Here is a 104,512-nt window from a genome sequence, read left to right as displayed (position 1 = left end):
TTTTTTTTTTTTTTTTGTTATTTTTTAGAATTCCATTTGTTTTCCTGTCCATTTAGAACATATACACTCTTCTAATAGTGTCTTACCAAAAACCAAACCCAGTGCCCTCGAATCAATTCCAACTCATAGCAAAACCCTGGTGGCATAGTGGTTAAATGTTAGGGCTGCTAACCAAAGCGTCGGCAATTCAAATCCTTCAGGCGCTCCTTGGAAACTCAGTGGGGCAGTTCTACTCTGTCCTGTAGGGTCTCTATGAGAATAGTGTCTTAGAAACTATACTATGAATTTTTGATTAGTGAAATCATATATTGATTGATATTTTTACTCTCTTCCTCAGTAATGCAAGGTGCTTAGAATAATTTTAAATCTATTTCCCTAACCCAAATTTTATGCTATTGCTGTTGCATATTTTTAAAATCCTCTCTCTGTCTCTCTCTCTGCTTTTTTCCCTCCTTCTCCATCTCTCTCGCTCTCTCTCTAATATGGATATATATCATAAGATAAATTTTTTTTATTATTATTTCATAGAAGCAATATTCCCTTACATTTACTGATATATTTGCCTTTTTCCTTTTTTAAATGTACTTCAGTATCTGTAACCTCCTCTCAAGGAATATGTTACTTTGGCCTGAAAGGTAGCCTTTAATATTTCTTTAGAGTCTAAAAAAAAAAAAAAAAATGGTGCTTAATTAAATCAATTTTGTATATCTAAAATGTCTTTATTTCACTTTTATTCTGGAAGAAAATTTTTGGTAGGTAGAGAAGTATAGCCTGACAGTTATTCTCTTTCTTCAAAATCTCCTATTTGAGCATCTATTGTTTTTGTTGATAAGTCAGCTACCAGTGTAATTAGTTGCTCCTTTTTGAAGGTTAATTTTTTTCTTTGTCTCCTTTTCAGATTTTCTTTTTCTCTTTGATTTTCACCACTTTTATTGTGAGGTGCCTAGGAGTTGATTTCTCTTTATTTATTACACTTGGAATTTGTAGAACTTTTTGTATCTGTGAATGAAAGTCGTTTGTTTGTTTAGGAAATTCTCAGCTATTGTGGCTTCAAATATTGCATCTCTCCTGTTTTTTCTCTCTTCTTCTTCTGGAAATCCATTTAAACTACAGCATACCTTCTCACTCTATCCTCTATGTCTCTTACCCTCTCTTTTGTATCTTTTACTTTTTTTTCTCACCATCTTTCATTCTGTATAATTTCTTCTGACCTATCTTCTAGTTTCCAAATTTTCTCTTCTGCTATCTCTAATCTATTGTCAAAACAACCACTAAATTACTATTTTTTGTTTTATTGTAGAGTTATAAAATTTCATTTAGTTTTTGTACAAAGTTTTTTACCTGCATATTTTATTTTAGTTGTTTGTATATTCTAGCTGTCTAGTGAAATTCTCCATATTTTTGTTTATTTTCTATAATTTTTCCTCTATTAAAAAAATAGTCTTAGGTTCTTGCCAGCTAACTCTATTATGTGGTTCACCGTGGATCTGTTCCCATGACTTTTTTTCCCTTGATTTTTAGTCACAGCATACTTAATTATTTCTATTATTTGGCATGCCTAATAATTTTTATCTGATGCCAGACATCGTGCTTTAAAATGTGTTATGGCTCCAGAAGATGCAACCTCCCTCTAGGAAGGATTTACCCCTTCTGTGGGATGATAAAGTAGTTGTTTATCACTTTACTCCAATTAGGAACTATGCCTTTGGCACTGCAGGGTTTTCAACTAAGAGCTTGGTATATTTGCAGGGTCCCCACACTCTAAGCTTGTTTTACAAGATTGCTGAAAACCTCCACTCTGCTTTTCAGAAGTTTGCCCATTTAAGTTTGTTAGCCTTCTGCCTTTTGCATCCCTAGTGTTGAGGAAATGCCCTGAGGGAAATACTGTGCTTGAGGCCTCACAAATCTCTGCCAAAAGTTTTGCTGGTCTCAATGTTTTTCTTCATCAGTCCTGCCAGGCTTTGCATCAGGCTTTTCACCAGCTTCTCAGCCTCCTTATCACGCTCAGAGTTGGCTCAGGACTCTGAAATAAAAGTGGCTGCTGAAGTCAGCTCACCTCTCCAAGGTTCTTTCCTCCCTAGAGTCTTGGGCCCACCAATTCTCATTACTTCAGCAGCTCTGTCTTCATTTCCTTAAAAGATGTTTTTTGGTTTTTTCCATATTTTCTAGTTGTTCTACGCAGGAGTGCTGGTCTATTGCCAGTTATTTCATCCCACCAAAAAGCAAAACTCCTTTCAAACTTTTTATGTCATTTTTCATTGTTTCTAGCTCTTGGATGAAAATTTCAAACTTGTTTTTTTTTTAGTAAGTATAGTTAGGATTAAAAAAAAAAAAACCAAACCCAGTGCTGTCAAGTCAATTCTGATTCATAGCGACCTTATAGGACAGAGTAGAACCGCCCCATAGAGTTTCCAAGGAGCCCCTGGAGGATTCGAACTGCCGACCCTTTGGTTAGCAGCCGTAGCATTAACCACTACACCACCAGGGTTTCCATAGTTGGGATAGTAATTTTAAAATTTGTATCAAATAATTCTAGTATCTAGATCCTCTGCCTGTTAGTCTCTATCGACTGCTACTTCTGCTGATGTTCTTATTGTTCCGTGTCCTCAAATGCCTGGTTTTCATTGGCTATATGCCAGGCACTGTATTTTTAAAAAATTATTTTGTGTAATATTTTAAAGTCTAGGATAATTTTACCTCCCTCCTGAGATTTTTGTTTGCTTCTGCCAGGTGCCAAGTGGCATCAGTAATCAGGATCATCTTGATACAGTTTAATGAATTAAGATATCCTTGGCCACCAAGTTCATCTGAACCTAGCCTTCAATCCCTGTAAGAGTTGGTTAACTTTTACCCTTATACCTTGGTTGCATGTGGAATTTTCCTAACTGGATTTAGAAAGTGAGACAAACCCTTTTTTAGTGAAGGGAATTACAAGTTGTAAAAGCCAAAAGCTATCGATAGTTGTTTTTCCTGCCATGTGGAAAAGCAATGCTCACCAAAAAATGAGGTTGACAAAAAGTCAGAAACAGAGCTGGTAATAATAATAATAGCAGCCAATACTTACCTAGTGACTGTTAGGTGCCCATCTGTTTTAAATACCACATCAACTCTTTTCTTTTCACCACAACCCTTGAGACAAAAAAAGCAAGTGCTGGTGTTGTTTGAGTTCCTGGTCCCAGCTGTTCCTAACACCTAGATAAGCCTCTGCCCTCTGTGTAGCAGTCTGAGGGACCAAAATGTGAGGTTTTTCCCCTTGCATCTTGGTGGAAGAAAAAAAAAAACCATTGCCGTCGAGTCAATTCCAACTCATATCAACCCTATAGGACAGGGTAGAACTGCCCCATAGGGTTTCCAAGGAGCAGCTGGTGGATTTGAACTGCCAACCTTTAGGTTAGCCAAGCTCTTAATCACTGTGCCACCAGGCCTGGTGTTTGCTCAGGTTTTACAGGCTACCTCCGGAGTGACTTTATCCTAGTTCTAGGTCTAAGTGCTGCCAGGCCTGTTCTTTTGCAAATGCTAATGGGATTGCTTGCACTCTCCTCATTTCTATCAGTCAAACTAACTGCTACTGACCGATGGAAACTGCTGCCAACCTTTTCCAACGCAGATCTCTAAACAACCAGAGCACACAGAAGACTTTTTTTAACAGTAAAATGTTACAGTTTCATAAAATACCCTCATAAAGATATTTTGTAGTTCATGTTTATTGCACAAAAAACAGTAAACTAACTGTAAGTGAAATTATAAAGAAACCACTACAATACCATTACCTTAACAAATCTTGCTTTTCTTTGCAATTCTTAACCATATATTTTTTTAAAAGCATGGTTGTCCTCATCGCACAGATACATTATTAAGCGTACATTATAATTAACTAGTATTTCTCAAGGTAGTGATTAGAAACCCCTAGAAAAAATTAATAATGGGTACTCCTATAATCCAAAAGTTGCCCTCCTAGTCATCTCCTCAAGTGAGTTAAAAACATATGTTCACATAAAAACCTGAATGTGAATGTTTATAATAACTTTATTCATAATTGCCAAAAATGAGAAGCAACCAAGACGGCCTTCAATAGTGGAATGAATAAACAAACTGGTACATCCATACAATGGGGTATTAAAAAAAAATGGGATAAAAAGAAATGAGTTATCGAGCTACTTAAAAGACATGGAAGAAACTTAGCATATTGCTAAGTGAAAGAAGCCAATCTGAAAAAGATACATACTGTATGATCCCAACTATATGACATTCTGGAAAAGATAAAAGTGTAAACATAGCAAAAAGATCAGTGGTTACCAGTGACTCAGGGGAGGTACAAAGGGATGAATAGATGGAGCACAGGGCATCCTTATAGCAGTGAAACTCTTCTGTATGACATGGTAATGGCTAACACGTGACACTGTGCATTTGACAAAACCCATAGGACTGAACAACATAAAGAATGAACCCTAATGTAAACTGTGAACTTTAGTTAATAGTAATATATCAATATTGGCTCATGAATTGTAATAAATGTGCTAAACTAATGCAAGATGTTATTAATAGGAGAAACCGTGTACAGGTGTGTATGGAAACTCTTGTACTTTCTGTACATTTTCTTTGTAAGCCAAAAACTGCTCTAGAAAATCTAAGTCTCTTTCTCTTAAACTAAGAGGCACGGAAGTGTAGTCAGGGAGTCTTGAGCATTAGAATCATCAAGTCTTGTCAAGCTGAGATCAGAGTGAGCACCATGATATGCCCATGCCATATCCAGGCTGAGTTTATGTGAGGTGATGGGAAGCTGGTTTGCAGACAGAAGAGTGGAGCAGAAGAGCAAGGAAAGCCAGAGGTAAGAGGTTGTGTGGTCACAGAGAACAAGGTGGAGAGAGCAGCTGCCCGATAATGTCCTGGTCCCCATAAGGCACAGCTGTATGTGCCACATTGGGGTCCAAAAGATTCTCTTTATCTAACTAACTTGGGAGGGTTTCTGTTCCTTGTATGAGTCCTGACTAGCCCTACTCCCTCCATCAAAAAACCCAGTGCCGTGGCTGGTGGCGTGGTTGCACTCTCTGGCTGGGACAGGTGAGGCAGGCCCACTCTTTGGCTTTGTGAAAGCATCAGGTGCTACATCGGTGTGGGCACCATGCAGCATGCTCCGTCTGCTCCCTGCCTGCTCACCTGCTAGCTACTTAATGTCTGGGCCGGGCAGGGCTCCATCCCATGGGGCAGATCCTCCAGACAGACACAGGGAAGAGGAGTTAGTGGCCACACAAGGTCGGAGAACCTTCTGGGGGTACACCTGGAGGTAGCCCCTGGAAGTCATTTATCAATCCATCTCTGTTGGTCCAATACACACACACACACGCACACGCACTCACACACACACATATATGCATGCACACACACATATTCACATGCTTACACACACGTGCACGCTAACATACACACATGCTCACATACTCATATACACGGCTGTCATTCTTTCCTCTCCTTTCCATCACACTTATTACCCCTAACCCCCAGCTTCTCTTCAAAAATAAGTGGTGGCCAGTGAGGAAACCCAGGTGTCCTGATATGTCAAGTTCTTCTCAGTGCACAAAGTGGCCCGAAGCAGAGAAGGGAGCACGGTGCAGTGGAGGTCCAAGCTCCTGTGAGGGATCCCTTCTTCACAGTCAGTGTTTTCTTTCCCCAGGGCCCAGAATATTGCCAGACACTTGGCCTAATCACTTTTCTCACTGCAGAGGCAATTTGCACAGATCTCCCTATGAGCATCTTTGCTAGAAAGAAGCAGAATCTCAAGCTGTTATTTTCTGTGTATCCTGGGAATGCAGATCAGCAGCACAGCCGACATCAAAGGCTCTGCTGACCCTGCCTGAGCTTAATGTTCTTTTCCTCCTCACTCTCAGCCACGTTGCTCAAAGCCCGTGAAAAAACCGCCCGTTCAAGGGAAGAATTCCAATCTGGCTCCTAAAATAAGGAAGATTTCACTCTCTAACTGAAAACAAACACGTACTCAATCATCTAGTGATTGCACTTAGCTCTGTAAAGAAATGCACACAAAATTTACAGCACACATTATTCTACTTATATTAATAATTTCATTAAATCACTCCCAGATCTATGATCTCATTTAACTTCATAGTTCACCGATAGTGTCCACAGGGCAACTCTGAGGACGTTTTATGGTGTTACAGAGCACCCATCGCTCCTTCCTTACAGTATCCAGGTTTCCACTTCTGCCCCTTGCAGACCCTGCATGTGGGGAAGCTGACCTCACCCTCAGCACCGGCAGGGAGCCTGGGTAGCTATAGCCAAGCAGCGTGCATTGATGTCTTCACCCAGCTCATTTTCTTGAGGCTTTGCCAGTGATCTAACCAGTCCAATCAGGGTTCTTGCAAAAGAGGTGCCTTCTTGCCAACAAATCTTGAATTAGAAGTCATGCCGTCCCAAATCTGCTGGGAACCACTTGTAAATGGAGCTAACACTGTAAGTGGCAGAGCACAGAGAGGTAAAACGAAAATGGGTCTTTAATACCATCATTGAGCTGCTGCCTGCTCTTCTGCTAGACTTTCCAGGCCCATGGACCAACAAACCCTTTTTTTTATTTGTACCAGTTTAGATTGTATTTTCTATTATGTTCAGTTAAAGACATAAGTGTGTAATAACTACAGGAAAGTCTAGCAAGTAATGAGACAGTGGCCATTCCAGAAGTGCTACTTCATGTGTATGATGCCCCCTACAGTTGTGCAACAGCCACGACTGTAATGGGTGGGCCCTGGGGTAGAGGGCAGGGTATTGATCTTGAAGTTGCATTTACAAAGCAAACACATGTTTACATTTGGACTGTTTGTACATTTGGGTGACTTGAAGGTCTGGACCGATAGAGATTATGCCCCAATCTATTCATTCAATCACTTATTAACACACAAAAAATATTGAGTGCATAATATATGCCTAAGAAGCCCTGGTGGAGCAATGGTTAAGCATTTGGCTTTTACTGAAAGGTTCACAGTTTGAACCCACTAGCAGCTCCAGAGAAGAAAAGAGCTGTTAATCTGCTCCCATAAAGATTACAGTCTTGGAAACCCTATGGGGCAGTTCTACTACGTCCTATAGGGTGGCTGTGAGTGAGATCACAACAATATATGCCAGGCCCTGGTAGAGAAGTGAAGACATACTTTTCATGGGGGATATTTATTATAAACAAAGTATAAGGGCAGAAGCTGGACTATATGAAGAAAAACAGAGCATCAGGATTGGAGGAAGACTCATTAACAACCTGAGTTATGCAGATGACACAACCTTGCTTGCTGAAAGTGAAGAGGACTTAAAGCACTCACTGATGAAGATCAAAGACCACAGCCTTTCATAAGAGAGGATCCAAAAGATCTGACCTACTGGCCTGACAGAGTCTGGAGAAACCCTGAGAGTACGGCCCCTGGACGCCCTTTCGGCTCAGTAATAAAATCATTCCTGAGATTCACCCTTCAGCCAAAGGGTGGACAGGCCCAGAAAACAAAACAAGAGTAAAGGGGCACACCAGCCCTGGGGCAAGGACTAGAAGGCAGGAGGGGAAAGAAAGCTGGTAATAGGGAACCCAAGGTTGAGAAGGGGGAGTGTGGACATGTCGTGGGGTTGTTAACCAATGTCATAAAACAATATGTGTACTAACTGTTTAATGAGAAAATAGTTTGTTCTGTAAACCTTCATCTAAAGTACAATAAAAAAAGGAAGAAAAGACCACAGCCTTCAGTATGGATTACACCATAACATAAAGAACACAAGAATCCTCACAACTGGACCAATAAGCAACATCATTACAAATGTAGAAAAGATTGAAGTTGTAAAGGGTTTCATTTTACTTGGATCCACAATCAACACCCATGGAAGGAGCAGTCAAGAAATCAAATGACATTATTGTACTGGGCAAATCTGCCATAAAAGACCTCTTTAAAGTGTTCAAAGGCAAAGATATCACTTTGAGGACTAAGGTGCTCCTGATCCAAGCCATGGTGTTTTCAATTGCTTCATGTGCATGTGAAAGCTGGACGATGAATAAGGAAGATCAAAGAATTTACACCCTTGAATTGCGGTTTAGGCAAAGAATATTGAATATACCATGGACTGCCAAAAGAACCAACAAATCTCTCTAGGAAGAAGTACAACCAGAATGCTCCTTAGAAGCAAGGATGGTGAGACTACATCTCACATACTGTGGACATGTTGTCAGGAGGGATCAGTCCCTAGAGAAGGATGTCACGCTTGGTAAAGTAGAGGGTCAGCAAAAAAGGGTCAATGAGATGGATTGACACAGTGGCTGCGACGATGGGCTCAAGCATGGCAGTGATTGTGAGGATGGTACAGGACCAGGCAGTGTTTTGTTCTGTTGTGCACAGGGTCACTATGAGTCAGAACTGATTCAACGGCACCGAACAACATAAGGACAAACGATGATGTGCTATGAATAAAGCCATGGTGTTTTCAATCACATCATATGCATGCAAAAGTTGGACAATGAATCAAGAAGACTGAAGAAGAATTGACACCTTTGAATTACAGTGTTGATAAAAAATATTGAGTATACTGTGAACTGCCAGAAGAACAAACAAATCTGTCCTGGAAGAAGTACAGCCAGAATGTTCTTTAGAAGCAAGGATGGCGACACTTTGCCTTAAGTAACTTGAACATGTTATAAGTAGGCACCAGTTCCTGGACAAGGACATCGTGCTTGGTAAAGTAGAGGGTCAGCAAGAAAGAGGAAGACCCTCGGTGAGATGGAATGACACAGTGGCTGCAGCAATGCACTCACACATAGCAATGATTGTGAGGATGGCGCAGGACTGGCAGTGTTTCCTTCTGTTGTACAAAGGGCCACTGTGAGTCGGAACCCACTCAATGGCACCTAACAACAATAATTTACCCTACCATATCTAAAGTTTTGTGTAGAATATAAAACAACAACATGAATAAAGATAAAGCAAGGTAAAGTCATTGGAGTCCCTGGTTGGTACAAACAGCAATGCACTTGATGCTAACTGAAATGTTGGAAGTATGAGTCTACCCAGATGCACCTCAAAAGATTTGGTGAAAAACCATCCGCTGAAAACCTGTGGAGCACAGTTCTACTCTGACACATACGGGTTCTCCATGAGTTGAAACTGACTTGACGGCAACTTTGTTTTTTTAAGGTTAGGGCATAGAAAGTGCAGGGGGTGGAAGAAAGCATTTAAATAATCATGGAGGGGGGCCTCTCTGAAAGTTGTCATTTGAGAAGAGGCCTGAATGAGGTAAGGGAGTGCAGTCATATAAGATAGGGGAGGGATTTCCAGGCAAAGAGAGAAATGCCAGTGCAAACACCCTGAGATAGGAGCAAGTGTGGCATTGTGGTAGACGCTCCCCAATGATGTCCATGTCCTAATCCACAGAACCTGTGACTGTGTTAGCCCACATGGCAAAGGGGAATTGAGGGTGCAAATGGAATTAAGGCTGCTAATCAGCTGACCTTGAAATAAAGAGATTATTCTGAATTATCCAGCTGGGGCCAATGTAATCCCAAGGGTCCTTCAAGAAGAAAAAAGGAAGCAGGAGTGTCAGTTCGGAGACAAGGCATAGTTGAGAAAGACTTAACTGGCTGTTATTGGCTTTGAAGATGGAGGAAGGAGCCATGAGCAAAAGAATGCAGGTAGCCTCTAGAAATTGAAAAAGGCAAAAAAAAAAAGCATTCTCCCCTAGAGCCTCCAGAAGGAATGCAGCCCTGCCAACATCTTGATTCTAGCCCAGTGGAACCCATTTTAAATGTCTTGCCTTCAGAACCGTAAGATAATAAAACTGTGTTGTTTTAAGTCTGTAGTAATTTGTTACAGAAACAGTAGGTAATTAGTACAGCCTGTTTGAGAAACAGCAAGAAAGCCAAGATAGCTGCAGCCGCATCATGGCAAGAGCCACATCGTGTAGGGCCTTCTAGATAAGAAAGGGTATTGGATTTAATTCCTGAACGTAGTGGGCAGCCATAGGAGGCTTTTGAGCAGGTGAGTGACATAATCTCATTTAAGCTTTAAAATCTACCAGCATGGACAAATCTCAAAAACATACTGTTAAAAACAGAAGCAAGTCAGAGAAGATAAATTACTCCAAATCAGACAACACTAGAATCAATTTCTTATTTAGAGATGCAATTTCATTTTTTAAAAGAGGAAAGAAATAACATAAAATTCAGGATGTGGGTTACGCCTGAGGGGAGGCAGGGAGATGGAGTTTGGGAAGGACATCAGGCAACCTCTGAAGTACTGACAAATGCTATTTTTTTTAAGCCATGTAGTGGCTCTGGGGTGCTCATTTTATTCTTTTTGAAATCATAGGTACTCTCTTTTGTAGCTATGGTAGGTTTCATAATAAAAAATGTTTTAAAAATACTCTGAATTCCAAAAAATTTGTGTAGATATTCTCCCTCAAGGAGGGGGAACATAACTCCCTACTCCTCAGATGTGGGCTACTCTTAGTGACTTCCTTCTAAAGTGTACAGTATGTAAAGAGAAGAAGAGTGGGTACGTTTACAGTGAAGAGACCTGACAAACACTACCTCAGCCAGAGGATCAAGGCCAACATCAGCAGTCTTAAGTCATGTTGATAGTAATTAGCTTTGATATGATGTTTATGCACATGGCACTTTACCTCTGTGGTCTTCCTCCCCAAAACCATCGCCCCAGTCTCATCATGAGGAAAATATCAGACGCGTTACAACGGTGGAGCATTCCATGAAATACCTGACTGAAACTCCTCAAAACTATCAAGGTCAGCCAAAATGAGGAAATTCTGAGAAACCACCACAGCCAAGAGGAGCCTAAGGAAACATGACAACTAAGTGAAATGTGATATCCTGGATGGGAACCTGGAACTAAATAAATAAATAAATAAGATTGGGTAAAAACTAAGGAAGCCTGAATAAGGTATGGACTTTACTTCATAATAACGTGTCATCATCACTGGTTCATTAATTGTAACAAAAAAGCCATATGTCTTAGTCATCTAGTGCTGCTGTAACAGAAATACCACAAGTGGATGGCTTTAACAAAGAGAAATTTATTTTCTCACAGTCTAGTAGGTTAAAAAACAAAGTCCAAATTCAGGGCATCAACTCCAGAGGAAGGCTTTCTTTCTCAGTAGGCTCTGGAGGAAGGTCCTTGTCCTCAATCTTCCACTGGTCAAGGAGCTTCTAAGGCACAGGGACCCTGTGTCCAAAGGACGCACTCTGCTCCTGGTGCTGCTTTCTGGTGGTATGAGGTACTCCCCGCCCCAACTTTCTGCTTGCTTCCCTTTCCTTTTATCTCTCGGGAGCTAGAAAGGGTACAGGCCACACTCCAGGGAAACTCCCTTTACCTTGGATCAGGGAGGTGACCTGAGTAAGGGTGGTGTTACAATTCCACCCTAATCCTCTCAACATAAAATTACAATCACAAAATGGAGGACAACCACACAATACTGGGAATCATGGCCTAACCAAGTTGATACACACATTTTTGGGGGAAACATAATTCAATCCATGACACCATACTGATATAAGATGTTAATAATAGGGGAAACTGAGTGCAGGGTATAAGGGGACTCTTCTCAATCTTTCTGTACATCTAAAACTGTTCCAAAAAATAAAGTCAATTAAAAAAAAAGTGCTCTGGTTGCTGTGTGAATGATTGACTACGGGAAGGCAAGATTGATGCAGGAAGACTTGTTATAAGGCTATTTGTGAAGTCCAGGTAGGAGGAAATCTTAGCATGGAATAGCATGATAACAGTGAGAGAGAAGGGATAACATATGGGCTATATTTTGAAAGTGGAGGCAGTGGGAATTGGATATAGAGTGTGAGCAACAGCAACAACAAAAAGGAAATGGGACAAGATGTAGGGGGAAGCACATTTGAGGGCAGGAGTGTCTGGGAGGTGTGGGAAGCTGATCTCTCCAGCCCCTTCTAGCTGGTGGTTCTAATAGGCTCTGGCTGAGACCTTGGAGGGAGGCCAAGAAAGCACCTGCATAAATTGCCCTGGCTTCTCCAGGCCATGTGCATGGAAGCTTCTTGGTATAATTACTCCCCAAGAGCTCTAGAAACAGGGCAAACTGCTCCCTGTGGGAGAGAACTTCAGTTCTGATTACATATTCCGGGGACACTGGAATTGTATTTACTGCTGTGGAAACAAAGCAGTATGAGCAGAGAAAGAGAAGGAAGGCAGTAAAAAAACAATACAGTATCAAAAAAGCTAGCACAACTAAACAATATTGCAATCTCCAGGAAGGGAAAGGGAGGCAAGGTCAAGAGGGGGTTGCCTCACCTGCTTGGAAAACTCCTTGGTCAAGGTCAAAACCACTTCAAGCAGGGCCGTAAGCAGAGCTGTCTGAGGGGCCAATTCTGTTGGTCTAGCCAGCTCAGTGTGAGCCCTATGAGAGCCAGAGAGGATCTTTCTCAGTCTCCACCTCCCTGCACCACCCAACAATTTCTAGAAGATGGAAGCCCCCTCAACACTAAGGGTCATCCCACCCCGTCTTACCTCAAGGTAGCCAGAGGACAACGTATCATGGGCTGGGTGATGCCGGGATCTAATCTACAGCCAAAGACAACTATGGTTCTTTTGGGGGGGTTACTTTTTTTGTTTGTTTTAGTAATGAATGGGATTGTGAAGCTCTCTCTCTCTCTCTTTTTTTTCTTTTTGTTCTCCCTGAATCCCACCAAAATAATAATATGAATAATAGTAATGATAGCTATCCTCCTGCCAACCATTTATCAATCATCATCTATGTGCCAGGCTCACTGCTAAGTAATGTCCTTACATTAACTCATTTTATCATTGCAGCATCCTGTGACGTCGGTATTATTATCTTCATTTCATAGATAATAATGCCAGCCCACTTTTATCCAATTTGTGCCATCTGCCAGACACTGTGCAAAGAGCCTGCTATCACACTTGGACAAAGGAAAATATGACTGTCATGCTGATTTTATGGAGGAGTGAAGTAGCTGGTCCGAGGTCTGCAGCCAGTCAGGGCCAGCGCTGAGAGGCCCAGGTAGGTTCCCGGGAAGGGTGTGTGGCCTGGGACGCCTCAGTCACGGTGGGCTAGAAATGAGGAGCTGAAGGATGCCTCCCTGTTGGGGTTTTATTAAACACCTGTAGTAAGATATAATTCACATACCAACAATTCTCCCGTTTAAAGTGTACAATTCACTGGCTTTTACTGTATTCACCGAGGTGTGTAGCCATCACCACAATCAATTTTAGAACATTTGCATCACCCCAAAGGAACTCTTTATCCCTTAGTCATCACCTGCCTATTCCTCCTCTCCCCCGGCCCCTGGCACCACTAATAATCTCCTTTCTGTGGATTTGCTTATTCTGGACATTTTATATAAATGGAATCATATGAGGTACTACAATCTTTTCTGACTGACTTCGTTCACTTAACATAATGTTTTCAAAGTTCATTCATGTTGTAGCACCTACCAGTACTTCATTCCTTTTTACTACCGAATAACATCCCGTTGTATGAATATACACACCCCATTTTGTTGATCCATTCTCCACTTGACGGACCTTTGAGTTGTTTCCACTTTTTGGCTATCGTGAGTGATGCTGCAATGAACATTAGCGTACGAGATTTTGTGCAGACATGTTTTCGTTTTCCTGTCAGCATTTTTCACAGGCCTCTGAGATAGTGTTAAAGACAGACGTTTTGAAATTGAATTTCCTTCTCTTCAGAAACTGTTGGGGAAACACATGAAGATTTCAGGTTGTTTCCAAGAAACAGGCCTGCCAAGGAGTCTGTATTTACCTTGGGGCATCCACCTTGACGCAGAGCCTGGCGGTCAGATCCTTCCTCTGGACGGGGTCCCAGAGTTGATTAAACCTGAAATACCAATATATGCCAGCAAAGCTTATAAAAGACTGGTGTGTAAGCTCAGCATGCTTGTCCATTTGTTTATGGCAGAGATGAAGATCATCAGGCAGGCTGGATTTTTTGATGGCCTGCTTAGGGTTTTTCTCCCAGTAGGCAGGCTGTTTAAGGAGCCAAATAAAAATCAAAATGTTGTTTGTGAGTATGAGTTTGGAAGAAGTGGGGCTAGTTCTGGGGTATGAATGTATAGTTTAAAAAAACTGAACCTGTTGCCTTCGAGACGATTCTGGCTTGTAATGACCCGATAGGACAGAGTAGAGCTGCCCCATTGGGTTTCCAAGGAGCAGCTAGTGGATTCAAACTGCAGACCTTTTGGTCAGCAGCGAAACGCTTAACCACTGCACCACCATGGCTCCTGAATGTATAATGGCACCCAGTTAGGAGAGCCATCACGTGATCAGGGTATATCTGCTGCATATTGGGTCATTTTCCTGAACCCTCCATGGACCGGAATGGTCATTGCCAGTATTGATCTCTGATTTGGTGATTTTCCTATGCTTTCAATGCTAACCAAACCTCCCCTACAGATCCTTCTTTCAGAGTTATTAATATCTACTCCCCCTGTATTACCAAAGGTGATGCCTCCCAAAGTTGTATTTCAGCTTGGACCTCTCTTCTACATCCTACCCAGGCCTTCCAACTCAGTAAACATTAAACTGAACTCCACAACCTATTCTATATCTTGGTTTCTTATTTTTGTAAATAGGAGACCACCCATTTAGTCACCCAGATTAAAGACTAGGGAATCTCCCGGTTTCCTCCCTTCTCCTCACCTCCAACATGCTAAGTCCTAATTTTCCCCCTTAAAATGTCTCTTGTTTTCCTATTATTGCCCTGGTTTAGCTGCAAGTTGTCACTCATATAAACTAATGGTCAATTAACTTTTCAACAAATGGCCAGATAATAAATACCTTAGGCTTTGAAGGCCGTATGATCTCTGTCACAACTCTGCAATTGTAGTGCAAAGGAAGCCGTAGATAATAGATTAGTGAATGAGAAGGAACGTATGCTTGTGCTCAAATAAAACTTTATTTATGAACATTGAAATTCAAGTAATTTCTGCATGACATGAAATATTCTTCTTTTATTGATTTATTTTCAACACAGGCCTCAAGAACCTTGGCCTGCCAAGGTTGGATGATGGATATGGTAACATTGGGTCCAGGTTTCCAAAAGGAGTTAGATGGTAAAACTGTGAAGGAAAAGAGATTGTTTCTCAGAATTTTCCACCTCTGCTTCTCTCTCAACTTCTGGCATCATTTTTTTTTTCTTCTCCCTCCTTTCCCAGAGCCCATCAAATCTTCTAACTTCCTTTTTATTTAGCTGGATATTACAGAAAAATCTATTAGGCATCAAACAGTCATCGAGGACTCTCTAGCTAATCCTTTCCAAGAAGTCTGAATTTTTATAGAAGATAATTGAAACTGAGAAAAATTTCTACTCTATCATTTTTTCAACTTGTTCTTTCCTCTTTCTTTTAACCATTCAGTCAACAGATATTTTTGAGTACCTATTATGCTGCTACTCAAAAAGTCAGAGATTCAAACCCACAAGTGGCTTTGTGGGAGAAACACCTGGTGATCTGCTCCCATAAAGAGTACAGCCTAGGAAACCCTATAGGGCAGTCCTTCTCTGCCCTATAGGGTTGCTGTGTGTCAGAATCGACTCGATGGCACATAACAACAACAACATTATGCTAGGGAAGGAGCTCTGGTGGAGCAGTGGTTAAGTGATTGGCTGCTAACTGAAAGGTTGGTGGTTCGAACCCACCAGCCACTCTGTGGGAGGAAGATGTGGCTGTCTGCTTCTGTAAAGATTACAGCCCTGGAAACTCTATGGGGCAGTTCTACTCTGTCCTATAGGGTCACTATGAGTTGGAGTCAACTCAACAGCAATGGGTTTGGATTACGCCGGCATTCTAGGTGCTTGTTGTTGTTGTGTGCCATTAAGTTGAGCCTATAGAACAGAATGGGTCTGCCCCATAATGTTTCCTGGGCTGAAATATTTATAGGAGACGATCACCAGGTCTTTTCTCACGTGGAGTAGTTGGTGGGTTCAAAAGGCCGACCATTTGGTTAGCAGCAGAGTGCTTAACCATTGAGCCACCACATCTCCTCCTCTAGGTGCTAGGGACACAGAAATGAATAAGTCACAGGTCTCGCCCTCAAAACAACTCAGTCAGGGAAGGATATAAGAAAAAGTAGTGGCAGAAATTCAGGTTGTGGTAATTCATCTGAAAAAGTTTAGAAGTCTGCTTTGGCATAATTATGGAAAGGTGGAGGAACTGTATTGGTGTGAACTATACAAAGAACTTTATGTGAACATGTCCGAGGAGGCATAGCTGCTTAGATCTTGATACCTTGTAGGAATGTGAGTCCAGGAAGCAAGCATTTTCCAACCCTGCCTTTCCCACTTCCCTTTCCCACTTCCCTTTCCCACCAGCTGAGCTCAAAAATTGTGCTTTGATCTTAACTCCTGCAGCCCTTCCACTCAGAGTTGAGGTAGGAGGCACACCTGGTTACAATCTAATTTAATAATTGCGTATTTTAAAACATGAAGTGATAGAGGATAATACTAGCTTGCAGGGTTCTCGGTGCATAGCGAGGACATATAGTAAATGCTTGCTGAACAAACTACTGTGTGCAAATTAAAATGCACTGGAACGCATTGCAGGCAAATGAATGAATTAATCTTAAAGCAAATAAGTCAACCAAATGTCAATAAAAAGTCAGTAGCCTAAGAAAATTGCTTCTTGAACTCTTTTGGATGTCATATGTAGACTGTTTACATTAAACCAGAACAGCACATCTTCCTAGACTTTCAGTGGCCTGACCCACTAACTAACGTGGGTATGATTGTTTTCGTTTTCATTAAAGAGGGACAGAACTGATTGTGATAATTTTACATCTTAAAAAAAGATCTCTAGGGATCCCTGGGTGGTGCAAATGACTAAGTGTTCGACTATTAAATGAAAGGTTGGCAGTTTGAACCCCCTCAGAGGCACCTTGGAAGAAAGTCCTGGAAATCTGCTTCTGAAATGTCAGTCTTGAAAACTCTATGGAGTTCAGTTCTACTCTGCAACACGTGGGATCGAGTGGGCAATGCACTAATAACAAAAATCTCTATTTTCATTTGACAGAGTATAAGATATTTATCATAGGAGTTTCCAGTCTGCATTTAGCTAATAGTTGTTGCATTTCCATTTGTTATTTCAGATACCCTAAGTAAAGTAATATTTACAGTATCCTCATCAATAAGCAACATCATGATAAAGAGAAAAGATTGAAATTGTCAAGGATTTCATTTTATTTGGATCCACAATCAACAACGCCAATGAAAGCAACAGCCAAGAAATCAAACCCGACAAATTGCATTCGGCAAATCTGCTGCAAAAGACCTCTTTCAGGTGTTAAAAAACAAAGACTTCACTTTGGGGACGATGGTACACCTGACCCAACCCATGGTATTTTCAATTGCCTCACATACATGTGAAATGTGGACAATGAATAAAGAAGACCGAAGAATTGATGCCTTTGAATTTATGGTGTCGGCGAAGAATATTGAATATACTACAGACTGCCAGAAGAATGAACGAATCTGTCTTGGAAGAAGTACAGCTAGAATGTTACTTGGAAGCAAGTATGATACCACTTTTTCTCATGTACTCTGGACCTGTTATCAGGAAGGACCAGTCCCCGGAGAAGGATATCATGCTTGGTAAAGTAGAGGGTCATTGAAAAAGAGGAAGCCCTTTAACGAGATGGACTGACACAGAGGCTGCAACAATGGGCTCAAGCATAGCAATGATTGAGAGGATGGCACAGGACCAGGCAGTGTTTCGTTCTGTTGGACATAGCGTCGCTGCAAGTTGGAACCAATTCAATGGTACCTACCAACAACAACAACATCATGATTGTTAGGATTTATGTTTCCTTTGTTCTGTTTACGTGTTCAAACACAAGCAAAAAAGAATTAAACACAAGCCATGAAAGAGATACAACTTTCTTCTGTGTAGTTTCAATGACTGTGTTCTTTATTCTGCCTTCCATAATTGAGCTAAGGAAGAATTACAATTATTATCACTATAAGGAAAAACTTAAGACTTTGGAATGGGCAAAAGAGATTACTGGGTATTCCTTCAATGAAAGATTGAAGCCCCCAGGGATTATGTAATTCCGCATAGAGGTGACTTTGCCTAGGCTGCTATACAACTCTGTGGAGCTAAAAGTTAACTTGTAGCAAACTGACAGCTTTTTTTTTTTTTTATAGGAATATAAATGAGTTGTGTTCCCATGGAATGAAATTGATTATCATACTATGGATAGAACTTTTTTTTGCAAATTCATTTCAACATTTCTGCATTCATACATATAATGAATTAAATAAAATTACATTATGCATGTTCATTTTATATCTGAGAGTCATGATTTTTATTATTTTTTGAAAATCATCCTTTGATATCACATTTAAACTTATTTACAAATTTCAGTTAATTAGTAATTATAGAGGCGGAATAAAAAAGTGGCCTTTTGCCATTTTGATCAACACTTCAAGATAAGTACAAAATACTTAGACGTTAAGAGCAAAAAGTTGCTGGCCTAAAATCTAGCCCAAGTAGAAACAAGTTCTTTTCACCTGAAATTCCAATTCGTTTGATAGTAATTCATATCCTTATGGGCTAAGCCTGTTACACCAGAGATGGTAACAAAGTAGTCACTAATTGTTTTGGGGAATTAGAATGGACATCTGTAATAAAAGGTGCCCCAGGTGGTGCAGATGGTTTGACTCTGCTGCTAAGCGAAAGGTGGATGGTTCAAACATACCCAGTGGCACCACAGAAGGAAGGCCTGGTCATCTGTTTCTGTACAAATTGCAGCCAAGAAACCAGATGGAGCAGTTCTACTCTGTGACACATGGGGTTACCATGAGTCAGAATTGACACAATGGGTTTGCTCTTTTGGTTTTGGCTCCATATTAAAAAAAAAAAGATCCATTCAGAATGAGACTGGCATTTTGGGGAAAGGCTGAATAAACAAAAAACCATAAGGCAAACTTGGTTAAGGAATATTTAACAGCAAAATGACTTTACAACACAAGGAAATTTATAGCACTTGCAAAAAAAAAAAAAAACATCAACTATGTCCTTTGTTGCAAACTACAGCCTGGTCAGTTTATAGCATTCCGTGCCAATAGGTAATGATTCTTAGTGCAGAAAAACACTGACTGGGTTGCCAAACAGCACCGTTCAGTGTAGAAACCTCTCTGTAAAACAGGACTTCCCAGTATGTGGGCCAGACTAGGGGAACAGTAAATATTTGCTGAATGAAAGGAACAAATAAATGAGTAGTCATATCCAGAAATCAGGGAGTTAGGTCATGGGATTATGCAATAAGTGTTGTTTGTGAAGGCCAAGGAGTGTTTCACACATCTACCCATGCCTACTAATTTTCAAGGTTATTATGATAATACAGTACAAATTTATTTAAATCACCATTACATTTGTTATAGTTTTTTGGTACATGTAAATAAAAAGTATAACTATAGTAGGAAAGTCTGCAATTTTTGTTTGTTTGTTTAAAAGGGGAAGGTGTTACTCAAAAAAGTCTGATTCCTCGATTCCTTCCTCCCCCAGCCCCAGGGAACCACCAATCTGCTTTCTCTTTCTATAGATGTACCCATTCTGGGTATATCACATAAATGGGGTCATACACCATGAGACTTTTTGTGTTCGGTTTTTTTCCCTTGGCATAATGTTTTCGAGGTCAGTCCACATTGTGTTTCATTCCCTTTTATGACTGAATAATATTCCATTGTACGTATCTACCATAATTTGTTTACCCATTTGTCTGTTGATGGATATTTGAGTTGTTCCCACATTTTGGCTATTGTGAGTAATACTGCTAGGAAACATGAGTGTACATGTGTTTGAGTTTCTGTTTTCAGTTCCTTTGGGTATATACTAGGATTGGAATTGCTGGGTCATAAGGTGGCAAACAACTTTTTAATCTTACCTGGAGGTCTTAATTAAAATCAAATTGCATCGAAACACTAATTGCCTAAGTAACTTGCATATCAGAGATATTTGGGGTTGTTGGAATTTCCTCCAAAGAGATTTTAGATGTACACTTTCGAAGGTCTAATTTTGGTTCAGAATTTACTGAACAGTGAAAACTAGAGACCTTCAGAGTAATTTAATCAGCTCCTGTCGCTCTAAGCTGGCATGTCAAGATAACACATTTCATCTTTGGGGAAAACGTTTCCGTATTTATTACACTGTTGAGAATTTCTTAATGCCTGACCTACTCTAATTTGAGCTTGTCTCCTTCCTTTTGTTTCCTGACATTTACAAGGAGACTAGAATATCCTGGAAAAAAAAAGCATTCACATAATCTCACAAAGAAGTTACCGCTTCACTGTCTGACTTTTTAAAAATTCCAAGGGCTATTATCATTAAAGTTGAATAATGCCAGAGGATTATGGCATTATACCTAATACATGGACACATAATAACATAATACATGGGTTAAGCGCATGGGGTTTAACACTGATCAGACCTGGGTTCCATCCTGGCTTCAGCACTTACTAGCATGTCTCCCCAGGCACATTGCTTCACCTTCTTAAGCCTTGGTTTGCTCTTCTATAAATCGGGGTAATACTACTACTTCCCTCATATGGTTGTGAGAATTAAACAAAATGCTCCATATAAAGGGCCCAGCACATATGTTCCCAACAACTATATGTTTTTGTTGCTTTTTACCTACAGTAGATTCACTCTATCAAAAGAGAGCAATAGATACCATGTAATAGATAATTGTCTTTATGAATTATCTGAGAGATGGTTTTCCATTCTCAATTACTCTATCAGGTCAAATTTGAAGGCAGTAATGGTTTTTTTGTTTGTTTTTTAAATGTTTGTTTAAATCTAGAATTAGGGAGAAAACATTGAATGCATTTTTTACTTTTAAACAATTTTAATGTTTTAGTCTCAATTACTTGTGCTTTTTCCCATTTCACAGAAGCCAAAGTGCACTTAAGTCTTGCTGAGCCTGTTGTCAAAGACCCCAGACCTTTATTTAGACAATGGCACCTGGGTGGCAACTCTCAGCTACCACTGGCAGAGTGGCTGTCAGAAGTGACTGAATTAATTTTTAGATTATTTCATTCTCTGCATTAATGGCATCTAACAGAGACAAGGTAGCAGGATAGAACTAATCAGCAACAGTACAAAAAACCAGGAATTCAACATTACACTGAGGCTGCTGAAGGAGGTACATTCTCTGTGCTCTCACATAGCGGGGCTGCTTAAGTGAAGGTAATGACAACTACTCAGCTTGGGAACCATAGGCTTAAAGTGAAACCCTCCAGGAATAAGGAAGCATATTTGACATGAACATAAAACTACCACAATGACCTTTCAGGTGCATTGTTGTTAAGCTGTGAGCAGATAACTAAAGCAACACTTGGTGGTGATGACTGAGCACAAAGGAATAGGGCTAGCCTATGATCTGGAGGAGTCTAACCCTACTATAAGGAAAGCCCTAGTGGTTCAATGGTTAAGCACTCAGCTGCTAACTGGAAGGTTGGTGGTTTGAACCCACCCAGCGGCTCCTCAGGAGATAAGACCTGACAGCCTAGAAAGCCCTGTGGGGCAGCTCTACTCTGTCACTTTGGGTCGCTGGGAGTCAGAGTTGACTCAGCACCTAACAACAAAGCACTCTATTGTAAAGCTTTCTTTGTTTTCATTTTTACTACAATTTCCAGAAGTATTTATTCTAATATTGTATTAAGCTATGCTTTTTACCTAAAAATATGAAACTTATGGTAACTATTTACTTACAGCCATATCATGATTACGTATCTAACTCTATAGCAATTCCGGGAAATTAAGTCTCCTTGATTAATTTTGTTCTGTTGTACATAGGGTCACTACGAGTCAGGACCAACTCAATGGCACCTAACAACAACAACAATTAAGTCTGGAGACTCAAAAAAATCAGTTCGATTACTGACTTCATCTTTTTAATAAAAAATGATGGGGTGCTGTATTTAGGAGCTGTCAGTACTGCAAGATTATTCTTTACCTCTGTTCCTCAATTCATCTGATGTTTATTGAGACCTTGCTGTGCTCAGACGGGTTTTTTAATTTATTTTAGGAGCCACATTCCCTGTGTGATGCCTGCTTAATTCTGACAGGGTTTGAAGAGAAATTGTACATGCAAATTTCAGAAAGAAAAACACAATCAACCTCACCCCATATTCCTCTCCATTGTCAATATTTCGCTTCTACTTTTATGAAAGTGAAGATGAACAGGCTGGATTCCTTCTACCCTTTTTATAACAGAGACTACTCCTCCATCATTGCCTCTTTTTGAATTCCCAGGTTGAGGCTGTTGTTGGTCAGAGCAGAGTGCTAATTAGATCAGCATCTCATCTGTTCCAGCCTCTCCCATCAGGCAACTGTCTCCATTAAGGGAGTGATGAGAGGGAATGTGAGAGAAGAAATTTTGTTCCAAGAGTACAGATTGTGCCTCTGATTCCCACTGTCTGATATCGATCACTAGGATGAGTGAAAATGTGTGGACAGCTCTGTCTGAGACCGTTGCTGCTAACTTCTCAAACTTCCTCACCAAGATACTCTTAGGGTAGCACAGCATGAATGTGTATTCTCAGGTGTCCAAGGCATAACCCACAGTAAAATCCTCAAACTTGAAATTTCTCTAAAGTATTCTGCTTTATTTTTAAAATCCACATGCTTCCTGGATATTAATCCATAATATTCTTGTTCATTTTCATATAAAATATTATTTTCAAGTACTGTATTTCACTGACTCTTGCTGGATGTTCATTGAGCCCACTTCCTCTTCCAGTCACACAGAAAAACTCTATTTCCCAGCCTTCTTTGGAATTAGCAATACAGAGCTATGTATTTAGGTTCTAGGCAATGGGATGTGGAAGAAAAGACACACCCCCCTCTTGGCCTAGCCATGGAATTGCCTGTTTCTCTTCCCCTTCCATGGTGATCTTAGAGGCCATATGTTTAGTATGGCAGTGACACTACGTGCAAAAAATCGGGATCCATGTATCCCCACTTGCAGGAGAGAGGTATGACAAGAGCAAGAAATAAAATATTATGTTAAACCACTGGACTTTTAGGGGTGGTTTATTATAGCAGCTATTATTACTTATCCTGACTAATACACTTTATTAAAACAATTTTTTTCCTACAAGCTGCACACATCAAGAGGCAGTTTCATGGAGTTAATCAATTTTGAAAATGGAGCTGAATTGAAGAGTGCTGAATAGCATTATCAGATTTAGTGTCCTGCCAATTTCTCTCCTCTGTCTTGCTGTTGGAGCCCTGGTGGTGCAGTGGTTATAGAGCTTGGCTGCTAACCAAAAGGTCGGCAGTTACAGTCTACCAGCTGCTGCTCCTTGGAAATCCCATGGGGCAGTTCTATTCTGTCCTATAAGGTCGCTATGAGTCGGAATAGACTGACAGCAACAGGTTTTTTGATTTGGTCTTGCTGTTACATTATTTCTAGACCCCAGACTTATAAAAATATGTAATATATATATATATATATACACCAAAAAGAATTAAAAAATTTTTTTCTTTCTTTTCTTTCCAAAGCTTGATGAACTCTATTAGGTAATCATTGAAGGAAGATGCCCAGAATACCATTTAAAAAATGCAATATTTTTAGGCTAATTTGGGTTGAATTTTTTGCAAGTGCATCTTTTTGTTAAGAAGAAAGTAATTTTGCATCGTTTGGCAGATTTAAAGGGTTTCTGATCCACTGTCATTCTGTTAAGAAGGCCTGGTGGCACTTGACAGCAATGGGTTTGATCATTCTGTTAGTGTCTCAATTTTTTTGCCATCGCATATACTGAGCCTCAGAAGAGTTATCCCCATGGCCACTCTCTTCATATAATGCAAATCCCAGGACTTGTAACATTTCCGCCCTTGCACCAGTCCCAATTTTCCACAGCACAACCACAAAAAAACCAGTAGAGGGCAACCTTTCACCACTTTCAGGCATTGTGTACCCATTGTCATCAAGGTGATTCTGACTCATAGTGACCCTATAGGACAGAATAGAACTGCCCCATGGGGTTTTCAGGGTCGAAAACTTTAAAGAAGCAGACTGCCGCACTTCTGCCCTGGAGCAGCTCGTAGGTTTGAACCACTGACCTTTCAGTTAGTAGCTGAGTGCTTAACCACTGTGCTGCCATGTCTCCATTGTGTAACCTGGACAATTTCCTCACCCAGTCACTCCACCAACAATCTCTCACCAGTGTTTCACAAAATTTTGTTATTCCCAAACCACTTAAAAGTTGTCCAGTGTGCTTTTGGACCATTAATGTTAAAAAAAAAAAAAAAAAATTAATGTTAAGTGAATAGAAAAACACACTTGATAATTACTTAAATTATAAAAACCCAAAATAATATTTAGCCAATGGTAGGAATAATTGTTTCATGTCAGTAAAAGAGGAATGATCTCTTTGCTAACCTTTCTCGAAGCTTCTTACTCAATAATTCAAACAAAGGCTCTACATGCAGTGTTTCTTTCCTGCCTCTTTATTACCACTAAATTAGAGAATTCAAAATGACACATACAGTTCATTGGGAATGTCAGCAAGAGTTTGGTGGCTCCATCTGATAATCCTGGATATTCAGATCAAACACAGACCCAGAATTGACAGATTTATCAACGAGCAGTACCTTGAGAACTCTAACCTCACAATGGAATGGAAAGCTGACAGTTTGGGTTCCACTTGGGAGTAGTGGCAAATAAATTCCTAATCTATTCTGCTTGCATCTCACTCTGCAGAGCAATTCTTTACATTCCATTTCATGTCGTTTTTAAACATGTCCAAGGATATTTCATTGCTTTGTTTTCTCTAATGGGAAAGAAAATCATCAAATATTGGGAGTGAGTCAAATTCCTAATGACTGAGGTGTTTAAGCCACAGCTTATTTTGTGTGGCGGCATTTTAATCCTAACACCTTATCCACAGCATCAAAAATTCTCAGTTATTTATCCATGAGGCAATAAGTTCAGGATTGTCCAGATAATCCCAGGACATTGCTGAGACACACCATGCATTTGAAATGCTAGAAATGGTCTTTACTGGCATTATCAGTGCCATGAAGAAATTTTCTCACCCCTCATTTCAACAACTCCTAGGAGCACATTTGCTCTGCCAAACAGCATCCTCCAGTGGGGAAAAGCAGTATCTTGTATTCACTTCCATTCTTTGCAGAATCTGCAAAAAAACGTGTACACTCAATAGTTGCAAGTTGATCTTAGTTATTATTTACCCTATTAAACATAAAATTGAGATCAGGAGTCACTATGGTAGACTGCTAATTAACCTCTGAAAATCAAGCAGTGTGTGGATTTGCATTTAGGGATTACTCTCCTAAAGTGAATGGAAGAAATGATGGAGTAAAAGAGCTGAAGACTTCAAAAGGTGGCTTGAGAAGATTAAGTGAAGTATCATAATGAAATGTGAAAAGACCTGGAGTTAGAAAACCAAAAGGAAAGAACATGTTCTAAGCCGAAAGAACTGGGGGAAAAAAATAATAATAATTCAAGCCTCAAGTTGCAATTTTGAAAGAGTATTGGACACAGGAAGCATCAAAAAAGATGGAAGGGATATGTTGCGGTCGTTGTTAGGTGCCGTCGGATGGGTTTCAACTCATAGGAACCCTATGTACAACGGAACGAAACACTGCCTGGTCCTGCACCATCCTCATAATCATAGCTATGTTTCAGCCCATTGTTGCAGCCACTGTGTCAATCCACCTGGTTGAGGGTCTTCCTCTTTTTCGCTTACCCTCTACTTTACCAAGCATGATGTCTTTCTCTAGGGACTGATCCCTCCTGATAACATGTCCAAAGTACATGAGACAAAGTCTCTCCATCCACACTTCCAAGGAGCATTCCAGCTGTACTTCCAAGACAGATCTTTTCATTCTTCTGGCAGTCCATGGTATGTTCGGTATTCTTCACCAACACCATAATTCAAAGGCGTCAATTCTTCCTCAGTGTCCCTTATTCATCGTCCAGCTTTTGCGTGCATATGAGGTGGTTGAAAACACCATGGCTTGGGTCAGGCACACTTTATACAGGAGTGTAATCTTGAATCCATTTTATACTGGAAGGTATTAGTGTGGTAATTGTTTTTACCACATACCACACTCTGCTTTATGTGCAAATAATACTTCCTAGAAAAAAATTTATAAAAGACACTGAATTAAGCATTGGAGCAAATGAGTTTTCAGTTAAATGAATTCCAATTTCCAGATATTTATTACTGTTCTTATTTTCACTTTCCTTTTCTAGCTATTTCTATAAATCATCATCTTGGCAGAGTCATTGTCCCAACATTTAGGAGTTCTCATTGTCGACATACTGCAGTCTATTTATAGCATATACTGTAATGCACGTAGATAACAGGTTTTCAGGGCAGAGGAGTCTGTCTTTTGTGAGAGGATTCCAAAACTACTGAATGTGTGAATCTTCTACAGCAGGGTACACTTAGGCACCAAAAGTTCATTAAAATATCCTCATATATCAATAATAGGTATTATAGTTTTGTCTTCTTAGACAGAAATGGACCACTTGCATTCCAGATCATGTCTACAATCTGTGCATAGATATCTCTCAAGTCTTTATGTGGTGCAACTAGCAGGCTTGGCTGCTAACTGAAAGGTTGGAATTTTGAGTCCACCCAGAGGTACTTCAAATAAAAGGCATGATGACCTACTTCCAAAAAACCCAGCCACTGAAGACCCTATGGAGCACAGTTCTACTCTGATACCCATGGGGTCACCATGAGTCAGAGTCGGCTTAATTGGAACTGGAGTTGCCAGGCAGAGGGAACAGCAAGTGCAAAGCCCTGAATTAGGAGCATGTCTGGCAGGTTTAAGGAAATCCATCTCTGAGATAAGTACTGTGGGGAAAAAAAGCACTATGATGAATAAAACACAATCAAGGCTTTCAGGAAGTTTCAGTTTAGAGGGGAGACAGACACAGAAACTTAATTCTTAAACAAAGTAGAAAGTGTGATAATGGACATACCAAAAAAAAAAAAAAAACCTGTTGCCATGGAGTCTATTTCAACTCATAGCGATCATATAGGACAGAGTATAACTGCCCCATAGGGCTTCCAAGAACATAGTCATTTGTTAATATGCAGGAGGGAATATACAACTCAGTCTGTGTAGGGATGAGGATGCATGGAAGGCTTCCTGGTAGAAAAGACACCTAAACTGAATCTTAACGATAAGAATTGGCCAGGAAAAATTAGGGAGAGAGAAGAAGGAAATCATCCCAGCAAGGGGAGGAAATGGAGTCATGGAGATGAGAAAGCGATTGTATGGCTTATTTGTGGCATAATAATAAGTTTCGTATTGCTGTAACTTGTACGGTGAGGCAGGAGTGGCAAGAGAGGAGGCTGGAGAGGTCCAGCCTGCTAGTGTACTACCTTAAGAAGCATGGTCTTGATTCAGTAGATTGGAAAAGGATTGAAGATTAGGAGAGTGACATGACTGGATTTCCAAGTGTCCATCCTGTGCCCTTGTGGAGACTATCAGGTGCTGAGGCTAAAAGCTAAATAAGACACAATATGCTTTTTCTTTTTTTTTTTTTGCCTACTTTTGTGTTCTACTCCTGACCTCCTCAATCTTTATTCACATCCAGATCACCTTCCCTCCCCACTCACTGCAGGTTGGGTGTTCAGTGTCCAGTTCCCTTTCTTTAACCCAGGCCAAGGTCCTGGATAGAGGATAACAAAAGTACTCCCCAGTTCGTCAGCATGCTTAATGATAAAACATTCTACCATCTGCTTCATGGCACCAGAAAACTATGAAAACCAAACGACCTGATTTCTTCTCCATTTCAAGCCTTCAAACAAGACCACTTTTGCTGGAAAATTTGGAAAAAATCTCTTCTTTAAAAACTGATGCACAACCTTTCCCGAGAAAACTTTTCTCAGGGGTCTGTGTGTTATTGAACCATAGAACGTTGGTCCTTGTCCAGCACACTCAGACTTGCCAATTACCTGGACACGGGTCTTTGAGAAAGAGAAAGTAACTTTACTGCAGTGCACAGAGCAAGGAGCCAGGAGGAAGTTCCTCAGATCCAGCTCCTTGAGCTATGGGTAGGCAGGGCTTACATGTGATTTGGGCAGCAAGATGGCAGCCGGGCAGGTATTCTGGGGAGGGAAAACTCTGGAAGTCAGCCAGGAAACAGGTGATGCGGTTCTTGTTAGACCTCTCACTTCAAAATAGGGTCCGGGTGATGATTTTCCTTCTGATTCGTTCCTCCTGTTGCTGTGTCCTCTGTTGAGGTCAATTAGCGGTCACAGCTGGCCCTTCTGTGCATGCAGGGTTGATCAACTCTGACTTGGGCTGGTTTAAGGACTAATGGAAATTTACTGGCATTTGTAGGGTCAGGTTACACATGAACCACTTGAAATCTGAACTCTATCAACGTACATGCAAAATGCCGTGAGCATGTGCGTATCTGTATTTTGTTTTTGTTTTTTTGTTATATTTCTTTTTAATTTCTTTTTTTTTAATAACTTTTATTAAGCTTCAAGTGAACGTTTACAAATCCAATCAGTCTGTCACATATAAGTTTACATACATCTCACTCCCTACTCCCACTTACTCTCCCCGTCTTGAGTCAGCCCTTTCAGTCTCTCCTTTCTTGACAATTTTGCCGGCTTCCCTCTCTCTCTGTCCTCCCATCCCCCCTCCAGACAAGAGTTGCCAACACAATCTCAAGTGTCCATCTGATATAATTAGCTCACTCTTCATCAGCGTCTCTCTCCCACCCGCTGACCAGTCCCTTTCATGTCTGATGAGTTGTCTTCGGGGATGGTTCCTGTCCTGTGTCAACAGAAGGTCTGGAGAGCATGGCCGCCGGGATTCCTCCAGTCTCAATCAGACCATTAAGTTTGGTCTTTTTATGAGAATTTGGGGTCTGCATCCCACTGATCTCCTGCTCCCTCAGGGGTCCTCTGCTGTGCTCCCTGTCAGGGCAGTCATCGATTGTGGCCGGGCACCAACTAGTTCTTCTGGTCTCAGGATGATGTAGGTCTCTGGTTCATGTGGCCCTTTCTGTCTCTTGGGCTCTTAGTTGCCGTGTGGGCTTGGTGTTCTTCATTTTCCTTTGCTCCAGGTGGGTTGAGACCAATTGCTGCATCTTAGATGGCCGCTTGTTAGCATTTAAGACCCCAGACGCCACATTTCAAAGTGGGATGCAGAATGATTTCATAATAGAATTATTTTGCCAATTGACTTAGAAGTCCCCGCAAACCATGTTACCCAGACCCCTGCGCTTGCTCCGCTGAGCTTTGAAGCATTCATTTTATCCCGGAAACTTCTTTGCTTTTGGTCCAGTCCAATTGAGCTGACCTTCCATGTATTGAGTGTAGTCTTTCCCTTCACCTAAAGCAGTTCTTATCTACTGATTAACCAATAAAAAACCCTCTCCCACCCTCCCTCCCTCCCCGCCTCGTAACCACAAAAGTATGTGTTCTTCTCAGGTTTACTATTTCTCAAGATCTTATAATAGTGGTCTTATACAATATTTGTCCTTTTGCCTCCGACTGATTTCGCTCAGCATAATGCCTTCCAGGTTCCTCCATGTTATGAAATGTTTCACAGATTCGTCACTGTTCTTTATCGGTGTGTAGTATTCTATTGTGTGAATATACCACAATTTATTTACCCATTCATCCGTTGATGGACACCTTGGTTGCTTCCAACTTTTTGCTATTGTAAACAGAGCTGCAATAAACATGGGTGTGCATATATCTGTTTGTATGAAGGCTCTTGTATCTCTAGGGTATATTCCTAGGAGTGGGATTTCTGGGTTGTATGGTAGTTCTATTTCTAACTGTTTAAGATAACGCCAGATAGATTTCCAAAGTGGTTGTACCATTTTACATTCCCACCAGCAGTGTATGAGAGTTCCAATCTCTCTGCAGCCTCTCCAGCATTTATTATTTTGTGTTTTTTGGATTAATGCCAGCCTTGCTGGTGTGAGATGGAATCTCATCGTAGTTTTAATTTGCATTTCTCTAATGGCTAATGATCGAGAGCATTTTCTCATGTATCTGTTGGCTGCCTGAATATCTTCTTTAGAGAAATGTGTGTTCATATCCTTTGCCCACTTCTTGATTGGGTTGTTTGTCTTTTTGTGGTTGAGTTTTGACAGAATCATGTAGATTTTAGAGATCAGGCGCTGGTCGGAGATGTCATAGCTGAAAATTCTTTCCCAATCTGTAGGTGGTCTTTTTACTCTTTTGGAGAAGTCTTTAGATGAGCATAGGTGTTTGATTTTTAGGAGCTCCCAGTTATCGGGTTTCTCTTCATCATTTTTGGTAATGTTTTGTATTCTGTTTATACCTTGTATTAGGGCTCCTAGGGTTGTCCCAATTTTTTCTTCCATGATCTTTATCGTTTTAGTCTTTATGTTTAGGTCTTTGATCCACTTGGAGTTAGTTTTTGTGCATGGTGTGAGGTATGGGTCCTGTTTCATTTTTTTGCAAATGGATATCCAGTTATGCCAGCACCATTTGTTAAAAAGGCTATCTTTTCCCCAGTTAATTGACACTGGTCCTTTGTCAAATATCAGCTGCTCATATGTGGATGGATCTATGTCTGGGTTCTCAATTCTGTTCCATTGGTCTATGTGTCTGTTGTTGTACCAATACCAGGCTGTTTTGACTACTGTGGCTGTATAATAGGTTCTGAAGTCAGGTAAGGTGAGGCCTCCCACTTTCTTCTTCTTTTTCAGTAGTGCTTTGCTTATCCGGGGCTTCTTTCCCTTCCATATGAAATTGGTGATTTGTTTCTCTATCCCCTTAAAATATGACATTGGAATTTGGATCGGAAGTGCGTTAAATGTATAGATGGCTTTTGGTAGAATAGACATTTTTACTATGTTAAGTCTTCCTATCCATGAGCAAGGTATGTTTTTCCACTTAAGTATGTCCTTTTGAATTCCTTGTAGTAGAGCTTTGTAGTTTTCTTTGTATAGGTCTTTTACATCCTTGGTAAGATTTATTCCTAAGTATCTTATCTTCTTGGGGGCTACTGTGAATGGTATTGATTTGGTGATTTCCTCTTCGATGTTCTTTTTGTTGATGTAGAGGAATCCAAATGATTTTTGTATGTTTATTTTATAACCTGAGACTCTGCCAAACTCTTCTATTAGTTTCAGTAGTTTTCTGGAGGATTCCTTAGGGTTTTCTGTGTATATAATCATGTCATCTGCAAATAGTGATAACTTTACTTCTTCCTTGCCAATCCGGATACCTTTTATTTCTTTGTCTAGCCTAATTGCCCTGGCTAAGACTTCCAACACGGTGTTAATAAGAGCGGTGATAAAGGGCATCCTTGTCTGGTTCCCGTTCTCAAGGGAAATGCTTTCAGGTTCTCTCCATTTAGAGTGATATTGGCTGTTGGCTTTGCATAGATGCCCTTTATTATGTTGAGGAATTTTCCTTCAATTCCTATTTTGGTAAGAGTTTTTATCATGAATGGGTGTTGGACTTTGTCAAATGCCTTTTCTGCATCAATTGATAAGATCATGTGGTTTTTGTCTTTTGTTTTATTTATGTGATGGATTACATTAATGGTTTTTCTGATATTAAACCAGCCTTGCATACCTGGTATAAATCCCACTTGATCAGGGTGAATTATTTTTTTGATGTGTTGTTGGATTCTATTGGCTAGAATTTTGTTGAGGATTTTTGCATCAATGTTCATGAGGGATATAGGTCTATAATTTTCTTTTTTTGTAATGTCTTTACCTGGTTTTGGTATCAGGGAGATGGTGGCTTCATAGAATGAGTTGGGTAGTATTCCGTCATTTTCTATGCTTTGGAATACCTTTAGTAGTAGTGGTGTTAACGCTTCTCTGAAAGTTTGGTAGAACTCTGCAGTGAAGCCGTCCGGGCCAGGGCTTTTTTTTTGTTGGGAGTTTTTTGATTACCGTTTCAATCTCTTTTTTTCTTATGGGTCTATTTAGTTGTTCTACTTCTGAATGTGTTAGTTTAGGTAGGTAGTGTTTTTCCAGGAATTCATCCATTTCTTCTAGGTTTTCAAATTTGTTAGAGTACAATTTTTCATAATAATCTGAAATGATTCTTTTAATTTCATTTGGTTCTGTTGTGATGTGGTCCTTCTCATTTCTTATTCTGGTTATTTGTTTCCTTTCCTGTATTTCTTTAGTCAGTCTAGCCAATGGTTTATCAATTTTGTTAATTTTTTCAAAGAACCAGCTTTTGGCTTTGTTAATTCTTTCGATTGTTTTTCTGTTCTCTAATTCATTTAGTTCAGCTCTAATTTTTATTATTTGTTTTCTTCTGGTGCCTGATGGATTCTTTTGTTGCTCACTTTCTATTTGTTCAAGTTGTAGGGACAGTTCTCTGATTTTGGCTCTTTCTTCTTTTTGTATGTGTGCATTTATTGATATAAATTGGCCTCTGAGCACTGCTTTTGCTGTGTCCCAGAGGTTTTGATAGGAAGTATTTTCATTCTCGTTGCTTTCTATGAATTTCCTTATTCCCTCCTTGATGTCTTCTATAACCCAGTCTTTTTTCAGGAGGGTATTGTTCATTTTCCAAGTATTTGATTTCTTTTCCCTCGTTTTTCTGTTATTGATCTCTAGTTTTATTGCCTTGTGGTCTGAGAAGATGCTTTGTAATATTTCGATGTTTTGGACTCTGCAAAGGTTTGTTTTATGACCTAATATGTGGTCTATTCTAGAGAATGTTCCATGTGCGCAAGAAAAAAAAAGTGTATTTTGCAGCAGTTGGGTGGAGAGTTCTGTATAAGTCAATGAGGTCAAGTTGGTTGATTGTTGTAATTAGATCTTCCGTGTCTCTGTTGAGCTTCTTACTGGATGTCCTGTCCTTCTCCGAAAGCGGTGTGTTGAAGTCTCCTACTATAATTGTGGAGGTATCTATCTCACTTTTCAATTCTGTTAAAATTTGATTTATGTATCTTGCAGCCCTGTCATTGGGTGCATAAATATTTAATATGGTTATGTCTTCCTGATCAATTGTCCCTTTTATCATTATATAGTGTCCTTCTTTATCCTTTGTGGTGGATTTAAGTCTAAAGTCTATTTTGTCAGAAATTAATATTGCTACTCCTCTTCTTTTTTGCTTATTGTTTGCTTGATATACTTTTTTCCATCCTTTGAGTTTTAGTTTGTTTGTGTCTCTAAGTCTAAGGTGTGTCTCTTGTAGGCAGCATATAGATGGATCGTGTTTCTTTATCCAGTCTGTGACTCTCTGTCTCTTTATTGGTGCATTTAGTCCATTTACATTCAGGGTAATTATAGATAAATAAGTTTTTAGTGCTGTCATTTTGATGCCTTTTTATGTGTGTTGTTGACAATTTCATTTTTCCACATACTTTTTTGTGCTGAGGCGTTTTTCTTAGTAAATTGTGAGATCCTCATTTTCATAGTGCTTGACTTTATGTTAGTTGAGTCGTTACGTTTTTCTTGGTTTTTATCTTGAGTTATAGAGTTGTTATACCTTTTTGTGGTTACCTTATTATTTACCCCTATTTTTCTAAGTAAAAACCTAACTTGTATTGTTCTATATCGCCTTGTATCACTCTCCATATGGCAGTTCAATGCCTCCTGTATTTAGTCCCTCTTTTTGATTATTGTGATCTTTTACCTATTGACTTCCATGATTCCCTGTTATGTATATATATATTTTTTTTAATTAATCTTAATTTGTTTGTTTTTGTGATTTCCCTATTTGAGTTGATATCAGGACGATCTGTTTTGTGACCTTGTGTTGTGCTGATATCTGATATTATTGGTTTTCTGACCAAACAATATCCTTTAGTATTTCTTGTAGCTTTGGTTTGGTTTTTGCAAATTCTCTAAACTTGTGTTTGTCTGTAAATATCTTAATTTCGCCTTCATATTTCAGAGAGAGTTTTGCTGGATATATGATCCTTGGCTGGCAGTTTTTCTCCTTCAGTGTTCTGTATATGTCGTCCCATTCCCTTCTTGCCTGCGTGGTTTCTGCTGAGTAGTCAGAACATATTCTTATTGATTCTCCCTTGAAGGAAACCTTTCTTTTCTCCCTGGCTGCTTTTAAAATTTTCTGTTTATCTTTGGTTTTGGTCAGTTTGATGATAATATGTCTTGGTGTTTTTCTTTTTGGATCAATCTTAAATGGGGTTCGATGAGCATCTTGGATAGCTATCCTTTCGTCTTTCATGATGTCAGGGAAGTTTTCTGTCAGGAGTTCTTCAACTATTTTCTCTGTGTTTTCTGTCCCCCCTCCCTGTTCTGGGACTCCAATCACCCGCAGGTTATCCTTCTTGATAGAGTCCCACATAATTCTTACGGTTTCTTCATTTTTTTTTAATTCTTTTATCTGATTTTTTTTCAGCTGTGTTGGTGTTGATTCCCTGGTCCTCCAGATGTCCCAGTCTGCATTCTAATTGCTCGAGTCTGCTCCTCTGACTTCCTAGTGTGTTGTCTAATTCTGTAATTTTATTGTTAATCTTTTGGATTTCTACATGTTGTCTCTCTATGGATTCTTGCAACTTATTAATTTTTCCAGTATGTTCTTGAATAATCTTTTTGAGTTCTTCAACAGTTTTATCAGTGTGTTCCTTGGCTTTTTCTGCAGATATCCTAATTTCATTTGTGATATCATTAAGCATTCTGTAAATTAGTTTTTTATATTCTGTATCTGATAATTCCAAGATTGTATCTTCATTTGGGAAAGATTTTGATTCTTTTGTTTGGGGGGTTGGAGAAGCTGTCACGGTCTGCTCCTTTAAGTGGTTTGATATGGATTGTTGTCTCCGAGCCATCACTGGGAAACTAGTTTTTCCAGAAAATCCACTAAAAAAAAAAATGCAGTCAGATCCCTATCAGAGTTCTCCCTCTGGCTCAGGCTATTCAGATGTTAATGAAGCCGCCTGGGGAGGGTGGGGGAGGGAACAGAGAGATAGGAGAGTAGCACCTCAGAATATAGCCAGAGTTGCTTGTCTTGCTTGGAATGACTATTATATCTGAGATTCCTGTGGGCGCGTCGCCTATGTGTGCTGGCTGTGTGGAGATTGCCCCCGGGGGGTCTGGCCCGCTGGAGTCACGGTCAGATCCTCCGCTTCCAGCCCCACGCCCAGCGTCAAGGCTCCCCTACTGGGACGGTGCACTCTCGACTCCAAAATCAGTCGCTGCCTCCCGGGGACTTCTCGTCCCTCCAGCCACGTGGCCGTGCTGCCTCCGAGAACCAGTTGGGCCTCCTCCCGGGGTTAGTTCAGATGGGTGGAGTAGCTCCCCGTGCTTGTGCCATGACCGAGTGTCCCGGCTGGGACGCTGTTCTCCCCGCTCCAATACCAGTCACTGCCTCCCGGGGACTTCTCCTACCGGCTGCGTCCCACGTGACCCGGCTGGTCCCCTTCCCGGGGTTAGTTCAGGGGGGTGGAGCAACTCTCCGTGTTTATGGCGTACCTGCGTCCAGTCCAAATCCCTGCGGGACGGTTCCCCGGCTCGGATGCTGCTCTTTCTGCTCCAAGATCAGTCACTGCCTCCCGGGGACTTCTCCTACCGGCTGCGTCCCACGCCGCCCGTGGAACCGGCTGGTCCCCCGGGGTTAGTTCAGGGGGGTGGAGCAGGTCTCTGTGCTTGTGCCGTACCTGACTGGTACGCTGGCTCCAGGCTCTGGAAACAATCGCTGCTTCCCCGTATTAGTTCGTTCTCCGTCTCTAAATCTGGTTTGTTGTTCAGGGTTCGTAGATTGTTATGTGATCGATTCACTTGATTTTCCGTGTCTTTGTTGTAAGAGGGATCCGAGGTAGCGTCTGTAGACGCCTAGTCCGCCATCTTGGCTCCGCCGTATCTGTATTTTTCAGGACAGAGGTTTCATAGCTTTTACTAGACTCTAAAACAGGTTTGGAACTCAAAGGATATTAACAAAAACTGCTATAAACCTTTTACATTAAAAAGAAAAAACTAAAAAATTTTGCAGCTATTAAGTGGCCATATTTTAATTTTTTCTCCAGCAATTATCACATAAGGATTCTTACCATATTTACATCTCTATATTCCTGGTCCCATCCTCGATCCCACCCCTTTTTTTTTTTTGGTCTTTGTGTTCCCTCTGTTGCTTACTAGGAGCATCTACCACAAATCAGGCTTCCTAAATTTCTTCTTCCCGAGACCCTAAAAAAATAAAAGTTGCTGGTGACCCCATGAGCGTCAGAGTAGAACTGTGCTCCCTAAGATTTTTAGTGACTGATTTTTCAGTAGATCACCAGACCTTTCCTCAGAGGTGCCTCTGGGTGGACTCGAACCTCCAACCTTTCAGTTAACAGCTCATCACGTTAACTGCACCACCACCTCTCTCTGTCCTACTTCCCTTTAATCCTCCTTGGGTACATTTAAAAATAGTAAAACCCAATTCTTTATCCTAACACTACAGTTTCATTTTCTGTATATCCCCCTATCTGGACCCAAAGCTTATTTTTACAGAGCTGTAATTTTTTTTTAATTAATTTAACATATTTTTATTTCTTAAATTATTATAAAAAATATAGTCTTTAGTATATTAGTAAAATTAGTATATTCATTGTATTCTAGGTTGACATAATTTATGAATAGCTTAAACATTTCAGTTGCTTCCAACTTTTTTGCTATTAAAACATGTTACAACTACACCTTCAGGCATAGAGGCTTTCTCTATGAAAGGAGAGTGACATGATCTGATGAACTATGGTATGTCCTGTTAAGTTCACAAAAGCAGCAGATTGATGTAAAGGTATGAATATCTTCATGGTCTTTGATATGGGCTTGGCATAATGCCTTCAGAAGTATTATTACAATTTTATAATTCAAGCAAAATGTATTGCATGATTGATAAACATACTGCTGACCTTAAGAAAGTGGTAAATTGCACCACTGATGAAGAATCTGCGGGCTGCAGTCATTCTGTAGGAAGTTTAGGTCACAGTGTTGAGGGTGCCATTTTTATTTAAAATCAACTTCTGCTTTTAAATCTTTGAGGTACATAATATTAACTTCAAAGGATGAAGATCACATGACAAAGAATTAGTATAAAGACTGATTAAATGTTAGTTATAAGAATATTACACTAGTGCCATTTTGGCTTATGACATTTGTCAATGTCATTAACCTTATAAAGGACAAATTTCTTTTAAAAGGCATTAGCAAGTAAATAATTGTTTTTATTGAAAATTCATAAGTTACAGTACTTTTAAGACAGTATTTTTGTTCTGTTATGAAGAAAAATAAGCTAAAAATAAAAGAACTAACTCAAGTGCAATATTTCATTTCCATTCAACCTAACAAAATCACTTTGAAAAACATAAAAACTCACAGCTTATTCAAGTTATAAACACTTATTTTCCTATTTGTTATTAAGGGAACTTTAATGGAATAACTTCCAAAGTGATCTTTTTCAGCATATCTTCCTGAACCCAACTTAAACAGTAAATTAATATGTAGTTCACATAGATTACAGTGGGGGGAGGGCTGTATAACTTTAATGTGAAAATTTAAGACTCAGAGGGTTTGTAAGTTATCACAAGGCAATATATAGTATCTCTAGCCATTTCTTCAGCACGTTTTATCTCCTATCTCAAAACCCAACAATTTCAGAAGGGTTTTTAGCCTAGTGAGCTCTAGCGGCATGAACAAGAACAACCTAATACTGGTAAAGTATTAACTATCACAGCCAGCCATTTAATGCTGTCCTACTTTTTTTTTTTTACCTTTTAGATCAAAATTTTTTTAATTTTCTTAAGAAGCTAGTCAAGCTAAAAAGATCAAAATACTCATTTTTAATAACTCTACATTATCAATGGTCTATATTTTTACCCCATTATTTTATTCCTCGACAGATAGTATTTATCAAGCCACTAACATTAAGTTGAAGTAATTTTATTATTTCCATCAATTCTATCCTGTGTCTTCTCCCCTTTAAATGAATAAAGGAGAACTAAGGTCAAGACCTAATTTAGGCATATACTGTCAGTGAACAAATGCACTACTCAGGTGCTGTACCTGCGATGGAGAACAACCACTGGTAAACTAGAGTAAGACCTGTGCTTTGCCACAGCTAGAAATGGCTCTAATGTAGAACTTAAAAAAGTGTTTTTATAGTGTTTTGCAGTTAGATAGCTTTTATGCGACATACTGTGAAAATACTGAGTGGAATTAGGACCTGTTAGGGAATTTACCACATACACATTGTCATAAAATACCTGCTCAAATATAGGTGCATTGTCTAGTTGAGAGACATGAATGGCTTTAATAATGGAGAATCCAGTGAGGGCAGAATTGAAACATAACATGGCATTGCTAATACAGTATTTGTTTTTATTTGGTTACACAATCCAAATTGGCCTTCAGCCAGGAAAAAACCCGAGTTCTCATTTCATTAGTCATGGAGAAATCTGGCAACATGGGGAAAGGAAGATCTCCTGATGAAGAACGTCTGAGAACCAGTGTTTGACAAACTGACTATACTGGTGAAACCCTTGTGGAAGCTGACTTAGCACAGCTAATCAGAGGTAAATAAAGCTTCCCTTTCTTCCCCCTCAGTCGCAGAAAATGCTCAGACAACTGATTAACTTTCAGAGAAGGTTCCTTAGTGTTGTAGCAGATGAAATGCCGAAGTTATTTTAGCCATAATGTGATTGACCAAAGAGATCAGATACAAACTTGGCAGGTGCAATCTCTTTCCTTTTTCCAGGCCCCCAAATAAAAGCAACAGCTGGTTTAATGAAAATATCTCCTTTGAAAGTTTTTTAAAAATAATTTGACTCATTAAAACTTAATTTTTAGAGAAAAAATATACTCACTGACTTTTTTGCAAATAAAATACATTACTAACATCTTTAAATAAGAGTGTATTTATACTTTACATTTAAATAGTGTTTCTTGCTAAGAATTACAACTATGTTCTTCCTTTTAGTTCCCCTTTCTGCATTTCAGCGTTTCTCCTATACTTAAAGTACTGGATCATTTAGTGAATTTAGTACTGGATGTTGATTCAGCAGACACTCACTGCATAAGGACGCCTAGCTGATCACGTGCTCAGCGCTTGTTCACGCTGAATTAAAAAATAATTTATTGCTACGATCAACTATTCAAAATTTCATTGCATTTGATGAATTCCATAATGAAAATAAACCTCAGGTTGAAGTATAAAAATAAAATAGCACATATGAACTAAGTTTATTATCTGCAGACAGATGACAAAAATCTAATACTACTTTCTGTTAAATAGTGGTTTTCAAGTTATTTTATAATGTAATAAAAACTTAAAAAAACACTTAATTTATTCTTAAATTCAAGATCATATACCATTAATTTAAATAAAGGTTATTTTTTCTGTAACTTCTCCCACATCCTCTTAATAGGACTAAAAGCTCACTGTAACAGATTTAACATAAAAGTATCACAAACTATTATTTGTGGTAACTAATGCAAATGTTTTAAAAAATGTACCAACATAAAGTTTCTTATGTATCTTTACGATTGTAACGTATGACCACTTAATGATGCAAGCAAAAAATACTTGAGCTAAGTCACCATTTACCAAACATATAAAAATATAGAATATATATACTACAGTGATCTTGATATCTTGAAATACAGTATTACAGAGTACTACCAGTCTGGTTAAAAAATTCAAAATCTTTAAAATTAAGAATAAAAAAAATTAGGAGAAAATTCTATTCTTAATATTTTAAATTTAACAATTTTCACCTTCCATGTTAACGGTGATTCTTTTGTTTTTGTTAATAACTGGGTTTGAAGAATATGGAGTAATAGAATGTATTTCTCTAGGGGAAGACTGGAGTGTCTTGATATTTAGTAGATCATTACTATTGTCTCAAATTTTCCTAAACATGAATCCCTTTATGGTTCTTTTATTCTGCCCATCAGTTCAATAAAAGACTATGATAGGGAAAGTCACAGGACTGGAAAGAGTCCTTGGACTTAAGAACCATAAACCTGTATTTTAACAGTCACCTATTTCCTAGCCATTAAGAAAGACAGCACCTATAAAATCCAGGAAAGGGAAGAAACAATGAGGAGATTCCAAGCCACAGTGTAGCTATGTACATTCTACTGTTTAGCAGTTCCACCAGCAAATGGTCTCTAAGCTGTTTAAAAAAAAGAACACTGCTTCTTTCCCTTGTTGAGGTTTATATGGCCAAAGTGCAGGTTTCTGAGAGTTCCTACTTTCAAAATACTAAAATATAATTAAATAGACTCAGCATTAAAATTAAACTGAATATAATTTATTCTTTTTCTGAGATGTGATGTGAAAAATAAAAACCCTGGACTGGGAGTCAAGAACTTAGGTTCTCTTGATCTCAAAGCTGTGTGGCCTTGAGTTGTTCAACCTTTCTGGGCCTCAATATCCTCAGGTAAAAGATAAGGAAGTTGTATTGGAGAATCTATGAAGTCCTTTTCAAAGCTGACTACAGCATTAAGTCAGAATCTTGCACAGTGCCTCCTGATTATTATTATGAAGATTAATTACCATTATACCAAAAAACCAAACCCGCCGCTGTCAAGTTGATTCTGCCTCATAGTGACCCCATAGGACAGAGCAGAACTGCCCCACAGGGTTTCCAAGGAGGCTGGTGGGTTCAAATTGCCAACCTTTTGGTTAGCAGCTGTAGCTCTTAACCACTGCACCACCAGGGCTCCACCTACCAGTATAGAATAGTGAAAAAATAACTCTGGTTTTTGGAATTTTCTTATGCTTATGTTCTACTTAACAGGAATTTTCTATACTTCCAGTGACTAATCATAAGTATTTGGCTGATAAAAATATAACCAAGATAGTTTTTAATTACACACAAAGTTTACTTTGACACTCAATGAGATGGTCTGGAGAAAGATTTTTGTTACCTATGATATTTAATTCTCCTATTGTTAAAACCCTCTTCCCTCCTCAGCTGGATGGGAGAAGAGTAGCAGTGGGGTTAAAGAGAGAAATCTTGATTGAACTATTTCTGGTTGAGGAGAATAAAAATAGAAGTCTTTCTATTCTTTATTTTTTTTACATTTTACTTCTCTAATTCTAGTTTCATCAATTTCCAAAATTAAATTTCTCAAAATTATTGCTAACACTTAAAACCAAGGATCTGTCATAGTTTACCACTACTGACAAATAACTACAATTCACTGCCAAAACATTAATATCTTGCCAAAATAAAACAGTTTGGTTCTGTTTTTAAGTATACTGCAATGTATTTTCCTAGTTCTTATTTTAGTCATTTTCAGAACTGAGACAAAAGTAGAAGACTCATAATTCTGCTTCTACTATTTCAAACCAGATGTTAAACACGTTGTATTCAAATTTAAAGACAGACTTTGTTGAGTGTCAGCCATGACTCTGGGAGCAGGATAGATAATTTCTTCAACAGTTACATATGTACCCAATAGAAAACCAACAACTCCAGTGAACGCTATAGAAATATTTTTTAGGATCATCCATATATTGTAATGTTCCTTTGAAAACGTAAGAATTTCAACCAAAGGTGGTAGGATCAGGGCCAATGTGCTGCTGCTCACAGCTCCAACGAAGGAAATAACGATGTCTAAACGAGGAATCAGAATTGCTACTGCACCTGGAAAATAAAAATATGTATTTTTCACATTTAAATATTTGGTACTTACATAAATAATAAATGTAAATATTTTCAATACATTAAAAGTAATTCAAGTCTGCACTGCTGAACTATTGCTTGTGGAAAAATATGTCACATTTTGCTCTGAAAAAAAACAAAACAGGAGGCAGAGCCAACATGGCGCTATAGACAGAAGCACTACGCAGTCCCTTCGCAGCAAAGACCTGAAAAACTAAGTAAACAGAGACAAACATCAATCCTGGAACCTGAAGCATCAAATGAAGAGATAAAGAACTTAGCCAAGCATCAAATGGAGTAAGAAACTGACAGAGAACAGAGAGGGAGGAGAAATACAGAGTGGAGGTCCCCTATCAGCTAATGTGGCATGGATTAGCCATCCTGGACTCCTCAGCCACTGAGAAGAGTGGACAGGGTGTACAGTACGACAGCTTCAAGGAGATCCCAGTAGGAGACAGAGCAGCCGGTAACCAGCAATACACGCTTTCCCATCCCTTATCCTTCTTCCCCCTGCTCCGCTTCTGCCGCTTCCTGATGGGATGCGGTCGCTCAGTCATAGAGATGCCAGCTCCTTACCGCTTGGATTCGCCCCGCTCACATCAGCTGGCTCCTTAAGTGCCTTTTTTTGTTGTTGTTGCTGCGGTTGCTTTTTTCAGGCTCTTTGGTTTTCTTCTCTCTCTCACCAATTTCCCTTCCTTTCTCTCGAACACTTGGCTCCATGTGCCATCTCCACTCCTTCATGACAGGTTGTGAAGCACCGCTTGCCTGGGTAACCACTTCCCCAGTCCATGCCACCATGCTGGTTGGATTCCTGGAGGCATTTTTTTCTTTTCTTTTCTCCTTTTGATTTTTCTTCATTTCTCAGCTTCTTGTCTCTCTCCACTTTCCTTCTTTTCCTGTCTCCTGAATACCTACTGCTGTGTGCCATCTCCGCCCCTTCTAGATGGCCTGTACAATGTCGCTTGGCTTGGGATCCACTTCTCCTGTCCGCGCCACCAAGCCAGTAGGCTCCCTTGGGGCTTTTTTCTTTTCTCGATTTCTTGTCTCTATGATCCTTCCCTTCTTTTCTCCTGAACACCTGGTGCCGTATGCCATCTCTGCTCCTTCTAGATCAGCTGTGCAGTGCTGCATGGCTGGGGAGCCACTTCCCTGGTCCGTGCCACCACACCAGTGGGCTCCCTCGGGGCATTTTTTTTTCTTCTTTCTCTTCTTTTCTTGGTTTCTTGTTTCTCTCTACCTTCCTTCATTACCCTTCTCCTGAACACCTGACACAATGTGCCATCTCTGCTCCTTATTGATGGGCTGTGCAGTGCACTTGCCTTGGTACCTGCTTCTGGTGGGCTACCTTGGAGCATTTTTTTCTTTCTTTCTTCTTTTTTTCCCCTAGTTTCTTGTCTCTACCTTCCTTCCTTTCCTTCCTCCCAACCACCTGGGATCTTCCCCGCCCCTCGGTTTCTTGTAACTCTGTACGTTCCTTCCATTCCTTTCTTCCGACCACCCAGCCACATGTGCCTTTCTCTCTCCTTTTTTCAATCTATTTTCTTACCCTTCTCTCCCTTCCTTTCTTTTCTTCCACCCACCTAGCTGTGTGTTCCACATCTGTCCCTTCTTGTCGGGCTATTTCTCACTGCCTAGCTAGAAAGCCAATGGCACATGGCTTCTCTGGGTCTGCACCACTCCAACAACAGGCTCCTTCAACACTTTTTTTTTTTTTGGCTTCTGTTTCTCTCTCCTTTCTCTCTTTCCCACACCCACTTACCTCCACACATCCCTCCCTCCCGCCTATGTGAACCATGCACTGAGCATCACACCCACATGCAGCACAGGCATGATCTACCAGAACCTGCCTTGCACTGAACTCCAGCCCCACCCTGTCGGCCCCAGTATGAGCCACAAATGACCCATCCCACACCTCCCTTCTGCTGGACCTGCCCTGCTGCACCACAGCTGAGCAACTGGCCCTGCCCACTGGACAAGGCAATGAGAAGTATCATGCCCACAGACAAGCAAACAACAAAGAACACCTAGCCTGCCTGCTCAGCCATAACCAATAAGGCAAAAAAGCAGGATAAAACTACAATCAATAAACAAAGAAAAGAACTACTGAATGTTTCAAAGACAGCAGACAGTATCAAACATATAAAAAAAACAGGACAGGATGGTTCCAGTACTGGAACTGATATCAGGAACTGGAACTACCTGATAGAGAATTCAAATCTCTAATATTCAGAGCTATCCAAGAATTGAAGGAAAAAGCAGACAAAAATGAGGGAAAAATAGACAAGATCAAGGGAAAGACACACAAAATCATGGAAAAGACTAAACAATGGAAGAATTCAGAAAAATAACACAAGAGCAAAATGTCAAAATAAATTCACAACTAGAAATCATATAAAAACAGCAATTAGAAATCCAAAAGATAAAAAAACAAGATTCAGGAATGGACAATGTCACAGAAGGTTTGAGGAGGTCTGAAACAATGGAAGACAGGATCAGTGAAACTGAAGACAAATACTTGGATACTGCTTTGTTTGAGAAATAATCAGAGAAAAGAACAAAGAAAAATGAAGAAACCCTGAAAATGATGTGGGATACAATCAAAAGCAAAAAATGTGCAAGCAATCAGAGTTCCAGAACATGGGAAGAAAATGGAAAACATAGAGAGGATTACTGAAGAATTGCTGACAGAAAACTTCCCTAATAACATGAAAAATGAAAAGCTGACCACCCAAGAAGCTCAATAAATGCCATGTAGGATAGAACCCAAAAGAAACTCGTCAAGGCATATCATAATCACTCTTGCCAAAACCAAAGACAAAGAACCCTGAAAGCAGCTCGAGAAAAACAAAAAGTTACATGCAGAGGGGAAACAATAAGATTAAGCTCTGATTACTCAGCAGAAACCATGCAGGCAAGAAGGCAATGGGATGATATATATATAAAACCTTGGAAGAAAAAAAAATGCCAAACAAGAATATTATGCCCTGCAAAACTCTCGCTAAAATATGATGGTGAAATTACAACATTTCCAGATAAACAGAAATTAAGGGAATATGTAAAAATCAAACCAAAGTTAACCAGAATTATTGAAGTGAGTCCTTTGATTAGGGAACAAACATCATCAGATGATAGCTTGAACCTAGGACACAAGACCGCATTAGCCAGACACCAACCTAGGTAATGAACTCTCAAGTATTAATCAAAACTAAAAGGTTTACAATAGGGAACCAGAGAGGTAAATCTGTAAATGACAACATAAGAACAATAAAAGAAGGAATAAACAGTGTAGGTACAGAACTTTCAAATGGAGAGGAAGGCAAGGTGATGCCAAGTAATAAATGACTGGCTCAAACCTAGGAAGATAAGGGTAAATTTCAAGGTAATCACAAAGAAAGTTAATAAACCTACTCATCAAAATAAAGAAGAAAAACATAAAGTCTCAGTAAACATAAAATCTACAAAAACAAAAGAAATGAAAAAAAATCCATAAACAAAAGGGATTCAACACAGGAGAGTAAGAGGAACAAAGAAAGCATCAGCACCACAAAAAAAAAGCACTACAAAATGACAGCAATAAACTCACACTTATCAATAATTACAATGAACATAAATGGCCTAAAAAAAAAAAAAAAAAACCTGCGCACCCATAAAAAGACAGTGACAGAAAGGATTAAAAAAAGGGCTCCATCAAGATGCTGTCTACAAAAGGTACACTTTAGAAATAAAGACATAAACTTGTTAAAAACCAAAGGATGGAAAAACATATATCAAGCAAACAGCCACCAAAAACAGACCAGGAGTGGGAATACTAATCTCAGAAAAAACAGACTTAAAAAAAAAAATCCACCATAAAAGACAAAGAAAGGAATTATATAATGATTAAAGGGGCAATCCATCATGAAGACATAACCACAATAAATATCTACACATCCAATGACAGGGCTCCAAAATACATAAAACAAACTCTAAAAGCACTGAAAAGAGAAAATGACAGTTCCACAATAGTAGGAGACTGAAACACACCACTCTTGGTAAAGGACAGACCATCTAGAGAGAAACTTAACAAAGATACAGAAGATCTAAAGGCCACAATTAGCCAACTTGACCTCATAAACATATATAGAATACTCCTTGCAACAGCTGCAAAGTACATATTCTTTTACAACGCACATGGAACATTCTCCAGAACAGACCACATCTTAGGCCACAAAGCAACCCTCAATGAAATACAAAGCACTGGGATAAGACAAAGTATCTTTTCTGATCACAATGCCATCTAAGTAGAAATCAACAACAGGAAAAGCAAGGAAAAAAATAACACCAAGGAAACTGAATAACGCCCTCCTTAAACACCACTGTGTAATAGAAGAAATCAAAGATGGAATCAAAAAATTCCTAGAATCAGACAAGAATGAAAACACATACCAAAACCTCTGGGAGACAGCAAAGGTACTGAGGTCAATTTATAGCAATAGATGTATGTACACATCAAAAAAGAAGGGACAAAACTAAAACATGAGCTACACAACTCAAACAAATGAAAAGAGAACAGCAAAAGAAGCCCACAGTCACCAGAAAAGAAATAATAACGATCAGCACAAAAGTAAATGAAATGGAGAATAGAAAAATAGAATCAACAAAACCAAAAGTTGGTTCTTTGAAAGGATCAACAAAATCGATAAACCAGTAGCCAAACTGACAAAAAAAAAAAAAACAAACAAAAAACAGGAACGGACACAAATAACCCAAATAAGAAATGAAATGGGGGACATTACAACAGACCCAAATGAAATAAAAAGGGTCACAAGAGTATTATGAAAAACTATAGTCCAGGGGCAGGGCCAAGATGGCTGACTAGGTAGAAGCTACCTTGGATCCCTCTTGCAACAGAGACTCGGAAAAACAAGTGAATCGATCACATACATGACAATCTACGAACCCTGACCATCAAACACAGACCGAAAGAGTTGACCTGAGTGACAGAGACTGAGAAAGAACAACCACAGGGAAGCAGCAACTGTTTTCGGAGCCTGGAGCCAGCGTCCCAGTCAGGAAACCTTGGCGCCAGGCTTTGGACTGGGCGCAGAGGAGCTGAGCACGGCACCCTGAGAGGCACAAACACGGGACGCAGCTCTAACCCCCAGAAGTGACCTCGGGGGAAGCCCAGCCAGTGCACGCAGGCAGCGCACCAACACGGCTGACAGGAGGAGAAGTCACCGGGAGGCGGCGACTGGTTGTAGAGCCGGAGTGCAGCGTCCCAGCCGGGGAACCATGGCACTGGGCTTTGGACTGGGAGCGGAGGAACTAACCATGGCTTCTGAGACAGCGCAAGCACAGGGCCTGACCCTTGGGGGCAATCTCTACCCAGCCAGCGCACACAGTCGATGCGCCCACCCATCGGGAATCTCAAATAAAAGTCATCCCAAGCAAGATAAGTAACTTTGTCTATATTCCGGGGTGCTACTCTCTCCTATTTATCTGAACCCTCCCCTCCCCTTCCCAGGCAGCTTCATTAACATTGGAAATTCCTGAGCCAGAGAGTGAACTGTGCTGCGGTTTTTCTTTTTTTTCTTTTTTTTAGTCTTTTCCTAACCCATTCTCCTGGCCTGAGAGAAGCAGCTACAAAAAACCCAGGGACCAAAACTCCTTCCCTAATTGGACTAAAAACACAGAACCAGCTCCAGCCAAGCATATGTGATCCACAGTCTTGGGCTTTCATCCCTACAGGGAACAAGGTGGCTATTATAATGCAAAGACATTTCTGATAGGGATCTGACTCTAATTGTTTTAGCAGATTACTAGAAAGACAAGTTTCCCAGGTCTGATATCTCTGCGTATTCAACAGAGCCCTCGCTGACCCACAACAGGGAACTGAGGGCTGAAGCTCCCACCAGACCACCTAGCCTCCTGCCTTAGGGGTCTAAGGAGGGTGACACCTACCAATCTGTAGAGGTACTTGCATTGGGGGCCTAAGGTACAGCTGCAGAGCCCACCCACCAAAATGCTTTAGGAATAGAGAAACACCTACCTCACTGGCACTTGGGGGAAGTCTGTCAGCATCCTGCCCCCCCTGGAGTGTGACCCCCAGCTGCTACTAGAATCCGGTGCACACAACTATCACCACTACTTCTCTAGGTGGATAGGTGACAGTCTGCACCACACACCTGATGACCCAAAATCAGATTCTACTCAAGAATAGTGCATGGACTCTTAGGCTTATATATCTGGTAACACCCAAACCAGCTGGTAAAAGGACATAAGTGATTCAAGGGCTACAACAATCAAGACAGCGCAATCTGGTACCCCATCTACGTATATTGAAAGAAAACAAAACAAGATAAGACTCAGTGGGCAAATATAGAATAAATCACTACAATATCTTAGTGATGGTTCGGAGACAGCAGTCGATATCAAACCACATAAAGAAGCAGACCATGATTGCGTCTACAACTCCCCAAACTAAAGAATCAAAATCTTTCCCAAATGAAGATACAATCCTGGAATTGCCAGATAGAGAATATAAAAAACTAATTTACAGAATGCTTCAAGACATCAGGGATGACCTCAGAAATGAAATAAGGCAATCTACAGAAAAAGCCAAGGAACACACTGATAAAGCAGTTGAAGGACTTAAAAAGATTATTCAAGAACATAGTGGAAAAATTAATGAGTTGGAAGAATTCATAGAGAGACAGCGTTCAGAAATTCAAAAGATTAACAATAAAATTACAGAATTAGACAACGTAATAGGAAGTCAGAGGAGCAGAATCGAGCAATTGGAATGCAGAGTGGGAGATCTGGAGGACCAGGGAATTGACACCAATATAGCTGAAAAAAAAAAGACAGCTAAAAAAGAATTAAAAAAAATGAAGAAACCCTAAGAATCATGTGGGACTCTATCAAGAAGAATAACTCGCGTGTGATTGGAGTCCCAGAACAGGGAGGGAGGACAGAAAACACAGAGAGAAAAGTTGAAGATCTGTTGGCAGAAAACTTCCCTGACATCATGAAAGGCGAAAGGATATCTATCCAAGATGCTCATCGAACCCCATTTAAGACTGATCCAAAAAGAAAATCACCTAGACATATTATCATCAAACTTGCCAAAACCAAAGATAAAGAGAAAATTTTAAAAGCAGCCAGGGATAAAAGAAAGGTCGCCTACAAAGGAGAATCACTAAGAATAAGTTCAGACTACTCAGCAGAAACCATGCAGTCAAGAAGGCAATGGAATGACATATATAGAGCACTGAAGGAGAAAAACTGCCAGCCAAGGGTCATATATCCAGCAAAACTGTATCTAAAATATGAAGGCGAAATTAAAACATTTACAGATAAACGCAAGCTTAGACAATTTGCAAAAACTAAACCAAAGCTACAAGAAATACTAAAGGAAATTGGCCAGAAAACCAATAATATCAGAAACCAGCACAACACAAGGTCACAGAACAGAGCATCCTGATATCAACTCAAATAGGGAAATCACAAAAACAAATTAAGATTAATTTTAAAAAGAAAAAACCGCTCAAAACAGGGAGTCATTGAAGTCAATATGTAAAAGATCACAATAATCAAAAAGAGGGACTAAATACAGGTGGCATAGAACTGCCATATGGAGAGGGATACAAGGCAATACAGGACAGTACAAGTTAGGTTTTTACTTAGAAAAATAGGGGTGAATATTAAGATAACCACAAAGAGGTATAACAACTCCATAACTCAAAATAAAAACCAAGAAAAACGTAACGACTCAGCAAACATAAAGTCAAATACTATGTAAATGAGGAACAATTTATAAAGAAAAACATCTCAGCACAAAAAAGTAAGTGGAAAAATGAAACTGTCATCAACACACAAAAAAGGCATCAAAATGACAGCACTAAACACATAAAAAAAAAAAAATACTTATCTATAATTACACTGAATGTAAATGGACTAAACACACCAATAAAGAGACAGAGAGTCTCAGACTGGATAAAGAAACACGATCCGTCTATACGCTGCCTACAAGAGACACACCTTAGACTTGGAGACACAAACAAACTAAAACTCAAAGGATGGAAAAAAATATATCAAGCAAACAATAAGCAAAAAGAGCAGGAGTAGCAATATTAATTTCTGACAAAATAGACTTTACAGTTAAATCCACTACAAAGGATAAAGAAGGACACTACATAATGATTAAAGGGACAATTGACCAGGAAGATATAACCATATTAAATATTTATGCACCAAAGAACAGGGCTGCAAGATACATAAAACAAATTTTAACAGAACTGAAAAGTGAGACAGACACCTCCACAATTATACTAGGAGACTTCAACACACCACTTTCAGAGAAGGACAGGACATCCAGTAAGAAGCTCAATAGAGACACGGAAGACCTAATTGCTACAATCAACCCACTTGACCTCACTGACATATACAGAACACTCCACCCAACTGCTGCAAAGTATACTTTTTTTTCTAGCGCACATGGAACATTCTCTGGAACAGACCACATATTACGTCATAAAACAAACCTTTGCAGAATCCAAAACACCGAAATATTACAAAGCATCTTCTCAGACCATAAGGCCATAAAAGTGGAAATCAATAACAGAAAAATTAGGGAAAAGAAATCAAACACTTGGAAACTGAAAAATATCCTGCTGAAAAAAGATTGGGTTATAGAAGACAGTAAGGAGGGAATAAAGAAATTCATAGAATGCAACGAGAATGAAAACGCTTCCTATAAAAACCTCTGAGACACAGCAAAAGCAGTGCTCAGAGGTCAATTTATATTGATAAATGCACACATACAAAAAGAAGAAAGAGCCAAAATCAGAGAACTGTCCCTACAACTTGAACAAATAGAAAGTGAGCAACAAAAGTATCCATCAGGCACCAGAAGAAAACAAATAATAAAAATCAGAGCTGAACTAAATGAATTAGAGAACAGAAAAACAATTGAAAGAATTAACAAAGCCAAAAGCTGGTTCTTCGAAAAAATTAACAAAATTGATAAACCATTGGCCAGACCGACTAAAGAAATACAGGAAAGGACACAAATAACCCAAATAAGAAATGAGATGGGCCACATCACAACAGACCCAACTGAAATTAAAAGAATCATATCAGATTATTATGAAAAATTGTACTCTAACAAATTTGCAAACCTAGAAGAAATGGAGGAATTCCTAGAAAAACACTACCTACCTAAACTAACACAATCAGAAGTAGAACAACTAAATAGACACATAACAAAAAAAGAGATTGAAACGGTAATCAAAAAACTCCCAACAAAAAAAGCCCTGGCCCGGATGGCTTTACTGCAGAGTTCTACCAAACTTTCAGAGAAGAGTTAACACCACTACTACTAAAGGTATTTCAAAGCATAGAAAATGACGGAATACTACCTAACTCATTCTATGAAGCCACCATTTACCTGATACCAAAACCAGGTAAAGACATCACAAAAAAAGAAAATTACAGACCTATATCCCTCATGAACATAGATGCAAAAACCCTCAACAAAATTCTAGCCAATAGAATTCAACAACATACCAAAAAAATAATCCACCATGACCAAGTGGGATTTATACCAGGTATGCAAGGCTGGTTTAATATTAGAAAAACCATTAATGTAATCCACCATATAAATAAAACAAAAGACAAAAACCACACGATCTTACCAGTTGATGCAGAAAAGGCATTTGACAAAGTCCAACACCCGTTTATGATAAAAACTCTCGGCAAAATAGGAATTGAAGGAAAATTCCTCAACATAATAAATGGCATCTCTACAAAGCCAACAGCCAACATCACTCTAAATGGAGAGAGCCTGAAAGCATTTCCTTTGAGAACAGGAACCAGACAAGGATGCCTTTTATCACCGCTCTTATTCAACATTGTGCTAGAGGTCCTAGCCAGAGCAATTAGGCTAGACAAAGAAATAAAAGGCATCCGGATTGGCAAGGAGGAAGTCAAATTATCTCTATTTGAAGATGACATGATCTTATACACAGAAAACCCTAAGGAATTCTCCAGAAAACTACTGAAACTAATAGAAGAGTTTGGCAGAGTCTCAGGTTATAAGATATACAAAAATCACTTGGATTCCTCTACACCAACAAAAAGAACACCGAAGAGGAAATAACCAAATCAATACCATTCACAGTAGCCACCAAGAAGATAAAATACTTAGGAATAAATCTTACCAAAGATGTAAAAGACCTATACAAAGAAAACTACAAAGTACTACTACAAGAAATTAAAAAGGACCTACTTAAGTGGAAAAACTTACCTTGGTCATGGATAGGAAGACTTAACATAGTAAAAATGTCTATTCTACCAAAAGCCATCTATACATACAATGCACTTCCGATCCAAATTCCAATGTCATTTTTTAATGTGATGGAGAAACAAATCACCAACTTCATATGGAAGGGAAAGAAGCCTCGGATAAGCAAAGCATTACTGAAAAAGAAGAAGAAAGTGGGAGGCCTCACTCTACCTGATTTCAGAACCTATTATACAGCCACAGTAGTCAAAACAGCCTGGTACTGGTACAACAACAGACACATAGACCAATGGAACAGAATTAAGAACCCAGATATAAATCCATCCACATATGAGCAGCTGATATTTGACAAAGGACCAGTGTCAGTTAATTGGGGAAAAGATAGTCTTTTTAACAAATGGTGCTGGCATAACTGGATAAAAAAAAAAAAAAAGATATCCATTTGCAAAAAAATGAAACAGGAACCATACCTCACACCATGCACAAAAACTAACTCCAAGTGGATCAAAGACCTAAACATAAAGACTAAAACGATAAAGATCATGGAAGAAAAAATAGGGACAACCTTAGGAGCCTTAATACAAGGCATAAACAGAATACAAAACATTACCAAAAATGACGATGAGAAACCAGATAACTGGGAGCTCCTAAAAATCAAACACCTTTGCTCATCTAAAGACTTCGCCAAAAGAGTAAAAAGACCACCTACAGATTGGGAAAGAATTTTCAGCTATGACATCTCCGACCAGCGCCTGATCTCTAAAATCTATATGATTCTGTCAAAACTCAACCACAAAAAGACAAACAACCCAATCAAGAAGTGAGCAAAGGATATGAACACGCACTTCACTAAAGAAGATATTCAGGCAGCTAACAGATACATGAGAAAATGCTCTTGATCATTAGCCATTAGAGAAATGCAAATTAAAACTACCATGAGATTCCATCTCACTCCAACAAGGCTGGCATTAATCCAAAAAACACAAAATAATAAATGTTGGAGAGGCTGCGGAGAGATTGGAACTCTTATACACTGCTGGTGGGAATGTAAAATGGTACAACCACTTTGGAAATCTATCTGGTGTTATCTTAAACAGTTAGAAATAGAACTACCATACAACCCAGAAATCCCACTCCTCGGAATATACCCTAGAGAAATAAGAGCCTTCACACAAACAGATATATGCACACCCATGTTTATTGCAGCTCTGTTTACAATAGCAAAAAGCTGGAAGCAACCAAGGTGTCCATCAACGGATGAACGGTTAAATAAATTGTGGTATATTCACACAATGGAATACTACGCATTGATAAAGAACAGTGACGAATCTGTGAAACATTTCATAACATGGAGGAACCTGGAAGGCATTATGCTGAGCGAAATCAGTCAGAGGCAAAAGGACAAATATTGTATAAGACCACTATTATTAGATCTTCAGAAATAGTAAAAACTGAGAAGAACACATGCTTTTGTGGTTACGAGGAGGGGAGGGAAGGAGGGTGGGAGAGGGTTTTTACTGATTAGTTAGTAGATAAGAACTACTTTAGGTGAAGGGAAGGACAATACTCAATACATGGAAGGTCAGCTCAATTGGACTGGACCAAAAGCAAAGAAGTTTCCAGGATAAACCGAATGCTTCAAGGTCAGCGGAGCAAGGGCGGGGGTTTGGGGACCATGGTTTAGGGGGACTTCTAAGTCAACTGGCAAAATAATTCTATTATGAAAACATTCTGCATCACACTTTGAAATGTGGCATCTGGGGTCTTAAATGCTAACACGCGGCCATCTAAGATGCATCAACTGTTCTCAACCCACCTGGATCAAAGGAGAATGAAGAACACCAAGGTCACACGATAACTAAGAGCCCAAGAGACAGAAAGGGCCACATGAACCAGAGACCTACATCATCCTGAGACCAGAAGAACTACTTGGTGTCCGGCCACAACCGATGACTGCCGTGACAGGGAGCACAACAGAGAACCCTGAGGGAGCAGGAGATCAGTGGGATGCAGACCCCAAATTCTCACAAAAAGACCATACTTAATGGTCTGACTGAGACTAGAGGAATCCCGGCGGTCATGGTCCCCAAACCTTCTGTTGACCCAGGACAGCAACCATTCCCGAAGACAACTCATCAGACATGGAAGGGACTGGACAATGGGTAGGAGAGAGATGCTGATGAAGAGTGAGCTACTTGTATCAGGTGGACACTTGAGACTGTGTTGGCATCTCCTGTCTGGAGGGGAGATAGGAAGGTAGAGAGGGTTAGAAACTGGCAAAATTTTCACGGAAGGAGAGACTGGAAGGGCTGACTCATTAGGGGGAGAGTAAGTGGGAGTATGGAGTAAGGTGTGTATATAAGCTTATATGTGACAGACTGACTTGATTTGTAAACGTTCACTTAACGCTCAATAAAAATTATTAAAAAAAAAAAAAACTATAGTCCAACAAATTTGAAAACCTAGAGGAAATGGACAAATTTCTAGAAACACACAACCTACCCAAACACAAAATGATGCTCAAAATCTAAAGAGGCTCCATAATAAGAAAAGAGATTGAAAAGGTAATTTTAAAAAGTCCTAGCAAAAAAAAAAAACTCTGGCCCAGATGGCATCACTGGAGATTTCTACCAAACATTCAGAGAAGAGCTTACACCAGTACTATTCAAACTATTGCAGAACACAGAAAAGGAAGCAATACTTCCAAATTCATTCTATGACACCAGCATAACCCTGATATCAAAACCAGGCAAAGACACCACAGAAAAATTACAGACCAGTATCTCTCATGAATACAGATGCAAAACTTCTCTACAAAATTTTAGCCAATATATTTCCGCATCATATCAAAAAAATACTATACCGTGACCAAGGAGGATTCATACCAGGCATGCAAGGATGATTCAACATTAGAAAATCAATCAACATAATCCACCACACAAATTAAAAAATCACATGATCATCTCAATCAATGCAGAAAAGGCATTCAACAAAGTCCAACACCCATTCCTGATAAAAACTCTCAATAAAATAGGTATAGAAGGGGAATTCCTCGACATAATAAAGGGCTTTTTTTTTTTTTTTTTTTTTTATACAAAACCAACAGCAAACATCATTCTTAATGGAGAGAGACTGAAAATATTTCCCTTGAGAACAGGAACAAGACAAGGATGCCCCTTATCACCACTCCTATTGAACATTGTGCTGAAAGTCCTGGCTAAAGTAATAACATAAGAAAAAGAAATAAAGGGCATCCAAATTGGTAATAAAAAAGTAAATCATTTGCAGATGATATGACACTATACATAGAAAACCCAAAAGAGTCCATGAGAAAACTACTGGAACTAATGGATTCAGCAGAGTGGCAGGATACAAGATGAACATATAAGAATCAGCTGGATTCCTATACACCAATGCAGAAAATGAAAAAAGGAAATCAAGAAAGCAATACCATTTATAATAGCCCCTAAAAAAATAAAATACTTAGGCATAAATCTAACCAGGGATGTAAAGGCCTATACAAAGAAAACTACAAAGCACTGCAGCAACAAACCAAAAGAGACCTAAATAAATGCTCATGGATAGGTAGACCCAACACTGTGAAAATGTCAGTTCTACCCAAAGCAATCTACAAATACAATGCAATCCCGATCCAAATACCAACAGCATCCTTTAGACAGATGGAAAAACTAATCATTAACTTTATATGGAAAGGGAAGAGGCCCCGGATACGTAAAGCACTACTGAAGAATAAAGTAGGAGGACTCGTACTACCTGAGCTCAGACCCTACTATACAGCTAAGGTAGTCAAAACAGCCTGGTACTGGTACAACAACAGATACACTGACCAATGGAACATAGTTGAGAACCCAAGAGTAAATCAATCCACCTATAGTCACCCGACCGTTGACAAGGGCCCAAAGTTCATCAAGTGGGGAAAAGACAGTCTTTTTAACAAATGGTGCTGGCAAAACTGGATGTCTATCTGCAAAAAAAAAAAATAAAACAGGATCCACACCTCACACCATACACAAAAACTAATTCAAAATGGATCAAAGACCTAAAAATAAACCAAAAGCTATAAAGGTCATAGAAGAAAAAATAGGATCAACGCTAAAGGCCCTAATACAAAGCACTAACAGGATACATAACTAACAACATACAAACTCCAGAAGATAAGCTAGATAACTGGGATCTTCTAAAAATTAAATACTTATGCTCATCAAAAGACTTCACCGGAAGAGTAAAAAGAGAACCTACAGACTTGGAAAAAATTTTTGGCTATGGCAAATCTGACAAAGGTCTAATCTCTAAAATCTACAGGAAAATCCAACACCGCTACAACAAAAAGACAAATAATCCAATTAAAAAATGGGTAAAGGCAATGAACAGACACTTCACCAAAGAAGACATTCAAGTGGCTAACAGACAAATGAGGAAATGCTTGTGATCATGAGCCATTACAGAGATGCAAATCAAAACCACAATGAGATACCATCTCACCCTGGCATTACTGGCACAAACAAAATAAAACAGAAAATAAATGTTGGAGAGGCTGTGGGGAGACTGGAACTCCTAGGCACTGCTGGTGGGAATGCAAAATGATACAACCATTTTGGAAAAAGATATGGCACTTCCTTACAAAGCTAGAAATAGAAATACCATATGATCCAGCAATCCCATTTCTAGGAATACATCCTAGAGAAATAAAAGCCATCACATGAAAAGATGTATGCACACCCACGTTCACTGCAGCACTGTTCACGATAGCAAAACAATGGAAACAACCTAGATGCCCATCAACAGATGAATGGATAAACAAACTATGGTACAGACACACAGTGGGGTACTCCGCAATGGTAAAAAACAATGATGAATCTTTGAAGCATCTCACGGCATGGATGAATGTGGAGGGCATTATGCTGAATGAAATAAGTCAGTCACAAAAGGACAAATATTGTATGAGACCACTACTATAAAAACTCATGAGAAGGTTTACACACAAAAGAAACAATCTTTGATGGTTACAAGGGAGGGAAGGTGTGGAGATGGAAAAAGACTAATAGACAATAGATAAGTATTAACTTTGATGAAGGGTAAAACAGTATATAATACTGGGGAAGCCAACACAATTTGTCCAAGGCAAGCTCATGGAATCTCCACAGAACCATTTAAACTCCCTGAGGGACCAAATTACTGGGCTGAGGACTGTGGGCACCATGGTCTCAGGAACATCTAGCTCAACTGGCATAACATAATTATTTATAAACAAAATGCTCTACATTCTACTTTGGTGAGCAACGTCTGGGGTCTTAAAGGCTTGGGAGCAGCCATCTAAGATACTCCACTGGTCTCACCCCTTCTGGAGCAAGGGAGAATGAAGAAAACCAAAGACACAAGAGAAAGATTGGCCCAAAGAACTGATGGACCACAACTACCACAGCCTCCACCAGATTGGGTCCAGCACAACTAGATGATGCCTGGCTACCACCAGTGACTGCTCTGGTAGGGATCACAATAGAGGGTCCCAGACAGAGCTGGAGAAAAATGGAGAATAAAATTCTAACTCTCAAAAAAAGACCAGACTTTCTGGCCTGACAGACTGGAGACACCCCAAAAGTATGGTCCCTGGACACCCTTTTAGCTCAGTAACGAAGTCACTCCTGAGGCCCATGAAACAAAATGAGACTAAAGGGCCACACCAGCCCAGGGGCAAGGACTAGAGTGCAGGAGGGGACAGGAAAGTTGGTAATAGGGAACTCCAGGTTGAGGGCAGGAGTGTTCACGTCTTTGGGTTGGTAACCAACGTCACAAAAACAATATGTGTATTGTTTAATGAGAAGCTAGTTTGTTCTGTAACCTTCACCTAAAGTACAATTCAAAAAAAAATCTTAAAAAAAAAAACAAAGAGTGACATCTCCTGAACTCTGACTTGTCAACAGAGCTTCCTACGTAAATAACTTTTAATTGTTCACTGTAAAATTCTGGGCAAAGAAGTTTGGATAGTTTATTTCCAACGTATTTGCATTACTCTGCCATACAGCTCATTCTACAATGCACAAAACATGCAGTAACCACAGTTAGTGGTAATTTTAGGAAGAAAGGTCTCCTTCTGAAAATCAGCCAATGAAAACCTTATTTATTTATTTATTTATTTTTTTTTTTTATTGAACTTTAGATGAAGGTTTACAGAACAAACTAGTTTCTCATCAGGCAGTACACACATTGTTCTAAGACACTGGTTAACAACCCCATGACGTATCAGCACTCTCCCTTCTCAACCCTGGGTTCCCTATTACCAGCTGTCCTGTTCCCTCCTACCTTCCAGTCCCTGCCCCAGGGCTGGTGTGCCCCTTTAGTACTTGTTTTGTTCCATGGGACTGTTCACTGTTTGGCTGAAGGGTGAATCTCAGGAGTGGCATCATTACTGAGCTGAAAAGGTGTCCAGGGGCCATACTCTCAGGGTTTCTCCAGTCTCTGTCAGGCCAGCAAGTCTGATCTTTCTTTTTGAGTTAGACTTTTGTTCTATATTTTTATCCAGCTCTGTCTGGGGCCCTCTATTGTGATCCCTATCAGGGCAGTCACTGGTGGTAGCTGGACACCATCTAATTGTACTGGACTCAGTCTGATGAAGGCCACAGTAGATATGGTCCATTAGTCCTTTGGACTAATCTTTCCCTTAAGTCTTTAGTTTTCTTCATTATTCCTTGCTCCGGAAGGGGTGAGAGCAGTGGAGTATCCTAGATGGCCGCTCACAGGCTTTTAAGACCCCAGATGCTACTCACCAAAGTAGAATGTAGAACGTTTTCTTTATAAACTCTGTTATGCCAATTGAGCTAGATGTTCCCTGAGACCATGGTCCCCACAGCCCTCAGCCCAGCAATTTGGTCTCTCAGGGAGTTTGGACTTGTCTATGGAGCTACCAAGGCCTTGCCTTGTAGAGATTTTGCTTGCTTCCCCAGTAGCCAATGAAAATATTATGGATCACAACGGTTCAACGCACAGTGGGTGAAAATGGGGATGGTGCAGCAGTAGTGCTAGTGGACATACTTGTCCTGTTCCTGACTTCATTAGGAATGCATCCCACTCTTCCCACTAACAACTGGTGTTGTCTTTTGGGCTGACATCTGCATGCACACCTATAGTCACATCATATCAAGAAATTATCCATATATTCCTATTCTATTGAATTTTTAAAAAATCAAGAATGCATTTTAAATTTTGCCAAATACCTTTTCAGCACTTCTCAAGATTAGCATGTGGCTTTTGTCCTGAGATCTATTTATATAATTAATTTAACAGCTTACTTAATAGTGAACCCTCTTTAATATTCTGAAAAATACTTTTAAGCAATGTATTATTCTTTTATTATGCTGCTGGATTCTGTCTGCTAACATTATAGTTAGAATTTTTACATCATTATTTATTGAAACTGATCACTGGTTTTCCTTTTTTTGTCAGATTTTGGCATTAATATTATATTCAGTTAAGTTGTCCTCTTTTTATTCTCAACAGTTCTTTTATAATTATTTTATTCTTCAAGGGAAAAACCATTGAGGTTTTCTAAATTTTGTGGGATCTGTTTTCCTAAATTATATTTTTCTGGAAAAATTGTTTTCTATTCAAATTATTATGAAAGCTACAACCTTAAAAATTATTTTGAAATTATAAACCTAGCCTCACACCTATAGGCCTGAGGTGAGCTAACACTTTATAAATAAAATAAATAACTTTGAGTAAGTTGAAACTCTATAAACTAGAAATACTTTATAAGGTGGATTCTCTAAATCTCATCTATTAAAAGATGCTTGTTACATCCCTTTAAAATTTCCTTCTAACAAAGCAAAACTCTCAAACACAAGTAGGGCCTTTAAAAATTATTGAACATACCGATTTTGTGGAGACACGTTTCACCAACATACAGTAGATGGTAGTATAAATGCGAGGACAGACAAACATGACTAGAACCTGGCTCCCTGGACAGCCTTTCTACTTGGAATACATTTTACATTCTTAGTTTTTCCAGTAGTCCAAGGTGTCACTACTAAATCAAATGAAATGCTGTTGGAAAACCATGTGGAAGAACACTACATAACTTATAGATTGAAATTTCATTTATCAAACATTTTTGAATCATAAAATATAATTTCAATTAGATAAATCTATCATTTAAATGTTATATAACCACTAGATATTTCCTAGTTAAAAAAAAACTTGCAGTACATTATTTAGTAATGTTATTAGTTCAAGGAAGAGAAGTATATATGCTTTAAGCCAATCTAACATAAAAAACTCAAATGCATAATAAATCAAAGGATAGTTCATTGCAAATATATTCATCAAAGAATTACTGAAAATAGGTAGCCCCATGCCATCCATAAGCAGCCAATTATGAATGTATCTATTACATACTAGTTAGGCTCATATAGTATTTCCCAAAACTATATTCTAAAGAAAAAGATTTATCATTAAGGCATAAAGTTTCCTCCAATTTAACGGGAAAAATGCCTATTTTAAGTCCCTTTGCATCTGATGGGCGAAAGCAGAAATATCAAAGCAAAATAACACTTGATATTACAGCATCACCAACAAAACTGTGGAAAACAACCTAGCACGTTTACCTTAATAAGACAAATAATTAATGGTGCTCTTTACATACTACTAACTCTAACAGTATTAGGCTATACAAAAGCACTTCTTTTCATCCCCACTGGCAGTTCAATGAAGGATTTTAGTTTATCTTCTCATTCTGTAGAGTACTAAAGATTTATGTTTTCCAGTACATATGTGGAGACCTGGTGGCACAGTGGTTAAGTGTTTGGCTGCTAACCAAAAGGTCGGGAGTTCGAATCCACCAGCCACTTCTAGAAAAACTCTCTGTCTTACAGGGTCACTGTGAGTACATATGTAATTATGGTCTACTAAAAGCAGAGAAGAATACTATCAAAGTCAAGAACTTTTCAAGTAAGAAATAGAAGGATCAACAAATTGATCAATAACAGAAATAAGCAGTACTTAATATATTTTCCTGGTTCAATGGAAATTAATACTAGTCTCAGTTTCTTTATAATTCAGAACATCTCATAGTAGCCCCGCTTTTAAAATGAAAGGTATTTACTGTAGTGCGTGGTGGCCTTTGGCCAGTTCTATCCACTCTTTTCCTTCACCTGAAGGATGCCGGTATACCAGGTAATGGCCAACAAGGCACGTACAGGAAGAGATGACTCATCTTTCCAAGTTTTTGAGTTCCACCAAGATGTTTTGAAACAATGATTCAAATGCCAGATGGAGACTTGGACATAGCCAACACAACCCAAGCTGATAAACCTACTACTTTAAAAATTTTGGAACACTAGAAGGCATTATGTTCAGTGCAAATCCAGCTGAGCCTCCACTCTCACTGAGTGCTGCACAGCCTGCTCTGTGAACATTACAAGGTTCTATTAGCTGTTCACACACATTTATCAGTAAAGAGTCAGTCTGCCCAAAAATCTATTTGAAAGCTTTGGAGAATAAAAATTTTTTAAAAAGTCTTATTTAAGTATCAGTTTTTGCTTTAATTTGGAAGGATATGTCAAGGACTCAAATGAAGTTCAGCGTCAAGTGATGTGTACAAATGAAATAACCAAAAACAAAACAAAAAAAACAACCCAAATCTACTGCCGTCGAGTTGATTCCAACTTATAGCAACCCTATAGGACTGAGTAAAACTGCCTCATAGGGTTTCCAAGGCTGTAAATCCTTATGGAAGCAGACTGCCACTTCTCCCGTGGAGCAGCTGGTGGGTTCAAACTGCTGTCAAGTGCTTAAACCACTTTGCCAGCAGGGGTCCTTCCCGAATGAAGTAGAAGGGAATACCGCATGGTTTTTGTTCTCTTTGTTCAGACCATAATGCTGTAAAATGTAACTTTCAGAGATGATTGAGTAGATACAGCTCAAAGAAGCACCTGATAAAAAACTTCGTATCTATGTGCCATGAGCACAGCTCTTGAAAGGAATGCCCCTGGCTTCTGGGAATAAAGTCATGATAGCAGATGTGGTGTCGTCTGTGCTTCAACAGCTGGTAGTGCCCATGTAAAGGTGGCAGCCAGTGTGCACAAATGGATGAAGTCACAAAAAATTCTAATCCCTTTTAACACTGCCCAAGCTCCTTCAGTAGCTGATTTCAAAAAAAGGCACATTTTTAGATTAGAACAGTTTCGTGCTTATTAGAAAAAGGACTTTTACTAAAACCAACGACTTTTTATTCAGTACGGTTGTCAAAGTATCAATAAAGGTGACATAAAAACATCTCAAAACATTTTAAAATATCTTTTTTCCCTATTGAATGTTTCATTAGTCATCAGAGTATGGGCTTAACTACTTCATTTCTCAATATGATGTAATTCACTGAAATGATAACTTTGAAAAATAACACTTTTATCTACTTCTTCCAGCTTGGCTTTTCTCTTAAAAAAAAAAAATACCTTTTATAAGACAATGTGCTACATTCTATTTTGGTGAGTACCGTCCAGTGTCTTAAAGCTTGTGAGCGGCCATCTAAGGTACTCCACTGGTCCCACCCCTTCTGGAGCAAGGAAGAATGAAGAAAACTAAAGACAAAAGGGAAAGATTAGTCCAAAAGACTACTGGACCACAACTACCATAGCCTCTACCAGACTGAGTCCAGCACAACTAGATGGTGCCTGGCTACCACCACCGACTACTCTGACAGGGATCACAATAGAGGGTCCCAAACAGAGCTGGAGAAAAATGGAGGAAAAAAAACTAACTCACAAAAAAGACCAGACTTACTGGTCTCACAGAGACTGGAGAAATCCCAAGAGTATGGCCCCTGGACACCCTTTTAGCTCGGTAATGAAGTTACTCCTAAGGTTCACCCTTCGGCCAAAGATTAGACAGGCCCATAAAACAAGACTAAATGAGCACACAAGCCCAGAGGCAAGGAACTAAAGGCAGGAGGGAACAGGAAAGCTGGTGATGGGGAACCTAAGGTTGAGAAGGGGAGAGTGTTGACCTGTCATGGGGTTGACAACCAATGTCACAAAACAATATGTATATTAATTGTTTAATGAGAAACCAATTTGCTCTGTAAGCCTTTATCTAAAGTACCATTAAAAAAATACTTTTTATAAATATATGTATAAGCTCTACCCCAAGCTGTCCAATGCAATTTACAGACTTGCCCAGAATTTCTAGCTCCACCATTCCCCAAGCGGAATAGTCCAAGACAGTTACTAATTTCTTACACAGAATTTCCAAAGCTGCTTTCTCTCTAGAACACCAGTAATCTGGTCCCTGGTATCATTCTCGGCAATCCCATGTTAGTTCAGTGTTACAGTCCTCCTTTCATTTGTAGTTATAATAATAATGATGGTAATGACAAAACTTCCAGCTACTTTATTAATATTATTGTTAAACCCCACAAATATGCCATAAGGAAGTCATACATTCATTTCATAATTAAAGACAGAGGGGCTCAAAGATGTAACTTTCCTAAAGTCACTAAGGAAGTAAGTGGTAGCCTGAGTTTGAATACCTAAATGTGTTTGACTCCAAAACTTAGACTCTTTCCACTATACCAAACTCAAGCTCTCTCTCCGTAAGTCTCCATTATTAATACTTCTTTAAAGAGGCACTTTGTAATGTGAAATGTTAATGAGAGATCACATACACTCCTTCAAAAAATAAGTAAAATAAGCCACTGAAATTATTAAAGATCAAAACAAAACCCTCACCTGTAGGTAGTCATGTATAGTTATGCTGTTAAATATATAAAAGCAGAAATAAAAAACCCGAGGAAAACTAGAACCAAAGTAAAATGTGTATCAACTATGTGTTGTTATTGTTGTTAGGTGCCATCAAGTTGGTTCCAATTCATAGTGACCCTATGTACGAGAGAATGAAACACTGCCCAGTCCTGATCCCCATAATTGTTATGCTTGAGCCCACTGTTGCAGCCACTACATCAATCCATTTCATGAACAGTCTTCCTCTTTCTCACTGACCCTCTACTTTACCAAGCATGATATCCTTCTCCAGGGACTGGTCCCTACTGATAACATGTACAAAGTATGTTAAACAAAGTCTCACCATTCTCGCTTCTAAGGGGCATTCTGGCAATACTTCTTCCAAGACAGATCTGTTGGTTCTTCTGGCAGTCCATGGTATATTCAATATTCTCTGCCAACACCATAATTCAAAGGCATCAATTCTTCTTTTGTCTTCCTTATTTATTGCCCAGCTTTTGCATGCATATGAAGCGACTGAAAATACCATGGTGGGAACGGTTGTGTGTCAACTTGGCTGGACCATGATTCTCAATGGTTTGGCAGTTATGTAACGATATAGTCATCTTCCATCATGCGATCATCCAATCAGTTACAAGCAGAGTCTCTTCAGGGGTGTGGCCTGCATCCAATACATATACACACAGACATTCCGGCAAAACTCGCTTGCTTGCTCTAGATTGTGCATCTGGCTCATCATCTGATCTCCAGTTCTTGGGACTTGAGCCAGCTGCCTACTGTATTGCCTGCTGATCTTGGGATTCATCAACCTCCATACCCTGTGAGCCAGTGGCCTCCCACATTGCCTGCCGATCTTGGGATTTGTCAGCCTCTGCTGCCTCTGACACAGAGAGGCCTGACATATGACCTGCTGATTTTGGGTTCATCAGTCCCTGCAGCTATGTGAGTCAGGGGAATCCTGCAGCCTGACACCTGACCCACGAACTTGGGACTTGCCACCTCTACAATCGTGTGAGCCATTTCTTTGAGCTAAATCTCTCTATACACAGATACATGTATGCCTCACTGGCATTGCTCCTCTAGAGGACTCAGCCTAAGACACATGGGTTGGGTCAGGCACACCTTAGTCCTCAAAGTGACATCTTTGTTTTTCAACACTTTAAAGAAGTCTTTTACAGCAGATTTTCCCAATGCAATATGTCCTTTGATTTCCTGACTGCTGCTTCCATGAGCATTGATTATGGATCCAAGTAAAATGAAATCCTTCACAACTTCAATTTTTCTCCATTTATCATGATGTTATTTATTGGTCCAGTTGTGAGGATTTTTGTTTTCTTCATGCTGGAGTATAATACATACAGAAGGCATAGTCTTTGATTTTCATCAGTAAGTGCTTCAAGTCCTCTTCACTCTCAGACAAGGTTGTGTCATCTGCATATTGCAGGTTGTTAATAAGACTTCCTTCAATCCTGATGCTGCATTCTTCTTCACATAGTCCAGCTTCTTGGATTATTTGCTCAGCATAAAGATGGAATAAATATGGTAAAAGGATACAACTCTGACACACACCTTTCCTGACTTCCAACCACACAGTATTCCCTTGTTCTGTTCCAACAACTGCCTCTTGGTCTACATACAGGCTCCTTGTGAGTACAGTTGCATGTTCTAGAATTTCCATTCTTCACAGTGTTATCCATAATTTCTTTTGATCCACACAGTCGAATGCCACTGCATAGTCAATAAAACTCAGGTAAACATCTTTCTGGCACTCTCTGTTTTTAGCCAAGATCCATCTGACATCAGCAATGACACCTCTCATTCCACGTCCTCTTCTGAATTCGGCTTGAATTTCTGGCAGTTCTGTGTCGATGTACTGCTGTAACTGCTTTTGAATGATCTCCAACAAAATTTTACTTGTGTATGATATTGTTTGATAATTTCTGCATTCTTTTGAATCACCTTTGGAATGGGTAGGAAGAAGGACCTGGCTATCTACTTCTTAAAACACTGGCTGGTGAAAACCTTGTGAACAGCAGCAGAACATCAACTATGTAAGGGGTCCATTACACAGCTGATTTAAACATACACTTATATTTTAACCACCACTAATTTTTTTTTTTTAATGTCATATTCAAAATAATAATTTGATTGATTTTTTAAGTGTGTTAGGATCTGGTTTATGTTTTTTTTATATAGTAGTAGAATAAATGATTTTTAAACCAAAAAGTATCCGGGCTAGATGAATAAAATTGTTTTTAAAATATTGAAAAATATACTTTAAGTAATCTCATTATAAGAAATTTAACAATAAAATAAAAAATTTAACAATTACTATTTATTACATATACATATGTAGTGATACTTACAAGTAATAGTAACCAAGAAGGACCTTATCCCGAATTCACAAATTTGCTTCCATTTTGCATGAAATTTGGATGTGACCACAGGAATAAGGATCTCTGCTGGAACATAGAACTGAATTGAATATGTCACAAAAATGCCAAAGGAATATAGAATTTTCACTGATTGATATAACCTGTTGAAAAAAAAGTTCAAAATTCAGTCATTCTTAATATGAATCTAGCTATCTTCCTTTTTATTTTTAATGTTAAAAAAAAGATGGAAACAACCTAAGTGCCCACCAAAAGATGAATGGATAAACAAATTATGGTACATACACACACAATGGAATACGATGCAATGATAAAGAAAGCTGATGAATTCCTGTAACATCTCACAGCCTCGATGAACCTGGAGGGCATTATGGTGAGTGAAGTAAGTCAATCACAAAAGGACAAATATTGTATGAGACCACTATTAAAAAAACTCAAGCAAAGGTTTACATGCAGAAAGAAACAATCTTTGAAGGTTACCAGGTAAGGGAGGGGTGGTGAGAGGAAACCACTAACTAGATAGTAGACATGTGTTAACTTTGGTGAAGGGAAGGCAATACATAATATATGGGACATCAGCACAACATGACTATGGCAAAGGAAGCCACTGAGAGACAGGAAAACCAGACGAATGGAAATGGGGGACGGGGGGAATGCTAATACATTGCAGGGATTGCAACCAATGTCACGAAACAATCTGTGTACAAATGTTTTGAATGGGAACCTAATATGCACTATAAATTTTCACCTAAAGCACAATAAAATGTTCAATACATGTATAATTGTAAAACAAAAGAACATTATATAAAGCGATATGAAAAATTCTTCAAACCAATTCTGATAAAAAGGAACATCATACTATAGTTGTGTTACTGTTACCATCGTGACTTTGTTAAGTTCTTTTTAAACCCAGTATTTGAGAGGTTCAGTGCTTCCTCTTGGGCAATTTGCTTGCAATGACACTGAACCTGTGCTCTTCACTTGGAGCGCACATTCCCTCCTAGAACATGGCAGTGAGCTAGAGGTTCTCAAAGCCAAAAGCCAAACATGAAGTATCCAATTTTACTCAAAAGTTTTTTTGGGGGGAGGGGTATTTTTACATAAAAAGCAACACAGATATTATAAAACAGAATGTAAAAGGGGTGAGGTTTTTTAATAGAACATGAACTGATGTTACGTTATACTTGAGAACGGCCACGTGGGTGTTGTCCCAAGACCCTTAAGAGAATGCTTTTCCTCTTCTCTGTTATTTGGGTTTATTGGAATACTTGGGAAAACAAGTAACTTGACTAAAACATAACTCGACTAGGACTAGTAGGGGTACATTGATTACATTATCAGATAACAAGGGAAATGCTTTTAAACCTAGATTCCCGTTCAACAAATATTGACTGAGCGCCTAAGTGCTGAGCATTGTGCTAGATTATGGGATGCATCATAAACCTTGAAGATACAGGATCCCTGCCCTGAAGTGGCTAATACTCTAACTCAAAACTGTGAATTTATTTCATTGTCACTTTTAAAATACTCTTCACTTCAAAAGCTAAATGCAATACATTACCCTGTATTACTTAACACTAGTTTTAAAAGATGATACTTCAATAAAATTGAGAGTAATGAATAATTGGTAGTATCCTGCAGCCTCCCTAATCTGTGTCTGCTTTATCCTGGGGCTTCTTTATAACCAACCTGAATTCTTTTCTTGAAGAAGTACCCCTTTATGAGTCCAGCTGGTATCAAAAGCCCTTCATAACTTCTCATATCTAGCTGCCATTAGTTCTCTAATATGCTTTTCTGAAAGCTATGGGCTTTCATACCCAAAGAATAAAGAGCTGAGTTCTAGTCGAAACCTCACACTGTACAGAAGACTATCACTATAACATAATATGGTGGCGTAGTGGTGGAGAGCTACAGCTGCTAACCAAAAGGTTGGCAGTTCAAATCCACCAGGTGCTCCTTGGAAACCCTATGGGGTGGTTCTACTCTGTCCAATCTGCTCACTATAAGTTGGGATCGACTCAACAGTAACGGCTTTGGGTTTTGTTTTTTTTTGATATCACTATAAACAGACAAGCATCTCTTCTCCAGTGCCCCTCAGCTGCGACTATTATTTTAACTGTTCCACAGTTACACAGGTCACAAAGCAGATACTGTAGGCCATGTAAGGCATATTCCCACAATGAAAAAGAATTACCCAATGGGAGTTCTCTAAGTGTGGAATATTTATCTTCATATGCTTTCCTGATTTTCCAGATTTCTGTTGTTTCTTAGGAAATTTGTTCTAGCTAGCAAGTGCCTTGTTAGGCTTTTAACCAAGATTCACAACTGCTTTCACTCTAACTGGCCAGCCAGCGCACTCAGGAATAGGGTGGGAAGGTGATGTGGAAAAATAATTAATTAGAGCTACCGTAGGGGACCGGAGTCAGCTGTGAATTCCAAAAGCACTCCCTATTTATTTTTGTCCATGGTTGGTTCATATGTTCTTCACTCTCTGGGATGGGAACATCTCAACTTGAAATGCATGCATACCGTACTTCAGTCCCTTAAGAGTTCCTTTAAATATTTTTGTAGATAAGAATAAGAATTCTGATATTATTTCTACCTATACTTTATATTTGACATTAAAATCCCTGTGAAATTTTTAAATAAAATTATTTTTAAGATTTAGTTTGAATACTATTCTAAGTGGAGAAAAATACCATTCTGTTTTCTAGACATCATATAGTATTTTAAGATATGAACTATATTATCGTATTTTTTATCCTTGATCCATATATGTATATACATATTTTTCTTATTTTTTTTTTAAAAGCAGTAACTCCCATTCCTCCCTCCCCTCTGACCCTAATAACCACGAACAAACTTTGGTCTCTATGCCTTTGCCTATTATAGATATTTCATATGAGTGCAATTATACGATATTTGTCCTTTTGACACTGACTTATTTCACTTAGCATAATGTTTTCAAGGTTCATTCACGTCACAGCATGTATCAGAAACTCATTTCTCTTTATGGCTGAATAATATTCCACTGTTATGAACAGATGGAGCCTTGGTGGCACACTAATGAAGAGTTAAGGCTGCTAACCAAAAGGTCAGCAGTTCTAATTCACCAGCCGATCCTTGGAAACCCTATGGGGCAGTTCTACTTTGTCCTATAGGGTCACTATGCGTTGGACTCGACTCACCGGCAACAGGTTTTCCATTTTTGATGGGGGTATTTTTTTTTTTTTTATGTATAGATAAGGAGCTATGGTGGCTCAGTGGTTACTTGCTTGGCTGCTAATCAAAAGGTTGGTGATTCAAACCTATCAGTTGCTCCATGGGAGAAAGATGTGGCAGTCTACTTCCATAAAGATTTACAGCCTGGGAACCCATGGGGCACTTTTACACTGTCCTATAGGGGTCTGCTATGAGTCAGAATTGACTCGACAGCAATGGGTTTGGTATACATAGATCACATTTTGTTTATCCATTCATCTGTTGATGGATAGGTTTCCACCTTTTAGCTATTGTGAATAATATCTGTTTGGGTCCCTGCTTTCAAGTCCCTTGGGTATATACCCAGGAGTAGAATTACTGATTCACATGGTAGTTCTATATTTAATTTTTTGAGGAACAGTCAAACTATTTTCCATGGTCACTGCAACACTTTACATTCCAGTTTAGATCCTCTTACATTAAGCTCTGTGAACTTTTAGTCCATGTTATAAACTATTATACTATTTATAAAAAAAAAAAAAAAAGATAAGCACAATGCATGTGTGCACTTTATGCAACCTGGAAACTATCCTAGGAATATGCCCTCTGTCATAAATAGCATCCTACATACATTTGTTCTAAAGATATGTTTTACCCCAGTAAAGGTCCAGGATTCAAATTATTAATGAATGGTAAACAAACTCTCAGGAAGCCAGTCAGAAGATAAAATTAGTTGTTGCTGTCAGTATTCACTAATCTGGTGAGACATTTAAAGTTCCCAACCTTCTACCTAAGGAGCTAAAGGAGCAGTATGCCACTAGTTAATCAGCAGTTTGGCATTTATTCTTTTCATTTATCAAAACCAAGGAGTTACTTTCCATTTTATAAGTAAGGGAGTAACTCTGCATGGCAACCACTGTCAACATCTTTTTAAAATTCCCAAAGACCAACCCCTGAAAAAAGGAAAGATCTTATATATTGCTTCACTTGGCAGAATATGGTTCTAATATTCAAGAGAGCATTAAGATGCACCATTTCATCTTGTTTATTTATAATGTGTCCCATCTGAGTTTTGAAAGGACTTGGGGTACATATTTTGTTTGCCAGTAAAATAATGAGGATCATAAACCATGGGATATATTATTTTATCAGGTACACAGTTTCAGCTTTTTTTTTTTTTTTTTTGGTCAACAAGTGTTAAATGTTTTTCTTTTTCATTAAAAGTATACCCATTTTTAAAGAGTGCAAGTTTTACTCTTACACTTAAATTTGAAATGTACTACCATTTTTAATGTCTTTTCAAAAAATCCCACAAAAAAAAAAACCGTTGTAAATTCAAAGATGGTCTTCTTTGAAGATGACAAAAAATTCTATATAACAAAAATAAAGAAATCACAGTAAAAAACTTAAACATTTAAACTGCAATCCAAGAATACATCTTTACCCTCAAATATTGCTAAGTGTCTATAAAAGCATAAACCAGGAATAACAAACTCATATTCACCTACCAAACATCTTGGGGAAGATTTAAAGTTATGCTGCCTTTGATTTCATCACGGAAACACATATATCCTAAGGTAGCTAATGTTATATACAAAGCCGTAACGATTCCCATGCCAATATTCAATGCTTCGGGGAAGCGTTTTGATTCTTTCATTTGGTTTTCCAGTGGAAGGACCTAAGAAGAGAATGCGATTATTTTTTAAAAGTAACATGATACATAAATAACAGAAGTAAATCAAAACAGCCTGAACTTTATATGCAAATTGGCCTTTTTGTAGTTTACATGTAAACATTTTTTTCCCTTTAAAACGACACGTAATTGAAGTATTTTTCTATGTGCTATATATCTTTTTACACTACATATTTTTACATTCTTAAAAAGATTTGAAATAGCTCTTAGCGAGTAAATTTTTCTGTCAGTTCTTTTTAAATAAACTTTTTATGTTAGAATAATTTTAGATTTACAGAAAAGTTGCGAAGATAGCATAGAGAGTTCCCATGTACCACTGACCCCGTTTCTCCCACTGTTGGTATCTTTTATTACCACGGTACATTTGTTACAACTAAGAACTGATATTAGTACATCACTATTACCTAAACTTCAAACTGTATTTGGATTTCAGTAGTTTTTCTACTAATGTCCATTTTCTGTTCCAGAAATCCATACAGGAATACCCCCTTGCGTTTAGTCACCATGTCTTCTAAGTCTCCTCAGGTCTGTGACAGTTTCTCAATCTTTCCTTGTAGTTCATTACCTTGACAGTTTTGAAGAGTACTGGTTAGGTATTTTGTAGAATGTTCCTCTGTTGGGGTCTGTCTAATGTCTTCCTCATGACTAGACTGAGATTACAAGTTTTAGGGGAAAATACCACTGAGGTAAAGTGCCTTTCTCATCACACATGCTATCAAGATGATTTATCATTAATGATGTTAATTTTGATCATTTAGTTAAGTGTTCCTCATGGTAAAGTTACTTTTCTTCCCCCCTCACCATACCCTATTCTTGGGAAGCAAGTCACTAAAGCGAACTCGCTCAGTGGCTAGAAGGGATTAAGCTATACCTCCTGGAGGGTGGGAGTATCTACATAAATTATTTGGAATTCTCCCCAGTTAATTTATTTATTCAATCACTTATTTATATTAGCATAGGCTCGAGTATATTTCTTTTATACTTTGAGTTATAACCGAATACTATGTTACTTATTTCATGCTCAGTTGGTTCCAGCTTTGGCCACTGTGAAATCTATCGGGTAGGCTCCTGTGTCCCTTTGACATGTCTCCATCCTTTTGTTTTTTGAGTACTTCCTTACTTTCTGGCACTACAAGACACTCCGGGCTCATCTTGAATTTCCTTGCTTCAATCTTAGAATTAGACATTTCTCCAAAGAACTTGGTACCTTTTACTGGAGAATGGTATTTAGAAATCAAGATCAGAGCACTAAGTATGCTCGTTGCTATTGGGCTATCATTTACCATTGACTGTATGTCCTCTCAGCAAACAGAGCTAGGGATCCATGCACACACATACCTATAGTTGTTTCTGTATCTATGAATCTGTACTGTCAACTTTAGTGAGATTAATAAATTATTTTCATAAGTAAAAAAAGAATCATTAACCAAAGAAGAAAAAGCTAATTAAAAAGTTATTGAGGCAACGTATCTTCAGAGGTTTTGGCCATATGATTTTACCATAAAGTAAAAAACACTAACTAATGATAAGAGCAAATATTTACAGAGTGCTTACAATGTGCCAGGCATTATCAAAAAGCTCTGCATGTAGCCTCTCACACAGTCTTCACAATAAGCCTTTGAGATAGTAACTCTAATATTTTCCCCACTTTTAGGGTAAGTCAACTCAATATGGAAGCATTAATGGTTAGCAGAAGAAGAGAGAGCAGAGAACATGATATAACCCACATCTGAAATAAAGGGGAAGTGGTCTAGGTTGGTGCCAGTGCAGCTAGCAAAGGGGAAAGGGAAGTAAATTAACATTTACTGAGCTTTTCTGTGTGTCAGGCACCATTATAGCAGCACTGTAGATTTTGGAAATACGAAACAAGAATCAACATGCCTTAATTACTGACTGGAACAGAGAACCAAGGACAGAGTAAAAAGAATTAGTCCTAGTTTCAAGCTTGAGTGACTGAAAATAAAACCAGAAAAAAACAGAGAAATGAGAAAGTACAGCTGGTTTTGGATGGAAAAGGATGTGTTAGACTTTGAGGTTGTTAAATTTGAGACATCAAAGGAACAATACCTAACTGGGAATGTCCAATAACTAACTGGAGCTCACTAGTTAAAGGCAAAAGTGAAAATCTGCAATCACCTCTGCCACAGTGACAACTAGAACTGTGAGAGTGTAAGCTCTCTAAAGGAGAATGCAGAGGGAACAGAAACCCAAGTAAAGTGGTATAAAATTACCCTTGAGACCTATTTTGTCTTAGGTTATATAAATAAATGTTTGCACATGGTTTGTTCCCATACCAAATGGTCAGACTATGAAACACAAGCTATGGCGCAGAGTAGACAGCAATATTCTATTTTCCCCAAATCTACAAATCGTAGGCTTAAAATAAACTGGAAGCATCTTGAATGAAGATATTTAAGACCTCAGAATGCTCAGGATACTTGTATCTCTTCGAATGAGCTTTATGATAACACTGTTTATCAAAACAAGCGTAAGAGATAAAAACATAAAGGGAGAATATTTGATTCTTATCTAACAGTGATTTTGTAACAATTTCAGTACACTTCAGATCATCCAGTGTATAAAATATGATGTTTGGGATTTGCCTGAATATAACCTGGGGTTGCAACAGTAGACTGGATATAGATAAAACAAAATTGGCCATGAGTTGACTATGTTTGAACAGGAGCTCATGATACTATTCTCTGAACTTATGCATATGTTTGAAATTTTCCATAGCAAAATGTTTAAAATCAACAAGTCTAATTTTTTCCTTTTGCAGATTAAAAAATGAGAATTAGAATGATTAAATGCTACGTTTAAGGTTAAACTTTCAGTTTGTGGAGGAAATAAACTAATTCAAGTCTATCATACTAAACTGCAAATCATGCTCTAGGAATAAAGAAAATGGAAACAAAAAAGAAAAACATGCAATTTAAAAAGCTTGACTACATAATTTTTGTACTGACAAGATTAAAAAAAAAATCATAATAAAGACCAATCCTTACCACTCCTATGCCTTCAAAAGCAAACACAGCAGTACCAAAGAAGAGTGGGTATTTTTTCCAACCAGCCACTATTGGAAGGTTGTGGGGGTTTGGCATATTCTAGAGAAAGAAAGAAAAATAAGACAGGTTACACTTTTACTTATTTTAAAGAATTTAGAATTAAAGAGCAAAATCATATACTTCTGAGCTTCCTAACAGCAAACATGTGTTTAAAAAGTGAACAATTCTTTTAATACACACTGTAAGCATCCTATGTTAAATGTAGCTAAAAAAACAAACCAAGTCAGTTGCCATCAAGTCCAATGCACAGGGACTCTGTAGGACAAAGTAGAACTGCCCCATAGGGTTTCCAAGGAGCAGCTGATGGATTTGAATGGCCAACCTTCCAGTTAAGAGCCAAGATCTTAACAACTATGCCACCAGGGCTCCAAATGTAGCCAAGCTGTTAAAATTTCGCTGCCAAAAGCATTTGTTTCCCTTGATTGTTGTTCAGTACATTCCATCTGAGCCCAGTGCTCCTGATTCCTGTTTCCACCTTCAAATCCCAAGCTGTTCAGACGGGGTATGGTTCCTGCCACAACCAGAAACACATAAGCATACTCAAGGTCTGAGCTGAGAGCCATGCAGTTACTTACACTGCTGTTCGTGCCCAACAGGAATTCATTCTCCACTTTATCTGCATTGCTCTTTCAGTCCTTTAAGATACCTAGTTCCTCACTTTGGCTTTCCATCTCACAACTCTGTGCTGCTCCCTACTACATGTGTCTTCCTGGTTTCAGTGTTTTACTCTTTGAGCTAACAGTTGTCATTATCCTTATTATTTCTGTATATATGCCTTGGCTCTGGCTTTGATTACTTGGTCCTGACTCATGGCCTTGTTCCCACTCTCACTCTCTGGACAAACTCACAACACTGCACAGCTAATTCAAGATCTCTGGCTCCACAACAGCCACTTTTTCCAGCTACCCCAAGCCTGGCCCCTACTTTTCTCACTATCCTGCATTCTTTGCCTCATCTGACTGAGATTGGAATTCATGGCCAAATAAAGAGCAACTGAAGTATAAAAGAACAAGGATAATTTGGTGTGTAGAGAGGTCTAGAACATCTGAAGCATAGTAAATGGTGGGGTATCAATGGTGAAAAATGGCTAAAAACGTAAGCCAGGTCAGGATGCAAAGCGTATTAAAGTGGATCATTCAATAATGTTGTTGTTAGGTGCTGCCAAGTCTATTCCAACTCATAGCGACCCAGAGACAGAGCAGAACTGCCCCCATAGGGTTTTCTAGGCTATAATCTTTATGGGAGCCGACTGCCAGGTCTTTTTTCCCGCGGAGCCGCTGCAAGGGTTCAAACCGCCAACCTTTTGGTTAGCAGCTGAGCACTTAGCTGTTGCACCACCAGGGCTCCTTTATTCAAAAACACTCAACTGTTATTCAAGAAAAGCAGCAGGATGGTATGTCACTTCATGCTTCAGCTAATCCTGTTTCCTCTACCTGGAAACTTCTTTTTCTGCTCCACTCTTACATGTTCAGCTAAGGTGTCATGAACTCCAGAAAAACCTTATTTGATCATCCTGCCCACCCCAACTCCATTCAGATTAGCTAAGTGTCCCTTCCACCTGTATATTACCAGAGCCATTCCTCACTTCCATCCTACATCCTTGCAATGGATTATAAGTTAACTGCATCCATGTCTGTCTCTCTTGCTCCTTCCTCAAATATAAGGACCAATACATTATTCACCTACCTCTGGCACATAGTAGGCACTCAATAAGTATTCTCTGAACTGTTGACATCATTAATTGTTGTCAGTGGGCTCAGAGGCAGAGAATGAACTCAGAGCTCCTGGTCAAAGGCTACTATGGTGAGATGCAGGGGCCTAATTAGAAAACCAAACCAACAAAGCCAAATCTACTACCACTGAGTTGATTCCAATTCACAGTGACCCCACAGGGTTTCCAAAGCTATAAATCTTTAAGGAAGCAGACTGCCACATCTTCTTCTTGCGAAGCTGCTGGTGAGTTCAAACCACCAACCCTTTTGGTTAGCAGCCAAGCACTTTAACCACTGTGCCACCAAAACAAAAAACCAAGCCCACTGCTATCGAGTCAATTCTGACTCACAGCAACTCTATAAGACAGAGTAGAACTGCCCTGTAGGGTTGTTAAATTCGAGCTGCCAACCTCTCAGTTAGCAACCAAGCTCTTAACCACTATGCCACTAGGACTCCTAAACTAGAAAAAGGGGTGGGGGAATTTGAAGAGGAAGATTAAAAAAAATAATAAAGGTAGAATTAATAGGACTTGGAATCTCAGAATTTCTTAAAAATATGAAAACTTGATTAAAGTTGGCTAACTTCAAAACCCTCAGAAAGCCCTGGTGGTATAGTGGTTAAGTACTACAGCTGCTAACCAAGAGGTTGGTGGTTCATATCTACCAGGTGCTCCTTGGAAACTCTATGGCGCGGTTCTACTCTGTCCTGTAGGGTCGCTATGAGTCAGAATCAACTCGACGGCAGTGGGTTTAACTTCAAAAAACTGACATACCCAACTTAAGAAACTCTAAATAACTGAGGCTGGTACAGTTTGAACAAAAAATGAATAATGATAATAGTGGATTATAATTCACAGAATAAAGCAAATATCCATTAATCATACTGATATAAATAAATCACTGAGTAAATCAATAAATGGAAAAACGGGGGAAAAAAATCTATGTAAAAACACTTACTAGATATACTAAGGTGCAGTGGTTAGGAGCTATGGCTGCTAACCAAAAGGCTGGCAGTTCGAATTCATCAGCCACTCCTTGGAAACCCTAAGGGGACAGTTCTACTCTGTCCTACAGGGTGACTATGAGTTGGAATTGACTCGAATTCATCAGCCATTCCTTGGAAACCCTAAGGGGACGGTTCTACTCTGTCCTACAGGGTGACTATGAGTTGGAATTGACTCGAATTCATCAGCCACTCCTTGGAAACCCTAAGGGGACGGTTCTACTCTGTCCTACAGGGTGACTATGAGTTGGAATTGACTCGACAGCAATGGGTTTGGTCTTTTTTTTTTTTTTTGGTAGATGTACTAAAGAATGGATTTTTAATTCCAAGAGGATTTCTGTTACTTAAATTTGTTTCATTAGTTAACAATGAGTTGACAACGAGGTTGAATGTAATGTAAAAAACCTAATACTGAATGTTCACTGTAACAACCAATTGACTATTAATCATAAATGAAAAAAAAAGCATCCTCTGAAATTATTCAACTGATGGAAATACTGAATTGACTTTTTAAAAAAATAAACTTTAAGGGTCCTTCACATTTAAATGTTATCATCCTTTTTATTGCTAAATTAAAAATAAGTCTCCTTAGTAACTTTTTTTATAATAATAAAGCACAATCTAAGAAATTTACTCAAAACAATAACGATAATCTAGTGGAACGTAATAAGGACGGTTACCCGATCATTTCACTTAACCGTCATAATACTTACCCCTGCCGAGGCAGGTTATTTTACCAAGTTAACTGCTAAGGGTCGGCCAAATTAACCACACACATTAAAACGCTCAGCTGTTATATGTAATGTATTTTGTATAATTCCATATATGTAATTTTAAATGTTTTATTTCACACTTTAATAGTATTAAGTTCAAATGTCATTTTGTTTTGACTCCAAAGCAACAAGTGTACTAAAAATGAATCATACTAAAAATACCATAATCATAGACAAATACTGAATCTCTACTACATGTAAAGCACCAAAAAGAGATACTACCTCTACCAAAGAAGTTATAATTCACTAGGGAAGATGCTGATTATAACAATATAATAGCTGCAGCGATAGCAACAGTAGAGGTTAACATTTTTTAGAATTGAAGATGCACTGAATTATTCACATACCGTGTGCACACAGGCTCCTGGAATAAGGGAGAACTAGAGGCAGAGGTATTATTCAGAGACACCTGGACGTTCCCCATGACAGGAACGTGACCTTGCTGATCTGCGCTTGGTTTAAGAGCCAGAAGGCCCAATGATTACAAATATTTCCTTAAATAGACTTGTGGATAATGTAATGGAGATTCTTCCAGAATGGTGACCCCCAAGAACAATAAAAAAAAAATAAAAAGCAGTGGTAAAAATTCAATTGTTTCTCAACTCTTGCAAGGCGTTATCTGTTTAAACTGGTGCTGTAGGACCCATTAGGTAAAGCCATAGCTTTTCCTGTTGTTTGACCATCCTACTATCCCTAAAGATTCTGTATTTTGTCTTAAAGAAGAAAATATCAAGATACTATAATTCATACTGCATAGAGTTTTCCCACAATTCATGACCCACTGGAAACGTTATACACCCTTTATTTTATTTAACCCTCATGACAACCTTGCAAGTTAGGTATTAATAATGACCCCTGCAGGTGCAGTGGTTAAGCGTTCGCTGCAAACCAAAAAGATCAGCATTTCTAATACACCAGCCGCTCCTTGAAAACCCCGTGGGACAGTTCTACTCTGTCCTATAAGGTCGCTATGAGTCAGAACTGATTCGATGGCAATGGTTTTAGGTTTTTTATTATTCTCATTTTACAGATGAGTAAATTGAACTTTAGAGGTTATATAATATGCCCAAGGTAAAAAGCTAATAAGTGATGGAGCTGGTATTCAAATCTAAGTATATCTAACTTCAAAGCTACCAACTTTTCTTAATAAAAAACAAAAAGTACGTGCCACACGAGAAAGACTACAGGCTTTGGAATTCAGGCGGCGGAGGGGGGGGCGGTGGTGAACCAAAGGTCCACCAAAGAACGTTTGTAATGAATTCCTAATGGAGATTTTATAACAATCACTTTAGCAGTCGTATATAAGATGGACTGGATCAGGAGAGAATAGAACAGCAATTCTCAACCTTTTTTTGGTCACTGGCCCCTTGAAAGGATGAAAGCTATGCTGCTGCTCAGCAGAAGAAAAATGTGTATATACATACAGAAACATTAAACCTTGCGAATGAGTTTAAGGGATCTGCAGAGCACCTGAACCCCACCAGCAGATTCTTCTAATGAAACTGTGTTAAGAACCCCAAGACTATGGACAATGAAATCAGTTGAGGTTATTGCATACTTCAGATAAAGGGGTTACAAATTGTGTAGTGGCAGTGGATTGACGTGGTGGCAGCAAATAAAGCATACAGAAGTGAAAGAAAATTATGGAATGATACCTATTACACCCATCTCTCATGAATGGTTCAAATCTTAAAGATACAAAACATTTAATGAATTCATTGTTTATTGTTAGTCATTGTACTAAGAGCCCAATCCTAAATCTTACAACTCTAACAGGGAAGGTATTACTATTTTCTGAAGCACTGTCACAAAGCCCAGCAGCATACTTACCAAGATTCAAAACCAGATCTAACTACAAAGCCTGTGCTTTTAATCTCTCTGCCACACAATCTTCCATTTAAGCAGTATACCCAAAAAGGAAACCAACAGTTACTGATTCATTACTATGTGCCACATATCAAGTAGAGATCTTTATATATCATTGCTTTTACCTCCAAAGCAAATAAAAATTTTTACTAATATAAGAAATATATGATTCTCAGTTCAAAACATGTTATACTTACCCTAATCACATATTGGTAAATTATCACAAGACTGACAGCCATGGAAATGTTGGCAAGGAATGAAAGCACAAAGAGATTCTTTAGGTCACGAATGAAGACCAAAAGAATTATAAATGGAAGAAAGCAAAGCATATATATCCTCAGGTCAACACTTCTTCTCTCACATGAATTTGATGCATTGGTACTATTTGAAACAAACACGCTACTCTCCAGAAATCCTTCATGAACCTACATGGGAATATTGAGAGAATAAGGAAGAAGGAAAAAACTTTCATCAAGTTACAAGGAATATTATGATCTATACGCTGCATGATAAATTCCTATGATATATTTTGCACTCAAAATAAAATATTTATATTTTTCCAAAATTCTCTGGCTTTCTAGAAACATGTATCAAATATAAAGATAATTAAAATAGGATAATCTTCTTTGCAAAACAAATTATTTTATGCTGTGAAAATAAAGTTCATTAGAAAAATAAGAGGATGGATCTACTAATTTATTTTTTAAGTTTTATGACTATCCATCATGCTCATGACCCCTGCAAAGACTCAAACTGCTCTTGAAGTCATTAAAATTGGGAGCATACTTACCTAGAGTGGCAACTGGGTATTCTACTTTAATTATTTTCTTGAGAGTAAGAAACAAGCTCTAAGTACCTCTTAGAAATGTACTGTATTCAAAATAAAATCGAAAAGTCATAGCCTAACTTTAAATATATTTTATAGAGCAACTTTTTAATAAATTATCATCATGAACAATAAATATTTACTAAGAATCCACTAAGTTCAGGTATGGTTATATGCTAGACAGTAGATAAATTTTTGCTAGAGCAAAACACCCCTACACGATAAATCAGTTTTACCTTAAGACTTATTTAGCCACTTCTATACCCCAATTTTCAATTATCAAAAGAGAACAAAAGCAAATCATGCTATAATTTGAGTACCAGTGAAAACCTATTTTTCCCCAAACACCTAAGCCTCTTTTGAATACACTGACGTTATTGAGTTTCTGGACACATAAATTTCTATGAACCAGACCCCATAATAATAACAGGTAGCATTTTTTGAGCACTTTCTATGTGCCAGATACTGCACTAAATGCCGTACATACAACATCTCATTTAATCCTAAAAATGACTCTCTGAGGTAGGTGGTAGTATCAATTTCAATTTATAATTGAGGAAACTGAGGCTTAGACAGGGTAAATAACTTGGATAATATCAAGCCAGTAAGTGGTTGTTCTAGGATTCAAACCCAAGTATGAGCTTCCAGAAACTAGCTTGTAACAGCTATACATTATCCCTGAAAGGGGGACCTTGTTCAAGTAGCCACCTGGCCGCCTCTTTGGCAGCTCTCTAAATGTATTAAATTAAGTACTAACCCCAAATTAAGTACTAAGGGGCCAACAAATGAGAAGCTTAAAACAAAATTCTGATTGATAAACAATTCAAGTTGTTTTTTTTTTTTTCACTTTAATTTTAAACTTAAAATTAAGTGTAAGCAATACTAGTGCTACTACAAATATACACATTATCTTAGGTGGCAGGGAATATATCTATGTTTTAAGCTACACAGGCAATATATAAGACGTCATGCTTGGGATAGAAGAGGGGCAGCGAAAAAGAGGAAGCCCCTCGATGAGACAGATCAACACAGTGGCTTCAACAATGGGCGCAAGCATAACAAATTATTTTGAGAATGGTGCAGGACCAGGCTATATTTCATTCTGTTGTACAAAGGGTTGCTATTAGTCGGAAGCAACTCGAAGGCATCTAACAACAGGCAATTTATAACTCATACTGGACTCACAAACTCTTAAGCTATACCCTGTACCACTTAAAAACCACATAGTCCACATTTATCTTGTAACTGGCCATCAAAATTTCAAATTTTATTTTCTGTTATTTGAAATAGAAATTGGTAATTTATATCTCTTGGCTTTTAAGAACACATTTTATTTTGCTGGCCCAATTTCTCAGTAACCAAATTATTTACAGCTAAGAATTTCTGATCAAAGCAGTATCTACCAATAATTAAATTTGATAATGATCAAAGTTGAGCTCTAACAAGGATCCTGGCAAGAAGAAAAGCAGTTATGTACCAATTTTTTTTAAAAAATAGCCAAATTGCCAGGTGCTTGGAAATTTAATATATTAATTCTATCATAAATATATCACAGTATTTTCGCATTCCTTGACAGAAAGATGTTTATAAAAATTCTCAGGATTCAAAAGTAAAATAAGATAAAAATGTAGATACATACCTAGTGCAAGATTCAGGTAAACATTTGAGTCCTTGGTGCCCTCTAGAGACAGAGATTGGCTATCTAATAGGACTTCTATGATCTCACATGTTTACCAAAATGTAAAACACTGAAATAAATATTATAAAATAAAATTACTAAATTCAGTTGTTTGCACTTAGAGCTCAAACTTACTCAAATCCACTACTTATTTACTTTTCAATGATTCAGTAATTTAATCGTTGTAATTCCAAAGGCAAATTATGTTCTCTAGCAAAGCTAAATGCAAAATTAAAGTCATAGTAGCCTGCATTCGTAGGCTGTTTTACATTTTACAAAGGCTTTCACTAACTTTTGGTCAGCTGAACCTTACAATTCGTTTATGAGGACTTAGGGGAGATTTGTTATTATTCCCATTTTACAAATAAGGAAACTGAAGCATGACCAGGGTTAAGAAGGTCTTGCCCCATGTTTAAGTTAAAATTGCCAGAGCAGGGGTTTAAACTCAGATCATCTGAAATTCCATGGCTTTGATGTCACTGCACTTTTTTTTTCTCTTAATGTAATATCCCTTCCCATACCCAGGTACACTATTTTATCTAGCTGGAATTTTATAGAGTAGCTTTGATTAGAACAACGAGAGGAAATACTAGAATCAAGATGGACTACAATCACAGGGAAATACTAGGTTCTATTTTCTCTAGAGGAAACCCTGATGGCTCAAGTGGTTAAGAGTTACAGCTGCTAATCAAAGGTTAGTAGTTCGAATCCACAAGTACTCCTTGGAAACCATATGGGGCAGTTCTACTCTGTCCTATAGGGTCACTATGAGTCCAAATCAACTTGACACAACGGACTTAGTTTTTTTTTGTTTTATTTTCCCTAGCATTCGCCCGTAATGGCTTAATGAAACCAAGAAAAACCATGCGGAAGTTATAAAGCAGAAGGATTTCACATCTGCATGGCAACTAGACCCTTAATTCTTTGGGTTGATGAAATACTGTACTTTTGATCTCATGCAGATTAAGATGGTTACATTTTTAACTGTAGCCATAGCAGTAGCTGGTATGGTTGAATAAACCAGAGTGTCTACTACTATATACTGCTAAGAAATGTAAAAGAACACCTTTGTAGAGAGTGTGAAAATCTCTGATCTTACATAGCTTCAGTGACCATCTGTCTTCTATGCCCAGTGATGTGTTCATCTGCCCAGGTCATGTGTTCATCCTTGTTTTGAACTATTAAGCCTGAACTGCATGTCTTTTTCTATGTTGCTTTTTATGCCTCAAAAGGACTTTGATCTTTCTATCTCCAGTAGGCATTCTCCTTACCTCCCAGAGAGTCACTTTTTCTACCTGATTGTCTCAGGATATATGCAAATGAGTTAAACTTTTCCTTTAAACTCTGGAAGGAGCTGATAATATTTCATAGGAAAAATTACCAAACCTAAGCTTACAGACATTTCTTTTATCCATTTTATCTACTCCACATATGTCACATACACATACGACTAAAGTAAGACAACATCTTGTCTAAAGATGAACAATCAACACACTGGGTGGCAGCTGTATCAGAGACCCCGGTTTCCGTTCAATTCTACATGCCTCAGGACAACACATTACTCCTGCTTTGTGAGACTCAGTTTCCTCATTCATAAAATGGGCATGGTACCTCACAGAGTAGTTGTAAAGATTAAATGATATATGTCATTAAAAAATAGCTATATAAATATAAGATTATAAGGCATCATTGGCATCATTCATAAATTCAGAGGTTTATCAGTACTTCTCTTAGGAAAGAATAAAAAAGATACAGCATTCATTTCCATTATATTCTATGTAATTGACATAAAATACTGTCTTGTCTCTTGCCTCTTAAATGAGATAAAAGTCCTAGGAACACGCTACTTGTGGGACTAAACACAAGTAACTTCTGTGGTATCAATAGCACATCATCTATAATGGGTAATGCTAATGAAAGCACCGAAGCTTTATTGTGCTAAACAAAAAAGCATAAACAGGACTCTAATTAACTCTAACTGCCAATAGTGTCCCCTTTTCTATCTCTTCTGCTTCTCTCATCTCTGCTTACTCTCACTACAGTCTTTTGCTATATTCTATACTAACACTGTGTTTGCGGAAACACCTGTATCTAAAGAAATGGCAATGGTTTAAAGATTTTTCTTCCAGAAAAGCTTGCATAAGAATTTAATTGTTTGCAAACATCTAGGAAAATAGAGGGAAGGAGAAATAGTTTGGAAGTAGGATATTTGGAAAAAGAAAGAAAATCAGGCTGGAAGGAGAAACTACACAATTTGTTGAGGCTCTCAGCATCTAAGAGTTCCCTGACTAGAACTGCCAGCAGTCACAAACTAATCCCCTGACGCCATACCTTTTACAGAAGCAAGGGGAAACAGCTATACAAGCTAAAGCAATCATGTAGTGGCTGACAGACAAGGACTGAGAGAGAAAATGCGAGAAAGAGTGAACAAGGATGGAAGCAACAAGCAAAGTGGCAGACGAGAAATCAAGCAGAAGGGTTAAACCCATTCCGATAAAATTAATTGAGCAGGTGCTCAATAAACCAGGTTCAGTACTAAGTCCAAGAACTAAAGATGCTAAAAAGACATAATCCCTCCCTGTCCAATGAATCTGTTTCCCTTCCAATTCAATAACCATACTGAGTACCTATAATACAATACGCCAGGCACTCTTAGACACTAAGTGATCACAACAGATCTGGTCATCATTTCCCTCATGGGGCTTGCGGTCTAGTGGTGAAAATTAACTTGTAAATTAAGGCTAATCAAGTATGATGTACCATTTTAAAAACTGGTACGGAAGAAGAATCAATAGGTTCTGGGAAGGGATGACGAAAGAAGGGGTGGAAGACAAAGTTGAGGAAGGTTTCACACAGCAGATGACATTTAAGCTGGGTGTTGAACTTTTCCAGATATAAACAAAACTTTTCCAGATGACAGTGCTAAGGGAATAGACATAGTACATTACAAAGAACACTAACTGGAAATCTGAGCTCTGATTACTAACTAGCTATGACTCTTCAAAAGAACTCGATAATTTATAAAAAAGGGTTTGACCCAGATGAGGTCTTCAAACATTAAAAATCTGAGTTAGGCTCAAATACAGCATTTGGGGACAGTCTAAACTATGGCCCACAAACCACATTCAGCCTACTACTTATTTTTGCAAACAAAACTTTATTGGAATACAGCTATGCCTATTCATTTATGTATTGTCTATAGCTGAGTTGAGTTGTTGCATCAGAGACCACATGGCCTGCAAAGCTGAAAAATAATTATCTTACCCTTTACAGGAAAAGTTTGTCAACCTTTGGTCTAACTATAAAGTGATTCATACTTTATACTTAAAAAAGAGTGAAACATATAACTATATACAATATAGGTTCTTTAGAAAATATATTCACATCACTATTTTCCATGAAAATACAAGTACTATATTTCACTATATATAATGTTTACTACCGCACCATGCACATGTGGATAATTAATAAATGCTATCTTTTTTTTTTTTTATCGTTAAAAACAATCATTAAAGAAAATCAGAGGGTAACTTAGGAATAATAAAAACAATCTACCAGTTACCCAAAAAAGGTGCTTTGGCATTATTTTGATAGGAGGAGCTCTGATTTCAGTGCTCTGTCTGTTTGTCCACATAGTCTCTATCAAGATGACAAACCGCTTCCTCTTAAAGCAAACCACCGTAATGTAGAGAATCACAGGCAACTGTATACTGTTGGACATAGTATCTTATCTTTAGACAATGGCAATAATTAGTCGATTTTAGTGATGCCCACTTTTTTACTTCACTTTTTAGGCTGCTGGCTGAAGCCTTATGTATTTCTTTATAGGACACTGATGGAAAGAATATGCTCCCAAAACTTCTGTGCATATGCTTGTGAGATCTAAATTTCGAGTAGCTAGGAATCAGTAAATTATGTCCTGTTCTGATCTAAGTGACCAAGAGTTACTGGTATTATGGCAAGAACAGTAAAATCTACAATAATAGCAGAAATTCAACTTGGAAAAGAGAAGACGAAAAGGAAGTCCACAAAGGAACATCATTTATAAAAGGAGCATATTTTCATATTCAAGCACAGCTTCCATGGAGGAAACAGGATGCCACAGTCAGGACATGAGAAGAAAAGAATTCCAGTAACTGGGAAAAATACTCACTTGCTTCACATTTTCAGCTAAGAAGACAATATACACGCTACAGAATCCCAGCTGCGTTATCACCAGAAAAAAGTCAACCACACTCCTGGAAAAGATACCCATAATATGCATCAATAACAGCTGCTGACACGTCAGTGTATTTTATTTCTCTCATTAACAGTTTAAAAACATTTTACAATGGTGGACATCCTTTTTATTTCCTTAAAATAAGAAACATTTAAAATATCTATTTTCTACAAAGGTCTACATTTATGATCAGTATATCACTAGAATTATTACAGAGCAAAAGCATGGTCTGTTCAGTTAAAAAGCCAAGATTTTTCCATCATTATCTGTTTTTGAAATTCAATAGTCGAGCCATAAATATGTATATGCTTATAAAATGGTTTCATAAAAACATTTCACCTTTTAGATTAAGCTCATTTCTCCCACTTTTCAAAGCTTCTTTCAGATCAACACAGCGCATCTCCCATCCCTCAAGCTTCATGCCATTTGCAAATATGATGAGCATGCTCTCTAGTATCCAAATTACTAATAAAAATATGGAACGGGAGAGAGCTAGAGGCATGGCCTTAGCCACCAGAGACTTCTTCAGTAACTTTTTTCTGTTATTTTTTAATGAGATACTCTAAAAAATTCAAGCTACATAAAATAATGTAGGGGAAAAGGGCAGAGATATAACCAGAGACATCACTCAAATTAGCATTTTTTTTAGGCATGGTAGTTAAATAAGTTACAAATTTGCCCCCATGTTACTAATATATAGCCCAGATGTCTCCATTTTGTTCTGGGGACAATGAGTGACTACGACAGCATGCATTTACTAATTCATTCTAATCTCTTGCCTGACCATTAATGTCAAGCTGTCAAACAATCTAGTCTACAAAAATCTATGGATTCTCCTTCTGAAACTGGAAGGGCCTTGCTTCATTTTCATTATTGCCATAACTCTACCATTCTCCATAATTCTTTAGGGATCTCTTTTGTAAGTTATCTTGGTACCCTGAAATGAACTCAAGTCTCTTCTATCTGATAAATGACATTTAAGGATTCTCTTACTATTTCTTCATCCACCTTTGATTTTAGTGTCCTACCAACAATCATTCCAGCCATTTCTATCTGAAAGCCATTCTCCTTGATAGAAAAAATAGACAAAGCTGTCTTTAGACCGAGGCACAGAAAGGGACCCAGTGAAGTTCTGGGTTCTGGGGGCAAGTCTCTAAGATATTAGGCCCTGTTTCCTTCTTTCTCATACTCGGACTATCAGGCACTTTGAGCAATTTATAAACAAATCTCACTTCCTAAAAATCTCCATAAAAAATAAAATAAAATAAAGGCAATATTTAATGATATATTACTCTACTCACACTGTTCTTTCTCTTTTTCAATTCCCACAGCACGTATGATTTGAACCACAGTTAACATTTCGTTGATTGCCTATGCTTCCTTATTTTTCCAATCCTGTGTTCACCTGAGATGGGCCCTGGTGGGGCAGTGGTTAAAGTGCTCAGCTGCTAACCAAAAGGTCAGTGGTTGGAACCCACCAGCTGCTCCTCCAGAGAAAAGATGTGGCAATCTGCTTCTATAAAGATTTACAGCCAAGGAAACCCTACGGAGCAGTTCTACTCTGTCCTTTAGGGTCACCGTGAGTTGGAATCGACTTGATGGCAATGGGTTTGAGTGTTCACCTGACTTTCATTAGCCATGTCCACCAATGATAGAGTTATATTTAAACAATATGATAATAAAATAGACTTATGCAGAAATATAGCTATACCTCAGATGTCCTATAAGCATGCAGCTAAACACTATAACTTTATCTGAAATAATGAGATCACAGCATCTTTCCTGCTTTTTTCCCTTTATTTAAAAAAAATATTTAACCTTATGTTATAATGGAGCCCTGGTGGTGCGGTGGTTAAGAGCAAAAGGTTGCCAGTTCGAATCCACCAGCTAATCCTTGGAAACTCTATGGGGGCAGTTCTGCTCTGTCCTATAGGGTTACTATGAGTCAGAATCCACTCGATGGCAATGGGTTTGGTTTGCTTACTATGTCATAAGGTGACTAGATACTTTATAAATATCATTTACTCTACCATAATAATCCTGTAACATGAGCATTATGTCTCATTTCCTGACTTTTTTCATTAACAAATAAAACCAGAACAAAATGATAATTTGACTGGAAATTGGTAAAGGTATTTTAACTTGCCTAACCATAAAGATTATTTGTGTTTACTCCCCCAAGTCTATCGTACTTCTATCCTTGTCAGATTAAAATACTTGAAAATTAATATAATCTTGACAACCCAGATAGACATTCATAGCATAACAAGTACTTACCTTCCCCATGCAGCTTGCTTCTGAAGACAACCCCATGGGCTCACTTCCATAGCAAAACTCACAGTGTCACTATAACCTAATGTTGATTTTTTAAACCTGTAATTTAATGACACACGTATCAAAGAAAAATTTTAATTTAGGTCATTAAACCATTCCTTAAAAAGAACATCAAACAAATGAGAATTAATGAATGAATGCGGGGGTATGCAATAAAGTTTTCAAGATTACAAGATTTACATAAATTCTGTCTCCTAAAGCACATCTCATGAAATTTGTAAATTGTATATCTGTTCTTTCTACCAACATACTAGTTTTTACTGACTGTTAAAGTTTTTGTATTTACAGACTTCATGTAACCTTGTATTTGTGGTTCACTGATTTAAATATTTCAATTACATAAAAGCACCAACTACACTGTTCCTGTTTAAATTATTCAGTTTCTAGAAGAGCATGATTTAATAATATATCTGTAGAGGGCTTTACAAAATACTGTCACATAAACTATCTCATTTAATCCTCAAAATAGTTCCAGGAAATAGGTATTATTTCCCCATTCTCTATTTTTATTTTTCTCAAATACGTATTGCTATTTGAAGATCATAAATGACTTGCCCAAGCTTTAAGGGCATTTAAATTTTTAAAAAAGCCACAATTAGAACACTGGTCTACTACAACAGTCAATACTTAACACACACACTAAGTTGGTCCATTGTCCAGTAAAAGCAAGTCACGACACATAAGAAACAAGAATATTATTTTATTTACTGTCTACTAACACGTACATCAAAGAGCATCAACTGCATTATGTATACCAAAAAAACCAAACCCAGTGCCGTCGAGTCGATTCCGACTCGTAGCGACCCTACAGGACAGAGCAGAACTGCCCCACAGAGTTTCCAAGGAGCACCTGGTGGATTTGAACTACCGACCCTTTGGTTAGCAGCCATAGCACTTAACCACTACGCCACCAGGGTTCCGGCATTATATATAGGGTAGCCCAAAACTGAACTACTGACAAATTAAAAGTCACACTGCTGTCTCCGTATCTCGCTATACCTTTCCTGGCTTTTTTCATTTACAATAAATAAACTACTCCACTTTACTAATAAGGCTGTATCTTAAAAGGAGGTAGACTGAGTAGATTTAAATCACAGGAAGTACTCTCCTTCCCACATATATTATCTTAGACTTGTTTTTACATAATAGATTACAGGAAATACAACTTCTACTTGTAAAGCACAGTAGAAATATAAGACTATCTGATGCTTTAAATACACAGCTTTAAGTAAATAGGCTTAACAAATCCACATTTACCTCTGACATAGAAAGTGACTGCAACGTACCAATATGTGCATACAGTGAACAGAAATAATTCCTATAAACACAAGGCTGATTGGTCCAAGCTGCGGGGAAGAAAATTTACAATATAAAGGTCAAATATTTAAGTTTTACAAACATTCAGTTGCCTTATAAGCAATGAGATGACAAACTACTCATGTGCAGTGATTAATATTTGTTGAACAAAATGTTTGAAGTTATTTGCATAAAATAAGATTAATAAATTCAAATACAGGAAAAATGTCATGTAATATTTAAGAAAACCAGCAAGGATTTGATATAATCAACTTGGCCACCCAAACCTATAGAACACAGAGTACACATATGCAACAAAGTAGGATACAAACAACATTTTATTTACCATCAGATGGCAAGTCTATGACTACCAGTATCACATCATTATAATTATATGCAACTGTAAATCATCATTCTAAATTACTAATGAGCACTATATCAAACTGGGATTGTGGGCAACCTACTCTTCCACAGGCGGCTTGTTAGGAACTTACTACGTGCAACAAACGGTGCTTGGAAGTAAACAGAAGAAGTCAACAAGGCAATCACAGTTTCCGGTCTCATTAAGCTTAAATATATGCTAACATTTTATACCAAAAAAGAACTACTTAAAAAAGTGACACATAAAAAACTTCAAAATATTTATTTACTCAAAAATCTCAAGTACTTATTTACTAAAACTGAAGTAATGACTGGATTATCAAGATACATCCAAAAACTGCCGAAGTTTATTTTTATAAACGTAAAATTTTAAGTTGTTCTAAATTACGGTGGAGAGAATAGTGAAATGTAGAGAAAGATGACAGTTAGAATTGTTTAGTTAGAAAATTTTTCAATTAAGAAAAGGCCAAATATAATTTCATTATTCTATAAGTGAATTCTCTCCTTTACTTATTAAGTGATTACAATAACTGGTTTTAATTATGCTTTAAATATTTGTCTTTAGAAGATATTACTACCGTTTTTAAAACTATTATTCATTGAATCTGAAAACTACATATCTTATTATGTTTAAAAACTATAACATTTCCCAATATGAACAATGTTTTCTCTAGGTGTATTTACAGTCCCTAGGTGGTGCCAACAGTTTACACAGGACCATGGTCCTAAAGGTTTGCAGTCTGAAGCCACCCGATGGTTGCTATGAGTCGGAATCGACTCGATGGCAATGGGTTTGGGAGTTTAATGATACCTTGGAAGAAAGGCCTGGCGATCTGCTTCCATTACGATTACGGCCAAGAAAATCCTATGGAGCAGTTCTACTCTGTAATGCAAGGGGTAACCATGAGTTGGAATTGACTAGGTGGCAACAAGTTTGGTTTGGTTTTGGTTATAACTGTCTTTGCTGAAATGAATACATTTTTTGAGTCCCTGAAAATCTAAAATAAGATGTAAGTATACGGGGCAGTTTCTACTCTGTCCTATAGGGTTGCTATGAGTCGGAATCAACTCGACAGCACTGCGTTATACCTGGGAAAATCAAACATTGTTTTAGGGTTTTCTTTTCTCAAATACTACAAATTAGTGTTTAATTAAATAAAACAGAAAGATATAATTGATTCTCGTTTTTTGTTAGACATCATTCTCATAGTTTGCATAATTTTAAAATACAGCAGCTAAATGATCCTTTAGCTGTCATCTGACCAAGTTTTATTTGGAGAAATAGCTAAAGTTAGGACAGATGTTAGCTTGTAAGTTAGGCTGTCTGCTGTAAATTAGACTGATTACTGCATAATAACTGGAGATTACAAAAAGAAGTCTTACCACTATGCCTGCGTTTTTTATTGCCAATGGAAGTCCTAAAAGTCCAGTTCCAATATTTCCTTTAAGAAGATGCATAAGAGTTTGTACAAACCTGAAAAGTGAAAGTTTTAAGACTTAAACATATTAGAATAAAATCTATTAAAATCACATGACTATGATTTTAGCATCAGAAAGGAAATGGAAATTCATCTAGGCAAGCAACCAAGTAACATTTCCATTTGACCACTAGTTCGGAAGTCGTACTTGCTTCAGGTTCTATCTTTGCCATTTAATAGTAGGATATATAGGGTTCCCAGAAAGATCACTGAGATATTTAAGTAAAAGTGTTTTGTGCACAGTAAATTAATAAAGATAAAGCAATTTTCTCATAAGATATTTTGTGCTAAAATTTATATGCACTACAGCGTCATTTCAGAACAATGCTGAATGATTACATAGAGTTAGGCTGCTAAGTGAATTACTGAATGATACTGCCTATGTAATCAAGGTACTAAACATATATGCTCTATGATTATCAAACTCAGATGAAATTAATTAAAAGAAAAAACACAAGTTTGAAAAGTATATGTATCATTAAGATAAATACTAATTAATTTTTTGACATCATGAACTCCCTAAAACGTATGACCTAAGAAAAGTTTCCAGGAGGCATCTGAAGGAGGTCTCTTGAATACCACAACATTTAAACTTACAAAACAAAATGCTGGCCTAAAATCTGTTTTCAATATATACAATTTTGATCAATTAAACTTAGCATTTTTCCTTAATCATTAGTTTACTATTAGTTAAGGACTCATTCAAACCTATTAATTATGACAAAAATGTCATGCATATGATGAGATTGAAAATGCCATGGCTTCGATCAGGTGCAACTTAGTCTTCAAGGTGACAGCTTTGCTTTTCAACACTTTAAAGAGGTCCTTTGCAGCAGGTTTGCCCAATGCAATGCATTGTTTGATTTCTTGACTGCTGCTTCCATGGATGTTGATTGTGGATCCAAGTAAAATGAAATCCTTGACAACTTCAATCTTTTCTCCGTTTATCATGATGTTGCTTATTGGTCCAGTTGCGAGAATTTTTGTTTTCTTTATGTTGATGTGTAACCCATACTGAAGGCTGTGGTCTTTGATCTTTATTTTCACTTTCAACAAGCAAGGCTGTCTCATCTGCATAACACAGGTTCTTAATGTGTCTTCCTCCAATCCTGATACCCCGTTTTTCTTCATATAGCCCAGCTTTTCAGATTATCTGCTCAGCATACAGACTGAATTGGTATGGTGAAATGATACAACCCTGACACACGCCTTTCCTGACTTTAAACCACTCAGTATCTCCCTGTTCTGTCCGAACAACTACCTCTTGATCTGAGCACAATTAAGTGAATGGAATTCCCACTCTTCGCAATGTTATCCATAATTTGTTATGTCCACACAGCTGAATGCCTTTGCACAGCCAATAAAACACACGTAAACATCCTTCTGGTATTCTCTGCTTTCAGCCAGGATCCATCTGACATCAGCAATGATATATATCCCTGGTTCCACGTCCTCTTCTGAATCTGGCCTGAATTTCTGGCAGTTCTCTGTTGATACACTGCTGCAGCCACTTTTGAATGATCTTCAGCAAAATTTTGCTTGCATGTGTTATTAATGATATTGTTCGATAATTTCTGCATTCAGTTGGACCACCTTTCTTGGGAATAGACATAAATATATTGATCTCTTCCAGTCATTTGGCCAGGTAGCTGTTTCCCAAATTTCTTGGCATAGACAAGTGAGCACCTCCAGAGCTGCATCCGTTTGTTGAAACATCTCAATTGATATTCTGTCAATTCCTGAAACCTTGTTCTTTGCCACTGCCTTCAGTGCAGGTTGGGCTTCCTCCCTTAGCACCACTGGTTCCTGATCATATGCTACCTCTTGAAATGGTTGAATGTTGACTAATTCTTCTTGGTTTAATGACTCTGTGTATTCCTTCCATCTTCTTTTGATGCTTCCTGTGTCATTTAATATTTTCCCCATAGAATCCTTCACTATTGCAACTCAAGGCTTGAATTTTTCATCAGTTCTTTCAGCTTGAAAAACACCAAGCGTGTTCTTCCCCTTTGGTTTTCTATGTCCGGCTCTTTGCACATGTCATTATAACACCTTATTTTGTTTTCTCAAGCAGCCCTTTGAAATCTTCTGTTCAGTTCTTTTACTTCATCATTTTTTCCTTTACTTTAGCTACCTGACGTTCAAGAGCAAGTTTCAGAGTCTCCTCTGATATCTATCTTGGTCTTTTCTTTCTTTCCTGTGTCTTCAATGACCTCTCGCTTTCTTGAAGTATAGACGTCCCTGATGTCATTCCACAACTCGTCTGGTCTTCGGTCTTTAACGTTCAACGCGTCAAACCTATTCTTGAGATGGTCTCTAAATTCAGGTGGGATATACTCAAGGTCATACTGTGGCTCCTGTGAACTTGCTCTGATTTCCATTAGTTTCAACTTGAGCTTGTATATGAGCAACTGATGATCTGTTCCACAGTCGGTCCCTGGCCTTGTTCTGACTGATGACATCGAGTTTTTCCATCACCTCTTTCCACAGATGTAGCCGATTTGATTCCTATGTATTCCATCTGGTGAGGTCCGTGTGTAGAGTCTCCATTTATGCTGGTGAAAAAAAGGTATTTGCAATGAAGAAGTCATTGGTCTTGCAGAATTCTATCATTCGCTCTCTGGCATTGTTTCTATCACCAAGGCCATATTTTCCAACTACTGATTCTTCTTTGTTTCCAACTTTCACATTCCAATCACCAGTAGTTATCAATGCATCCTGACTGCATGTCCAATCAATTTCAGATCAATTTGTTCTTTATTCCTGAAGAGACAATCAATTCCTTGAGGGGAGAGACTAGGTCTTAGTCATCTTTGTGACTTCTGTAAGACCTAGTCAAGTGCCTTCCTTGCCTACAGAGACGATAAAAAAGCATACGCTGAATCAAAAGAAAAGGAGACTTAAAAACTGTAACACTTACGAAATGCCCTCTTGATCATCAAGTTGGTAATGCTTCTGAACAGGTAGGAGTTCTTGTTCATGTTCTTCATCTGATGTGCCATCAAAATTCTGCTCATTTATCAAGGGTCTCATTACATCCATATCTTTAAAAGAAAAATAAAATACTTACTACAGTTTTTAAGAATTGAGGAAAAACTGATATAAATGAACTCAGAAGTATTATGAAATTATCACTTGTTTTTACTACTTCCATCCTAAATTAATCCATATTAATATCTTGAGTTTCAGTATATTTAGAAGAGAACTAAGTAGGCTTATCTGGTAGATATTCTGTGTGGACTAACCAGGGCAAAGTGAAAAATGTAAGCACTCAATGCAAAAATTTTTTCCCTTTGTCTTACTCCTAGGCATCTCATGAAGTCTGAAGTTTGTGATAGTCTTATGTCTTAGTAATACTAAAACAGAAATTCAAGAGTGGTTTTATTTGTGCTCCTTACCAAAAGGTCAGCAGTTTGAATCTACCAGCCACCCACCAGAAACCCTATGGGGCAGTTCTACTCTGTCCTGTAGGGTCACTATGAGTCAGAATCAACTCGCCAGCAAAGGGCTTGGCTCTGGTATTGAATTTACTGGTTTTTGGAGGGCTATGTTGAGAGATTAGGATGTAGGCAGCTGCCTTTGCCCCAGTGCCAATAGGAACTTAGCATATCAGTTTTTCATAAAACTAAAGTTTAAGATATTGGAGGATTCTTGAAAAGAGTCTTTTTGAAGTCATTTAAATATTCTTTCTCAAATAATATAACTAATGTGTAATATAACATTTGAGATTCACTGAATTATGATAAATTCTAAATTCCTGGAGCCCAAATTAATGGGGGTTTTCTATAAGCAAAATTCCCCAACTTTTTTTTTTTTTTTTCCTAACCCTTTAATCATCAGGGTATCCTCCAGATATTTTTTAGTATCATTTCCTTGTTTCTTGTCCTCCGGCTTCAAAAGTGGCACAGCCCAGACGTGAGCAGAATGAAAAGTCAGTGTCTGTTCAGTATATGGTCTACTGGGGTATCTACTGTCTCACATGTACTGTAGAGATCTATTTATATTATAAATTATGTTCTTTTGTTTGAACAGACACTATATCCTTTTCTATCATATTCTACTAAAAAATCTTGTAAAACTATTACTTGTTACATCAGCTTTAGTTTCAAACAGAAATATGCTAATGTTTTCATTCCTAATGTATTCTATTACCCTTGTTCACGCTTGAGTTCCTTTTTTTTTTTTTTGGTCAGCTTATCCAAATTGTCAGTTATTTGAACTTTCTAATGTCATTCTACCTGAGGCTATGCAGTATGTTCGTTCAGTACTAAGTACACTACCTGATCTCAGTAAAGATAGCCAATACTGCCAGCATTTTACTAACTGAACAATCTGTTATTTGAAGCACACTGCCCAAGAGATCATGCCAATAATGGAAACATTATGAAAAGGTAAGTTCTCTCATAACATTAGAAAATATAAAATCTAAACGATAAGTTTACTTTTAACAGCATCACGGAAGAATTTATTTTTAATATATTTTCCAGTAAGCCTGAAATTGTTAAAATTATCTCTAAATATTAGTTCTACAATTCACAGAATCAAGTTTTTAAGATAGAATTACAGTTTGCACTCAGATTCGTAAGTAAAATTTGTTTGGGATCAATCACTTAACAAATTTATATTGTTTAGTAAAAGCCTTATTTATTTATTTAATTTTGTTGAACAGTGTAATCTCCTATGGTTACACTTTTCCCTAGTTCTTAAATTATTTCTCAATATTATGTTGTCTTGGAAAATTAAAAACATTAGAAGCTGTAAAAACAGCTTTGCTTTGCTTTGGTTTGTCTCATTCCTCATAATTTAAAACCTTGAAAAAATTAATTACTCCAGGAAGCTTCTCTAATTAACCCTCTCCCAATGAGATTAAGAAGAACTAATATTAAAAAGTTGAAACTTCTTAGGAGAAAAATACTTTGTAACAGTGTTAGGAATTTAAGAAGTACATGTTTACATAATATTTTGATTCTACCATTAAAGAAAAGCCATGCAACGTGACACATTATTAGCTAAATTCTAACTACGTGTGCATTTACTTATACGAATTTTATAAATACAAGCTTCACTTAAAAAAAAAGAAATCTCCATTTAAAATTTCCCACTTATTTGTCTGTATTAGTGCGTTGTCAATATATAAGATATATATACTTGTTAAACTAAGTGAACCAAGAATAGGTGAAGTAATCAGGTTTTAGGACTTGAATCCAACCAGGTTTTAGCTTGAATGACACAAAACAGCTCTTGAATCTAAATTAAAAGGACACTTAAACTACAAATATTTGGGAAAGTGATATACTCACACACCCAAAAAGTTGCTTCTTTAAATACTGATAGTCTAATTAGAAGATCCAGGTAAGTGTGATTGTCTGTGGATGAGATTAATAGTCAACTAGTCATACATAATTTTTAGAAGATCCAGGTAATGCTAAATATAAAATACTAAGTTGTATTTTTCTTCCAAAGTTAGGTATACAATATAGGAAGATGCAGTTATGTTGTTTATATATTTTTTCTTCTATTCGACTTTTTAATTTTTTAGGAGAGGTATTAGTACTGGCATTGGCCAAGAGACTGAGTGGGAGGGCATTCCAAGCTTGAGAACACACTGCCTGTTTGAGAAACTTTAGGTTGTTTTAGTATGGCTGAAACAGAAGTGCATGTATATGGCAGAAGATTAAGCTGGAAAGCTTGAAAAGATTTTGTGAACTGTGCTTAGCAATTTGGACTTAATCTTATAGGCTATGAAAAGCCATAGAAAGCTTTAAACTTGATCTGCATTTGAGCAGTATCACCCCGGCAGCAATGTAAAGAATCAGAAGAGTAATAGCACTAGAACTACAGAGAACAATTAGAAAACTGTCAAGGCAAGAGATGGTGAGGGCTTGAATTAAGTCAGCCGAAGAGAAAAGAGTGGTTAGTTAAGGGACAGAAACAAGACTCCTTGACCAAACAGACATGAAGGTTAAAGGAGTCAAGGATGCTTCCTAGGTTACTGGCATGGGGAAAGGTGAATGGATGGTATTGCCATTGAGAAAGAAAGCATAGGGCAGCAGTGTAGTGTGTCAGTAGTCCACACCACATATTTAAAGGCCTGGGTTAAATCCCAGGCCTACCATTTAGTAGTTCTGTGAACCTGAGCTAGTCTCTTAGCCTCTCAGTTCAGCCACAGTAAATTATTTCTCTTCCCTTAGTGACCTCTTTTCTCTTGCTTCTGGCCTTTGCACATGCTGTTCTCTCCTCAATCACACTGTCTTCCTATTCTTGCTTCTTTCCTCCCAATTACATCGAACTACTGAATTCCTTATTCGTTCGTCAAGTTTTAGTTTAGTCACCACTTTATCCTGGTACCTTCCTTAGCCCCCAAGTCTGAATAAGGTGTCTCTGTGTTTTCATAGAAACCAAGCTGACTCCAACTCATGGTTACCCCATGTGTGTCAGAGCAGAACTGTGGGACCAATAGGGTTTTCAATGGCTGATTTCTCAGAAGTACGTCACCAGGCCTTTCTTCCTAGGTGTCTTTGGGTGGACTCAAACCTTCAACCTTTTGGTTACCAGCCGAGCATGTTAACCGTTTGCCAACCCAGGGGCACAGCATCCTATAACCCCGCTACCACAGTGCTTAAAACATTGTCTTACACTAGACCATCTACTTCTCTGTAGTCTCTGCTAGGTGACAGGAATAATGTCTGACTTGTCAACTAGTGCATCCCCAAGTACTGGGAACACAGTAGATGCTCAGTAAGTGAATGCATAAATGCATGAAAGAAAAAGCAGCATGTTAAGGAAAAACATGAGCTCAATTACATATTATATATACACATTAATGAAGCCCCATTACAGCAATTAGTGAAACCAACAAAAATTCCTGCTTTCAGGAAGCTCACATTCTAGTAGGTGAAATACACTATAAATGAAATAAATAAGTAAAATAAGGGGTACGCTAAACAGTATGAAGTACTTAGGAGGAGAACGAGGATTAAGCGGCAGAGCTTGTAATCTCAGGTAGGGGTAGCCAGGGTAAGCCTCACTGAGAAAGTGACATTTTAAGGAAGCCTGAAGGAGGAGCAAGAACGGGCAATGTGGGTAACTGGGGACAGAGCAATCCCGGCAGCAGGAACAACAAATGCAAAGGCTGTCAAGATGGAGACAGCCTGGTGTATTTGGGGTGCACTGAGGAGGCCACAGTAGCTAGAAAGGAGTGATCAAGGGTGTAGAAAGAGACGAGCTCAGAGAGGTAACAGGACAGATTGTATACAACCTTGTAGGCCATTCTCAGTGATATGGAAATCCACTACAACAGTTTTGTCCAAAAGAAGAAATGCAGTTTAAAATTTTCGAGTAGCAACATTAAAAAAAAAAAAGGAACAGGAGAAATTATTTTTACTAATTACTTTATTTAATCCAATATAACCAAGATATTATCATTTCAACAGGTAGTCAACACAAAGTATTATTAAGGAGATCTTCTTTCTACACTCTATTTTTCACACTAAGTCTTTGAAATCCAGTATATATTTTACAGTGACAGCGTATCTCAGTTAGGACAAACCACATTTCAAGTGCTCGATACAACATACGACTAACAGCTACCATACCGGACAGCACACCACTAGAGAGCTTTGAGCAGAGGAGTCACAGGATCTAATTTATATTTTAACCAGATTCCTCTAGTCCTATTTTTTCATGTGTAATATCAGAATTAACTTTTACCACAAAGGAGTTTTGTGATGATGAAATGAAATAACATACATGAAGCACAGAGCCCTGTCCTTGGCACATAAATAATCAATAAATACTAGTTTTCTTCCACTTTTACATATTGATTTACTGGAGCAAAATTGCACTGTGTAGGGTTTAAAATGCCAAACAGTGACAAGAAATTCGATTTATTTAATTAAGCATTTTTGAGCATGTATGAGCTACAAAATGTGCTATATTGCTGAGTATGCAAAGATGGATAGAACATGTTATACTGGCCAGAAGAAAACACAGAGGCCAGTAGAGGAAATAAACACTTAAAAACTCAACAAAGTAAAAGCTTTAACAGAGTTAAGAACAAATGAAATAAAATCTGAGCACTCATCCCAAGATAATGAAAAATTATACAATATAATTTATATTACACATGAACTCTATTATTTGCTACTGTCTTGCTATAATTTGGGGGCACGTGCTATGATTATAATTGCTCTCACGTGCCACTGAGTTGATTTCAACTCACGGTGACCCCATATGACAGAGCAGAACTGCCCCATAGGATTTTCCAGGCTATAATCTTTACAATGGCTGTCCATAAAATTTTTGTGCTGGGTTTCAGCAGATGTTTATTATTTTGTATAAAAATATCCCTGTAGTTAGTTATAACAACAAAAACATTTGTTGGAAGCCCAGCTTACATGTATCAGTACACCTACTGATCACATGGTTTAGTCTGCATGTGCTAAGAGCACACGTTGTTGTTTTTGTTGCTTCCAGTGTTTTTACAGTCACTGATTTTGTCCAGTTTTCTGGTGCTTTAGCTACAATATTGTGGTAATTAGTTTTCGTGAATATGTATCAATGACTTTTTTGAGAATTAAGCAGTAAAGAAAAAGAAGGAGCGATATACAGGAGTTACGATTTGTGAGTAACATTAGTACAAAAAACATTACTAAGGATTCTGTATGGTCTGGCATGGAGGAGGTCTATGGCTGGGTGACACCATGAGTTACGGCACTGGGTGATACCAACCCTAGTGACACCACTGCAGACCAGACCTCTCACTAAGTCCAGATTCATAAATCCTATGGCCTGCTTGATACCCACACTTGGATGTCTACTAACCAAAACCCAAACCAAACCCACTGCCGTCGAGTGGACTCCGACCCATAGCAACCCTATAGGACAGAGTAGAACTGCCCTGTAGAGTTTCCAAGGAGCGCCTGGTGGATTCAAACTGCCAACCTTTTAGTTAGCAGCCGTAGCACTTAACCACTACGCCACCAGGGTTTAGACATCTCAGAATTAACATCCCTGAAATGAACTCTGGTCTTCACTCCCAAACCTGCTGCTCCTATAGCTTTACCCAGCTGTACTGGTCACCTATTGCAGCATGACAATCCATGGCTATTGTTAAGAGGTCTCAGTTTCTTGTTACATGGGACTCTCCTCAGGACTGCTTGAGTGTCCTCACAACAGGCAGCTGGCTTCCCACAAAGTGAGTGATCCGAGAGAGAGAGAGCCAAGAACAAGAAGGCTCAATCCCATTTATCCCCTAGCTTTGGAAGTCACAAACTGTCACTTCTGCCATAATCTATTCATTAGAAGCAAGTCACTACATCCCACACTTAAGGGGAGAAGAACATTAAGTTTCTCTTCTTGAAGGGAGAAACATAAAAGAATCTGCAGACATATTATAAAACCACCATAACATCTCAGCTGATAGCAATCCCATTCTTGTAGTCACTCAGGATGACCCCTGGAGTCATTCTTGTCTCCTCTGTTTCACTTTGACCCCTTATCCAATGTGTTAGGAAATCATGCTGGTTTCACTTTCAAAATATTCAGAGTCTATCATTTCTCGCTACCTCCACTGCTGCCACCTTACTGGTTTGAAGAGCATGTGTATCACTTTCTTGGATTACTGAAACACCTTCTAACAGGTCTCCACGCTTCTACTTTTCCTCCTTTATAGTCTATTCATGCAATAGTCAGTGTAACACTTTTAAAACTTAAGTCAGATCATGTCACTCCTTTGCTCAAACCTTGCATTGGCTCCCGATCTCTCTCAGAGAAAAAACCAAAGTCTTTACATGGCCTGTACTAGCCTAAGCAAACCAGTTGCCATCAAGTCCATTCTGACTCATGGAGACCCCATGTGTCCAGGGTAGAACTGCACTCCATGGGGTTTTCAAGGCTGTGACCTTAAGGAGGCAGATCACCATACTGCAGTGCCTCTGGGTGGGTTCAAACCGCCAACCTTTAGGTTAGTAGTTGAGCACAAACATCACTCAGGAACCTACATGGCCTATATAAAACCAAACCCACTGGCATCAAGTCAATTCCACAGCAACCCTACAGGACAGGGCAGAACCGCCCCATAGGGTTTCCAAGGCTGTAAATCTTTACAGAAGCAGGCTGCCACATCTTTCTCTGGAGCAACAGCTGGTGGGTTTGAACTGCCGACCTTCCAGTTAGCAGTCAAGCACTTAAGCACTGTGTATATAAGGCTTGCTGTTAACACTCTAATCTTACCACTGTCTTGATCACTTCAGTCACCTTGGCCTCCTTACTATTCATGTCTTTACTCTGTTCTTTCTGCCTCTAATGGTCTTTCCCCACATAATAGCTTGGCTAATTCCCTTACCTCTTTCCAAGTCTTTGCTCAAATCTTACCTTTTCAATAACGCCTATCCTGATCACCTTATATACTACTGTAAGCTGCCTAGCCCCTACCTTCACTCTTGATTTTCCTTACTCTGCTCTATTTTTTTTTTCCCATGGCACTTTTCACCTAATATACTATATAATTCACTGATAACTGTGTTTACTGTTTATTGTCTGCTTACCCTTACCAGAATATAAGATCCATGAGAGCAGGGATCTTGATCTCTTTTGTTCAGGAATGTGTCCCAAGTGACTAACAGAGTACTCAACAGAAGCTCAATGAATACATGCTGAATCAAAGAACACACATAAATTTTTTAAAACTCATTAAAATCACTTTGAAATCTTTTTTTCAGTTAATAAAATGTATATGGCGAACACCTTTCCATATCACGTTCAATGGCTACGCAGCATATTGAACATAAAACATTTACCTATCAATTTCCTTTAGACAGTTATCAGCTTTTCTCTATTATAAACACTGTAATGATCATCTCTGGATATAAATACTGGTTTACATGACTTACTTCCTTGGGAAATATTTTTAAAAGTAGAATTGCTGCCCCTAAGGGTGTGTGTGCGTGTGTGCGCGCGTGTGTATTTTTTTTTTTTTAAGAATAGATGTATTATCCTGCTCCTACCAGCAATGCAGAAACCCTAGTGGCATGGTGCCTAAGTGCTACGGCTAACCAAAAGGTCGGCAGCTGAAATCCATAAGGCACTCCCTTGCAAATTCTGCAGGGCAGTTCTACTCTGTCCTATAGGGTCACTATGAGTCGGAATTGACTCAATGGTAATGGATTTGGCTTTTTTTTTTTTCCTTTGGTTTACCAGCAATGCATGAAAATGCCCATCTTTCTACATCCTCACCAAGAGAGGGTACTAATGAATTTAAAACTGAGTTGGATAAACGTGGGTTCATATCTGGGCTCTGCCATTAATAAATTACTATATACATAATTACTATACCTATAAAATGTATATTTTACTATATCTGTATTACTGTATCTATAAATTGGGGATAATAATAGCACCTAATTACTGTATCTAATTTTTTTAATTACTATATCTATAAAATTTTTATATCTATACAATGGGGATAATAATAGCATCTAACTCACTGCTTAACACACAGTAATCATTCAATAAAATGTTAAATGTTATTACTTCTATCATTACCATGACCTGAAAAAAATCAATTGCAAAGTGCCCTGCACTTTATTACAGAAATAGCGACCTCTTTCTTGAAGATTACATTTAATCATTCAGCATGGAATGAATATAATTCCCAAGCACAGTGCCTATAACTGGGGGATAACCATGTCACTGTCCTCATCCTTACTTTTGTGTTCCTCTTGACAGCGGGAAACCACACGCAAACATTCCCTGTTGCCAAGGAGAGACCAGAGGAAAGCAGGTAAACAAACTTCGCCAAGCGAGCTAGCTACAGGTATCTCTTGTTCAGTGTGGTCAGGACGTCCTTTTCGTCATTCGTTGGGTGGCAGGGGGTAAACTGAGGAGTCACCTGAGCACTTAATTGGGCTGCCGCGTTTGAAAAGCAAAACAATGGCAACTTCCTTAAAGCATCATTGCAAAAAATGGGGAGTCAAAGCGCAGACTCTCGCTTGCCTTTGACATGTACACACACCGCACGAGCATTTTGATGCCCTTTGTAGACCCCGCCTCTTTGGCCATGACCAGGCTCTCTAGCCAGACAACGGGTTCCAGCGCGGGTGCTGACCCCGGGGGTCAGCGCCTAAGCCTCAGCTCATCCCATGTGTCCCGAGGTGGTTGGCTTGCTGGGTTTCAAATTCAAACCTGTGCCAGACCCACAATCGAAAGAGCCTTGACAAAAAAAAAGGGAAGAAAGAAAATCACCCAAGGTCCCTCCTTGTCTAAAGGGAAGCAACTTGAACCCGGATGCGGACGGGGTCACCAGCGTGGGGCAGGCTCCGCCTCGCCGCCCCGCTCGGGCCCTGGACGCCTGCATCCGCGTCCCCGGCCGTCGCCGAGCGCAGGGCGGCCGGAGGCCTGCGCGCATCCCGCCGACGCTCAGTCCCACGCCAGCGTCGGCCTCGCGTCCTTACCCACACGCAACACCGACCTAGCTCCTCGCGCCCCGCCGACTCGGCCGCCGTCGGCGACGCCGCTTCCATCTCTCAGGGGTCTCCAGGACGCCGCCGCCCTGGTACTCGCTCTCCCGCCTCGGCGTGGCTGGCGACGCCGAGGCCTAACGGGCTGTGCGGGACTAGCCCCCGGCGCCCGCTGCCCAGCCCCCGCTTCCCGGCCCCGGTGCGCCCCACCCGCGAAGCGCGGAGCATGCGCACTGGGGCGGCCCGGCCCGCGTAGGCGCGGGCGCGAGGGCCCCATCCTTGGATTCGATGACTGCTGTCAGTGAGGAGCGGGAGGGGTCGGAAACCAGAGGAGGCTGGGCTGGGGCGTCGACTTGGAGAAGGGATGGATAATGAGAGCGGAGAGGCGTTTTGGATGTAACTGGGAATAGGAGCGTAGAGCTGGCAGAGACCCAGTCCATAGCTTGGGGGAGAGTTTGAGAGGGCCTTAAAAAATGACTACGAACGTGAT

At 38.6% G+C, this 104,512-nt stretch overlaps 1 protein-coding gene across 4 annotated transcripts; it reads right to left on the bottom strand.

The window, feature by feature from the left end:
* Nucleotides 1–37,240: 37,240 nt before the first annotated feature.
* On the bottom strand, nt 37,241–104,220 carry SLC36A4 (solute carrier family 36 member 4). 4 transcript variants are annotated; one of them, XM_049889561.1, is made up of 11 exons: nt 104,017–104,220; nt 94,485–94,608; nt 91,470–91,560; nt 89,667–89,755; nt 88,353–88,448; nt 86,010–86,094; nt 79,550–79,777; nt 73,939–74,037; nt 70,749–70,918; nt 66,013–66,182; nt 37,241–41,596 (listed from the first exon to the last, which is right to left on the bottom strand). In XM_049889561.1, the coding sequence occupies exons 2-11, from the start codon at nt 94,604–94,606 to the stop codon at nt 41,289–41,291; spliced, it is 1,458 nt and encodes a 485-aa protein (XP_049745518.1). In that variant the 5' UTR covers nt 94,607–94,608; nt 104,017–104,220; the 3' UTR covers nt 37,241–41,288. The 4 variants fall into 4 exon arrangements, with proteins under 4 accessions (XP_049745518.1, XP_049745519.1, XP_049745520.1 ...); XM_049889560.1 differs by having other exon boundaries at nt 37,242–41,596; nt 104,034–104,220; XM_049889562.1 differs by lacking the exons at nt 94,485–94,608; nt 104,017–104,220 and adding an exon at nt 90,898–90,969 and having other exon boundaries at nt 91,470–91,549.
* Between the last annotated feature and the right edge of the window lie 292 nt (nt 104,221–104,512).

This window comes from Elephas maximus, chromosome 7 (genome assembly GCF_024166365.1).
Source record: "Elephas maximus indicus isolate mEleMax1 chromosome 7, mEleMax1 primary haplotype, whole genome shotgun sequence".
NCBI classification, from domain to species: Eukaryota; Metazoa; Chordata; class Mammalia; order Proboscidea; family Elephantidae; genus Elephas; species Elephas maximus.
Note: the sequence above shows the minus strand (reverse complement) of the source record. Positions and strands in the feature narration are given on the sequence as shown.

What these genes read in the sequence shown, in the direction of transcription:
- SLC36A4 (XM_049889560.1), bottom strand. Translation starts at nt 104,085, where the DNA reads ATGGAAGCGGCGTCGCCGACGGCGGCCGAGTCGGCGGGGCGCGAGGAG. An exon ending in TAGCTGAAAATGTGAAGCAA is followed by an intron (nt 79,778 to 86,009) that starts GTGAGTATTTTT and finishes ATTCCCATGTAG; the next exon opens with GTTCATGAAGGATTTCTGGA. An exon ending in TTTACCAATATGTGATTAGG is followed by an intron (nt 74,038 to 79,549) that starts GTAAGTATAACA and finishes TTCTTTCTCTAG; the next exon opens with AATATGCCAAACCCCCACAA.